The following is a 102170-nucleotide window of genomic DNA, read 5'->3' on the forward strand; positions in this document are numbered from 1 at the left end:
AATCAGGAAATGTTCTGAGACCACAATCGCAATTGAGGTGAAGATCAATACCGATGGGTGCGGAATTTCCTTTTGGGCTGACAAAAGTGTTCTGGAACGAGATGGTGTTGATGGTTGCACACTGTACATGTGCTAAATACCACTGAATTTACCTTGAGGAAAAACGGTAAGTTTTACATTACATGTATTTCACCACAAGTGTATAAAAAAATCAGTAACAAAAAATACCGAGGAAAATCCCGTGTTAATAAAATAATACTCTTCTCAATAACTGGTAAGTCAAAGGACAACGCATGCGCAGTGGGACTCAGAACAATGAAATAATGAAAACACGGTATCAAGATTTACAAAGGGAAGCTAGGGGGCGCCTGGGTGGCTCGGTCGGCTGAGCGTCAGACTTCAGCTCAGGGCATGATCTCACAGTTCATGAGTTCGAGCCCCGCGTCGGGCTCTGTGCTGGCAGCTCAGAGCCTGGAGCCTGCTTCGGATTCTGTGTCTCCCTCTCTCTCTGCCCCTCCCCCACTCACACGCACGCTCGCGCTCGCTCTCTCTCTCAAAAAGAAACATTAAAAAAAAGAAAGACTGAAATCACTGATAAACCTCAGATTAATTCAGAAGAAGGCAACCTACCAACAACAGAAGTCAGCAATAAAATAGCTTCGCCACATTCTCACTGCCAAAAATCCACAGCATGAAGCCAGTCCTGAAATGATTAGACTAATCTAGACCCAGGGGCAGTCTACAAAATGACCAGCCTGGACACTTCAAACATGCCAATGTCATGAGAAACAAACACCATCTGAGAAACTGTCCTGGAGTGAAGGAGACAAGAGACCTCTCAATGCGGCAAGTGACCCTGGACCTTGAAAACAAATGAGAAAGACAACGGGACAACGGATAGATTGTGACCGGGGTCTCTGTATGACAGTTGACCACTGTTACGCTGCCCCTTCGGTAACCATCCTGTAGGTGCATCAGCAAATGTCCTCGTTCTCAGGAAATACATGCTGAGCACAAAGGGACGTGATGTCCGAGACCTCCTCCAACAGTTCAGGTCCAAACAGACGCAGGGGTGGAGTTCAGCACTTACTCGTGAGCTGGCTTCATCTACCAGAGGCCCGCTCCTTGTCAAAGCCAAGGGTTGGTGAGCTGACTGCCCCACCCCCCGCCACCCCCACCAGCCCCTTTAAGGACTAGAGGGCAGACTGGACCCTGGCTCAGCTCCCGGCCCTTCCTGACGCTGTGAGGCTCTTCCCACCGTCTTCCCAGAAAGGCCCAGACGGTTCTGAGAAGCAGATACCCACCTGGGACTTGGAAACAGGCCCATCCCCTGGCGTGCAGCCCTTTGACTCAGTAGCAGTGTCTGCGGCTCCAGCCCGAGGCCCGCCGGCCCTTCAAGACCCACACGCTTTGGAGCAGGTGGGGCAGGTGGGCCTAAAGCCAAACCAGGAGGGGCCGGAGTCCTGAGGAGAGCTGGGTTCCAGCTGGACTACCCCTGCCCGGGGCTAAGGCTCAGTTTGGGCTCCCTCTGTTCCCCTCTGGGCCTCAACATCATTAAACTCCCTCACCCCCCACCCCCCACCCTACCTAGAATAATGGCCCAGACAACATGAACCACCTGCCCGTTCCCTCATCCTTCAGCTGGGCCAGGAGCCAGTGCCATCTGGCTGAAGGGGTCAGGGAGCCATAGGAACACCCCTTCCCAGCTGTTCGTGGGGTCGGTGTCTCGGGAGTGACAGACCTTCATCTGCTTCGGTTGGGGTAGGTCTAACTTGGCCGCTGCTGGGGAGAAGCCCCGAATCCCACCCGCACCCCCCACCTCAGGCTCGCACCTGAGCCCAGGGCGGCGACAGGGGCAGATCTGGGAGCCCCAGAGAGGGTGCGAGCTAGCACCCAAGCCCCTGGGCGCTCACCTGGAGCAGGAGGGGGCGCAGATCACCCAGATGTCCACCGTCCGCCTGCCGCCTGCCCGCCCGGGGCCGCAGCCTGACCTAGAGAGCGCGCGGGGAAGACGCATGCGGCCACAGGTGCGGCTCGGTAGCAGGACGCCCGCACACCTGCGGCCCGGCCCCACAGCGCGTGCGCGCCGCTCCGCCACGCAGAGCTGACCTGACCTCCAGGACCCGCAGTGGGCGGCGGACCCAGCCAGGCCCTCGCGTGGGAGCAAAGGAAGGGCCCGGGGATAGGGCCACAGGCTCCCGGCAGCTTCCGCCACCAAGAGGGTCCGGGCCGGTCGGCGCCCGCGCGATGGGGGCTCCAGATGGGTCACGGCTCCGCCTCCAGTTCCCTCCAGAGGCCTCACGGGGAGGGCCGACCCCGGCTCCTCTGAAATCTGTCTCTGTTCCCTTTTTCTTGCCGCTGCCTCATCACGTTGGGCGGCAGTCGTTCAAAGCTGGGACACCAGGCCCGTCACCAGCAGCTCCAGCACGGCCACCCTGAGCAAAGGATGCTGCCGAGGCCCCCCCCTTCCACAGCCGGGCTTGCAGGCCTGTTGAGCTTTGCCCAGTCCCTGGTCCCCTCCCCACCCATCAGGCACCCTCCTTCCTCCTGCTCGGGGGCTGGGCCCAAGTATGGGCCCAGAGGCCCCGACCTGCCCTCCCTACCTGGCGGCCACTGTCCTAGCCCCTCACCCCAGCCCTGCATCTTCCTTAACTGAGTCAACCCTGCCTGGTCCCGGTGCTCTCCCGTGCAGACGGCCGCCCCTGCAGTCAGCCTCACACACGCAAACACACACTCATACTCACACGGGGCAACAGAAGCCACCAGCGGGCCATCTCCCCAGCAGCACCCAGACAAGGACGTGAGGACCAGAGCACAGGTATTCTTTATTAGTTTCCACGCTCGATTGTCCCGAAGAGTGATTCGGAGCCCTTCCCACACAAAGTACAGGGTTATGGGGCGCCAGGTCCTCCACAGTCACCCAGCCACACAGCCTTCCCGAGACGTCCCTGGGAACCCCGAGGAGAACACAACTTGTGCTACAATGAGGCCCGGTCATTCTGGCCCCCAGCCCACTCCTCCCCCTGACTCCTGACCTCAGGGAGAGGAGCAGACACTGCCAAGAGCCGGGCCCACCTGAGAAAGGAAATGGGGGCCCCATGGTGGTAACTCAGCCGCCAGGAGGCCAGGTCCACTCAGATGAAGAAAACAAGGCACGGTTGTGAAAAGGAAGCAGAGCCAAAAAACCGAGCTGAAGATGGGTGTCCTCCGATGCTGGCCACCGCCCCTCGCCTTGCCTTTCTCCCAGACTTAACCCCCAGGCAGTCTGGTCTGGGGCGGGCAGAGTGAGGGCAACAGGTGAGTCCACAGCAGAGGGCAGGCACGCCCTCCGCCTGTCCACGCCCCCCCCAGCATCCCTGATGGGAGCCAGGGCTAAGGCCTCATGGCTCCCGCCCCCTTCCCCTCGGTCCTCAGGTCAGCCTGGCACCTGAGTGGGGCTCAGCTCCGGTAGCTCTTGAGCAGGTGCCCAGCGATCACCAGCCTCTGGATCTCGCTGGTGCCTTCATAAATCTCAGTGATGCGCGCGTCACGGTAGTGCCGTTCGGCCGGCATCTCTGTCACGTAGCCCATGCCACCCAGGATCTGGATGGCCTGCAGGGGAAAGCAGGGGATCGGGAGGGAAAAGGCCGGGTCAGGGGCGGGATCGGCCACAGTAAGGGACCAGCGAGGGAGGGGTAACCGGCCCACTTTCAGCTACTCAGTCCTGGGGACCTCACACCCAGGCACCTCTTCATGCACCCAGGACACTCACCTGGTGGCTGATGGCAGTTGCAGCCTCCGACGCAGCCAGCTTGGCCATTGCTGCTTCCTAAGCACAGGGGACGGTGGGGTCAGACACTACTTTGGGGAGGAGCCCCCAGCTCATGGCCCTTCAGCAAGGCCGGGCCTGGGGAGCCTCCCCTCGAAGCAGTAAGCCTACGAGGCCCAAGGAAGCGGGACCCCACCCGGACTTCTCCCTCGGCACACCAAAGCTCTGGGCCATGCCCAGGGACCCCCTTGCCACAGGCACCTTGGTAAAAGGCTTCTTGTTATCCTTCAACATGGCAGCACGCCAGGTCAGCAGCCGGGCACTCTCCAGGGCCAGGGCCATGTCCGCCAGCTTGAACTGCAAGAACCCAGCCCCGCCTCAGTCAGTGGCCGCCCCACCCCCCCACCCCTCCCTCCCAGGACAGGAGGGAGGAGGAGGGAGAGCCTGCAAGCAGGTAAAAGCTCACCTCGGAGCCGGAGAGGAAAGGCCGGGCTGCCCTCCCTCCGGCATCCAGGCTAGGCTCCACTCGTTACCTGGATGCTCTGGAGCTTGGTGAGGGGGGCCCCGAAGGCCTTGCGATTCTCGGCATAGTTCACAGCACAATCGAGGGCGGCCTGGGCAATGCCCAGGGCCTGGGCGGCAATGCCAATGCGCCCCATGTCCAGGGTTTGCTGTGGGGAAGGCCCCGGTCAGTGGCTGGCCAGCGGGGCCCCAGAGCCCCTGCCCCCCACTGCCGGGCTCACCATGGCTATCTTGAAGCCCATCCCCAGCTCCCCCAGCAGGTTGTCCTTGGGGACGTGGCAGTCCTCAAAGATGAGGTTGGCCGTGGATGAGGCCCGGATGCCCAGCTTGTCTTCCTTCTTCCCCAGCGTGAGCCCAGGCGTCGGCATGGGAACCAAGAAGGCACTGATGCCCTGCGAGGCATACCCAGCGAGGTTCTCAGGGGCTGGCCCAGGCCACACCCCTTGATCCCCCACCAGACACCGAGCAGCCCCTTCCCTCCCTCAGACCTCAGGCCGGGACGCCCTCTGCTGGCCTCCCTGGGGACGGTGCAGACTCCAGCCTCAGGCCAACAACCGGCCAGAGAGGGGAAGGGGCAGCCCCAAGGTGGCCAAGAGCAGAACAGCTCCACGGAGCCGAGGGGATTCGGGTGAAGAAACTGCGAAAGGTCTGCATCCCGGAGGTCTCATCGACCCTCCCCCTGGGGTCCCCACCTTGTTGTGCAAGGATCTGTCTGTGCTGGCAAAGACCACGGTGGCGGAGGCCTCCCACGCGTTGGTGATCCAGGCCTTGGTGCCGTTCAGGACCCACGAGTCGCCCTCCGCTCGGGCGGTGGTGGAGGCGGCTCCTGCGTCGCTGCCATTCCCTGCCCCACGCACAGACTCAGAGTCCACCGCCTCCACCCCGCAAAGGGCGCTGCCACCAGCAAGCAGGGGACCCGGGCTCCACCCACCCCCCCACTTGTGAGCACGAGGCCCCTGCCACCTGGCCTCCAAAGAATCAGGGTTCTGGCTCCTAACAGAAAGCTCCCAGGTCGCACCAGCTCCCACAGTCCTCGGAGACTAGTCCAGGAGGGGAGGGGGGTGGCACAGCAGGGCGTCTTCACCCCGAAGGGACCCCAGAGCCAGGCATCCCTCACCGGCTCAGCTGAGGTGACTGCGTGCTCCTTGGTCACTCCCAGGCGGCCCGCACGGAAGACCTGTGCCCTCGCCTCTCGCGGGCCCCCCTCCTGCCTCTGCCCTGGGGGACAACCCAGCTCCAACCCAAGTCCGTCACTCTGACCCTGAGGTGAGGGGATGGGGGCCGACCGCTGTCCCACCGTGGTACCTGGTTCACTGAGTGCAAAGCAGCCAATTTTGTCACCACCGGTAAAAGGGGTAATCCACAGCTGCTTCTGCTCCTTGGAGCCGAACTTCAGGAGAGGCCCCAAGTAGAGGGACTGGAGGGGGTGGGCGCGGGGAGGCGGTCAGAGGCCACCTGCCTGCCTGTGGACCCCACCCCAAGACCTGTTCTCTACAGGGCCCTACCTGAAAGGACCAAGCCCAGAGGAGGTTGGGGGCTGGGCACCAAGGCCTGGCTGTGCCCAGGGTGCCTGGACACATAGCCAGGGTGCCCACCTGCCCACGGGACCCTCCCCTCCACCTGTGTGTCCCAGGGACCCAGGAGAGGGAACTCACGTTGTTGACACTCATGATGACTCCTGTAGAGGCACAGCCCCGACTGATCTCCTCCATGGCAATGGCATAGGCCAGGTAATCAAGGCCGGCACCATTTAGCTCCTCGGGCACATCCATGGCCAGAAGCCCGAGCTCGCCCATCTTCTTCACCTGGCCCCAAGGAAGGATGTCATGGCCAGGGCCGTCGGGCGAGCACCCCTTAGCTCCTGAGCCGGTGTCTGCACAAACAGTCCATGTGGCCCCATCCACCCACCCCATGATGCCCGAATCCAGACACTGAAGACCCAGCCTCAGCTGAGGTCTGCGTGACAGCACCGTGGACTGAAGCTGTTGTGCCCCCACACTCCACACTGGCTCACCTCTGTGTCTGCAGCCACAGCCAGCGAGCAGGCAGAAGGTACAGGAAGCCTTCAGGGGCCTCCAAGGTAAGGAGCAGGGCAGCATAGTGTCATACTGACCTTCTCAGCCCCACGCACATACTCTGCCGCCCCACCACAGGGTCTTTGCACTTGCTGTTTCCGATCATTTGCAAATGAGTTGTTGCGGCCTCCTTCCTTTCAGACCTCAGCTCGAGCCTCGCTTCTTCCAGCTGCCGTCTCTGTCCTCTAACTGCGTGCCCTCCCAGAATCTCCGCCTTTCCAATGCGGTGCTTAGGCGGGTGCAGGTTCACACCTATTACCCTGCTGGTTTCGGTTACGATCCTTCTCCCTGACCATGATGGCAGAGACTGCTGTCTGCCCACTGTGCTATCCCCAGTGCCCGTGAAAGAGCGAATAAGTGGTAAGAGTTTGGAATTTCTGATGCAGGACAATACTAGTAATGGTCAACCATCAAGTGACTACTGCGTGCCCAGCTCTGCATCTGAGTCTTTCCAGAGCTCAGACACATGAAGCAACCTGCTCGGGGCCAGAGCCCGGAGGCAGTGCAGCTGGACTGCACCCCAGGCCGTGACCCCAGGGCCATAACCAGCTCAGCACACCACCCAGCTCCGCCCCTCTGACCTGGGACGAACTGCCTACCCTCCTTCAGCCTGCTTTCCTTCTGCCCAACGGGGACCACACACAACCTACCGAGCTTCAAAAAGAAGCAAATAAAACCAAGTGACTGTGGGGAGCAGCAGGGGCGGGGGGAGGAGAAGGGCACCGTTGCTTTCCACGAGCCCCTCTATGTCACTAGATTCTTGTAACCGTGTTCTTACGTTATTTTAACTTAAAAGAAGCAAACATAAGAATGTTCACAATATCTTCTCACTTTTCTATAATATTATTTCCATGATTATAAAATTGTTACACTTCCTCTGCAAATAGGATCTTCATCACAGAACTGTTTGAGGACTGAGACAATATATATAAAATGCTGAGCCCAGGGGCACCTGGGTGGCGCAGTCGGTTAAGCGTCCGGCTTCAGCCAGGTCACGATCTCGCGGTCCGTGAGTTCGAGCCCCGCGTCAGGCTCTGGGCTGATGGCTCAGAGCCTGGAGCCTGTTTCCGATTCTGTGTCTCCCTCTCTCTCTGCCCCTCCCCCGTTCATGCTCTGTCTCTCCCTGTCCCAAAAATAAATAAACGTTGAAAAAATAAAAAAATAAAAAAAAATAAAATAAAATGCTGAGCCCAGTGCCGGGCACAAGCTGATCAGTGAATGGCACTTACTATCATTAAGTAGCTGACAAGTTGGCGTCTGGACAAGAATGGATGGGAGGAGGGGCACTTCCATAACGATCTGTGCATCCCTCTATGAATCTCTTACCAGATTCTGCCTTGAACCGCTCCCGGGGAGACTCTCCTGTAAGACTCCACACCTGGGGTGACCTTACTCCCCTCCGCCACTCCGGAAAGACCACAAGTGTCTGCCGAAAGGCAGTGAGCTGCAGAGCCGCAACTGCAATGAAGCTCTGCAGCCACGGGGGGGCGACATGGGTGGGAGGCTCTGCAGGTGAGATTAAGGCTGGTGAGATGAGGGTTACCCTGGATTACCCAGGGGGACCCAATGTCATCTCCAGGGTCCTTACAAGGGAAAGAGGGAGACAGGAGGGTCGGAGAACGGAGATGGCCCCTTCTCTGGAGCCGCCAGAAGGAAGCGGCCCGGCCAGCATGCGGCTCTCAGCCCAGCGGGTCCCACATCAGATTTTTGATCTCCAGGAGCTGTCAGATAATAACGTGGTGTCGTTTCAAGCCGCTAGTCTGTGGACACCAGCAAGAGGAAACTAACAGACGGTGATAAAGTACCCAGAGGCGCCAGGGATGTGTCATTTCGAGAACCGCTGAAAAGACAAACGTTCTGTGCTGACCGCACACCTGCCGTCAGAGGGGGGGCAGCGGCCTGCTCGGAGATGCTGTATCGCTTCAGCAGGTGGGAAGCACCCGGCGAGGGGGGGGGGGGGGGGGGGGGGGGGGGGGGGGGGTTCAAGGTAGAGTGACCTACTCGGCGCTGATCTGAACCCATGTGGGGCCTCACAGGACGCTGTGCCAGCACAAGCGTGGCCTCCAAACAGAAACCATCAGACCCACACTTGAAGGTAGCCAACTCACCCATGCCAGGGGGAGAAACGTGGTGCCGGGTTAGGAGTCCGGGCCACACTCCACCAGGTGCCGGAAACACGCAAGCCTCCAGGACGCATGCGCGAGCCTAGAAGGGCACCCCGCTGGAAGGCTCTCTCTGGCCTACCGGCAAAACTGCCCCACGCTACCTACCAGTGCCACCCAACCTCCTCCTCATGCCACAGCCCTTCCGGGTTCGGCCCGGAAGAAAGGTCGGATTAGTCCAACGTCCCACAACTCCACCTCATCCCCGGAAACAAAAAGGAAACCCAAATCCCAGGTGGGGTTCCAGGACACAAGGAATCAAGCCAAGTCTCCGCTACAAGGAAGCCAGAGTTCCGGGCACTCTCCCCTCCGCAGCGCCTCCCACTGGCTATCCAGGCAGCTGTCACTGTAGGAGATCACTGAACCCCTGACCGGTCATTCCTCTTGAGAGTCTCACCCATGTCCCCTCCTCCCCCACCTCCTGCCATCAGTGTCTGCTTGAAAAACCTCCAGCCCCAACACGCTTGAGGGCAGGCACTCACCCACGCCAGGCCCAGAGCCTGCACACAACCAGGTTCCCCCAGTTTCATCAGGGATGCCTGGGGCCTGGGGCTGCCCTTTCCAACCTTTCTATTCTGAAGCAGATCGTGAGAACTCTGGCAAAGGTTACGGCCAGAGGCAGGAATGTTCTAGGAACAATACGGAGGCAGAAGCAGTAATGGCCACGAGGTGCGCTCACCCAAGTGTGTCCTGGAAAAGAGGCCGGCATCGAGGGAAAGAACCAGCGGGGCCGTGGAAAGAACACGCAGTATCATCAAAAAGAGAAAGAAAGCAGGGCCAAGATGGAAAGCAGCAGAAACATAAAGAACACGTGTCCAGTGGTGGAAATCGTTTCCGATCTAAGTGCACGGATGGCCACCAGCTACCAGCAGAGGGGCCTGGGCTTCAGAGTCGTCCCAAGGGGAACCTCCCGGAGCTACTCATATGGCCACCCTCGGTCTCTTGTGTCTGTGAGCCAGACCTGCAACCCAAAGAGAGTCACCAGCCCCGACAAGGCCAAGCCTACTGGTCTCCAAACTCCCAAGACGCCAGAAAGAGTAACACCCCTTTCCTGGTTGCAACAGAATGAGCCTTCGGCACCACCTGCCTTGGGTTTGGGAGACGCTGAGCAGGTACTTCATATAAAGTCAATGCCTCAAGTCGCCTCTAGAGCTCACATTTTTACAAATCAAATGGATCCTAAGTATGTGTGTGCTCACTAGAGCCCAAACTAACCCCCTTAGAAGAATCAAATCTCCCAGCCTGTTGGAGATTGGCTGCATATTCGAGGGAAAGAGGCCCCGTTGGCCTCCGCCTCTAGTGTCCGCTGTCGGCTCGTGGGTGCTCCGAGCTGATGCAGCAAGGACATTTGGGGCTACCTGACAGCTGGGCGACCATCTGCTGAAGGTCGAGCACTCATTGAGAGCAAGGTGTTGTGTGCACAGGGACGTGCAAACACAGATAGGAGCTCACTGCCTCCAACATCCGTGCTGGAAGACATACGCCCGGCGATGTGCTGAGCACAACCAGGATCATGGGTTATGAACGGGATGCTCCCGGAACACAGACCGATGAAATCCGCTTGAGACACATGGGAGGCGGCAATCAGGACACATTTCCAGGGTGGAATTAACAAGAGTCGGTGGCTATGAGGAAGAAGAAAATGGGGTAGGGCCCTAGAGGTTTCTATGTGGCTAACCAGGTCAGCGTAGCACCATCACCTGCCAGGGCATGAAAAAGACGAGGTGTTGCACCTGGTCTATTAAAGTTATTCAATAAACAGTCACTGAGTGAAGAAGAAATGGGGCTCAGTTTTGTTTTGTTTTGTATGCTCCACACCCATCAGGGGGCTTGAACTCATGACCCTGAGATCAAGAGTCGCCCGCTCTCCTGACTGAGCCAGCCAGGCGCCCGGGCTCAGTTTTCCACACATAAAGTTTGGTGAGTCCAAAATTAGTTGAAACACCATTTTATTTCTTGCTTCCCTTTATGACAAAATAACATTGTAAGTTTATATTTACACCTTTTTTTCTTCTTTTTTCTTTTTTTTGGTTTGGACCCAGGAAGAATGAAGTTGAACTTAGGTTCTCAAACCAGCCAAGTAACCAGAAATTGGCACCAGCCTTCCACCTAATAGTTGGTCTGCTCCCCCAATTCTTCTCCCCTTGACCCTTCCCCCATAAACCCACATTTCTGGGCAGTGGTGAAAAAATATTAGAAATCATTAACTAAGCATCTACTATAGGCCAGGCCGGGCTCGGGAGTCTATAGACTCCTACTGACTCTGTATGTGTGACTGGGAAGCAAGCAGCTTAACCCGTGGCTTCCGTTTTCATCTAAAAACTGAAGATAATTTAAGTAACTACCCCCAGAGTGTTGTGCCGAAGATGTAAGGCATAAGCACCTAGAATACAGTAACCCCTAAATGATAGTTATTCCTGTTCCTATCTCTATTTTATCTGGAAACACTAGTGGGATTATTATCTTGAATTCCACAACCTGCCATATCCTCTGTGTGGCTCGAGCTCTGTTCCCTCTGCCCACTTAAGCCCTGGCCTTCCTGCTGCAACTGGGAGATGAGCACCACCCCCCCACTCCCCGAAACACAGAGAGGGAGGAAGCAAAAACCCAGCAGGCCTCCTCAATCTGTGGCCAAGGGAGTCCAGTACTGATTAACCTCCATAATCCCATCAGCCACCAAGACAAGCGGGGTGGTGGCAAAATCCGAAGATTTAGCACAACTCCTTGCTAGCTCTGCAACCCCAGGCAATTCAAACAACGGCTCCTTTGTCATCTACGAAAAGGGGATAATAACAGCAGGACTCGGGACAATTTGATGACATCACAGACATGAAAACACCCTGACCAACACAGACCCAAATACAGATGCCATCGCGACTCTGAGCCATGGCCGTGCATTCGGCAGATTCTGATGAGCTGCCCCCACCTGCCAGAGGGAAGGAGGCTGCCGGCGCCCATGGTCTCCTCCCCCCATGCCTGTGTCTGCCCCTATTCCGGAGGGTTAGCTTGAAAAATACCCAGCACCAGGAAGCAGGGAGGAGATTAAAAGCCAGAGGATTAGTTCAGAGGAGCTCGTCAAAAAGTCTGTTTCTATTGCCAGCTTTCTTGCCCAGAGCAAATCTGTCTGTAGTATTAGTAAGAATTTGAGGGAATGTAGGAATAGGATAGGAAAAGTAAATCAAGCCGACTGTCTTTTGGTAGGAAAAGCCCCAGCACACAGCCACGCTCACATAACCGCTGTGGGGAGAGCGCCTCTGAGCTCTTCCTGCTTGTCAATGGTCATCCGCTCACTCCCATCCTCTGTCTGCAGAGAGATGGCGTTTGTTCACATCTCCATTAACGGCACCGAAAGGTGAAGGGAAACTGCCAGATAAGGTTACTGAGAGCAGGGCATGTGGGTACAGAGGGCAGAAGGGCAGCTTAGACCTTTGACGGGAATATTCCCAACTAGAAGGAGGCTTCCCTGCCTGCCAGCGGGGCTTCTGGAACAACCACGTGGATAGTGTGGATGGAGAAGGGTTTTGGAGCCAGCCAGACTTGAGATATGAAGTCTAGCACCACAGATCAGTAACCCTGGAAAATCACTTTACCTCTGCCTCAAATTTCTCAACGTAATGGTATTAATAATAGCTACCATTTCCCAAGGGCCAGGAGGCACCAGAATTTGACAGGCATTACCCCACTTAATCCTTGTGAGCATTCTAGAAGCAAAATGGAGATTAGACTTGCAGGTGAGGATGTCCTCAGGACTAGACTAAGAAGGTGCACATGAAGTACTCAACAACTCAAAAGTTATCCCCCTGATGCCAGTGCCCAGAATGCCAGGTTCTACCATACCTGGAGCTCCCCAGGGACTGCCATGGTTCTAAGCACAGTGCCCAATATGCTGTGATCAGCACAGTATTTTCTAAGCTGGAAAAGTGGCCCCAGAGCCCAGAAGACATGGATGGCAACTCTTGAACTCCTTAAGAGTGAAAAAAAACAGGCCAAGAGAAGAGGCCAGAAAGGTTTCCTCTTTTACAAGTTATTGACTGAACAAATAGCTATTGGATATTTGTACCATGTGCCACATGGCTTGCCAGGCCCGGGAATACAGCAGGAACAGCTTTTTTTTTTAAAGTTTATTTACTGGAGACGGGGGGGGGGGGGGGGGAGGGCAGAGAGAGGGAGACAGAGAATCCCAAGCAGGGCCCTTGCTGTCAGCGCAGAGCCCGACGTGGGGCTTGATCTCACAAACCGTGAGATCACGACCTGAGCTGAAATCAAGAGTTGGACGCTTAACCTCCTGAGTCACCCAGGCGCCCCTACGGCAGGAACATCTTAAACGTGAAATTACAGATGCGCCGACGTCAAGGGAAAGAGCACTCGCACTGAGAGCTCCGGGTCTGGCGAAGAGCTGGGTCCCAGCCCTAGCTGTGCAACTCCCGAGCTCCGTGACCTGGGGCCCATTATTGAACCCTTGAGTCCCTCTGGGTTCACCAAACGCACAACCGGATGTATGATACCAGTACCCTCACCTCACAGGGCTACGGTGAGACGCAGATGGGCTGGCACACCTCAGAACCGTGCCGAGCACCCTGCAAGCGTTAACTCTTACTATAGGCACAAGGCCTGGCACACAGTGAGCATGCCGACCACGCACCATTATTACTGTTATTCCAGGAGTTAAATCCAGGCCTCGTGCTGAACGAAGGAAACCTCCAGAACATTTTCTGGGTCCCAGGGTTCCTGGCTTGGGAGTCTCGGTGCCTCTGGCTGTCACTGTCCCCACACATCCAGGAGCAGCTGGCAGACCACCATCAGGGGCTGCTGAGGTTGGAACTCTCACCTGGGCTGTCGGGAAGCGATGCTCCTTGTCCACCTGGGCGGCAATGGGAACCAGCTCCTTCTCGGCAAATTCCCGGCACGTCTGACGCAGCATCTGGTGCGTCTCGGGAAGTTCCACAGACTGGTAGATAGTGTACAACTGACGCCAGTCCCAAGGACGCAGAGCTGCCGGCAAGAACAGGTGTTGGTGGAAAGGGATTGCATCATCATCACCATCATAAACCAATGACTTGGTGGGCCTCCACCAGGAATGTCCCAAAGGACATCTGGCAACGTCTGGAAACAATTCTGGTCGTTACACCTGAAGAGCGAAATGCTATCGCTATGAACTGGGTAGGGGCCAGGGGTACTAACACCCTACCTACAATGTACAGGACAGATCCCACAACAAAGGATTATCTGCCCAGGGATGTCTGGGTGGCTCAGTCGGTTGAGCATCTGACTCTTGATTTTGGCTCAGGTCATGATCCTAGGGTTGTGGGATCGAGTTCTGCGGCCAGCTCCACGATGAGTGTAGAGCCTGCTTAAGATCGTCTCTCAAAAAAAAAAAAAAAAAGATTCTGTCTCTCAGGGCACCTGAGTGGCTCAGTCAGTTAAGCATTGGACTCTTGATTTCAGCTCAGGTCATGATCTCACAGTTCCTGAGATAGAGCCCCACATCGGCCTCTGTGTCTGCCCCTCCCCCACTCTCTCAAAATAAACATTAAAAAAAAATTTTTAATAGGAAAATAAAAAGTTTGTCTCTCCCTCCGTCCCCCTCCTCAGCTCACATTCACTCCCTATCTCTAAATTTTTTTTAAAAAGTACAAAATAAAAGAATCATCGGCCCAACATGTCAATAGTGCTGCTGTTCAGAAATGCACACCAACGGAATGCTTTCTCCACTTACTAAACACTTTGCACACAACTATCCCATTAGGACACCAATGGTAATAATAAGACAGCTTTGTGTCCTTAGGCAAGGATCTTAACTTCACTGGGTCTCAGTTCCCAGAAAATGTGGAGGCCCACAGTACTTAGCTCCTGGGGGTGGAAGGGGTAAAGAGATCCTGACTGCAGCACTCAGCACAGGGCCTGACAGAGACAGACCTCAATGGGGGGGGGGGGGGGTCCCCTTATTGCAGTCCTGCAGGGTGAGTTGGGTCTCTGGCCAGGCAAAGGACGCCCTGGCCACGTGTGTCACTGCGGCTACAGGGAGAGAAAGAAGCTGGGAAAGGTGCAGCGTGAAGCGCAGTGTGAACACCTAACATTCACTGGGCACCATATGCCAGGCGCTGAACTGAGTGTGTTACACAGGCTGTGTCTGATTCGACCGTTGTAACAACTCCCTGAGAACAGTAACACATTGGCGGGACCATTTTACCCACGCGCCCGCCATATGAGGAGGACGGGCCGAGCGTCTCGTCCAAGGTCAAAGTCCCAGGGTCAGGGTTCAATCCCAAGCCTGGCTCGGGAGGAGGGACGCGCCCCGGACCTGAGGGGGCGGGGAAATGACGCTCGGGGCGCTGATACCACTGCGAGAGCCGGGCCGCAGGCGGGGGTCGGAACCGGAGCCGGGGCCGCGCAGGCGCCAGCAGCGGCCCAACTAGGGCAAAGGCCGCGCGCGCTCCCGGAGCGGGCGCCGCCCGCCCTCCCGCCGTTGCCGGGGAGAGCCCGGCCGGCCCGGGCCGCCGCCCTGCTGAGCGGAGCGGGAGCGCACTCACCTCGGAGGCTGGGGCCGCAGGCCCGGGCGAGCAGCGTAGCTGCCATGGACGCGAACACCCCCAAACTGCCACCGCAGGCGCGCGGGCTCCGGGCCGCGTGGGCGGGGCCGGAGGCGGGACGTCACGGGCCCCAGCCCCGGGGGCGGGGTCCGCCGCGGCTCTTCCCGGCCCCGCCTCCCTCCAGCTAGCGCAAACCGCACTCTCCCGGGGTCCCGCGGTCTCCGCTGTCCACGGACGTCCGTTCTCAAAACCCTTGGACGGTGGCCCGCCTCTCCTAAAATCCAAGCCCGCAGCCTAAAATGCCCCATATGGCCACCCCCCCGCCCACTTCTCCCGCCCACTTCTCCCGCCCCAAGCCCACCATGCCCACCGGGCCCTGGCTGTCTTTGCTCTGGCCGCACAAGGCAGCTTTTCTGCAGCAGCTTTTCTGCAACAGCAGCAGGGCTTGTTCCTGCCTCCGGGACTTTGCAAGCCCTGTTCCTCTGCCCGGAATACTCCGTCCCTCCATCCAGGCCTGACTCACTGAGGCCTGCCCTGACCACACATTCTCCATCCCAGCGTTTATTTTCCTTATTCATGGCACCCACCATCTGACATCTTCTCCAGTCCTCACACTGGTCTGTGAACTCCAAGAAGCACAAGGGTCTCGTCTTGCTCTGGTGCTCAATATTCAGGCCCGGGGAATCGGGTTGCCTGGGAGGGAGTTCTTCCCCCAGCAGCTGTGGGGGGCGGGGGGGGGGGCGGTGGAGAGAGTAGGGATGTTACCCCCTTGTTCCGCTGTAGTTCCCATCTCACTCGCAGTTGTGGGGCACTGCTCCCGATGCCATGCATTTGGTCCTTAGCATCCGCCCCAGGACGCCTTCACCCTCCCCAGGAAACTGGCAATTCCAGTTGCTGACAAGGGTCTTCCCTTAGCACAAGTGTGTCAGACCTCCACACCCTCCCAAGCACCTACACATCCCTCCATCCCCGTCTTTCTCCCGCTGTAACTCAGCCAGGCACCTGTCCGCAGCACTGACCCGCAGGTCAAAATGTGCCTTCCACCAAGGCCTTGCCCTGCATCCCCGGAGATCAATGAAAAGATGTGGCAAAGTCCTTAATATGTTACCTTTCATTTAAAAGAAAGCCTCTAAATCCACAATACTTTAAAGCCAGATGAATGACTGTGGTTGGCAAATGCTCTGAGGCCTTCCTCACCTTTCTATTGGCCCACCTGAGCGCCAGCCCTGGGTGAAAGCAGACAGGAAAAAGCAGGAGAGGGGGAAATGAGTGAGTGAACAGAAGCCGATAATTGCTTTGGGTGCCACAGACCATCCAAACCAGACATACTTTACAATTGTACTGTCACCTCAGGGTTCCTGGGTGGCTCAGCTGGTTGAGCACCTGACTTCAGCTCAGGTCATGATCTCACAGCTCCTGAGTTCGATCCCCATGTCAGGCTCTGTGCTGGCAGCTCAGAGTCTGGAGCCTGCTTCAGATTGTGTCTCCCTCTCTCTGCCCCTCCCCTGTTCGTGCTCTAAGAATAAGTAAACATTGAAAAATTTTTTTAATTAAAAAAAATAAATAAAATTGTATTTTCACCTTAAACAAGAATGTTGTTTTGTATTAAAAGTAGGCAAATTTCCCAGTAGAGACAGAAACCAGACAATGGTTCCAGGAGGTTTGGGTGAAGGGAGGGAACTGCCCTTTGCCAACACCAGGAACCTGAGGGAACTTTCTAGGGTGACGCAAAATCCCTATATCAGATTGTGATGGGGTAATAAGATTGCGTACTCATCCAACTGTACCCTTAAACCAGGTCAATTTTACTGCAGTTAAAGTACACCTTAATAAGCCTAACTTTAAAATACACAAATGTTTGGGGCGCCTGGGTGGCGCAGTCGGTTAAGCGTCCGACTTCAGCCAGGTCACGATCTCGCGGTCCGTGAGTTCGAGCCCCGCGTCAGGCTCTGGGCTGATGGCTCAGAGCCTGGAGCCTGTTTCCGATTCTGTGTCTCCCTCTCTCTCTGCCCCTCCCCCGTTCATGCTCTGTCTCTCTCTGTCCCAAAAACAAATAAACGTTGAAAAAAAAAAAAATTTAAAATACACAAATGTTTAATTCCCAAAGTCCCCCAGTGAAACAAAGCAAAAATATAAAATCTAAAGCCAAACACTGTTCCCTGTTCACCCTAGAAGCCACCTCTACTCATTACTTACAGAAAGCTCACATAAAGAAACTCAGAGCCCATTCCCACCCCACACCTGCTCCCCCCAGCAATGCAAAGGGCCCACTCAGGACACAAGAGAGGATGCGTGTACTGTGAAAATCTTTTATTACTGTCTCTTGTGACAAAATAACATTTTATACAAATAAGTCACCTAGTTTACTTTGGACACAAAGACAATACAAACTGGAATGAGGATCTTGGGTGAAGGGGAAAGAGGAGGAAGGACAGATCAGGTCATTGATGTTTCTTATATTCTGTGAAAAATAGATTTACAGGGGAAAAAAAATAGACTTTCACAACCTCAATGACTTTACATGATCCTTTGTAAAACAAGGGTAAATCCGCCTCCACCAGACCCCTCTTGTGGCGAAGATGTTCTGTAACATGGAATGTAAGTGATGATTTGACGACCAGGCTCTCACACTGGGAACGGCAGCACCTCTGCACAGGAACCCCTTGCCCCATGCCCTGGCAAGGAAATCTATGCTGGGATTCTGGGGGCAGGCTGTCTCCAGTCCCCAAACCTCACTGACATCGTGGTGACAATAGCCACCAAAAGAAAGTGACTTGACAGAGAAAAAAGAGTGCCCTGGGAGTCTACAGGGGTGGCAGGACACTAAGGCAAGACTCACCTAATTCATCCAGTCCACATAGCCTATGAAATCCATTCCAGAAATGAATGTCCCTTGAAGGCATTCCCCTTGAAGATTCCCCGTCACTGCCATTTCAAGAATCGCTGGTCTACAGTTAGCCCCAGCTTCCCTGAATCACTGGCCCTCTCTGAGAATCAGATGGCCCAAGGGCCGTAGGTGTCTTCAGGGAGTCTGCATGCCCCTGAAAACTGCTTTCTCTGCAAGAGATCTCCGAGCCAACATACCAGGACGGGGAAGCCTACGTTAGCCCACAGCTACTTTAAGTTGTTATTTCTTCCGCGTACTCTTTAGGACAGAATGAAATCAACAGGGATCTTCTTTGGAGAAGCAAGAAGGGCATCTTAGCCCAAAGGCTCCACAGGAAAAGAGAGATAGTCTTCCTGGAGATTCCAAGGCAGAGGAACAGGAGCAAGACAGGAGAGGAAGAGGTGCAGGCGTCAGGCCCCGTGGCAACAGACGGGCCCGGCGGTCTGCTGGAATGTATTCCTCCGGGAGCTGCCGCTCAGATACCAGCTCTGAACAGAAGGCAGGGTCTCCCCGTGCAGGTCGTTTTCCCCCTCCAATGGTATGATTACCCCCAAGACAAGTGCTATCAACAGTCCAGATAACTTAATAACATGGCCTCCTGATTCAACTCCTGATTGCTTCAGCTACTTTCAGAGAAAATATGACTTCCAATTCTCTCCCCAGTTCAGGAAAAAAACTTGAATTTGAAACTCACCCTGGTTAACACCCCAGGGTGGTTAACTCTGATTTCCTGAGTAATGAGACATACGAATCCAGACTCCCAGGTACAGAATACCAGACAGACCTTCTGGAGCAGAAGACGGCATATCCCTGTCCTGGTGGGCACAGACTGAGCACATGGCCTCAAAACCGTCCCCAGTGAGACTAAGGCAAGCCAGTGGGGAGGAGAATACAGCACTATTCAGGCCAGAATGCCTGCCTCCTCTGCCCTCCAGGCAAAGGCTAACACTGCATATAAGAGACAGCCCACGAGTCCACAAGACATGATCTATCCTGGGACACGTTTCCAAGACATACTCAACTGAGCAGAGCTCTGGAAGCTCCAAAAACCACATCCTAGATACTAAGTGAATATCAAATAGTAGAAAATCTCCTGATTAGGCCGCTGTCACATAGAGAAGGGGCGATTCTCAAGCTCAATATGCACACACAAATATGCTAGAGGAGAAACCGAAGGTAAGGAAGCAGTGCTGATGTCTGTCCACAGAGGAGGAGGGAAGGAGGCCAATGCAGCTTTCCCCAGCAGCATGTGGGACAGAGCCACACATAAGGCACCTAGATTTGTAGTGGACTCCGGTTCTAAGATTCACCCGGCCTGGCGATGAGTAAGCCGTCTGCAGGGTGCCTGGTCTCTTCCCTCCTCAGCGGTTGGACCCAGTGCCAACACACACAAGTAAGGGTTTTCTCAGTGAGAAAGCTGCCAGCACCTGGCACAGCCCAGATTCTGGCCTGGCACAGAGCACTACTAGGCCAAGGTTCAAGGCCACTCACGCTCTAGAATCCAAACAGGGAGAGACACTGGTCAGTGAATGCACAGGGGCTTTCTGTGGCAAAGCGCTGGCCCTTCCATCCTGGGCCCCGCATGGCTTTTGTCCCAAGCATCTTGGGAGACTGCTCTCCATCAGTTACTATGATGCTTCACAATGACTATCACCACATACTTGGGCCCTTCCTACTGCTACCTTTCTATCGATGCAAAATCCTGGCCACAACAACAATCTTATCAGAGGGTCAGCTAAAGCCACCCACAGTCAGACAACCATACGGAACTGAGGTGGCAAGAGTCTATCCAGTAAGGGCCTGAGGACAAACATAACCCACAAGGATGTGCAAGGAAGGTTTTTTGAGAGCACCCTTTGAGAGCCACCTCAGGCTAGTTCATCCTTTCCAAACAACCAAAAGAACTCCAACTAGCAGTATGAAGGATCAGAATATGCATTAGAGGTCTGACCTGCCAGGATGGTTCCAGAAACTACTTCAGTAGAAAGGCAGACAGGAAAATCCTCCTAAATAAGAAATCTACAGAGTTTCAGACGCAAATCCCCATCAAAGCCAATCCTGCAGGCTCTCCTGTGTTGAAAAATCAAATCCTTCCTTTAAGTAGCTGTTGGTCCGTAACTATATCCAGTCCCAACACGAGCCAGATTAGCCCCAGGAACCTGATTAATACTATCAGAAGTCTAACCACACATCACATATGCTGGGAACACCACTGACATCTTATAAAACCTCTCCGAAAGAAGCCTAGAAATAAAAAAATGAAACAAAAAACACAAAATACGAGGCCTGATGTGGCCTCAAGAGATCCTACTGCTCCGAGAGCAAACACTGCCACATTCTATTTCAGGAGATACTCAAAAGTCAGGAGGCAGGACACGCAGAGCAAGCTCGTCTTTCCTCCAAAGCGGGAACAGAAGGCACTGCCAGGCTGAAACCTTGTCGTATCCCCGGGAGGGCTGGCGGAGGATCCTGGAAGTCAGACAGAGAAGCAGGCCTCTCCACAACATGGACTTTTTGGCAGCCCTGCCGGCCGCTGGTGCCTCCACTCCTGGCACCCACACACACCCCCTTTTTTTCCAGTTGCTTTCGAACTACGCTCAAACTGAGGTCAGACCGTGCCACCGGCAATATTGCAAGTGAGAGGGCGAGCTGCCTGGAAGAGACCCACCGTTCAGCTTCTCACAGCACCCAGGAACCTATGGAAAAGCCGCTGACTGGCAAGCCGGCTGGCCAGAGCCTCCTTACCCTGACACAGCTGTGCCCGTAGCGGCCCGGGCTCATCAGCACAACCAGCAGGCAGCTATGACTACGTGAAAATAAATTTTCTTTTTTCTCTGGATTCCAGTAGCCTTACCCTAATCCTTCACATTACTATAATACGTCTGCAACCTAAGGGGTAGGGGAAAAGGGAAGAAAAAGTACTGGGGAAGAAAACACAGCACTGCTTGGCACCTCTCTTGGAGCACAGGAAACCACCACCCCAGCCTTGGCCTCCTGGGACCAGGTTCCAGATGTGTGTTGACGAACAGCAGGTTCAACCACCTCCATGTGCCAGGACCTCGGGCCACAGCAAAGCACCTCCCCGTCCACTCCCACAGCGGTCACTGGCCTCCATTATAGGCATAATCGGCCTTGTTGTGCATTATCAGCTTGTTGTCAACAAAGTAGAAGCTGTCAGAACGGGTCTCATAGGGATTTTCAATCATCAGACGAACTGCAGGTCAGAGAAAGGGAAAAAGCAAAGACTTACGTGTGAGTCTGCCCCACAGAATTGGTGGGGGAAAACTTAGTATCCCCTCTAGGGGCACCTGGGTGGCTCAGCTGATAAGCATCAGACTTCAGCTCAGGTCATGACCTCACAGTTTGTGAGTTCGAGCCCTGTTCAAGCCCTGCATCAGGTTCTCTGCCGTCAGCACAAAGCCCATTTTGAATCCTCTGTTCCCCCCATCTTTGCCCCTTCCGCACTCTCTCCCCCTTCCCCACTCTCTCTCAAAAAAAAAAAAAAAAAAAAAATTAAAAAAAAAAACCTCTTTAAAAATTAAAATTAGTGCCCCCTCTAAAATTCATAGACCAGCCCTCCAGAACATGTGCGTATACTGTTAGAATAACGAGGTCAGAACAGAGGGGGCCAGGCTTAGAGAGCTGGAGAGAACCAAAGAGGCCCCCAACTTAAACATGATACCCACTTCAACACAAGGATGCAATCCTCTCTCTGACATGGCACTCCTTGAGCATCTCGAGCCTGGACTCGTACTCGGAACCCCAGGAAAACAGGATTACCCTTTGCCGAACATGGACTACTGCACATTGTTTATTCAGTACTTCTGGTCTGTTCCCCACCTCTAGACATTCTGGTCCAAATTCCAAAAGCTGTGCCTCACTGTGCCCACTTCCCATGGGCACTCCTGACAACCAAAGGAATCCTAGGTATACATGAGTGAGGGGTGACAAAGGGCAAGGAGCCTTTTCCGGGGATGGCTCAGGGTATTAACTCGCAAAAGATTCAGCAAAAGGTCTGCTTGTCTTGGGATCCAGATTTAAATCTCATTTGTCCAGGCAGCTGCCCAGGCCTCTTTAACCATTCTGGAAAGTCAAGATAATTAACAGTCACTGCCTCTGATCAGTTCTGAGTTAACGATCACAAGCTATTTTGGTTCCTCTGGAGGAAACACTCTCGTTTACCACAGGTCTCAAAAGATGAAACTGACTGTTGAAAGTCCTTTGGACCCACCGAGGCCAAAGTTACTTGGTTCATATCCAGAATATTGACCTCCACACTCTTTTAGCTTATGTGTTTTCAAGAAGAAAAGTTCTACCACCTTGGGTAAAAACTTGTACTACTATGCATAATCTTTCCTTGCAAGTATCTACATATCCTGGCACAGCTTGGGGAGCGGGTTTAAAACCAGGACCAGATGCTGTCATAAACAGCCCACCCCAGGCAGCAATCCTCATTTTACCTAAAAGCAGCACTGCCATGTGAGTGAAGAACATTCTGGCTTTCAGAATACAACAATTTTTTTTTTTTTTTTTTTTTGGACAGAGAGAGACAGAGCATGAACGGGGGAGGGGCAGAGAGAGAGGGAGACACAGAATCGGAAACAGGCTCCAGGCTCTGAGCCATCAGCCCAGAGCCCGACGCGGGGCTCGAACTCACGGACCGCGAGATCGTGACCTGGCTGAAGTCGGACGCTTAACCGACTGCGCCACCCAGGCGCCCCTCAGAATACAACAATTTTAAGGACATGGGATTCTGAGAAAACCAGTCAGTATATGCAGATCCTTCCCTACAACTCAGCCAAACCCCCACACTATTCACAGGCTCCCGCTCATATTCTCAATGTTCTGGAGCCATTTTCCCTGGTTACTAACAGATAATGCCAGCCTGAGAGAGCTCCACCAGAGTCATGGGAACTGATAAAGGCTGCTCTTCCCCTGTCCACCTCTTCCCCTGCCTCGGCTCCTCCCTCTGGTGCCTCCCCAGCTTTTCTTCCACAGGACTACAGGATTACTCTTCCTAAGACGTGACTTCCATCCGGCCATTCCTTCTGTCCCAAACCCTATAAGAGCTCCCTATTTCCTGTGGCTCTATTCTGACAGTTTATCTACGCAACCTCTACTTGCAGGGAATGGGAAAGACGAGGCCCCCAGACCTCTGATTCTATTGAGTCCCCAGCTTAGCTTCTCCCTCTAAGGAGAAAGGGGAGGGCAAAGAAGGAGCGCCGAGCAGAAGCCAATGACTAGCACACAGTGGAAAAGCAAGCCTAACGGAGGCTCGGAGAGGCGCTCTGGCTAACCCTAGTCCCAGAAATCATCATGGCCCTCTCTTCCTCTTCCTCAGTCACCCCCTTTCCCTGCAGCAGGCACCCAAAGCAGATGGCCTGCATTATTAAAACCTCTGATGCTCCCATACAGGCAGAATTTGAAACCCTAGACAGGAGCACTAGGAAATGAGAAGCCTGAGGTCAAATGCCCGGAGAGGCATCATGTCACTACCTCCCTCCTCTGCCAGATGAGGGTGTTGGACCAGATAGACTCCAAAGTTTGTTCCTTCTAGTCCTAAGAATTTAGGACGGGGAAGAAGTCAGGGGATACATACTGACATCCTCAGAAAGCTGGGGAAACTCATAGATATGTTCACAAGTGTTTCTACTGCTGGGGATGCAGAAGCCGAAATCAAAGTCAAAGTTTTTCAGCAAGCGTTCCCGGAAATAGTGCCGCTCGATCATCCGGAAGTTTGACACAGGTTTGTCTCCCACTGTGAACTCCACTCTGCAAAATAAATCTCTGTGAGCCCTACTTTGCCTCCTCCCTTCTTTAAAGCCAACCCAGAACCCAACCGAGAACACTCTTTGTGGACAAACGAGTGTTCTCCCTCCAGAAATACTGGTACTCACGTAGCCCCGACTGTGCGGAGGCGGAGAAATGCCGGTGTGAACTGATAGCGGACAAAACGTCCAGCGCTGATATCCACATCTCCACCTTCCTCCTCCTCCTCCTCCTCCTCTTGGTCTGAAAGAGCACAAGGAATCCTGAGCGTACTGTCTCAGCGCCACCAAACAACACAATCAATTAACAGCACTAACACCAACGGCAGGATGGCTGATATTTACTGGGCACTTGCTACATAGCAGGCCCTGCGCTGATCATTTCACAGAATCCTCCCAACCCTGTGGAGAGTCATCATTATCTCCATCTTATAGATAAGGATGCAGAAGCCCAGAGTGGTTAAGCAGCAAGTTCAAATTTCCCCAAACAGTACACGGAGGGAACAGGGATTTGAACTCAGGTCCATCTGACTTGAAGCTTGTTCTTATAAACATTAAGCTATTTACCTTTTATGTAGTTGAGCGGCTTGGGCCGTATCCTAAGAGTGAAGCTTGAAACACAGGCTGGGTACTAGGTCCCTGGCATGGTCTATATTATACATAGTTATCAGGTCGCAGTGCTAGCTGCTAACCAAAAGAACGTGCCTACGAAGGTTGAAAATAGGCAAAAGGCGAGTTCAGAGAACACAAAACTTTCTGACAGGCAGCAAAGACAAGCTCCAAGACATAATCTTGTCATTTAAATGGAAGACATGGGCCTACAGCCTTGTAACGCCTATCCCAGGCCATGCCAAATCAGACACTGACAACCTGGGAAACAGTGAGGTAGGTAAGCAATGAGCCAACATGCTGGACCTGACTGAGGGTGAGTCTAGTCCATTCCTGAGCCCAGGAAATGGAAGTTTTGTAAAATGAATCAGAGAACCATTTTAACATTTATTTATTTTTGGGACAGAGAGAGACAGAGCATGAACGGGGGAGGGGCAGAGAGAGAGGGAGACACAGAATCGGAAACAGGCTCCAGGCTCTGAGCCATCAGCCCAGAGCCCGACGCGGGGCTCGAACTCACGGACCGCGAGATCGTGACCTGGCTGAAGTCGGACGCTTAACCGACTGCGCCACCCAGGCGCCCCCAGAGAACCATTTTAATGTGAACAAGGAGATAGTTCCCACTAGTAGCCATCCAGTATCCCACAAAAAAATTTTCTCCAGGTATTGGCTGAATGTGGGTGCAACTTCTGTCTTTTTTAACCCCAAACATCCCTCTGCCTATCACAAGCCCAAGAGCAAATGGGGAACCAGACGGAGCAGGCGTTCAGAGCCAGAGACTCTAGAGCCCTCACTCCAACAATGTGATTCAGAGAGAATCAGACCAAATCTCAGGGATTCAAACTCATCAGAACAAGTGTAGTAGGAGGGTACTGATTCAGTGTGAGCATATTCTAAGTGAATCAAGATCCTTACAGGTAAAGACTGGAGAAGTTGAAAATCAAGGTGTCTTTTTTTTTTTATAAATTTTTTTTTTCTTAACATTTATTTATTTTTGAGACAGTGAGAGACAGAGCATGAACAGGGGAGGATCAGAGAGAGAGAGGGAGACAGTGAGTGACACTCTCACAGAGAGTGAGAGCCTGTGAAACAGGCTCCAGGCTCTGAGCTGTCAGCACAGAGCCCGACGCGGGGCTCGAACTCACGGACCGTGAGATCATGACCTGAGCCGAAGTTGGACACTCAACCAACTGAGCCACCCAGGTGCCCCAAAAATCAAGGTGTCTTTACAAGTTCTATAGCCTCCCTGTTTGAGACAGTTCAGTTTTGTACTGAAATGACTACTCTGGGCCCACCCTAGTCCAAGTCCACACATCTGAAATGGCCATGGAGTCCTCAAAACATCCAAAGTACTGGGACATTTCGCATAGGGACGTGAATACCACAGACCCAGGAGGCTGCCTGGCCCTGATCCTCCCAATGCCAGCTAAGTATCCACAAGCTGGAGCCTTCAGGTGCCTTGGTCAGCACTAGATTATGAGACCATGAAGGATGCCAGGTGGGGTGAGAAGACCAGGGCTCTAGCCTTGCCTGTGCAATGAACCTGAGCCGAGACCTTCTCAGGAAAGCCCTTCGACCTGTCTGGGCTACTAACACCTGCCTTACCAAATTTACAGGCTCTTCCTGAGTAGCAAATCATATGAGAAGAGTTTTGCAAAAAGAATTCTTGATTCAGACCTCAGTGGATACTGCAGTCATCTGTGCTGGTGTTCCAGTAACTAACTCCAGGGGGTGCTCCATCTCCAGTGACGAGCTCCAAAGACTTTGATGTGGCCTGGCTAGCCAGAGAGGAACCACCCTGGAGCTGCGTGCACTACAATACAGGAAGCATCTATTCAAGGCTAATTTAAGGGATCCCAAGTAGATGAGTTCATAGGTCTGGGCTTTCTGTTCCTCCAGAAAATGGTGGAGATTAACATCCAAACTAGGCCTTACAAGAAAATAGAAGGCACTGTTGAAAGGAAAGCGAGCAAGAAGACAGGTGAGCCTGGAATGGGACCCCCCAGCATGACCCTTCCAGTGTCCCCAGGACACACGGCTCAGGTGAGCTTTCTTCATTGTACTTTTAATTCCAAGGCTTCCTTTCCTAAACAGAGGCAACATGGTAAGAAGAATGAGCACAGGACCGTGGGAAAGTCACTTGGAAATTCTGAGACTCAGTTTCCTTATCTGGAAAATGGGAGTAATAGCTCCTCACAGAGACGTGAGGATCACATGACCTGACGTAAACAGAAACATGTGGGACACAGCGCCCAGCACAGAGCAGATACTCGGCAAACATCAGCCTCTTAGCGCAGTTGCAAACCAGGGCACCTGGCAGCCCAAGCTTCAGGATGAGGCAAGGAAGTGGACACGCTGGAGTCCACGCCACAGGATGCAATGGTACACACAAATTCGAGCCTCAAGGACCTTTTGAAGTGACTGCTACAGTACTGAGGCCTACCTGAAACACAAGGTTTGGCAATCTCAAAAAGCACCGTCCCTGTCTCCAAATCTCGAATTTTGAAGCGGGTGAAATCAATACTGTAGATGTTATCTTCAGGCTTACATAAATAATCTGAAATGAGAGACAGAGAGAGAGAGAGACACCAATGCTGTTAAATAATCATCCAAAACTACCATTCATTTCTTCCTCAAGTTTTGAAGCAAACTCAGGTTTTTTTCTTACACAACTCACTTAAAATACACTCAAAAACTTCCCCTTACGTTAAAAGCAAATGTTGCAGGAAGAGAATAAGGGGATCAAAGAAAGAAAAAAAGAGCATGGATTTGGTTTGCATGAAAGATTATCGTAACACTTTAAGAAACAGGGATAGTATAAGGGGATTCCTTTGGAAACCCCTTGAATATCACAACAGGACAGAATTTTTTTTAGAAATCCATTTAAAAACATTCATGCTAATCTAATGGCTAATATACTTGTTTGCCAGCCATTAGTATCACAAAGCAGAGAGCAGCAAACTTTTTCTGCAAAGGGACAGATCATAAATAATTTAGACTCTGGGGCCACACTGTCTCTATCACAACCACTCAACTCTTGTCACTGTAGCGCAAAAGCAGCCACAGACAACACACAAATGAATGAGCATAGCTGTAGTCCAATAAAAGTATTTACAGATACTGAAATACGAATTGCATGGAACCATGTGGGGCAAGATTTATCCCCCTCCCCCGCCGAACTATTTAAAACTGTAAAAACCATTCTCAGCTTGTGGGCTGTACCAAATCAGGCAGTGGGCCACATCTACACAGGTGACAGGACAGACTGGCTGGTAAGGGTACTGGGCCAAAGTAACGTGGAACCTCTGACAACCTGAGCAGCTGGTCAATACAGTACTGATCAGAGAAAACTTTGCTGATTTCTTTCTACGATGACTCCTGACCGCATGATGGCAAACTGAAGAGCTCCTGAGTACTTCCTAAATCTGAAAAAGACTGAAGAAGGTTCTGCACCTTTAGAGGGTACTCCATACACAACTGAACGGAACAGGCTAACAAAATCCAGAGGTCACCAAGCTCTGACCTGTGGCTTTCTCCAGTAGGCTGCTGACATGAATTTGAGCCACAGCACCAATCCCAAGCCCCTACACAGGACCTCTGCCCACCAAGAACACTGCTTAGGGCTAGGCATTACAACGGCCTGATTCCCCCTTGGTATGAGGAGAGAGTAGGAGGTTAGAAGGCTCAGGTGATGAGCACTTCTATACATTCAGGGCCCCGAATGAAAACTGGGTCAGAACTGAAGAGCAAGACCTACTAAAGATATACTCAGGCATGCAATGGACAGGCCCGACCCAAACAGTGATGGCAAATGGGGACATGGAAATATCCAGAATCAGGTTAAACCTCTTAAGAGATGGGAATTCCTTTTCATACTGGCTGGACCAAGGCCCACCGCCTGAACTCCCATCCCCACATCACTGGAGCTGCCACCAGCTCCCTGAGTACACCCGAGCGGCCCCAGGCTGACAGCTAAAGCCGTTCAGCAGAGGACACTGTGGCAGCCTTAGGTCCGTGGCAGGAGTGTGGGTGCTGCAGGGTTAGAAGTGTGGAGGGCAGCAGGGTCTAACAAGGTGACTGCAAACTCTGGGGAAGAAATAGCAAGACAAAGGGCATCAGGTCAGGGCTCGGCTTGGAAGAGAACAGAGAAAGGAAGGAGAACCAGGACAGGGGGGTGGGCAATATGTTTCTTCCCACCCGTACCTACATCCATGAAAAGGTGTAGTAGAATGGTTGCAGGACACATTCTCAATTCACTAGAACACGTGTCAAGAGCAGGAGTCACATTTTGGATCGTGTACATAAACTGAAACTTTATCAACACACTTTTTAATGTGACTGTTTAAAATCTGCATGAAATGCCACTGTTTGAGGAAGGAAGAACGCCCCTGCACACAAAGGGACAAGGCTTGGGACCAAAAGAGGTAGGGCGGTCAAGCCAGGCTGGAGAGGGGGGCTGTCAGGAGCGGGGTGCAGAAAAGCGGAGGAAGAAAGTAGGGGTCTGGGCAGGCAGACGCTGCAGAAGCTGGAATGGGGCAGGCTGAGGGAGCCTGGCTCGGCAGGAACTTCACTGATACCTGTGGGTCTTCCAGGATGAGGGGGCAGCAGTCCCACTTACCAGGGTCAAGAGGATCCAGTTAAGCTTAAGGGGGGGCTCCCTACCCACACAGATCCAGCTGAGGAGAACGGCCGGCCTGGAGGCCCAGCTGCGGCCGGCCCAGGAGAAGCCTGGTGTGGCTGGACGCAGGGGAACGCAGTCAAGCTCAAAGAGAACCCCTTCCCAACCTAGGCTAGTTGAGGGTGGGAGGCGCAGAGCTCGCCCGGCGGAGTGGCCGGCGGCGCGGCCTGGACGACCGAGGGGGCCACAGGGTGGACCCCCGGGCCGGTCAGGCGGCGAGCGGCCGGCTCCGCTGAAGGCGACAAGGGGCCCGGGGCCCAGCGCGAGGGCAGGGCGCGGCCGAGCGGGCACTCACTCTCGGTGACCCGGCTGAGGCGCAGGACGTGCTCGGGCCGGATGGTGTCCAGAGCCAGCAGCTCCTGCTCCGTGACCGCCGCCCCGATGCCGTCCTCTGTCGCGTGGGGGGGCGCCTGCCGCCGCGCCTTGAGTCGGTTCAGGACACCGCCGCCTGCCTTCTTCTTCTCCTCTTTGCCGGCCACCAGCGCCCCCGGCCCAGCCGCTGACCCCGCGGCCGCAGCCTTCGGGTTCGACCCGCTCATCGCTCCGCCGCCAAGATGGCCGCCGCCTCCGCAGCGCCGTAACTATGGAGAGCGGGGGCGGGGCCCGGGGTGGCACCTGGGGAGGGGTGGGGCGGGGGCGGGGGCGGGGGCGGGGGCGGGGGGCGGGGCCTGCGGGTCAGCGGCCGGCTGCAGTCTCGCCTGCTTGGGCCCAGCCAGGTGGTAAGCCACAAGGGTGGCTGGGGTGCCAACCCCCCAGACTCTCCATCAGGTCCCCAAAGTCACCTCACCTCAAATGTCTTTAAAATATTTCATACAGGCAAATGACTTTCTGTCATATAAACTGTAGACAAGGCATCTTGAGAGAGTTTTTTAATCTGTAGCACAGAAGTTAAAAGTGCTTGCCTTGCAAAAGCACCTTTCCAGATTACAGTTTCTAAATCCTACTGTGCCAGGCTTTGGGCTCGACCTTGTGCTAGACTACAGGGAATGTAAGAATATGAATGAGGACTGGGATTGGGTCCACCTTATTCACTATTGTATTCTGGCAGTCCAGCTAATGCCTGACACAGTAGGTGCTCAATAATGAGTGAGTGAGTGAAGGAATGCTCCACTATGAAGGAGCTTCCCCTTTGCTGGGACAGACTGTGAAATACATAATTCATTATGTGGCCCTTCCTCTTGACCAACCCAGTAAGTATGAATGAACTCAAAGAGGAGCCAGATGGCCGACTGCTCTAAAAAGAGGTAGAGAGCAAAGATGCTACCGGAACACACAGGAGTGGTCTGGCCAATCGGGAAGAGGCTTCACAGAGGCAACATCTGCACTGAGCCCTGGAAGTTAACCATGACTTCGCCAATTGGAAGAGGTGGGTCAGGGGGTTGAGTGGGTGAAGGGTGGGTTGAGGCCATTCTCTCACACCCCAGGTTGGCTCCTTTCTCTAGGGATTCTGGATCAACACGCTTCTGTGTCGGAGGCCTGGGCCTACAACTGATGTAGTGTGTCTGCTAAGTGTGGTATCACATCTCACCCAGACTTAGGCCAGAGTGAAACTCCACCTTTCTCCCCATAGTCAGCCTCAATACTTAATTTATGCCAGGCTTTGCTGTGTCCTTCTCACCTTATGTAAGGGGCTTGGGAGGGGCTGACAGACCTAGCCTCGTTCCTGGACAAAATCCAAACCTTACTACACCCCAGCTGCCCAGCCTGATGGAACAGTATGTGGCCAAGTTCCTATCTAAAAACTGTCCTGTCTTTGAGAGATTACCACGGTGGCATTTACCAAACCGTTCAGGAAAATTTTAATAGATGTGTACAAAGAATTAAAGTCCTTCCCTTTGCAAACAACTCTTTTAAAACCACTCAGCAGTGAGTGGTTACTGAAGAATTTCCAGAACTTTTAATATGCTACTTAATTGTGAATCACCAGGAGGGAGGCTCAGAATGCAGCCATTTCCCACTCACTTGCTCACTGAACCTTTGTTCTCAGAGTTCTCAAGAATAGTTACCTGGATCCCCCACTTTTCTCTTTCTAGGGATGGTAACAAATGTATTACCCCTTTTATGCACAGAGTTGTTTAGTGCAAAGATGTTTACCACAGGACCATTTGCAACGTTGAAAAATTACAATAAATTACAGTTGCATCCATTCAAGTTATGCAGCTGTTAAAAAGAATGAGATCCCAGGCCCCTGGGTGGCTGATCTGTTAAGCATCTGACTCTTGATTTCAGCTCAGGTCATGATCTCACGGTTTGTGAGTTCCAGCCCCCACATCAGGCTCTCTGTTGTCAGCACATAGACTTGCTCAAGTGTGCTCGGGCATGTGTGCTCTCTCTCAAAAATAAACGTTAAATAAAAAAAAAACCTTAAAAAAAAAAAAAAAGAATGAGATCCATCTATATGTACCAGTATAGAGAGAGCTTAAAGACATATTGGGGGGTAGGAGGAGACAGGGGGGACAAGGCACAGAATCCCATTTGTTTAAAATAAAAAGGACATGAAAAACAAAAGGGGGGGGGGGCACACCTGGCTGGCTCAATTGGTTAAGCATGGACTCTTGATTTTGGCTCAGGTCATGATCTCACAGTTCATGGGTTCCAGCCCCTTCACAGGCTCTGTGCTGATATCACAGAGCCTGCTTGGGCTTCTCTGTCCTTCACCCCCTGGCGCTTGCGTGCTCATGCTCTCTCTCCCAAAATAATAAACTTAAAAAAAAGAAAGTAAAAATAAATAAAATAAAAAGGACATGAATATATGGATCTGCATTTGTAACTGCAAAGGAAGAGATCTTGAGATACACTAAAGTGTTAAGCGTAGTTCCCTCGGGGGAGGAGACAGTATTAGGAGGAACGAACTAAAAAGAGAATATAGTCACTTTTGACATGAGAGCTACTTATGCACTATTTTGTCACCAGCATACGATCATGGGTTGCTTATATATTTAAAAAATATACATCTTAGGATCTTTGTCCGGAAGGAAAACGTTAAACCAAAGTAGCCTTATCTTCTCTTAAAATTTAAAAGCAACTTCACATGTGATCACTTTTTCCTGTTCAAAAGAAAATTAAATAAAAACTCCTACACAGGGAGCTGGAGCTGGGGCCTATACTCTCTCCTATACTCTCTCGGGTCACTACCTATGAACCTTTGTTCATACACACACACACACACATACATATACATACATGGAAGGAGTAGGAAGAATAAGGGCTATAAACTCCAATCTGTCGCTACTTCTCTTCACCAATCTTTCTAAGGCGTATCAAAAGGCTTTTTTAAAAAGTGTTTTTTGAAAAGTACATAAACTAACACCATGTTTGGAGAAAAGAGGACAACACAGAGCTACTGGATTAGCAAGTTTTATTCCAAGGTTTCCCTGGGCTAGATGCGGGAAGGCCAGCATGGACAGGCCAGACTCTTTCACCCCAGCTCTGAGCTCTGCAAGTCCCTCTCCTGGTTGTTTTCCTTGCTGTGAGAGGTGTGACAGTGGCTATTTTCCAGGGCAGTCCCAGGGTAGCCAGGCAGTCTGACTCAAACCAGGCCAGGCAGGTGGGGCCTGGTGCTGGTGCAACCAAGGTAAGCAAGACATCAGAGGGCTTTTTCTGCAAAGACTGGGAACTTCAGTCCTCCTTCCTACTCCCTCCTAAAGGTGGCATGCATCGAATTGGCGGGTCAAAGCTGGGACTGCAGGCACGCCTTGTGGTCTGGGACTGAGAACTGGTAACTTCCCTAGTAGCCAAGTCACCATCTCCCTGGCTGAGGGCTGTTTTTACAAAGCAAGAATTTATATTTATATCCCACCTGTTTCCAAAAGGGATTTCTCGCATATTCCCAAGTCATACAGCACAAGCTTGGTGAGTGAAAACTCATGGAGCCTTGTGGAGGGCAGTACTTCCAAATTTTTAAATGCATATAATGTTTGACCCAATAATTCCCTAATGGATTCTGAAGAAACATGTGCACATGTGCAGAGTAAATCTGTGTAGGGGCACCTGGGTGGCTCAATCAGTTAACCGTCTGACTTCCACTCAAGTCAGAATCTCACCGCTTGTGAGTTCGAGCCCCACATCGGGCTCTGTGCACAGACAGTTTGAGCCTGGAGCCTGCTTCGGATCCTGTGTCTCCCTCTCTCTCTGCCCCTCCCCGCTCATACTCTGTCTCTGTCTCAAAAATAAACATTAAAAAAAAATTCTGTATCAATATGTGTATATGTATATATGTGTATATATATAAATATATGTACATATAAAATACGTATAAAAGGAAAGATATCCACCAGACCATCACCTATATTCTCCTCTAGGGATTAGATGAGTAGGTATGAGAATGAGAAGTTTTCAGATTTTGCATCCATATAACTTTAAATTAAAAAAATGCTCATGTATTTCCTGTATCACTACATCTTAAAGAGTTACTTTCTTTTTCAGAAAAGGAATGATATAATAAACCTCCATTTAACCATCACCCAGCATCATCAGTTACCTTCATTTAATTGTTTTTTGTTTTGTTTTGTTTTTTAAAGAACAGCACATCATGGCATTAAGAGCATGAGTGTGTGGTTAGTCCCACTCCTCACTCTGTCACTTACCAGCTATGTGACTTCGGGCAGGTCATCTATCCCCTCTGAGCCTTTGTTTCCTCCTTTATAAGTCAAGCTAGTCACACATCTTCCCTGGATGTAGTGAAGAGACCAAAACCAGCAACGAAAGCACGATGCTGGTACCAGGGGGCGTGAATCGTGAGTGGTCACGATGCCAATATATTTCAGCGGCCTTTCTCCAGGACCCCTCAGCAGAGGGCAGGCACACCAGATGGGGAGAAGAGGTGGAGCTGGATGGGAGAGCATGGTGACTGAAGAGAGCTGAGGGGAAATGAGCTGGGGACCAGGCTTGAGGAAGCCACACATGGATTCCAGTGGCAGCGGCAAGGAGACCCAGGACAGCAAGTCTTAGCACAAGGCCAAGCCAAAAGAGCAAGTGGGGTTATTTTTTACTAACATATAAGTGGGTGGCAACAAACAAAACTAAGACTCTAGGGCCAGAGTCCTGCAGTGAGGTGCCTACCACCTCAGGCTGTCAGAGAACAGAGGCAATCCCACTGCAGAACCTTCCTGCTCCACGTCCTCTCTGCCTTGACCCCTCACCACTGCTAATAGCAACGAGCTTTCCAGTAAATGTGGAGAAAACTCCTCTCTCTTCCTCTATTCGGGATGGAGGGGGGGTGGGGTACTAAGTATGGAGAAAGGTCCGACACACCGGCTCCAGCCAACCGGGAGCCTGATTTCCTTCGCGAGATTAAGATCTGGACCCAAGGAGCGGTTTCACCCAACCCCCAGCACTTGGCCCAAGATCTTCTGTCAGTTTTCCTCCCTGCAACTCCCTAGAGCAAGGCTTCTTCAGGTCTCTTCCCCCATTTGGCAGCTCGCGGAAAGCTACTTGAAATAGTAACAGCTAGGTCTGAATTAGTAAAGAACTCCAGTTATGGGTGGGCTCGAGCTAAGAAAGAGGCTCTGTGGGCCTCCTGGTTTATTTGGGCCCTGAGAACAGACGCCATCAACACTGGCCTCATTCTTGGAGCTGAGCAATGAATTCTGCCCTTTAAGGGATAACTGAGGGAAGTAGGCCAAACTCTCCTGGTACCAGCAGCCTCCATTCTTGCTGGAGAAATACAGCAGGTAGGTTCTGGAGTCTGGAGCCAGTCACATAGCATGGTGGGGAAAGGAAAGGTAATCGGAGTAATAGAGAGTAATGATGAGCCAGAATCCTGGTGTAAAGTCCTAGCTCCGTCTAGGCTGGCTCTATGGCCTTGGGCAAGTCACTTCACCTATGTAAGGCTAATACCAACTGTTTTGTTGAAGATCAAACAGAAATAACTTCTGTAAAAGTGCTTGGCATTGTGCCTCATCCATTTCAAGGGCTCCATTAAGGGATATCCACAATTATCCTCATAGCTTAGAGAGAACAGGGGCTTTGCAGGCAGATAGACTGAATTTGAAACCTGGCTTCACTGTTTACTGACTAGCCTGGGGTAAATTAAGTTTTTTGAGTTTCATGCTCCTCAGCTGTGAACAAGGTAGATTCATTACAGGGGAAAAAAATCCTTCCTGCTCTTTCTGCATATACATCCTTCCCAATGTATACTCGACACTGACAACACACCTGAAAAGGAGAAAGCAGAGAAAATCGTCCCAGGGCTCGGTCTGTCCACAGGCTGTCATGGAAGCTGAGGGAAAGATGTGCATTGGGAGGGAGAGTCGAGTCATGGCCTGGCATTCCAGTGAAAGTGGAAACAAAACAAAACAACTGTTTATTTTTCCTTGAATGCACTGCTGGCTGAAATGGCCAGGCAGTTTTACAGAACTTCATTCTCTTAACCAAACATCCCGGCGAAAACAAAAGCAAGAGACACGAGGCTAAAATGGACAAAAGCCGCTGGTCTTGTCCCAGGAGAGCCCTTTGCAGCTAAGTGAGCCCCCATGTCTCCCTTTTCCCACCCAATCACTTCACCTCTTCGCAATCAAGTTCAAACTCAATCTCAACAGTGTCACTGCAAATTGTTTATTAAAACACAAAGCAATGGACAGTGAAAAACATCCTGATTTTTTTACTTTTTGGTGGGAGTAGGATGGGGCATGTAAGGGGTAGGGACAGATGGAGACAGCCCAGAAGGAAAGACAGCTCTATCCACCCCCCACTGCTTTCCCGGGCCAGCCAGGTTCAAAGCCCCTCGATCACATCTCACTGTGCTGCTGTAAATGCATGTTGTGGCTACAGTTTGTTTTGCCGCGGCAGGGAGAGGATGGGAATCTAGGAGCTACCAGGCCTACTAAGAACTTGCCACTCTTCTCCAGTACTTGGTATAGAACAGAGCAGCCAGGCCCAATGGGGGGGGGGGGGGGAGGGAGGCAGGGGTGGTTTCCTGACAAGCCAGGTTAGGCCAATAATTGTTGAAGAGGCTGCTCTGAGCTCAGAATGGGCAGCTGGTCCTAGTGTGTGAGAACATGGTGGAAGGAGGATCCAAAGAGGGAACTAATCCAGGGTCAAATTTCTTTTCATTCCCTGGATCGTAACACGCCAGGGAAGAGGAGTCAAGAACGCCTCATTCCTGGTTTTGCCGTAAAGACTCTCCCTGCCAATTCTCCCCTCCCACCTGGCAACTCGGCTCTCCTTTCCTGACAGTTGTCCTTTCAAAGGACGGAAAGCACACTTCAGTTTGTTGTTGTTTTCCCTCATACTGAAATAAAGCACTGAAGCTCAAAATAGAGGTGAGAACGAAGTTCTGCTTCTCCTGGTGCTGTGTGCCCCCACCTCACAAGACTGCCTGGATGTGAGAGGTGCCAGGGCCCTCCCTGCCAACTTAACAGGACTACTGTTTCCCTGGCTGCCGGCACAATCCTGGCGCCTTGTCTTTATGATCCTGGAGGGGGTGGGGGGTGGGAGGGGACTGTCCCAAGAGATCCATCCTGCTCTTTTTCTGCCAGTCCAGCCAGTCCCCAAATTATCTGCTCTTATCAAAACGATTTGGCAGCCGAAGGCAGGCCACCCAAAAGGCAGCTGGGGAAGGACAAACTAGATCGGCAGCAAGCCACCCACGTACGAAGAAGAAATCCGCCCTAGCTGGGCAGCTGACCCACTGATGCCAATCTGGTCTCGTAATAAAATGAGGAAATCTAGCCCTCTTGCCCCAGAAGAGGTCTAAATACAGAAAGAGTCCTAGCTCGGACAGAACGGGAGAAATTACTCTGATCTCTCTGAAGCTTGAACATTAAGGCTTCTTTGCAATATTTTTAGAGCTCTTTGATCCCTAATTATATCTTTCCATAGAAGAGAAGCAGACTTCTAAGATTTCTGAACAGATCCCGGGTGTTTCTGGTTCTGCTTCCGCACTATCACTGAGCCTTACCCCAGGCTCCTTTCCCCCAGGGCCACAGCAGAAGGAGGCCCGAGCATCTCCTCCTCCTCCCCTTGTTTTGAACAGGAGCATCTGTTACTCTCTCACTTTGGAAAGTTCACCTGCTCTCCTAGGTCCTTTGGAGAGGCATAGAGGACAATATTACATGTTGCCACTTGATGCCATTAAGGCTCCTCGAGGCAAGAAGACACTTGAATTAGGTTAGAGCCGGCCAGCAAAGGGGAGGGGGAGAAAGGGATGGGGAAGCAGCCCCACGGCAGGGACTGTAAGACCCCTGCCCAGACCTGAATCTAAAGGGAATGCCCACCCTGGCTCAGAGCAGGAGAGGAAAAGGCACTGTGCTGACCGGGGTGGGTCCTGCCCCAATCTCCAGGGAGGATAGAGAACCCGTGGACTCTTTCCCTGGTCTTCCCAAGGTGAGCCAATTTCTAGAGAAAGGAGTATATGTGCTAGGAAAGGGAAAATACTACTGCTGTTTTCCGAAGTTCAACTGAGATTCTAGAAGCCATGGCCAGGTCTTCCCAGGAGAAAGTAGAAGCAGGATAAGAAGGAAGAGAAATTCCTTAAAACAGAAGCTTCTCTAAAAAGATAAAGAAGTCAAAACACAATTCCAAAACCAGATTAGTTTCCAGACACAGAAAGGGGCAGGTAAACTTAACTTGAACTTCACCCCATCTCTTCAAAGCCTAAATGACCTCTAATGTGCTCTCCCAATTTCAGGCCAGTATCTCTTAGGCAAACAGTGGAAAAAAGAGAAAAGGTTACATTCTCAAACCAGCCGGTAATGACCCTACAGGCCCTGTGCCGCCCCCACCCCCACCACCCGGGAGTCTAACACCACTGACACTCGAAGATAACCATTTTTCAAGTCACCAGAATTCAAGATATCCACTGAGCAGCTTCTCCTCCATAGTGGAGATGTTACAGAAATATGGATCTGGTTTAGGGGACATGAGTCCCACAGATTATTTCCTGGCAGGATGTTTCAGTCAGCAAGAGTGAAACCCAAAAAGGCCAGCTGGCCCCTGACCCAAATCAGAGCTACACTGAAGACTCTCAGTCTATCCCCAGCAGAACATCTTAATGTGGTCCACCCAGAAACTGAACCGAAGCCACATTCCTGGCAAAAGGAGTTTCATCTTGGCCGTCTGCTCTTGGCTTTGGCCAGCTGGGCTCAGGGAGATCTAAAAACCTAGGACAGTGCATGGATCCAGTAGACGAGTCCAGGCCTCCCCTTCCCCAGAGCTAAGCGGCATCCCTCATCACCTCCCCAACCCCAGATAGACTCCCTACAGCGTAGCTGCCTGGTCCTAGCACTAGCTCAAAATACAGGCAGGAGAACAAACAGTGCAAAAAGCAAACGACGAACAGAGTAATTTGTGACGTACACAATACAAAAATAAAAATAAAGAGTGCCCCACCCCACCCCTTTAACCTAAACTTCATGTACCTATATCATCTTGAAGGAGCACCCCCCCTGCCTCCCCGAACAAAAAAAAAAAAAGCTTTCAAGTTCAGCATCATGGGCCAGCTATGACCAGCCCCGGGCAGCTGTTAGCTGGGTGGACTTGGCTCCAGGGGACTCTACCCCAGCCCCCCACCATACTTCTTCCTGTTTCCTCACTTCTCCTTTAGTTTTTGTGAGCCATAGAAAGATGTTCCTTCCTTTCGGACACAAGCAGAGGAAAATGCCCATCCCTATCCCTGGGCTCAGGGGAAAGGAGTGAGCTTGGAAACAGGGGTGGGCTTGGAAGCAAAGCTGCTTGGCTTACAGTACCGTTAGGAAATGGCCCCAGGAGCCAGGGTTTCCTTCTGAGACTCTGAGTCACTGAAGGGATGGGTTGAGGTGAGTAGGCGGGACCCCTCCTTCCTCAAAGACCCAGGCAAACTAACAAACAAGGCAAAATGGAGGCAGCGAGTCCTCCTTCCTCCTCTTGTCTACTCCATTGACAGTGGCCTACAGCTTTGAGGAGATCTGATGGAAGGGGAACCAAAGCCACTGTCAGAAGCCCAATTAGTCAGGACGTCCATTGCCCTGGGCAAAGGGTGCCCCGGATCAAGGCTACAGGATGCCATCCTTCAAAGCAGGGAGCTTTGTGAAGCACTCCAGGAAGTGTTCCTCTTATTGCGGCCTCAGGCCACAGTCATCCAGATGCCTGACTCAATCCCCTACTACTGAGGCCTAAGTCACAGCTAAAATAAAGGGCTCCCACTCTCAAAGGACTAAATGCTGGCCCAGAGTAACTCATTAAGAGCCAAAACCCAGGCCATGAGCCCAAGAGCTACTTACTTTGTCACACAAGCAATTCAAATGCGTGGAGCTCTTCAAACACATTAAAAAAAAAAAAAAAAAAAAAGACAAAATTAAACACATTCTAAAAAGATCAGCCTGGTCTGAGATTCTATGCTGCTCTAGCCCAAGCGGAAGCTAACCCTGCTGCTTTCCATCCACAAAACTCTGTGTAGCTTGGTTGGGTCCTCCCTCATTGTTGCTCTAACTGGGAAAAGAATAACAGTGACCAGAAAGAAAGGCAACAGGGAACCTTCATTTCCTGTACAAGTTTTTCCAGGGAATTGAAGACAGCCACTTGATGCTAAGGCTGGCTTCAGAGCTGCCAGGACTATGGCTGACTAGAAATCTTTCAGCTCCGTCACACCAAGAACCCAACTGCAGCTCAGACAGGGAAATGAAAGGAAAGGCGTAGACTGCTAGGATCGGGAAGAGGCGCCAGTGGGCCAGATATAGACAATGAGTCTAATTTCTTGGGGCAGCTCTAGGCATAAACCAAAACTGGTTGACTTGTGACACAGAAGGACACGGGAATAAATGAACATCAGATACTAGATAGACACTCTAAACAGTGGTCAGTCACTTAGTAGGGCTCAAGTCTCTGAGGTGGCTCTTAAGTTATGCTAACATAAGCCTTTTCTAATCCAAAGACCAGAAAAGACTTTTAAGGTCAAGTGTTCTGTTGCTGCAGGCTGGAAAGCATCCCTGTCCCCTGGCAGCAAGACCCTACAAAGGGGCCAGTAAAAGAACTGCTGGGTCAGGTCCTCCTGGCTGCTGGCTCAGAGATCCAGGGAGGGAGGTACCAACAAGGTGAGGTGGTAGAGGATAAGACATTCAAGCAGAGGGAACCCCAAATCCCCAGGTCGCCTTCCCTTCTTGGCAATAACTTAGCGGGATGATTGAGAGAGAGAGAAGAGATTTCAAATGGGCCAGATTAAAGGGGGAAAAAATGAGAAGAAATCAAAGTCCCCAACAGGCACTGAAATCAAAATGATTTGTTGTGGTAACAAGTCAGAGGCAACTTGAGGACCTGACATAAACTAATCGTCTTGGATACCAGACAGTCCTCTAACTGGCATATGTCAGGGAGACAAGCAATGACAAAGCGCAAACACTTAAGGTGGAACCATCACTGGGCTGAAACCAGAAAGGCTTCCAAGCAAGGAAGTATCTAATTTTCTTTTCTTTTTTTTTTTTTAATCCCCCTTCTGTTTTCGTCTTTATCATACAAATTATACACCTTCACACATACACAAAGCACACACACTTTCAATCCCAGGACATCTGAAAACTTATCTGGACATAACTTCAGAACATACCCAACTCCCAGCGCTGGTCTTCTCAGGTAATAAGATGACATTTCCCTGCTGTTAATTTCTAACCTAAAAAAAGGAACCACGTCTGCTCTGGGTTCAGAGTCCTTTCCACTAGGTGTGCAGATGGGGCTCCTTGAACATGGAGGATCTGCTTCACCTTAAGTACCCTGGAGAGGAAAGAGACGGCTGGGGCCAGCCACAAAGAGAGCACGAGGACTGAAGCAGGGCTGGGACCAGTGGTGGATAAGGGCTGCTCTCTACCCACTCTGCCTCTTTTTTTCTCCTTTAATTTTTGTGTGTGGTTTTGTTTGTTTGTTTGTCTGTTAATCACTGTGAAAAATACAGAAACCAAAACCAACATGTTCGGTTTCTTTCCCACACCCCTTCACCCTGTTCAGGATGGTATTTGTTCTCACAACCGGCAGAGGCAGAAGAGGGTTGGAATGAAGACTCCAAAGGCCACCAGGATGGGAAACATGAGGCTGCTGTTGTCCGAGGCATAGGGGTTGGGCGTGCGGGGTCCTGACTGCACCCGATTCTTATTGGTCTGTCTTTTGAGATTAGACCCTTCATCGTATTCTTCTTCTTCTTCTTCCTCTTCTTTCTTCTCCAGTCCTGGATGAGGCTGCAGCTTTGGTACATCTGACACAAGAAAGTAGACATCTTTTAAGTAAGACCCACACCATTTAAAAAAAAATTTTTTTTTAATGTTTATTTATTTTTGAGAGACAGAGAGAGACAGAGTGCGAGCAGGGGAGGGGCAGAGAGGGAGACACAGAATCCAAGGCAGGTTCCAGGCCCCGAGCTGTCAGCACAGAGCTTGACGCAAGGCACGAACCCACAAACCATGAGATCACAACCTGAGCCAAAGTCGGATGCTCAACCGACTGAGCCACCCAGGTGCCCCAAGACCCACACCATTTAAGTGAGACCCTTAAGAGCCATAAATGAGCCACAACAAAGAGATGCTATGACCTATGCAAGGTCTACAGCAAAAAAACAGATGGAGCAGAAACAACTCCTGGCCTAGAGAATAGCAGATGGCCGCAAACACCAGTCTTTTTTAGATTTAACTAAAATGTCGTAGAAGCCCTACCCCAGGGAGGCTTCCTATCACCTTCCTTTTCTCCTTCTTCAGAACCGTGAGGACTGGACTGAACAGTGGCAATGACTCGACACCCAAAACTTAACCTTTTCAAATCCCTTCTGCAGCCTCCACAATCCCATGTGCCCTTCTGATTCACACAGCAACTGAGGAAAAGCTGAGCTACAGGGCCCTGGGTTGTCAGCACACACCACCCCTCTGTTCTGCCTGCTCCTTAGGGACTCAAGCTACAAATCTGGTTTTGTGGCAAGACATCTGCCTAGATGTCATAACACCAGCATCTTGGGACACATCAAGACAACAGGATGAGCTCCTTGTTGCATTAAGGATGAGTTTCGGGAAAGGGTACGGAGGCCGAATGGAAGAGAAAAGTCACTAAGACACCAGCTTTCTGTGCAAAAATCAGCCTGGGAAGCTGGCAGCCAGGATCATCTCAATGCTGAGAAAGTGATATATCCTAAGGCTGGATCCCAAGGACAAGGAGACATTCGGAAGTGGACTTTTGTCCAGTGCGGTTGAGCAATGCCCGAGAGCACACCGAAACGCTGCAAGACTCCTCCCTCTTTTGCCTTTTCCCTTTCTGCCCCCAGGAAATTGATGTCAAAGAAAGAGAATAAGGACAGGTTTTAGGCGATTCCAAGACTAGAAGGGTCGAGGCACACCAGTAGGTACCATTATTAAGCCCCATTTACAGTGAACTTAAAGGAATTTGTCCAAAACCAAACAGCTGATTAAGTGGCAGCAGCAAAATCTGAACACAGACCTTACTCCAAAGCTATGGTCAGCACCATGCTGCACTCCGTCCCCATCCATCTGACTTTGGATTCCCCACAATTTGGCTTTAAGTGTTTATACAAAAGTGAATGGCTAAATTATTCCCCCAAGGCTTTCCTCAATCATATCCTTCAGACCAAGGCAAAAAAGCAAGTTAAAAACACCACTTACCATCCACTGTCCCAGCCATGATGTAGAGTGCACAAACTTTGGGATTGTCATAGTACCCCTGGGAAATGGGAGAACCAGGGTCAGCACCACACAGCAGTAAACATTCCCCCACCCCCACTCTTTTAAACATCTCCTCAGCTGGGAAGGCAGAGGGAGAGCATTACCTTTACAAACTCGATGTAGAGTTTCCCTGTGAAGGTGGACACCTCCCCTTGGACACTCAGCTTTCCCTTTCTGATGCTCATAGGGATGATTTCATCATGAGCTGTGCTGTGCCCAACACGATCAAAGATGTCCAAGTCCTTCACCACGACATGGCCATTCAGTCGCACATCAAATACCTTCCACGATTAAAAAAAAAAAAGACAGAGAGACAATGTCAAAACCATCAGCTTCACACTCCTTTAGCAGCTGGACATCATGTACCTGCTTGGGCTTCAAGTTCAGAAATAATTTTTAAAATGAAAGAGCTGGATATAGTCAAGGGTAAAGAGTTCTTTACATGAGCCAAATCAAAGCCATGTTCCTTCATGGTCAAGGTCTCATACTGGCCTTAGGAAACAAAGAATATAAACAAAAAGCTCAACATGGGGAAAAAAAAAAAAAAGCTCAACATGGAAAGAAGGAAATTCATAAGAAGAGACAGGAAAAGAATAAGGCTAAAAAACAAGAAGGTGCTGACAAGTAAGGAAGACGACCAGGATCAGTTAGTTGCCAAGAACTAAGATTCTGGCATTGCCTTCTGTCACCGACCCCAAGCAATGGGACATCGCTTCTCGAGGGGCAGAAGGAATCCAGCTTCTCCTCAAAGCTCACCTGTTCCTCCCTTCTGGGGAGGCTCTTACATTCTCTGGCCCATAGCAGGGGACTATCCAAGAGTGGCAATGTCCCACTGACCAGGCCTCACCTTCTGCTGGGACTGTGCAAAGTAGACCTCAGCAAATTTCAACACCAGCACGTAGTCCCCCTCCTCCTTGATGGGCACTTCGTAGCCAAAAGTCTCCTCATTGTACCGCTCTGTTTGATACAGGATCTGGTCCTCGGGGTTGGAACGCAGGATTGGCAGTTTCATACCATAGTCGGAGGCTGGGGACAAAAGACAAAGAGACACCACATCAGAGGCAAGACACACAAAAATTGCAGAGACCCCACAACTGCCAGAGCCATTTCTGGGGCAATGCTAGTAACCCTCCCAGGGGAAGGAGCCACCCCCTCTGCATCTGGCTTTAAAGTGACCAGACACAAAGGCAAGCATCAGAGAGCCTAATGGCTCTAAGGAGGAAAAAGTGAAAGAAACCAAACACTAATCACCCCAACAGCTCCCTAACCCTCAGAGAAGAACTTCTTAGAAGCTTGTTAAAATGACTTTCCTCAACCGCAGAGAGTGACAGGAATAAAACAGGCAAAAGCTACAGCTCCTGGCTCCCTGAGAGGGGAGCTTCAGAGAAACCTCATAAAACAGGGGGGGATGGCCAAGAACTCTGCAAGACCATTAAGTTCAAAGAGTTTTTTTCACTCAGAAAAGCTCAAGGGTCTAAAACAAACAGGAAATGTTAGGCAAGTCATTCTGCATTGTCTTTACTACAAATAAGATACCAGCTTAGTTGCTTTTTATAATTTTCATTCACAAAGTTCCAAGGGTGGTAAATACCAGAGAAACATGCTCACAAAAAGAAGGGAGTGATACTCTCTAATTTCTTTTACATGCAAGCACCTTACTTCCCACAAACTCACAAAACTGAACCTCACCTACTCTCTCTCTCTCCTGAACGTATCCCCAGTTAATCCAAAAGAGTTTAGAACCAAAAAGTTCCTAATGTAGCCCCAGCACCTAACAAAGTCGCTGGCACATAAACAGGCACTCAAGATGATTCGCTGAACCAACAAACAGCAACTATGGAGGTGCCTGAGCAGCAGTGAAGCCATGCTATTCTTTCCATAGGGCTAAGCCATCCTTGCAGGAAGAAAATCTGCCAAGGTCCTATTGGCACCTCTGGCCTAAGATGCCCAAGTCCTGGGGGAGCCACCTTTCCCATCTCACACACTGATAAGGAATAAGGCAGGGTAAAAGTAAAAAGTTAGAGGGGCCTGGCTGGCTCAGTTGATACAGCATGTGACTCTTAACCTCAGAGTCATGAGTGTTCACGCCCCACACTGAGGGTAAAGCTTACATTTAAAAAAAAAAAAAAAAAAAAAAGGTAAAAAGTTACATACCTTGAGTCAGTATCAAAAAGCCAAAAACCTCTACTGCCCCCAGCCCTCTTCCCCCAACCTTAGTAGGAGACAAGATTACACGTGTTTTTCTCCCCTGACCACATAACAAATTAAACTGGGGTCTTGCCTCAAATATTAGACACTGACTGCACTCCAGCCTCAGAGATGAATAGCTACGCTTCCTCCTTCAGAGAGTAGCCTCTCTGACTCCTTTATCCTGTAAACACAATGAGGTTTCCCAGTGCTCCATAATCTACTTTCCAAACTGCAGACTTAGCAATGATTTCAGTACACCCGCCTAGTCTCTCCTCCAGCCTGGGATTAAGATTTCAAGACCACCTTCCAATCTCGCATGATGACTCTGAAGACATTTGGCACCTAGATCCTTTGGGAGATGTCCAGGAGCAGTCATCCCTGGAGCTTTATCATCTGAATCACCACAACTCCAACAGGATCTTTTATCTCTAAGGAAGGTGAAAGAGTAACTAAAAGAGCCAGTGGCTAAGGTCAAGCCCTCAAAAAAATAAACATAACTGTTAACAGTTCCTGTAAGTGAACAGTTAGCCGTGACATCAGATGGACCTGATGAGACAATGCAACAGGAAACTCATTGCGCTTTTGTCTTCAGGCTTTTTTCTTTTTATTTCTTCTCAAGAAATCAAAGGGTGGCCAAGTAGCACTACAAAGGATGGACTGCCAACATGCCTCAGCTCTTTCCCAGGCTCAAACCCTTATACCAGGAAGATTAAAAGACTGCTATTTCTCTTCCACTTGAGCTCTAAGAATTCCCTTCTTCCAGGAGGACCATGATCCTTACAAATTTGGAACATTAACTACATTTGCTTTTTACACACACAGGAAATTTTGTACATGTGTGGGGAATCTTTTTTCTTTCTTTCTCGTGAGCGGAAAAAGTGAGAAACTGACAGTAATGTAATCTGTAAGAGCCGCAGTCTCATAACTAACAAAACTCAGCCATGTGAATAAAAACTACTTAGCAACCTTGGAATTACCTTTAAATATTTTTCCTGTAAAGCCCAAGTGGCTTTCCCAGGAGATCTGCCACATGCAAAGTTGCATTTGTCCAAGTCCCAAGTGATGCAGAAGTAAAAAGGGTTTCTTTCTTTCCCCTTTAGACTTTAGGTATTCACAGCTAAACAGATCTCTCTAAAATACAGTGACGTGTACACAGTCAGCACACTGCTGAAGTTGGCACAATATAGCTCAGACAGTTAACCAGAAAGGAAGGCGGCCAAAGGGCCTACATTATGTCTGCTGCTTCTTAGTTCGGGACAATGGAGGAACCAGGCTGTTTGAAAAATTCAGCCCCAGTGTGAGAGTAAGACAGGCCTGGATTTGAATCCTGGCTCCGCCGCCTACCATGTGGTGTGGAACGATTTGTCTTCTCACCTATAAAATGGGGATAACACCTATCCCACAGGTTGCATGTAGGGAGATCTGTAAACAGCTTAATACAGTGCCTCATAGAGACACAGACAGACATAAAGGTATGCCACCCAGGCAAGCATATGCACACAATAAGCACCAAAAAAAAAAAAAAAAAAAAAGATGCCTCCACTCCCAGGAGTTTAGGGAATGGACCAAGTGGAAATGGAAGTAATAAAAAATTGGAAAACTGCGGTGAGGAACCACAGCAGTGAAAAAGCCAGAATGAGCTGGAAGCTGTCCTACACGAGACCACCACTGCAGAGCTGCTGTGGCACTCCACCCTTGCCACCCCACCCTTGCCACCCCGAGGTTAGGCCTCCCACCTGACCGCTAGCTTATTCTTCCCAGTCACTTCCTTCTCACGCAAGGCGAGTCCATGAAGAATTATTCTGAATGCACTGAGGCGGGGAACCTTGAGGATTCGGTTAATCAAAAAGGAAGGGCCACAGGGCCTACATTATGTCTGCTGTTTCTTACTTAGTTCAGGACAATGGAGGAGCCAGGCGACTTAAAAAATTCAGCTCCAGTTTGAGAGTAAGACAGGCCTGGATTTGAGCCCTGGCTCTGCAAACTACTATATGATTTGGAACAGATTATTATCTCTAGGTGTTTTTTCACCTGTAAAATGGGGATACCGCCTACCTAAGTTCTCTACCTGTGAACTTCTGCTACTTAGAGGGCCTGCAGATGAAGCCGGCCTCTTAGGCGAAAGTATGGAGAGAAAATTCTAAACAAATCCCACAGCCTTAAGCAAATCAGACACAGCAGTGACCCTCAGCGTCTTTCATGCTCTAATCTCCCCAGAGCCAAATCCCTCCCCAGCCAAAAGGAAGGCTGCGCAGAAAAGGGTCTTCCTTAGGCCTGCAGAATTAGTAATCTAATAGGTTCAGGCCCTTAGCCACCTTTTTTTCCCCTCTGGAACCATGTTCTGCCCTACTTGTAACTTCATGTGAAAGGTTATCAAGAACAGAGAAAGATAGAGACACTTAAACCCACTCTGGGCAAGAGAGTTTTCAGACTCAGGTCACTGATTTCTAGAGCACGAGAAGTTATAGTACAAAGGAAAACAAGGCCCAGAGAGGTAAAGCCTGTTCTTCAAGGTCATACAAATGATTGGCAGATATCTTTCTATGAAGAGGAAACAGCCTCTCCTAAAACCAGGCCAAGTCCTGGGCCCTCAGGCCAAATAACCAGGCCTTTTCCTCCTGAGTCAGGAGGAACCCAGAATGAGCAAGAACCTGGAATTTGCAGCATGCCAAAGCCCCAAGTTGAGCACTCTATAGTGGTATTTCCACCTGGTGAAGCCCACAAGTTGAAAAAGCCTTTCCCGGGCTATGAGGATCTCCTGTGAGCACTAGCTACCCTCAAGGCAGAAATGAAATTCAATAAACATTATGAAGTGCCTTTGAAAGCAAAAGCCACTAGGTGCCCTAAGCCACTCACGGTTACAAGAATGCTGAACTACAAAGACACTATAGAGAAACATCAAGTTCAAAAGCAGGCCAAACCCTTATCTGGATTAACTTGGCAACAAATGCCTAAATCCATTCAACATAAAACGAACCAATGCTGGAAACAATATCGCCGGCATGTGGCAAAAGAAATTAGACGTACAGCTCCTACTGCAATTAGTGTAATAGCTGCATGGAGCAAGGGTCTCCAAATACCTGGCACATCCCACCCAAACAGTGCCAGGGAAGGGAAGGCAGAGTGAACAGCTACACTTCCCTTGGTGGCACCGACTCCTTAGCACAGAAACTACAGAGATGCCTCCGGAGAATGGAAGCTGAATCGAATCTAAGACCCAGATCTAAGGCCACCAAAATGCTACTCTCAGTCAGGAACCCAGTAAGTGCAATGATGCAACAGGCTGGTCCAAGCCACAGTTGACAACCAGCCTCCACTCTCCATCCACCCCTTCCTACCGCTACAATTCATGGCCCCTGTCTGTTACACTCTGACAGAGTGGAGCAGGGAACCTCTGTTTATAGAGCACCCCAAAGGCTGGGGTCCAAGACTGGATTCCAGTACACACGAGCTTTGGTAGGTCTCATGTAATTTTACCTGCTACAATAAACCCCTCCAAAGAAATTGCAACCATGAGCCAATAACACAAGGACAGAGAGCCTGGCTGACTGCTGACCAGCACCACACCCTCCCCCTGCAAATCACCTGCACCAGCAAATTAAAACCAGGATTTCTGAACTGGGAACTGAACCGGCATGGTCTTAGCTTTTTCCTCTGCACAATAAACCTAATAGGATCATGTAATATGTAAAGCCTGGTATCTGTCAAGTGAAAGAAACCATCTGCACGCGTCCTCACCATTCCTATCTCAAGAGGCAAAGTCCACAAACGGTCTCTAGTTTCCTCAAGAGCTCCTTCCTCCCTGCCCACACCCATGAAGAAAGAGGAAGGGTCCAGGATGGAGACAGCAGTGACCTCGTGCTTATGTGAAGTCTGGCTTTGGCTGCTGTTACAGCTGCTAAAGACCGGGGCCCTGACTCAGCTGAACCCAGCCCACTGAGACCTACATGCCAGGGCCAAGTAAATTCCAAGACAAACACAGAACTTCAGAAAACGGCCCTGTGTCCCAACATCCTCACATGTATGGAAGCAATAAACCCTCGAATACAACAAACTCCGGGACACTGCAATTAACTTGGAAGAACTAAGTTAAACCCTTTCGTAAAGGCAAGAGCCAAATCTGGGCATCGTGGAAAGAATGAGAGAAAGTCTGTCTCTTAGCTTTCTGGAGATGGCACACTGCCAATTTGGCAGCCTCTGAACCCAGCATACAACATAAATCTCCTTCCAACACACGAAATAAGGAACTTCCCTCTTAAACCTGTTGTCCAATCCCACTTAACAGAAGAAAAGAGTCTAGAGCAGATTTTCCCAAAGTCTGGTCTGAGGATGCCCAACATCAGAAGCCCCTGGTGCAGAAACGTGGGTTTAATCTATTAGGTCTGGAATCTGCATTTTTAGCCAGCTCCCCCCCACCCCCACCCCCACCCCGCCATTCTTACACGAACTTTGAGAACTGCGCAGCTCTGTGAAAACTACTGTTGCTGGTCAGTTAAGTCAGAATCATTTTCCCCATACACTGGAATCCTACCCCTCAAGACTTCTTAGGGTAGGCGCTACACGCTCTACACACTCTCGGATAGAATACTCCGATGGTTCCACTGGCTGACCCAGTTGACACTCCACCAGCCTCACGTGCAGGATGGCTTCAGTACAACCACCCTCTGGGGTGGCCTCAGCTTCTACTTTTGAGCACACATAGTCCTCACTCTAAAGGGGGGAGCAGGAGGAGGCTACAATCAAACTTTCCTGGCTCATCGTCTTCGAAGATTCCTTTCTATTCCGGCTAAGAATCAAGCCCCGCTCCTGCAGAAGGGGTAAGGAAGGCGGCCGATTTCTGGGATGGCAAGAATCTAGCAGGAACGGTCGTAATACAGCACAGCAAAACCACCCAGGCCTGGGACACTGATAACCTACGACCCGTGAGGCCTCGAGGTGGCAACAAGCCGCCCTCGTCTTTAGTTTCCCAGATCGGCTGGAAGAGAGGGGTTAAGAAAATGCAGGATGTGAGGTCCAAATATAACTTCTCGCCAACTCTGCCTCAATCTCTCTTCGTAGCTTCGAGACCGCGCCAGGCTCTGAGCTCTGACCGGGTCCCTGAGGAAACCGCAGAGACAGACTTGGCTCCGGAGACGTGGCCCCAGGGTCGAGGAAGGGGCTCAGAGCCCGCAGCCCTCGGTCGACTGCGCCCAGCACGGCAGGCCCCGGATCCCACGGCTCGGCTGAGGGGCTCTCACCTCGGCCCACCCGACCTTCCAATGGGTCCTTGCGGAAGTGGATCCCGTGCACGTCCACATGCGCCTCGCCGCCCGCGTTGACGGCCCAAATGACGCTCTCGGGCAGCCCGGCCCCCGCCGAGCAGACCACGCCGAGCCCCGGCCCCCGGAGCGCCGGCGGCAGCAGCAGCAGCAATAGCAGTTGCAGGAGCGCCACGCCGGCTCCCTCAACCGCCCGGGCCTCCAGCATGGCGGCCACCACAGCGGGGGCAGCCTCCGCCGACCCTCGTCCTCAGTCGGCCGCCAGGCCGCCCCGGGCTCAGAAAAACAGCGCCACGGGCCGCTCTGCTTCAGTCGCCGGGGACATGTCGCTCTCAGGCCTCCTTCTCAGCCACGGGTGCCGCCTCCCACCTCAGGAACAACCTACCCCGCCGCCCAGCCCCCCACGACCCTACAGCCAATCAGCGCCCGGCCCTCATTAATTACCCATCGCCCAGCCGGGAGACGCCCGTCCATTGGCTTCCGGGCGAGGGAAAGGGCGTGGCTACTCCCAGGAGCCAGCCCAACCAACAGGCTCGAGAGGGAGCGCGCGCAGAGGTGGGGAGTTCGGTTGAAGCGGCGGTTCAATGCGGAAGTGGCGGGGTGCAGCGCCCAGGCGGCCCCGGAATCCTGCAGCTGAATAAGAAAGGTGGCCTGGGAGGGAAGGTTTAGAGTAGGGCGCACTGACACGTCGCCAACACTTCCGGTGCTCCAGATCCTGGGACCGAATAGGCTCCGGGTAGGGGTGCGTTGCCCACTTTCCCGCCCCCTCTTTTCTCAGGGAGAGGCATGAACATAAGCTCTAGTAGGAGAAGCAGTGGAAACTCTTTCGACCCGAGCCTCAGTCTTTTTCTCTGTGTGAGGCAAAAAACCCATCCTCTCCTAGACAGGTTGCTAGCACAGGTCTTCAGGGAGAGAGTCCCACGGGGACAAGACCCCGCCCCCACCCCTTAGCGAGCTCTGGGCTGGTGGTAGCGTCCAGACGGCCGTCCAATCAGAAGGCTCCAACACAGCGGAAATGCGTGGCCTTGTGGGGGAGGGGCTCCTGGCTACCCAGGTATCCTTGGCGACAGCCTGGGTCCGTCCCAGCGACTCAGGGGCGGGATCGGGACTTCCCCAACCCCGGTGAGCGGAGTTGCGCGTGGTACCCAGCCTGTAGGTGTACGCGTGACTCGAGCTCCCTTTCTGCTCTTTGGCATTTCACCCAGCGCTTTCCTACATTGGCGATCTCTGCGCTGTGGTCACTGTCCAAACCCCCCCTCTTCAGACAGATAAACTGAGGCCCAGAGAGGGACTCAGTGTTGGCCAAAAGGTCACACTGCAAGTTTAGGGCAGGGCCAGGGCAAATTCCATAAATATTTTTTGAGACCCTACTAGTATGGTTGGCAGAGGTAGCAGATAAAATACAGGAAGCCCAATTAACTTTGAATTTCAGGTAAACAAATGGGACATACTATGAAAAAATAATTCATATTTTGCTTAAAATCCAATTTTAACTGGGCTTTTTGCATTTTACCTAACAACCCTACCTACTACGTGCCAGGCAATGAACTTTGTGCAGCAGTGAACAAAAACACCCAGGGTCCTGAATGAGAATTGCAGACTTTGAACTACCCACAGCTCAATTATTTAGCTAGAACAGAGATAAAGGAATGCAATGAGATACCAAAATCGAGAGGATCCATGGGGGATATGGAAATGCACCATAATTCCTTGCCCAGCCCCCAAGGTCAGACCCCACAGGGTTAACTTTTAGAGTGTCCGCCCTCCTGGTCCCACTTTTTCCCTCCATAATTTGCAAGGATCTTGACTAGCTTGCTCCCACAGACATGTAAACGTCTCAAGGCACCTCTGAAGTCCTGCACTAGGGTTTCTTATCTCATTCTCCACTTCTCTGAAAACTCATCTTTGGAGAAAACTGACAAGTCAGCGCTTGAATAGCCCTCAGAGCAGGAGTATGGTGCAAATGGGAAACACAGGTACAAAGAGGTGATGGAGGTTTCCTCCCTCCCAGGCAGCTGACCTGTAGAGCCACACACTAAACTACCTACAGGAGCTCTTGTTTATTTTACCTTTAAGGTAGTGTAGTCCAGGAGAAACTATCACAAAAATGGATTAAATCTTTGGGGAGAACTCAAAAGACCTAACCTTAAGCCTTCTCTCGGTTCCCCAGATCCTTGGTCACCCCACGAGATGAATAGGATACTTGGCTAGCTCCCATTGGGCTCCTCAGATTCCATTCCTGACTGGGCTACCTTTGTACAGAGGAGTCTGGCCCAGCTTTTTGAGATCCAGTATCTGGTGAATTAGACCACCTCTTAGGTAAAATAAAAGTTCTGAGACCCTGGAGGCAAGATGAGCATGGAATCTGAGCTAGATTGCCTGGGTTCCAAGCCGTGCTCCACCATTTATTCACTGTGTGGCCGGCCTTGGGCAAGTGTTCTACCTCTCTGAGTTTCAGTTTCCTCAACTGAGAAAGACATAGTAGTAGTTCCTACTCTGAAGGCTAGATCTGAGGCTTATAAAAGGTAATGCAACCACTTGACCCAGCAATTTAACTCCATTTGACCCAAGGGAAATGAAAACATGTGTCCCCGCAAAGTGCATGAATGTTCACAGCAGCATTATCCACAACAGCTGAAAAGCGGAAGCAACGCAAGTGTCCATCAACTGATGAATGGATAAACAAAATGTGGTATATTTATACAATAAACTATTGTTCAACCAAAAAAAGGTAATAAAGTACGGTTACACACTACAACACGGATGAACATTGAAAACATTACGCTGAGTGAAAGAAGCTAGACATAAAAGGCCACAAATTGCATTATTGAATTTATATAAAATGTCCAGAACAGGTAAATCTAGACAGGCAGAAAGTAGATTAGTAGTTGTCTGGGGCTGGAGGAAGGGAGGCTGGGGGATGATAGCTAACATCTGTTTTAAAAAATTGCTTGAAGGGGCGCCTGGGTGGCTCAGTCGGTTGAGCGTCCGACTTCAGCTCAGGTCACGATCTCGCGGTCCGTGAGTTCGAGCCCCGCGTCGGGCTCTGGGCTGATGGCTCAGAGCCTGGAGCCTGCTTCCGGTTTTGTGTCTCCCTCTCTCTCTGCCCCTCCCCCGTTCATGCTCTGTCTCTCTCTGTCTCAAAAATAAATAAACGTTAAAAAAAATTTTTTTTAAATAAAAAAAAAATGCTTGAAGCCTACCAGCACCCTCTCGGGATGGAGAACTTGCCTTCCGTATAGTGATAGGAACTGAGATTTGGGGGTCAGACAGAACTGGGTTCAGTTCCTTTCTCAGTGGCTTCCCAGCTATGTCTGTTACTCCTTTTCTCTGTAATCACCTCTCTCCTAAAGTGCAAAAGGTCATCCACCTCACAGTTGTTGTAAGGATTAAACGAGATATTTTAAAACAGACACCTACCAATAAATTATCTGAAAAAGAAATAAATTGATTCCATTTACAACAGCATCAAAAACAGTAAAGTACTTGGGAATACATTTAACTAAGAAGGTGAAAGATCTCTATTCTGAAAACTGTAAGACATCGATGAAAGAAATGAAGAAGACACAAATAAATGAAAGATATTCCATGTTCATGGATTGGAAGAACTAATATTGTTAAAATGTCAATACTACCAAAAGCCATCTATAGACTCAATGCAATCCTTGTCAAGATTCCAATGGCAATTCTTTACAGAAGTAGAAAAGAACACTTCTAAAATTTATATGGAACCACAAAAGATCCCAAATAGCCAAAGAAATCCTGAGAAAGAAGAACAAAACAGGAGGCATCACAATTCCTGATTTCAAGCTATCCTATAAAGCTATAGTCATCCAAAAAAAAAAAAGTGTCCATCAATTATTTCTCACTAAAATTGGAAAAATAAAAAAATTTTTTTATTGAAGAAAAAAAATTTTTTAACATCTATTCATTATTGAGAGACACAAGGCATGAGTAGGGGAGGGGTAGAGAGAGGGGGAAACACAGAATCTGAAGTAGGCTCCAGGCTCTGACCTGTCAGCACAGAGCCCGATGCGGGGCTCGAACTCACAAACTGTGAGATCATGACCCGAGCCGAAGTCAGACGCTTAACCGACTGAGCCACCCAGGTGCCCGCCTCACAAAAAAATTTTTTAACAGACACCATTCGTTTATGGAAGAAAGATATACTTTTTATGGAAAATACAGACAACTCAGAAGAGAACTTTAAAAACATAAAATTCACTATAATTCCATCCCTAACTGGGATAAGGCATATAAACTCAGGCCCTGATGGAGCAGGTTCTTAACAGCCATTGGTTCCCACCCACTTATTCTCATAACCACCTCAAGAAGATGGGAAAAATATGTCCCCCATTTTGCAGATGAGAAGCTCAAGTTCAGTAGGGTTAGGTGATTTGCCCACACAGTGAGAGCCAAAGTCCGGTGTTTTTTGGCTTCTAATCTAGTAATCTGCCTCTGAACCAGGCTACCTCTCAGACACCACTTGGTGCAAATCACAGCTCCACCATTAATTACCATGTATGTGACTTTGGGTAAATAAATTTATCTCTATCAGCCTCAGTTTCCTTATCTGTGAAATGGAGAGAATAATTGTACATATCTTGTAGAATTGCAGAAAATAAAAAGATATATTTTAAACAAGGAAAATAAAAAGGACATGTTTTAAAAGTGAACATGGTGGGACCCTGGAGCCCATAGCTAAATGCTCAATAAATATTAGTCATGGGTGTTTGGGGGCATAGAGCCCTGGACTCAAAGCGTAGCTTTACTGTTTTAGAGCTGTGTGGACTTGGGAAAGTCATTTCTCCTCTCTGGACCTTGGTTGCCTCATCTGTGAAGTGAAACTTATTAGAAGATCCACCATACAAGGGTGATAGGAACCCTTAACAGAGCGCCTGGCCCATCGTAGGCCTTCAATGCACAGTAGCTATTTATCATATAAAAATAAATAATTGTATAATATTGGCAACTGAATAAATAGAAAAGGTCCTGGTGAAGTGCTCAGGCTGAAAAGTTGAGAAAAACCCTCCCACACACAGGAGGAGGGAAAAACCAAAGGGAACCAGAGTTCAAAAGTGGAAAATGGAGCAGCTGTTGGTAAGCCCCCAGAGGCAGTTTCACCTTGACCCACAAAACTGAAAAGGGGTGTGTCTTCCTGGACAGATAAGGATCAGAAGAACAAAGCATGCTATTAATTAAGTCTTGCCTATTTTAAGTTTATGGACTATTCTTCCCTTAAAGATAAGCTCACAATAAAAGTTCAAAAGGTAAACACAGAAAGGGGGTGGGGGCCAGTCCTGCCTTCTGCTCAGCACCCCCTGCCAGGTGGGTGGTCTGGTCCCAAAGCCAAGTTTCCTCACCTAGGGCCTTTAACAGTCAGACAGCCAGGGACCAGATCTTCCCAGAGAGTCCAGGAACAAGCCCATGGTGTCTCCTTGTCCTGGCCCCCAGTGAGCCACTGGAACTGAACTTCAGGGGAGGGAGAATGGACTTGGCTTTTCTTCACTTCCCCCAGAAGGATATGAGTCACAGGGAAGAAGCCAGGCAGGATTAGAGTTGCCTAGGACATGGACAGAAAAAGCGAGCGCCTTCCCATCTGGATGACCTTGGGCAAGTCACTTCCCTTCTGCATCTGGGTTGGAATGAGGATTATAAAAAGTAGACTTTGGGAGAATGCCTTCCATGGCCATCGAAAGCGCTCCACATAAGCTAACTGTTGTCTCCCAGATTCTTTCCATTGTGTCAAGGGCACAATTTATGGAGTCAGGAACCCCAGAGAGTGTTTATTATCTACTCTAGGTGTCCACTTGGCAAGTCACATCCTCTCTCTGAACCTCAGTTTCCTCATCTGCAAAATGGGGTGACTGTAAAGGTGGAGTGAATTGATGAATGAAAAATATTAACATATACCAACAATACCACATAAATTAAAAAAGTCGCTGCTTTATCTTTTCTGTTCTCTCCCCTAGAGCTGGGCAAATTAGGGAAGCAATTAAGAAATATGAAAACCAGAGCTTGCACACTGGATTGTAAATGGCTACTTTACTTGCCAGCTATCCCTTTTGTCCAGAACTTTCTATCATGATGGAAACATACTATGTCTGTACCATCTGGTACAGTAGCCACTAGCCACCCGTGGCTGTGGAACATGTGAAATGTGGCTGGTTTGTTTGGAGAACTATACATTTATCTAGTGTTAATTAATTTACATTTAAATAGCCACATGTAGCTACTGGCTAGTGCCCCTTTGGGCTGTAAGTTCCATGAGACCAGCCATCAGATCCGCCTTTTTTGTCCTTCTATCCTTAACTCCTAGCAAAGGACCTGGCATAAAGTATGTGCTTAGTCTATATTTATTGATTGAAAGGATTAACAGAAGCAGGAACTGAAAAGAGAACATTCCAAGAACTGCGTCTCTCCTCTTTCCCGCGAAGTTTCCAAGACTGTAAAATGGGGATAATAGTGGTTTCTCTCTCCTAGAATTATAATGAGAATTCACAAGTTAATATTTGTAAAGGTATTCATAGAATGTCAGCAACATAGCTGGTGTTATTTATACATGTGTTCATTAATTAAAAGCCATCTAGCCCTGTGAATTCGTCTTTTTTTGGAAAATGTATCAGTTATATTTAAATGTGGTTGCAAATGAAAGCAAATTTCGAAGTAATAATGGCTTAAAGGACACAGACATTTTTTCTCTCTCTTGTAAAGGACTCTGGAGTGAGGAACTTCAGGGCTTTTAGGAGGGCTCCTGAAAGGTGTCAGGGATCCAGGCTCCTTTTATTTGTTGTTCCATTGACACCACTTCAGCACTGACTTCTTCCTCATGGTCCAAGATGGCTGCTCAAGCTCCAAGCTTCAAGGCCACATTCCAGCTAGCAAGAAGGAGAAAGAAAGGCAAAGGAACCCAGGTCTTCCTTTTAAGGACACTTTCCAGAAACCACACGCACTTTTTATTTTTTCATTTATTTTTGAGAGAGAGAGAATGCAAGTGAGTGAGGGGCAGAGACAGAAAACCCCATGAGGTACAGAGAAAGAGGGAGAGAGAGAGGAGAGACAGTGCGGAGCCCAGAGCCAGACTCGAGTTCACCAGATGTGGGGCTGGAACTCATGAACCGCAAGATCATGACCTAAGCCAAAGTCTGACACTTAACTGACTGAGCCACCCAGGCACCTCTACCCTCCTTCTTCTTCTTCTTCTTCTTCTTCTTCTTCTTCTTCTTCTTCTTCTTCTTCTTTTTGTTTTTATTTATTTATTTTGAGAGAGAGAGAGAGAGTACTAGCAGCAAGAGGGACAGAGAGGGAAGGAGAGAGAATCTCAAGCAGTCTCCATGTTCAGTGCAGGGCTCGATGTGGGGCTCAATCCCACAACTGTGAGATCATGACCTCAGCCATGACTGAGCCACCCAGGTGCTCCAAAACTACACACACTTCTATCCCATCAGCCAGAACTTGGGCACAAGGCCACACTGAGCTGCAAGGGAGGCTGGGAAATGTAGTCTTGCTTCTGAATGTCATAAAAATTGAGTTTTATTACTAAAGAAGACGAAGACAAAACAATGTTGATGGACACCCAGCAGTGTCTCCCCAGAATTCGATTTTCACCCTAGGATTTGGTTTTCGATGGCTGTTTCAGGCCTTTGTAGCTACTAATACAGGTGACAATGAGCATGTGTAGGGGGCTCTTCGACCCCACATTGGGCTTTCATGTCTGCTACCTGATCTGAACACTAAAACCCTTCCAGGCATATATGTTGTTGCCGTCATTATGGTTCTTATTTCCCCTTGAACAGATGAGAAAATCAAAGCTTCACCAACTAGCTCAAGGTCCCACAGACTATAAATGATGGACCAACGACAAGAATCTAGGTCTGTGCAACTCCCAGTCCTTGGTCTGTTTTCCCATTCCATGACACTAGACTTTGAGGCCCGCAGCCCAGAGAAATGATCCCAAAAAGACCCAGTGCCGGAGCAGAGCAAGACCTGAGGTCAGGAGAACCACCGGGCATGGGGCCCGGAGTCCTTCCTGCATCTGAGGGCAGCAGTCACAAATGGCTGCCACCCTCAGCGCCCCCAGTCTCACATCCATCTGGCAAGTATTTGCGGGGCATGCACTACCCACCCAGCCAAGTACAAGGGGTTCAGGAGACCCAACAGAGAACAGGTCAAATAAGGTCCTGCACTTAGGTCTCTCACAAACCAGTCAGGGAAGACGGATGGTAAAGGAGTGAACAAATACATATATCTATACGTTCATGGATTTTTTGTTCATTTATTCAATAAATAATTGCTGAGTACCTACCACTAGACACTGGAGGTACCGTAGTGAACAAGGCACAGATGGTCTCTGCCAATGTGGATCTTACATTCTAATGAGGGGTAAGGGCTGTCAATAAGCAGATAAACAGGAACGTATTGTAATAAAATAAATATGTGTCAGGCCATGAATTTCATCTCTCTCTAAATAACGTAAATGGGATGTGGCCATGGCTTCCTACCTTCCTTCAGTAAGGAAGTCAAGGAGACATTTAAGCCCAGTCCCCCCAAAATGAGAGGGATCCAACTTTTGGAAAAGGGCAGGGAAAGCATTTCCGGGGCTCCTGGGTGGTTCAGTCGGTTAAGCGCCCTACTCTTGACTCTGCTCAGATCATGATCTCACGGTTTGTGGAATTGAGCCCCACATCAGGCTCTGCGCTGACAGCACAGAGCCCGCCTGAGATTCTCTCTCTCCCTCTCTCTCCGCTCCTCCCCCGCTCGCTCTCTATCTCAAAAAATAAATAAATAAGCATTTTATTAAGAAGAAAAGAAAAGCATTCTAGACAGAACAGTATGTGTGAGGGCCCTGAGCCAGGCCCTCTACTAAGTATTATGCATGGATCATCTCTTCACAACCCCCCACCAACAGGCAGGTGCAATTATTATCGTTAATAATAGATAAGGAGGCTCAAAGAGTAAGACAGACTCCTTGACCACATACATCCCTTAACTCCCTTAAGTGGCAGAGCTGGGATTCGAATGCAGGTTCACGTTACCGCTAACGCCCGTGCCTCGCTCGTGGTACTCAGCCCCTTTGTCCTCTCTCTAAGACAGGCAGGCATCGGCAGAGAACAGGAGCAGGTGGCAGGCACCTCCAGAGGGATGAAGGGACATTCTGGCCCTGCAGCCTAAGCCACAGGCACAGCCAAGAGCATCAGGGCCACTTTGCGGGACCATGCTGTGCAGAAGTCATTCCCTGGTCACGAAGCCAGATCCCAGGTTTAAGCTGATTATCTTGTCACTGTCAATGAGAGGTCCCACCAAAGCCATTGAAGAATAGCATAGCTGGCCCTCTTTTCCCCTTTCCTTGAGAGAGGATCGTGGAGGCATCAGGACACAGTGGAGGAAGGGGTCGGGAAATGGGGAATAACACCGCAATAATAGTAAGAGCGAAAACTTTGATGGTGCTTCCTGTGTGCCAGGTACTGTTCCAAGGGCTTCAAGTATGCTAACTTGCTTAATCTTCAAAACCATGCTATAACATCATCCCCATTTTACAGGTGAGGAAACCGAGGCCCAGAGGGTCCCATAACTTACCTAAGATGACACAGCTAATAAGTTTATTTATTTCTGAGAGAGAGAGCAGGAACTGGGGAAGGGGCAGAGAGAGGGAGACAGAATCCAAAGCAGGCTCCAGGTTCTGAGCTGTCAGCACAGAGCCCAATGAGGGGCTTGAACCCACAAACCGTGAGATCATGACCTGAGCCAAAGTCAGATGCTCAACCGACTGAGCCACCCCGGCGCCCCACAGCTAAAAAGTGGCAGAGCGGGGATTTGAACCCAGGTGGCTGACTCCTGAGCTTACACTTGTTTAAACCCTTTTATTGGAAAATAAGACAAACAGGGGCGCCTGGGTGGCTCCGTCCATTAAGTGTCAAACTCTTGATTTTGGCTCAGGTCAGGATCTCATGGTTCGTGAGTTGGAGCCCTGCGTCAGGCTCTGTGCTGACAGCGTGGAGCCTGCGTCTCCGTTTCCCTCTCTCTCTGCTCCTCCTCTACTCGTGATCTCTCCCTCTCTCTCTCAAAGATAAATAAACATTAAAAAAAAAAGAAAAGAAGACACACAGAAAAACCTACAGAACAAGTGTATAAATTAGTGAAATGAAGTATTATGAGGCAAACACCCTTGTACGTACCACACAGGTCAAGAAACAGAAATTTGCCAGAAACTCCAGAAGCCCCTGTCTGGGCTCCCCACTCAGGCACAGCCCCCTCCTGGCCTCTCTCTAAAATCAAACACTATTCAGACCTTTATAGGAAGAATTTCCCATGTTTGTCCACGATGTTTTCTCCTGAGTGTGTCCCTGGACACTGTTGGCTAGTCAGGCCCATCTTTAAGTTTTGTGTTTGTTTTGTTTTTGTTTTGTTTTGGGGGGGGGAGAAAGAGAGAGAGAGAGAGAATCTGAAGCAGGCTCTGCACTGTCAGTGCAGCTTGAATTCAAGAACCCTGAGATCATGACCTGAGCTGAGATCAAGAGTCAGGCGCTTTACTGACACCCAGGTGCCCTAAGTCAGGCCCATCTTTAAACTTGGTACCTTTTAGTCTGTAAGTTCTCCCTCCACCCCTTTCTTTTTCTTGTAATGTATCTGTTGAAGAGCTTCAGTCGTTTGAGCAGGGGAGTTTCCCAGCCTGGATATCGCTGGTGGAAGATAGTCACAGTACAGCTCAGCATGTTACCCTGTTCTCTGAGTTTCCTGCCAGCTGCCTGCTGGATCTAGAGGCTCGGACTCAGGTTCTATCTTTCTGGCAAGGCCCGGGGAGGGAGGGGGCGGAGGGAGCTGGTATTCTTCCATCAGGGGCATGGAAGGTCTGTTTTCCTCTGTCTTTTGATCAGAGCCCATGCTATTAACCACATTGCTAATAGGGATGCTTCCCGGGTGTCCTCAGCTGCTCCGTGATTTGCTCCGCCCTCTGGACATATCTGTCTCCAAAAGCAAGCCTTTTATAGGCACCACGGTTTCTGCTGCTCCGAGCCCGGCTGACACACGAAGGCAGCCCCTCAGAGGTCCTACCTGAGCTTCTCCACATCCCAGTGGCAGTGATGGATGGGGCCCTGCCTCCCTGATGAGCCTCATCTCTGTCTCTCCTCCCTCCAGCCCAGTCCACCAGGCAGAAGGAGTTCTGCTTCGTTTCCCAAAAGATCTGTGTTCTCCCTTACCTCTGGGCCCTTGTTTGTGCTGTTCCCTCAACCAGAGACACTCTTCCCCTCACCTCCTCTGACCAAGCATGGCAGATTCTTCAGGTCCTAGCAAATCTGTCCCTTCCACCCTCTCCCCACCCTGCCGGACTGGATTGGGTACCTTTCACATACCCTCCTCACTTCTCCTAGGCTAACCTCGTAAGTAACCCAGTAAGCAGCACTGATGCCACATTATACGTGTCTGTTTTCTCTTTTTTTTTTTTTTGATGTTTATTTGTATTTGAGAGAGAGAGAGAGAGAGAGAGAGAGAGAGAAGCAGGGGAGGGGCAGAGAGAGAGGGAGACAGAATCTGAAGCGGGGCTCCAACCCAGGAACCGTGAGATCATGACCTGAGCCGAAGTCTGACGCTTAACCGACTGAACCACCCAGGCGTCCCAACTTGTCTGTTTTCTTAACTGTGTGCCCTGCCAGAGACAGGGACCCTGACACCGGACGTGGCACATGGTAGGTGCACAGTTAAGTATCTGTGGAGCACATGCATGCATGAATTAATGAATTGGAGTTTACAAGTCATAAGGAGGCAAATCTAAGCTCGGATTTAAGGACCTTTCAGACAATGAGAGCCCTTCCAAGATGACACAGCCCCAGCTCCCACTAGGGGAGGTAATTAAGCATTTGCGTGGTACAGGTCACAGAAAGAACTCCCACCTGGGTTAGGATCCATCTAGAAAAATGAGTCCTCGTTCTTCGAATGGAGCAGAACCTTTTCTTCAAACAGTCTGGGAACCACTAAATATAAGACAAGTTCCAGAAGGGGAGTTTGAGTTTCAGCACTGGAGGAGACAGAAGTCCAGGCCCAGGGCTTCCCCTCGTCCTGAGCACTAGAGTATCTCTGAACACTGGCCTAGCTATATATTCAAGTCGCTTTCATAGCCACTCTGTCTGTGATTAGGAGGCCACCACACCAGGGAAAGAAGTGTTCTAGGTGACACCCTAACTCTACTTTCTTCCCTCTCTGGTGCCACCAAGGGCTCGTCCTATCAGCTGACAGAGATGCCCACAGGAGCCCTCTCTCTATGAACTGCTCCTCTGGCCCTCCAAGGCCATTGCACTTCTGCAACCATGTAGATCTGAGGTCTCTGGGCAGAGCCAAGTCAATACAAAAGCAGGCAGAACCGCAGGCCTGCCTTGCGGGGCGCAGAGCCAAGGGCTTAGTCTCAGAATTGGATTATGAGAGTGAATTTGGAACTCCCAGCCCCCCTGGCCTCAGGGACATGGGGATTACCCAGGCCTCTGGCGGGGGAGGGGGCGCCCCCAGTCCTTCCCACATTCCCTGCCAAGTCTGAGAACAAGGATCTTGCCTCTGCCGCAGCACACAGGCAGGGGCAGGGATTTCCCACCCACCACCCACTTCCAGCTTTTAGCCCACAGCCTCCTCCACCCACGCTGCCTGGGAACACACTTGCCTCCCCCCCACCCCCACCCCCACCCCCCCCCCCATGTCTGGGACTTAACAGCAGTGTTACTCAAATTGCGGTCCTCCAACAAGAACATCCCCTGGGAGCTTATTAGAGATGCAAATTCATGGACCCCACTTCAGACTCTGAATCAGAAGCACTAGGGTGGGGCCCAGATCTGTGGCTTAACAAAATCTCCAGGCGATTCTTACAAGCTAAAGTTTGAGAACCACAAGCTTGAACTATACAGGTCCACCCTACACACCTGTCCAATCATGTCCTCACCCTGTCAGAGCTTCTGGGCAACTTCCACCCACTAACACCCCCTTGGACTCCTTCAGCCCTTCAGTGACAGAAATTAATGACAGTGATTACAAACGGATCCTGTGTAATACCGCCATGCTGGGCACTCCCACGGCAGTTATATGAATAGCAGCCCCTGGAGGGACGCAATGCAATGCCCTAAGAGCACTTGCTGGGGATTTTATTATCCTTTATTATTCCCCTGTCACATAGGAGGAAACTGAGGTTCAGAGAGGGGACATGACTGGCCCAGAGCCACACAGCAAGTAAACAACTATACTCTCCAGCTTCCAATGCTGCAGAGCAGCATGTCGACATCTGTTTTACGCACACACTGGGATTTCCTTCGTGGCAAACGCCTTGTCATCACTTCCGCAGGAAAGCCTCTCCTGACCTCCCCAGACTACACCAGGCCTTCTCATTATACCCTACCACGGATCCCTGCTTTTTGCTTAATAAAAGCATCACAATTTGTAACCACGTGGTGAAGTATTTCATGTCTGTCTCCCCACCAGTACGGATGCTCCAGGAAGACAGGAAGGGGACAGACCCTGCTAGATGCTTACCTAATTTCTAGTCTCCTTTTCTTTGAGAGCCTGACTTTGTTTGGGGCAACTGGGTACCCAGCTGAATCACTATATCCCCCAGGCTCCCCTTCAGCTAGAGGCATAAGGTCCCGGCTTCTGAGATGAGAAGGGGTACCTGGTGGTGCTCAATAAATGCATGTTGAATACAGGACTGTTCGGCCAGCTCTGGGCATGCGGTCAGTACTCAGGAAATGTGTGCCATCTGCACGGGCCCAAGAAGCAAAGACCCCCACAGCTGCCCTTGTCTTGGAAATATTTTTATTGGTTCTGAGAGAACAGGGCTGTGGCGAGCTGGGACGGGCACAGAGCTAAGGAGGGCGGCGAGAGGCTTTGCCCTGGGGCGGACATGCTGTGCGGGGGGGGCTGCTGGCAGGCTCCCTGGCCCACCCCACCGGCAGCGGCTGGGTCCATGGCACTTGGCGCCCGGCGTGACCTCTGCTGGCTTGGCACTGTGGCCTCCTCGTCGGCGGGCGCCCCCCTTTCCAGTTGCAGGAGTTTTGAGTCTTTCACAGTGCGGAGGGGAGGGGGTCCAGGGTGGGCACCTCCCTGGGGTGCAGGCAGGCCCCTTCCGCCAGTCCATCCTGAGCTCTCGGCGGCTACGGCGGGGTGAGGCGCGCTCTGGCTCCTCTTCTCCCGCCCGGGGGGGAGCTTGGCAGTCCTGGAGGGGCCCTCACGGCCTCAGCGGGACATCATCCGGACAAACTCTGGGAGGGCACAGGACGGGACCGGGTGGGGAGAAAGGAGCCTGTCAGGCCCAGCTCAGGACGCAGCCTCCAAGTCTCCCTCGGATCTGAGCGCCCCCCCCCCCTCCGTTGACATAGCTCCTACCTCGGGGCTGGTCCCCTGCAGCCCTCCGGTTTCTCCCAGTCCATCTTGCGCACAGCAGCGGGGCCCCAGGATGGGGGCTTTCTCATCTGCATACCTGACCCCTCTGAAACCTCCCAGGCTCCCCACTGGATAACGTCCAATATCCTGATGTGACCTCCAGGCCCTCCCAGCTGTGGCCCCAGCTGACACGGCTCTCACAAGCTCACCCCCAATCCATTACGCTCCAACCACACACAGATCTCCCTGTCGGTGCAGCTGGCACACTCACTCTCCCTCCACCTCTCAGCTTGCCTGCACTCGTCCCCTCTCTCTTCTTTTTCTTTTAACTAGACTTGATTTTTTTTTTTTTAGAGCAGTTTTAGGTTCACAGCAACATTAAGCAGAAAGTACAGAGTTCCCATATGCACCCTGCCTTCCCAGCATACGGCCTCCCCTACTATCGACATCCGGCACCAGAGTGGGACATTTGTTCTAATCGATGAACCCACGCTGACACAGCATTAGCACCCAGAGGCCACAGTAACATTCAAGTTCAGCCTTCGTGCCGCACATTCTGTGGGTCGGGGCAAATGCATAATGACGTGTATCCACTATTACAGTGTCATACAGAACGGTTTCACTGCCTTGAAAATCCTCTGTGCTCCACCTATTCATACCTCCCCCACCGCACAACCCTTAGCAACCACTGATCTTTTCACCATCTCCATAGTTTTATCTTTTCAAGAATGTCATACAGTTGGAATCACACACTACGTAGCCTTTTCAGATTGACTTCTTTCACTTAGCGATATGCACTTAAGATTTCTCCATGTCTTTTGATGGCTTGATGGCTCATTTATTTTTAGTGTGAATAATATGCCATTGTCACCCTTTATCCACTCACCAATGGAAGGGCATCTTGGTTGCTTCCAGGTTTGGGCAATTATGAATAACGCTGCTATACACATCTGTGTGCAGGTTTCTGTGTGGACGTAAGTTTCAATTCATTTGGGTAAATACCCTTTCCTTCTGCTTCACCTGGTGGCTCCTACTCATCTCTTAGAGCTCTATTTATTTATAGCCTCCTCCAGGAAACCTTCCCTAATCCCCCCTCCAGCTTGGCAAGATGCCTCTCCCCTGTACTCCACAGCTCACTGTATTTCCCCCAAAACAAGAGGGACTACAGCGTTGGCTTCTGTCTTCCTTGCTGGTCTTGGGCTCTCAAGGCAGATCTCAACACACAGTAGGTATACATACTATGTATGCAATACATACGAGCAGAATGGATGGGGGATGCTGGGCTTGCAGGGAAGGGCTGTCATCTGTGAGGGGGCACCACCGGGACACGGGCAACCTGAAATTTTCGGATCTGGTGGCAGCAAAGCCTTCTTTCCATATAGCCACACTCTCCTCAAACTTGAGTCTAAGTGCTCGCCAGAAAAGGCCTTCCAACTTTTGTGTTCTGGACACACGCACATCCTACATCCTGGTACATGTTTATCTTGTCTTTCTGCTCAGAAGGCAAGTTCCCGGAGCACAGAGTGAACGTTTTACTGTATTTTTGCCCTAGATCCCATAGCTGTCTTGAGCAGTATCTTGCAGGGTTACATATGTAGTGGTTGAGATCCCAGGCCTGGTTTATGATCCAGCTCCGCGTCTTAACGGTCTGGCAATTTCAAGCAAGTCATATGACTTCTCTGAGCTTCAATTTCCTCACATGTAACACGAGGCCATAATAGTGGCAATCCAGACAGTTGTTGTGAAAATAAAATGGGATAATATATGTAAGTGTACTTGGTGCGGTGACTGGTACATAATACATGTACAATGAATGGTAAACAGTATAATGATTCCTGATTCCTTTAAAAAAAAAAAAAAGAAACAAAAGCTTTTACTGAGCATTAACTATGTGCCAGGTACTGAATTATGAGGAAACACAGAGATAAAGAAAATGGTGTTCTTCTCAAAAAGTTCAGTCAAGCAGAGGTACACCTAGCACGCGGAGGGGGCAGTGTGAAGGATGAGGGTGAGCCTGAGGTGCTGTGAAAGCCCAGAAAAGAGGGATTCAGCCTGAGGAACCAGATATACACACAGACATAACCATATACATATGTACGAATAAATGATTGTATGGATAATTTTTTAGAGATGGATGAATGGATAGACACCTGGACACATGAAGAGATGGATGGAACAGATGGAGAGAGAGATTTGGCAAGATGCACCAATGGATGGTTGGGTGAAGGGATGAATGGGAAGGTGGATTACAGGGGCGCATAGATGGAGGGGTACAAGAATGGAAGGGTAGGGGCATGGAAAGATGGAGTCATGATGGATACACAGTTGGAAGTCTCCACGTATGGCCACTACTGCCTTGGCTTCTCTCCCACGTTCAAACCCCACCTACCTTCAAAGTCTACTCGTCCATCCCCATTGAGGTCCACATCTCGGATAATTTCCTCTATGTCTCGGTGTCCCACCTGATGGCCCAGGAGTTTCCTCATGGCCTCCCGCAACTCACTGGTGCTTATCTCTCCATCACCATTGGTGTCAAACTAGAGAGGGCAGGGAGGAGAAAGGGGTAGCTACAACGTGGGGGGCCCAAGGTCGGGCCCCTTCTCTAGCATCATTGCCCCCCCCCCTTACCCCGAGACTCTTCTCTGTCCAAGCTCCTTCCCTTGGCCTGTGATACGGGGCTCTAGTTTCTCCTTTCAAGTAACTGTCCTGGGGTTGGAATTCAAACAACACCCTGCCCGTGCCTGTCCAGTGGTCGTCACTTACCTCTCGGAAAGCATCTCGAAGTTCCTTCACTCCAATCATATCTGCTGTTTCCGCCAGGAGTTTAGGTCCCATTAGCTCTACGAAGTCATCGAAATCTACATGGCCACCCACTGGAGACAGAGGAAAGGGCTAGGTCATCCATCCAACCACTCCCCACCTCTAACTAAGCAAAGGAAGGCACTGTGAACCCCTCCTTGACTGGTCCAGTGCTGGGTCCAGGGTACAACCAAAGGCCAAATGAGGACACACAGGTGACCATGGACAGGTGGCTTATCAAAGAATGGCTCAGGGGAGTGGCCAGGGTTAGATGGAGGGAACCAGTCGGGAGGTGGATAGAGAGAAAGATACGGGCGAAAGACACACTGGGTCAGAGACAGGCAAAGAATGTCAGAGACGGAGAGACAGAGAGACAGAGACAGAGCAGAAAGGCAGAGAGAGAAACAGAAGTTATGAGAGCCTGGCCCACCTGCCCCAAGCCTTACTCTTGTTATGCAAATGGAAGCTCAAGTTCAACTAGATCCCCCAGCAGGTAGGAGTGGTGGAGAACCAACACCCACCCCACCCCCTGCTCACAGCAGCTTTCAGCCAGTGACTGCTGAGACTCCCCATTGGAGGGATGAGGGCTCTAACTTCAAGGTGGGCTTGCTACACTGACTCCCTGAGCTGCCTAGCAGAATGAGAATGAGACTCTGGCCACTCATGGTGCTGGCTGGCTCGAGAGTTCAACCTTTGTGGCTCCTTTTCTTTGTGGTCTCGCTTGCCTATTCCCTGCTGATGCTTCCCTTCACCTTCCAAATAAACTGCTTGCACTCAAATCCTTGTTTCGGGGCCTGCTTCTGGGAGAACCCCAAAACTAAGACAGAGAATAACACAGTAATGAGAACTTCCTTCTGTTCAACAATCACCGTGTACCACGTACAGCGTTGTTTTGCAGACAGTCTCTCAATGACTTCCTGTGCTCCTCTCATTGTACAGTTTACAGGTGAGGAAAAGGAGGCTCAGAGAGGGTAAGTAGTTTGCCCCAAGTCACAGAGCTGGAAAGAGCTGGGCCCAGAACTTAAGCCCAGGGCCTGTGTGACTGCAGAGGACTTGGAGGGCGGGGACGGGAAGGGAAGAGGGTGCCCAGAGGAGGGACTCACGGTTCATGTTGATCTGCTGAGAAAGTTCAATAAGTTCCATCTCGGTGGGCATGTAGCCCATGGTACGCATGCAGTTGCCCAGGTCCCGGCAGTTGATGTAGCCATCCTTGTCCTTGTCAAATTCTCTGAAGGCCTCTCGGAGCTCTGAGGAACAGAATAAAAGTGGGCATGGCTGGGGGTGGGGTCCACAGAGCCTCTGATCAGAGGCAGCCCGGGTGCCCACTGGCCCGGAGAGCCAGACCCTGGAGCTGCCAGGACGGCACTCCTCTGACAGCTGACTCCACAGAAGATACCCAGCCCCGTACCAGGCCTTGTCCCCAGGAAGCCAACGTGTCTCTGCCTCTCTTCCCACCAATCTCTCTTCCCTCAACTGCCTGGAGAGCTGAGCAACCCTTTCCCCTAAGGGGCTGCATCTTACCTTCAATCTCCTCTGGCCGCAGCGATCTGTCCTGAAACAAAAGAAAGTGTCCTATTAGCAGCTGCGAGCGACCCAGAAGTTACAAAATGCCCAACCTGGAGGCCATCCAAGGGACAGCAAGCACCGAGTGGGACGCATGCCTGGACCACGTCTTCAAGGGAAAAAGCTGCAGCCCCACATCTCCCATAGACACGGGAGATGCCCAGGGACCCCAGAGCCCCATCCAGCCTGAGCAGAGAACCTCTGTGTCCCCATTCCAGACACAAGGATGTGTCAGGGAACAGAGCTGGTCTGGAGGCAAAAACCTGTAAATAAAGCAGGGTGGGCGGGAGGTCACAACAGTGTGGAAATCTGCAAGGTGATGGGAGGGAGGGAGGGGCTGGAAGGACGGAAAGCAGGGAGTAGACAGGCTGCCCATAAGGGAGGAAGAGGAGGAGGAGGAGCCAAGGGTGTGGAGGTAGACTTCAGGCTGTGCCCTGCTGCTTGGGCACGGCCCACCTTCTCCAGTTTGACCCCCATCCTACACCTGGCCCTGTCACGGGACACAGCATAGGACCCTGGGGGCCGCCAGTGCCAGTGGCTGCCGCCAGGGTCCAAAGCACACATCTCCAGCTTCAAGCAGTGCCCAGATCTCCTTGGGGAGTCAAGGAAACCCTGGGTCTAGGCATCTGAACAGATGGCGGCGAGGTCTCCAAAGAGCAGGCCCAGAGGACGCATGGGGAAAGCTCTGGCTGGTGAGGTGCCAGTCACCCTAGGCCTTCCCAGGAGGCAGACAGACTGGCACGAAATTGATGCCCCGCTGGACCTGTTCAATCAGCTCCAAAACTGGCGCACTGGGCCCATCCTCCCTGTCACAGCTCTCCGTCCTTGGGCAGGAGGAACGTGGGGCAGGGCGTGCCCCCCTGAGGAAGCACATACCAGGTGTGGGCACGCCTATCGTGAACACAGACACGCAGGTGGGCCACAGTGAGCGTGAGGCATCTCGGCTGTGCACGCAGGCTGTTCTAGCCCACACGGTCAGGGCAGGCAAGAGACAGCTTCTGTAAACTGGCCCTGGGTCAAGGGACCCCAGCTCCGGAAAATCTGAGAATCTTCTAGAAAGGGGCTGCTGAGCAACCCCTTATGAGACAACCAGGTGCACAGGACCCTGTGCTCAGGAGTGGCTAAATGTGGCAGGACAGTGTTGAGAGTGTACATGAGCCGGGGCTGAGCAGGCTGCAAGCTATCCAGCCCTCAGGTAGTATTTCTAGCTGAGGGCAGGATTCACTGAAGGTATGCGTGTCTCTGCAAGACGACTGTCGGGACTTCCACCGTAAAAGGCTGTCACGGTGCATTGTCATCACTCTCTTCCTAATCAGACTTGGATCTTGGGTGGCCGAAAAGGATGATTTTTGCCATGCCCTGTGCCCCTGGTAAGTGAAGTGAGCGAGTAGGCGAGTGTATGTGTGTCCATATGCACGCAGAGGACACTGGCTAGGATAAGTCACTTCGACATGAGTCCTCTCCCCGCCCCCCCTTCAAGCCTCACGCAGGCTCCCACTTTTCCAGGACCCAGTTCTGCAGGACTGGAGGGGAATAGGGTACTGCTGACCCCCAGGGCAGCCCCCTCTGCTTCGTGCACAGCCAGAGCCAGGAGCAGGAAGGCCAGGTACCCCTCTCCAGGTGCCTGTGGTGGTGCTGGTCTGGCTGAGTCCTGGGAGCTGGCCCCTGGATCACACACTCTGCCGTGTGAAGCAGGGCCAGGGATGCCCACCGAGGTGACAGGGAAACCATGAGCACCATCCCCAGGGGTGAGATGGGAATACAGCACACGAATACCCCTTTCTCCCCAGCTTATGTGGTCCGGGAGAAGATCTTGGCCTCTAGCGTCGGACAGACTCAAGTGCAAAGCCCAGACCTGCTACTTACTAGCTGTGGGGCCTTGGGTAGGTCACTTCAGCTCTCCGAGCCATAGTCTCATCAATAAAATGGGTTGATACTGGTACCCACCTAATAAGACCTTTGTGAGCATCCCGTGAGACAAGATATATAAAGTGCTTAGGGGGCGTCTGGGTGGCTCAGTCTGTTAAACATCCGACTCTTGATTTTGGCTCAGGTCATGATCTCGCAGTTCACGGGTTCAAGCCCCATGTCAGGCTCTGCACTGACAGCACAGAGCATGCTTGGGATTCTCTGCTTCCCTCTCTTTCTGCCCTTCCCCTGCTCACAGTCTCTGTCTCAAAAATAAATAAACTTAAAAAAAATAAAGTGTTTAGCGTGTGGCACTCAAGAAATGGAACCTTCATACATTCGTATTGGTGACATTATGATTATCACCCTCTCCCGGTGACCGCTCGGATACCTAAAGGAGGTTGCCCCATATAGTAGCCGCGTGTGGCTGTCGGAATTGGAATTGGAATCAGACAAATAGAATTAACAATTCAGTTCCCCAGTTGCACTAGCCACATTTCAAAAGCTCAATGGCCACGTGCGGCTGGTGGCTACTATATTGGACAGCATCAATTATAGAATATTTCCATTATTGTAGGAAGTACTGGACATTGTATTCAGGAGGGCTGTTAAGAGTACAGGAAACCCTTGAGTCAGATTCCCAAAGTTCAAACCCTACCTCTGCCTCCCACTAGCTGTCATCTCGAGTTACCTCCCCGACTCAGTTTCCTCATCTGCCAAATGGGGATGATCATAGTACTTACCTCTCAGGGTTGCTCTGAGACTTAATTGAAGAGATGCACCAAAGCACTTAGCACAGTGCCTTGCACATAGCAAGTGCTCAAAAACAACACAAAAAAACCAAAAAACAAAAAACAAGCAAACAAACAAAAAAACATGAGCTGCTGTTATTACTTCTTGCTGGTGGATGTAGACTCACCAGTGCTTTGCAGCCATGGGTGGGAAACTTTGGGGGTCAGATTCCCAAGTTGAGGGTTTGGGGTACATCCATTAGGGGACACGGGTTGCTGCTGCGTACCGGGCCCCTCTTCTTCCCAGCACCTCGTTATGCCCTTGGAGGCAAGTCGGGTGAGGCTCCACTGGGGCCAACTTACGTACAGGCTGCCTGTTCTCAGCGAAGCCCTTGCGCAGGAAAATGCAGGCAGGGCCCAGCAGGTTGTGCATGACCGCGCAGTTCTGGGCCAGCATCAGGAGCGGTCCTGGGAGCTCGCCGCTGGCCGCCAGCCCCTCCTCGCTCGTCTGCACCACTGTGTAGCTGCTCTTCTCCTCCTGGCGCATCTTCAGCCAGCACCAAGCAAATACAAAAGAGAGGCAAGGGCGTCACCTCCCTGCCCAGCCGGCCCTCCTGGCCTCAGCCTGGCTGCTGGTCCTAGAAGGGGCTCTCCTCAAGAGGAGACCCTGGAGAGTCAGACAGTAGGGTTCGGAGAGCTCTCGGGATGCATGGGAGGCAGGAGTGAAACTGGCTCAAGAAATGGAGTCTCTGATCCTTGCCTGAAACGGATGCTCCGGGGAGAGCTGGGTGTGACACCCGCCGTGTGGAACAGGGGCACACATGTGTTCACAACACACACACATGCACAAAATCACACACTCGCATGCGTGCAGAAGATTAGAAAGAGAAGGAGGCAGAGGGAGGCTTCTGTTCCAGCCAATGGGAAGTGCTCGCTCAGAGACTAATGAATACGGTCCTTGCCCGAGATGTTCCCAAACTGACTTTTGTCCCTGCCTTCAACAGACCCCACTGGAAGGCAGTGACGACAATCAGAGCTGGGAACACACAGAGCAGGCTCGGGTAGGCTGCCGGACTGGCAGGTGCAAACACATGAGCCTAGCCGACATAACCAAGAGGGGGGACTGTCCTCTCCGAAGGACAGTGCTACTTAACTCAGCCCAAGGTTTCCAGACCTTCAGCTGGGCCAAGCAAAGCCCATCCGAGGGTCAGAGTCTACCCAGTTTGCTGCCTCAAGACTAGACGCTCTCTGCCCCCAGCAGCTCTCCTTCTTCCCCCTCCTGTCTCTGGCTCCCTGCCTGGCCCAGCCTGCCCGGCCTCTAGAGGCTGAGGCAGGGGCCCTCTCTCTGCTTACCGAATATAGCTGTGCTTTCAGGCCCTGGCCCTTCTCTCCTCCTCCCTGACAGTTCCCATGCAGCTATAAAAAGTCAGCACTGCCCACAGACGGTCCCCTTAGGACAACAGCAGCATCCAGACACAACATTCTAGTCCACCCCGGCCTCCCCAGGATGCCCAAGGCCCCCCAGGATCCAGGCCAGGGCACTCTGCCTTCAGTCCTGAGCTTGGATGAGCTTAGACTTAGAGGCAAACCTTTCAAGGAGAAACAGAGCCGCTGAAACTTGGAGGGCCGTCTTTGCCCAAGAACCCCAGAGCTGCCCACCCTACCCTCTGTCCTACTGTACCCCACTTGCTGCCAGGTTCTTCCAGCTCACAGAAGGTCATGCCCAGGAGAAGATCCTGTGATGTAGGGGGCGGCCTGTCCTCCCAGGCTGAGAACCTGAACAGTCTCTCCCAGCTTACATCATCTCCCCTCTCCTCCAGTGCATCTTCTCCCCAAAGCCCCGTGCTCTGGGACTCCAGACTAGACTCCCTTCCAACCTCCTAAGGCTCTCCCAGGCCTAGAGAGGGAGGAGCAGTATTCTGGTTCCTCAGAGGGGAGGCAGCAATTCATGCTCAGGGCAAGGCCCAAGTTCAGTGAATGCAATAGGTTTGGGTCTCTGCTTGTCTCAGAACTTCAGAGAGGTCAGGCAGACCGAGGGCCATTCTGGTTTAATGTCTGAAAGAGTTCAGGGCCTCAGCCATACTCTCACAGGATCCCAGGACCCAGGCTAGAGCAAGGGCAAATCCAGAGAGACCTTCCCAACTGGGAGGCTGGCTCAGAGGAATGTTGGCAGTAGACAGCGGCTCGACCCCATGAAACAAGCTCCCGAGATGTGTGCAGAGAATCCGCCTTTTCGTTTCTGGCTGAGTCTCGTACACTTGGCTCAGAGTGAGCACAAGCCAGGAAGGAGGAGGCAGCACAGCGGAGGCACAGAGCTCAGAGAAGAGATTTAGTACCCTGGCTTTGGACTCCAACAGTCTCGGGGACAAATTCTGGCCCCGCCCCTTGCTTGCTATGTGACCTTGGGCAAGTGACTGCACCTCTCTGTGCTCTGGGTTCCTTCTCAGTCCGGCGGGGATACACGCGGCCCCTCGCGGGATTCTCGTGAGAAATAAATGAGCTATTGCACAGTGCCTTGAGCACTGTGAGAGCCAAATGCATGGAGTTGCCATGGGGATGACAATGACGATGATAAGGACAACGGCGATGATGGAGATGCAACATAAGAGGTGCTGGGAGCCAGAAGGCATTTACTTCTGGCTCCAGAGGAAGTGGGAGAATATTTGCCAATCAGGAAAGAACGGAGAAGGATGGAGAAGAATGTGTTCCCACGAAGAAGGGACCCGCGGTGGCTGGGGAATTTCCACTGCGTCTCTTGATCATAATACTGCCTGGCACCAAGTCGCCCCGGGAGGCTGCTGTTCTCCCCCGGCCAGTGATGGCACCTGACAGCCTGGTCCTGCCCCACACGGAGCCCGGAGCAGGCCGCCTCTCCCCATTACGCGCCCCCCTGGCTACCACGCTCAGGAAGCCAAGTGGGCAGCGGCTTGACAATGTCTCCTGGCACCGAGGGGACATCTGCCCGAGAGGAGCATGGCAACAGGAGGGGTCAGCCTGCCTCATGACCTTACAGCTTTCTAACAACACGAGCTGGCTAAGAGGAGGCAGGTCGAAGCTTCCTCTCACTTGGAAGGTATTCAAGCAGCGGGTGAGTAAGTGAGCAAGCGCTTGGCGAGGTGAAGGAAGGAATCGCTGCAGTGAGTGGGAATCCGGACGACCTGGAAGGTCAGGTGCGGGGATCTACGAATAACATTTCTGACAGCAGGAGAGAGACGCAGCCTCTCACAGAGGCAAAAATAAAAATAAAACACCAGCTATGGCTTCACACAGACCAGCGTTTCCAAAATCTCCACTCCGCTTCCACTCGGCTGTGTGACCTTAGGAACGCTCTTAAGCCCAGCTCCTTGCTCCTTGCTCTATAAAAGAGCCAAGAGAACTACCCGGTGGAAAAGAGCAAACGAGATCACAGAGGCTGGGTGTGTTGTAGCTTTTCGGAAGAAAGCAACTGCTGTTATTACCAAAAGAAAAATGAAATTGAATGCAAGAAGTTTTATTGTCTTTTACCTTATTCCGTGGACTCAAAACCTCTCCTATTTTCTTTTTATCCTCCATCCCCATTCTAAGAAAACCCAGAGCGGAAACATTAGGATCATGATGATAATAATACTAATTACCATTTATTGAGGACTCGGTTCTGGGCAGTGTGCACAGCACTTTTATTTGCTTCTGACAATCACCTTGGGAGGCAAATATTAGTATTTCCACTTGATGGACAAGGGAATTGAGGTCCAGAGAGGTCAAGTAACTTGCCCAAAGTCACATGGCTGGAAAGAACAGATTTGAGAAGTCTGGCTCTTAAACACTCTGCTGTGTACAGGGAGAAGAGGGGAGGTAGAACAGAGGGATAAATCTTGTTCTTAAGTTCACCTCTTTAAGCTTTGGACAGAACCCGGGGCGGGGGGAGGCTTTCAGCCTGTGGCCCTCTAGACTAATTCAGGTCAGTTTCTGCTTCTCTGCAACTGCGTGGAGGCCAAATCCTCTCCTAAGATGACAGCTGATGGGGCTGTGTGCACAGAAGAAACAGTCAACCCTCGGAAGGATCCAAGGAACAGTGGAGATGAAAGGGAATTTGGTGTGAGCAGCTTAGCTAAATGAGGAAGACGATGAGCAAAAAGGCTCAAAATTTCCTAAATTAAGAGACTATCAAACTGACCCAGGAGGTAGTATGGGGTTAGGGACAGAGATGCCATTAGTTAACCTAAGACCTTCGGTAAGTCACTTTACCTGAGTGGCAATCAAGTTCCTTATCTGGAAAATGAAAGAACCGGAAGAAAACATCCCTATCATTCCTCCTTCCTTTAAATAATATCCTTGAGTTTCTTCTATGGCTTAGCTACAGAGGGCTAGAAATACAAGCAGAGCCCATTTAAAGTAAAACCCTATAGATGTAAGCCCAGCTTTGCACGAAAAATGTCTTGGAGGTGGTGATTTGCTTTCCAAAAGGAATTCTTGCAAAAGGATATCATCCTGGTAGATAAGCAATAAATCCACTACACAAAGCGACTTACAGACACCTTTGCTCAACATCCCGTTTCTCAGTGGAAACAATCCGGGGCTCTGAACCAGCTGGTCCTAGTTGAGATTCTCTAACCTGATTCAAGAATTATTGAGGGTGGCAGGGGATACCCCAGTAGCAATGGGATTGACTCCAAAACCCACAATTCTGAAGGTTTAGAGACCACCAGAGAGAGGGCCAGATGCTCTCAAAGAGATGAATGCGTCCCTGGTCCTACGGCTGGGAAGGAACCTCAGCAGCAGCAGAGGCAAAGCCCAGCTCAACCCTCTTCTGATCCTGCCAGCCCCAGGAAGGTCCGGTCACTCGCATGCTGTGGATCTGTGCTTTTTCTTTTGTAGCCCAGGAACTCTTTGGTTTCTTTCCTAAATCTTGTGCTAATTCCCAAACACAGCCCCCCATGCAGCTGTTAAGTCCCAACTTCAGCGCAGAGCCTGAGACACAGAAAACTGGGATCGGAGGGAATGTAGAGATTGAGGCAGGGAAACAGCTCTAGATAGAACCCACGGAAAGGGTAGCAAGCTTCAGATGCCCACCCCCTCCGTCCCCAACTCTGGCACAGATGGCAAGATGCCCCCTCCCCTGCCCCAGATCTTGGGAACTCCAGAAACATACCTTCCTTGAGAGATTTCTCAGTGGAGACTTGACACAGTTGCCCATCCTAAGCTGAGGCAGCCCCTCTCAGGATCCCCGGGTCCATGAAGGAGACTCCTGGGGACTAAGAGACCTTAGTCCCTGTCACGGCCAACCCCAGCCTCCATCTGCCTGCGCGGTTCTTCCTCCTGGACCGTTCTGAGCCCTCTCTCCTGCGCGCGTGCTCTCTTACTCGTCTGCCTGCTCCTGCTCTCTGATTTTTTTTTTTTTTTTTTTTTTTTTTTTTTTGTGGATTGTGTATATGTTTGTGTGTGTGGGTTTAACTTTCTGGGCACTTTCTTAAGGACATGAAGGCAGGAGGGGAGAGGGCAGGGCACAGAGAAAATCGCCTGGAGAGCTGATGGCAGAGGGCAGCAAGCTGGGGAAAGCTGCCGGATCATCTACATCAGATTAGAGCTCAGTCCTCTCTCCGGTTCATTTCCCTTCCCTCAGCCCCTCCTCTCCTGCTGCCAAATCTGCAGGGAGATTGCTTCAGGGAGGGGGGCCCAGAATGGCAGCTGCAGCTGGGAATTAGGCCAGCAGACCCAGAAGGGGAAGCAGGCTAGTTTGGGCTACCAAAGCCAGGGTGCCTCCCAGCTCCCAGCCTTGTGCTTGCACACACACACACACACACACACACACACACACACAAGAACTCAGGGACAGACACACATCCTAATTGCCCCCCGGCAATCACAGCTGGATTGAGAGCAGGCAGTTCCAGTTGAAGGCCTGGAAGATCCTGTGACATCCCCATCACGCTCCATTTTTCACACTTGCCTCCGTTACCAAAAGGGGATGAGGCTCCGGGGCTGGAAGCTGAGCCAACAGCAGTGATCAGGTCCTTCGCTCCCTTTGCCATGTCAGGTCTCTCTGACCCAAGGGAAACCAAGAGACCACCGGGAGGGCGGGGGGCATGATGGAGGCAGTGCCGGTAGAGGTGTGATCCAGGGCTGTGACCCCTCCAACCATCCTCCGCCTAATCCTGAGTGAAGATCTGTCACAGGCTTCCTCTGGGTGCAAAGCTGAGAGGCTGCCCTTGTCAGAGTGGTCTTCGAGGTCCCACGACTGGAACTTTTTTAGGTGAGTGGCTCTTCCTCGTCCCTCTGGGTTCCAGGTTTGATGTGAACTCATCTCAAGCCTCAGATGTTACATTCAAGACCTACAGGCGGAGCCCGATGACCCAAGAGAGGAGGCGTCCCTGTTTCCCCCCTGCAGCCAGCTTTTCCCAGCAGGGGGCACCAGAGGTAGGTTGGGAAGGCGAACTCTTTCTCGGCCCCGGTGCAAAAACCCTTTCACGGGTCGCTGAAAGAGTTGTCAGTCCAGGGAGGCTGCTTTCCCAGGGATTTTTTGTCCAGCTTGAGCGGCTGGTCAGAAGCCCCATTAGGGGAGTGGGTGGGGCGCAGCCCAGAAGGTGCCACAGGCTCGCTCCCAGGGAGCCGGGGGAGGAAGTCCCTGGATAGCTCCTGACGTCTGCGCTGCTGCTGACGATGGAACGGTTTAATCAGGGGAGTTACTCAGCAGCCTTGTTTGGGCCAAACCTCCAGAGGGGGGGTACGGAGAAGGAGGGGGCAGCCCCTGAGGACAGAGGGAGGAGACCGGGGAGGCGTTGACTCCCAAAGGGCAGGAAAAACACCGGGGAGATGAAACAGATGAGTGAGCAGCTAACATAAGTGCCTTCTCCAAAGACGTGTTCCTCCAGAAGAGAGCACAAAGCAGCCTCTCTGCGGGGCAGGGGGGTCAGGGTCACGAGACTCAGGTGCATGAGAAGGGTCTGCCAGCTTCTGACTTCTCACATTCCAGAGCTTCTGTTTCCTTGCCTGGAAAAATGGGGTTTCCCCTTATCTTGCTTCTAAAGCAGATGTGGGCAAGTACCCGGCGCACGGTAGATACTCAGAGAGTAATTATTAAAATGGAAGGAGGAAGTGACATTTGTCCAGTGTTTGTGTGCCAGTCACTGTGCCTGGCTCTGGGAATGCTGTGGGGAGAACAAGATAAACATGGTCCCTGCTTTCAGGGAGCTTACGCTCTAGCAGGCAGGCAAGAGCTATTAAAGAGCTAGGAAGGCACTTATTTAATTACATTTCAGGTAAATGCTATGAAGGGGAAACACAAAACCTCCGAGAATGTGAGACAGAGGAATCCGACTTAGTCTGGGGGTTTCGGAAAGACTTGGAGGCCAAACCTAGAACACCAACCATCTGCAGACTCTTGAAAAGCTGGGGCTCACCAGGGACCCCAGAGGGAAGTTGGGTTAGGTTCCAGGTACAGACCCAGTTCATATTAACTACCTGGGCAGATACATGGGAAGGCAGAGATTCTCAATGCTAGCTGAAGCTGAGAATCTCTGGGGAGCCTCCCCAGAGATTCTGGTTTAATAGGTGTAGGTAAGCTCCAGACATTGGTGGTGGTTTAGTGCTCCAGGTAAATGTAATCTGCAGCCAGTGTTGAAGACCACTGACACGGATGCTAAGAGCTTGGAAAGCAGAGGCCGGCAGACCTGGTTCAAATCTTGCCCTTGCTAGAGTTGCCTAGCAAACTCTATGACCTTGAAAACTTGTGAATCTCTTTGAGCCTCAGTTTCTTTATAAAATGGGTACACTAATAACCCTTCCCTCTTGGGCTGTTGTGAGGAGTTAATGAGATAATACACACACAAAGGGCTTGGCACAGTGCCAGGCACCTAGAAGGTGCCCCTTCCCCTGCCCAGGATTGATCTTAAAGGGCCAGCTGTGCGCTCCCTTCCCCCATACTCAGCAAAACACCCACTCAGTCAGACCTGGTGACTTCTGCCCCCTGCAGGCCAGCCCAGAGCACAGCCCCCATTTGTCAACCTTGGAATATGCCTGTCCTTGGAAACAGGAGACGCGAAATGGGAAAAACAGGCCCCTATGGAAAAAGTCATGCACTTTGAAGAAATCCCATCCTTCTTCAGGGGGAAGGATGCTGCTAGCTTGAGGCTTAAGGCAGCAAGGGATTCAGGGATTCTAACTCCGAGCTTGCTTAAGCTATTTTGGGCTGGACAGGTCAGGTTATGGTGGTCCTGACTGACCATAGGACACCATAGGTGTCCTAGAGGGAGCAGGTGTCTTGACCTTTAGGAGAAATTTTTTAAAAGGATCAGGGCACCCGGGTGGCTCAGTCGGTTGAGCGTCCGCCTTCAGCTCAGGTCATGATCTCACAGCTCCTGAGTTGGAGCCCGCATCGCATCGGGCTCTGTGCTGACAGCCCTGAGCCTGGAGCCTGCTTTGAATTCTGTGTCTCCCTCTCTCTCTCTCTCTCTGCTCCCTCCCCGACTCACTCTGTCTCTCTCTGTCTCTCAAAAATAGATAAAAAACATTAAAAAAAAATAAAAGGATCGAACAGTGGGGGCTTCTCTAAGGAGCATATCATGTGGCCCCACCTTCCCATCCCTCTTCACTGGGACAGCAGCCCCTGGGCCTCCAGAAGCCTACACTTTGAGTTCTGGAATGGAATAATAGGATCAGAGGGATGAGAAGGATAAACCCTTTGCTGATTATTCCTGATTAGGAGGGAGGCTGGCCTCTAGCCCTGATCAGTTCTATCACCAGCATTTGAGCTTGGATGACAGCCCGGTGCGAACACACTCAGGGAAAGCTGGGTCATAACCTAAGAGGTGCTTTGTGGATGTTTCTGACAAATAGGAAACACACTTATGTGACTCCCCACCGAGCTGGCACAGGCAGGTTCTTCAGAGAGCACAGCCCTGCCATTTACTTACTGTGTGACCTTTGGACAAGCCACTCCCCTCCCTCGAGCCTGTTTCCTCATCTCTAAAATGGGGGTGGGGGGAGTGGGGGGGGATAATGCCAACCTTCACAGACTGCTGTGAAGATAAGATCATGAGAAGATACTTTGGCAAATGTTTAGTGAGCTCCTGACGGAGGTCTCAGGCCACTCTTGTTGTTTCCCCAAAACAGCTAAAGGCCAAAGCGGATGTCCTGGAGGACTGTATAGGATTGATATTAACCCCAAGCTGACCTCCTCTTTCATTTTCCCCAGGCCCCCGATGAAAGGCAAGAGGGTATCCCAGCCCACCGAGAGAGCAGTAGGGAGAGACTGGGCAGGGCAGGAATGAACAAAATACACAGCCCTCATCCTAGGAACACAGACCTAGTACGATTGAATCTATTAGGACCCAAGCTTCCATATAGTCTCCCTCCCTCATCTGAACTATAGGAACTAAGAAACCTCTGCAGACCAGAGGCTAGGGATACTGGTCATTTGCTCATTAGATATGGTGATCATGTTATGTGCAAAGCAGTTTGGGAATTGGGCTAATCTAGTCAAATCAGAAGAGATGTCTCTATGGGTAGAAAAAGGGAAAAGATGGAACAGAGCTGTGGGTTTTATACACAGTTGCCTCCTCTACAAGGGGTGTTTCTTCCTCAGCTTAGACTAAGGAGCAGAAAAAAAAACCAAACCAAAACAAAACAAAAAAAAAAACGTTCTTAAAATAGTTTTACAAAACCCAATGCCAAGAGTTGCCCCAAATCATGCCTATTCTGAGTTAATGTCTCATGCTGCATCTCTCTAGGCAGCTGGGTAGCATGTCCTCAGCTGGCCACAAAGAGGGTACTTGGGAAGGTCTCTTGTCATTCAGCTCATTTAATGGCCTTTCTTGCCCTGCTCAGAGACAGCTTTCAAAGTATCTTACACAGGCCCACATTCAGATACTCTATTAACAATAACATTAATGAAGGCTGCCCTTTTTTCCCAGCACCTACTCAAGCCAGGCATTTTGACATCCTTAATCTTGTGTGACCCTCATTAATAGCTCTGCAAGGTAGTTTTTGTCAGTCTCATTTCTGGAGGAAGAAACCCAGACCAGAGGGAGAGAATAACAGACCCAAGGTCACAGCAATGGGAAGTGACCGACTTGGGACTGGAATTTGCAACTCTTCTTTCTCCCACACCACCATTCCCTGGCTTCACCTCAAAACCACATCATCTCCTTGCAGGCAGTCAGGCAGCTCTAGGAGGTCACTGAAAGCATCCTGATTCCTGTTCCCCCTAATGTAGGAGTCTAGCTTGGTCCTTTCAGTGTCAGTTTGAGCCCTGGCTCTCCCTGACTCTATTGCAAATGGAAAGAAGAATGTCCGGGACAGCACTTAGCAGTTAATCAACAATAGCAATAATAACTAATATCGATAGTGCCCTTGCTCTGAACCATGCACTCGGCCAAGATCTGTACACATCTATCTCCATGTTCCATTTAACTCCCCCAAAATCCAGTGAAGTACTATGATTTCCCCAGTTTTGCAGGTAAAGAAACAGAGGCTTTAACGAGGTTACACAATTTGCTTAAGGTTAAAAAAAATAACAGAACTTGGGAGACGTGAGAAATAGACCTCCCCAGGACTATGTTTTGCCCTAAACAGATTCTATCAGAATGTTTTTGTATTCAGAATCCCATTTCCCTTCTCTTGGTCCTGGCCCTGTCTCTAAGGACAGAAATCTCAAAGCAAAGAGAAGCAAAGAAGACTGGAGACCCTGACACAAAAGTCCCAGGCTGGGTTCCGTTGTTATTGCTGTTGTTGTTCAAGCAGATGTCTGAGAGCTGTCAGCAGGAAGCCCACACTGAATGTGCTGAGCTTTAGAGAAAAAGTCTGCAGCTCCAGAGGCAAGAGCTCCCACATGGAGGTCGTAAATATTTGATGGGACCTTCCAGCCCTTCCTGACTCAGGTGACCCTGGTGACATTTCAGAACACCGGGCTGGAGACTATTAATGACTAAGAACGTAGAAGGAGGATGGAAAGCAGGCAGCTGAAATGCTCTGAGCTCCCAAAGGGCCCATGAAGGCAAATTCTGGAAGACTGGAAAAAGAAAAGACTCTTTTTCTAGGAACGAAGGCATAGTGCTAGCAAAACAGCCAGAAAATGTGTGCTTCCGGGCCCGTGACCTACCCCTCCACACTGCTAGATGCTGAGCTCCCAAACAGCCAGCACCGCAGCTATCTTGTCCGCTGTTGGCTCCCTGGTCCCAGCAAATGCTGGGGCAAAGTAGATGTCCCCAAATATCGGATAAATGTTTGAATAGATGTCACTGACTCCACAGCCCAGACCCACTCCACCTCAACATGTCGCTGCACTAACTCTCAAAGCCCTGCATCCAAATCTCTACTCTGGAGAACTGCTTCCAGCTAACTCGGCTAACGAGGGCTCCCCACAGGAACAAAGCCACACACTGCTGCCCTATCACACCACACAGCAGCCCCGCGCAACCCGAATCCACGTGCAGCTGCCTTCATGTCAGACCTCCGCCGGCATCAGCCACCACGGAGTAGTGTTTTGAAAAGGAATGTGCAGATCTGAAGCAGAACACACACGGCCTCCGTGGAATTCGGATCCAGCATGGCAAGCCAGGAGCTTGAAACGGCTTCTCTACACTACATCCTAGCACAGAAACACTCAGGGCCCCCTCTTCCTCCAGACACCACGCAAACTCTCCCATCAGACCTCTGCATTACACCCCTCCTCGGCTGCCGCAGAACTGCCTCAACGCTGTGCCAATGAGTTTGAATTAATTATGGACTCAGCACTAGAGGAAACCCTGGCTTTGCGCAGGAGTTCACAGTTCCCTTCTGAGAACCTCTCTCCCCAGCAGCACATCCCAAACTGTAGACCCAGATTAGGGAACGGATGCTCAGCTGCCAATGACCCTTGACAGAAAGGCCTAGAGGAAACCAGAGTAGCCACTGGTGACCCCCTAGTGACCTTCCTGACCCTAGAATGCACATCAACTCAGGCCAGGGTGTTATTCCACGTTCTACAACTTGACAGCTGCCCACCCGCCATCCTAGTGACATCCCTGGAGTGACAACTTCTTAAATCTCCCCAAAGTTCCGATGTGAGCCACAGCTCTGTGTGGCCCCTCTATGCCCACCCAGACCCTTCTCTTTTCTCATATTTTTCAGTCTCCATCTAGCTCTCCAAACTTTTCCCAGGTCTCTGGGGCCACGACAGCTCATGACTAGTGTCTTCCATCCCCAAGCAAGGCTGTGTGCCCCCGCGGTAGCCATTCTTGACTCCCAGACTCCAAACCCTTTGCTCCCTTGGGTGGCTCACTGGCAGTCTTGGCTGGAGACCGGAGTTGGCGCCACCTGCTCGGAGCGCCCCTCCGGACCCCTGCAAAAATCTCCAGACGGTTTGTGGCGGTCGTTCCCTTCCAGGACTGGCCTATTCCGGCAGGTGGAGGGCGGCGAGGCGCTGGTGCCTCGCCCAGAAGAGGCCCGGAGCGTGGACAGCGCACAGGGTGCTGAATCAGGCACGGGGGAGGCGGAGTGCCGGCCAGGGCGCAGGGCTGCGGAAGGACTACGGGGAGCGTGACTGGGGGGCCGCGGGCAGCGGGAGGAGGGCTGTGGGCGCGCGCAGCCGCGGCAGGGTCCCGAGCGCCTTTCCCGGGAGCGCGGACGGGAGGCGCGGCCCTTACCTGGCCGAAGGCGGAGCTGAGCATGGGGCGCAGCTGGTGGAGGAACGGGTCTGCCTCGGACGCGGCGGCTGGAGCTGAGTCCCCGCGACCCGGGGCTCGCAGCGAGCCCCGGAGGCCGAGCGCCGGGGACAGCCCCCGTTCCTCCCCATCCCGCCCGCGGGCCGGCGGCAGCGGCGACGGCGGCGAAGGTCGGGACGCCGCGGTCGGCAGCGCCTCCCGGGGCCTGCAGTGCGCCTGGGGGAGCCCGCGCCTGCTCCCCCGCGCGCCCTCCTCTCGCGGCGCCGGCCGGCACAGGGGCCTCCGCGAACTGGGGTCCCCGGACGGCGGCGGCGTGCCCGGGCCGGTGCCGGGCAGCCGGCGGCCGGGCAGCCCTGGCTCCCGGGCAGGGCCGTGGCGGGGAACCCGGCTGCCCCCGCTGGCCGCCGCCGCCTTCAGCAGCGATGTCTTGGACTCGCTTTTGGCGATGTGCGAGCTCATCGCGGCGGGGCCCGCGCTCGCATGGCCCGGCGGGGGCGGCGCGGTGCGGCGCGGCGCGGGGCCCCCGGCGGGCAGAGAGCGGGGCGCCCGGCGGGAGCCAAGCCCGAGGACGCGCTGGAGGCGGGCGCCGTCCCCCGGCCGCTTAAATGCGGCCCCGTCGCCGCCGCCCATGTGACAGCGCAGCCTCTACGCCCGGAGCCCCGAGCTTCCCGGCGGCTGGCGGTGCGGATCTGGGGGGGCTGCCGGCTGTCCCCGGAGAGCCCACCCCCGGCTCCTCGGCGGCCCAGGTACCGCCGCGCCCCGCCCCTTTCCCCGCCCCGCGCTCGTGGAGCCCCGCTTCCGGGCGGCCTCTGGCGGCGGAGGGGGCACTGCGGCGCGGCGCCGGGAGCGCTAGGGAAGGGGTTCGGCGAATGGCCCCAAAGATGCCCAGACCTTGGTAGGCGGCAGTGCCTCTTAACGCGCCCGGAGGCTCCCACAGTGACCCGGAACCGCTGGAACTTCCAGAAATGCAGGCGGGGTGCACTCCCCAGGGGGTACAACTTTGGAAACGAGGAGAGAGGGGTGCCATGAACTGGAGACCCAAGAAGGGTGAAGGCACTCCAGGACAGCACTGTGTAAACAGACACCGGAGCCAGAATGGCGTGGAAGGACACCGCTGGAAGGAGCGTCTATGGGGCGCTTCATCCACTCCAGTACCACGGAGTGTGACCAGGATGACCCTGGTAAATCAGCCAGAGAGTTTTCAGTTGTCAAAGCAGAAGAGAAGCCAGGTGGCATCAGTGTAACCTGGACTTTGCAGGGCCTGGTGATGATGAGATCTCAGGTAGGAGCCATTTGCTACCCCTCCAGCTGTTGCCCCCCTCCCCCTTGCCTTCGTGTCTTTCCAGATGTTAGAGAAATTCCTGCTCTTGGTGGGCAGCCAGGGAGTCACAAAGGCCTGGTTTGAATCTCAGATCCCAGCTCTGCCACTTACCATCTGGGTAACTTGGACAAGTGTCATCAACCTCTTGGACCTTGTTTTTTGTTTTTTGTTTTTTTTTTTTGTTTGTTTGTTTGTTTTCCCTCTCTTCTCTAAAATGCAGGTAAATGATCATAACCAACTCCTCGGTAACATCCGATGATGCCATGCACATAAAAGGCCTGGCCACGGGCTTAGAATAGGGCCCACGTGCAGTTAACCTAGTTCCCTTCCCTCTACACCTTATGAAGCCCCATCTCCCACTCTTGTTTAGTAATGGGATACTTGAGATTTGCAGGGAAGGGGTGGGATGGGAACCTCCCAGGATCTCCCTGTTCTGGTCTCTGGCCCTGATGCCATCCATGCATGAGAATTGGGCACATCTGATCACTGCTCAGCCTCAAGAGAAGGATAGATGGACAGACTACCAATATGTTACACTTCACTCATGCCAAGGGTTCACCCTACTCTGCACTGCCTGCTTCTTTGACATACCCATATGCAAGGAATTAAGAAAAAAACCAAACAGAATGGGCAGGAAAAAGCAACAGCCAGAGGCCAAAGTGAACAAGGAAAGTGTGGCAAATTGTTCCCCAGCTCACCTATGAGGGACTGAATTGGCATATCAAAGCCACTCGGGCTCCTAAAGCACAAATACTGAGGCGAGCTGGGGTCCAGCAGCCCAGGAGCCTCACGGCATCATCCACTCAGATATGAAGGGCATAAAGGGCCCACCCTCTCACAGTTTGGGACCAATCAGTGTCTCACCTGTTCCAGCCCTCAGAATAATCGGTGTTCAGCAGGATTAACAGCAAGTGCACACTCTGCATAAATCACAGGAGATAAAATACCTTATCAGGGTCCCTTAGTTGCTGATGAGAGGCAACGAAGGGTATTTGGAATCCCTGCTGTGCCGCGCTTGGTCATCTTTCCGAAATTCCCGAATTTGCTGGCCAACACCTCTGTCCACAACCGATTTCTGGAAAAGTGAGGGACCTGGTTGCATCACCTATGATATTAGAGTAAATAAAAGCAATCAAGATTATGTTCATGGAGCCAGTGGATAAAACACTTGCACTCAGATCCTGGGGAATCCTGGATATATGCCAAGGTTCCATTTCATTTGTAAAATTTGCTGATTTGTTCGTTCACTTAAAGATTTCTAGAACCGGGCACTGTGCTAGGCACCTGATATACCAAGATTCATCCACGTATTCAACAAACACTTGAGTGCCTGTTATTTGCCGGGCACTGTTCTCGGTATCAGAGACACGGTGCTAAACAAAACAGTCTCTATCCTCAGTGACAAGTGAACCATAGAAATGCATGGAAAGTTGATGGTGACACACTGGTGGCATTTAGTGCTGTGAAAAGAAATAAAGCAGGTAGGAGAGGAGGGCTTAATGGAGGAGGTTCTCTCGGACAGTGATTACGGGGGACCTCTCTGAGGTGGGGACATTTGAGCAGGGACCACAAGGAAGTAAGGGAGCAAGCCACGTATATACCCAGGGGAAGAGCTTTCCTGGCAGAGGGGAGATGATTCAAAAGTCCCAGGGAGAGAACAGCTTGGCATGTTCGAGAAGACGCAAAGAGGCAAATGGAGCTGGAGTGAACAAGGGGGAGGGTGGTACAGGTGAAATTAGAGAGAAAGGGCCAGCCAGCCAAGGACTTTGGGTTTTTTCTAAGTGTGAAGGGAAGCCAGCAGGCCTGCAGGCTTGTGGTAGAGGAGTGGCATGTGGTTGTTTACATTGTTATAAAGGATCATTGGCTGCTTCGTGGCAGGTCCCCTGTTGGACGGCAGTCTGGCAACATGGATCCAGTCAGGTGCTGTCACGCGGAACAGGTGGGAGAAGGTGGCGGTTTAGCTAGAGTGATTGGGGGCAAGGGGTGAGCAGCGGTCAGATTTGGGAGATATTTAAAGAATGACGGTAAGATTCAGTCCCTGCTCTCAAGGAATTCACAGGAAAATCAAGAGAGAATGAAAGCCACTATAATGTAATGGGAAACAGGCAATAAGGGAAAGACAGGCTGGGTTGAGCAGCACCTTCAGGGGGGTTGGGGAAGGTGTTGGAGAAGGTGACATTTGAGCCGTGTTTGGAGAAGTGAAATTCCACCAGATGTAAAAGGAAGGTCATTGCAGGCAGGGGGAACAGCTTACGTGAAGCCTTGGGAGCATGAGGCTGCACGGTGTGTTTTGGAATCATTCGGCGGGTGGGGGGGGAGGGTGGTGGATGAGGAAGATAGCCCAGAAAAGTGGTTGGAACAAGACTGGGAAGGAATTTGAATGTGACATCATTCAGGAGCAAGTCCTTTATTCTATCAACAGTAGAGAGGCCTGGAAGGTTTTACAAGTAGGTACCAGACACAGGCAGAACTGTGTTCTGATGCATTATGGTGTAGACTGGAAGGACCTTAGGAAATGCGGTTCATTCATTTCACAAAAATGAGCAAGTGCCCACCGTGTACACTATGCATCAGGAAGAGAGCAGTAAACAAATGACCATCCTGCCTTTCTTTATGGATTTTAGGTCTGGTGGGGAGGTAATAAGAACTAAATGTAGCGGGGCGCCTGGGTGGCTCAGTCGGTTGAGCATCCAACTTCAGCTCAGGTCATGATCTCATAGTTTGTGGGTTTGAGACCCACATCGGGCTCTGTACTGACAGCTCAGAGCCTGGAGCCTGCTTTGGGTTCTGTCTCTCTCTCTCTCTCTCTCTCTCTCTCTCTCTCTGCCATTCCCTGCTCACACTCTGTCTCTCTCTCAAATAAACATAAAAATAAAAGAGGACTAAATGTAGAGGCTGGGTCAGATTCAGGAAATATTTCAGAAGTACCATCATAAAGACAGGGAAAGTTCTGCATGTGGAAAATGAGAATGGCTTGCCTTTCTGATTGTGAGCTATAATGGGAATATAGTTACTGCAAAGGATCCTGCCATGTAGAAATAATTTTTAAATAATCCATATGGATTATATATATACATATATACCCTTTATGGCTTTAAGAGCATTCCCACATAAAATTTCTCACTTGCCCTTAAGTGTTTTACAGATTGTAATTATTAAATAATTATATGTTGTAATATCATTTGACTCTATAACCCTTGGCCAAAGTTCTGCAAAAGGATAGCTGCTTTGGAGCACTGGAAAAACATCCTAGCATACGAGGGCAGTTAAATAGAGATAATACGTCCGAGACCACGGCACCAGTCTGGAGAGAAAAGTGTGTGTAGCTGTCTGTATGTCTTAATTTCTAAGAGAATCCATTCAGAAGGAGTCAGGCAGGGTGAAAGACAAAATTCTTTTCTTTTTTTAGTTTTTTAACGTTTATTTATTTCTGAGAGAGCACGAGGAGGGAGGGGCAGAGAGAGAGAGACACACAGAATCTGAAGCAGTCTCTAGGCTCTGAGCTGTCAGCACAGAGCCCAATGTGGGGCTCGAACTCACGAACTGTGAGATCATGACCTGAGCTCAAGTCGGTCGCTTAACCGACTGAGCCACCCAGGCGCCCCAGGGCAAAATTCTTAAAAATGTACCTGGGTCTCTCATTTAACACCTGTCACTCTGATAACGTCATGTCCCTGTAGCAAACTCCTCTAAAAAAACTGTACTTTCCTGACCAGGACGGTGTGTCATATTTAGAGTCTAGAAAAAGGCTGTGGAGCCTTTGCACAGTGGTGCTTAAATTAATTCTCCATGACGTTTCCCATCTAGCTCACTCCTTTCTGCTGTTTTCAGAATCAGATTCCGCACTTAATCTCTCCCTTGTTTTCAGATGACAAAATCTCTCTGTTAGGTTTCAGAAAGCTGGGATTACAAAATGTTCTTATGGGTTTAAGTCCTCTGTGGTGATTGGAGAACTCAGGAAAGGATTGGATGAGATTTTGGTTTTTGGGTTTTTGGTTTTTTTTTTTTTTGGTGGGGAAGGGGCAGTCAGTGGACTGAATAGGGGATTCCTTTGTGGAAATCTGCCTTTGGACCCAAATGTTCATCACTTAAGAGGATTCCAAGATTTTTAAAATAAAATGAAAAGAGATGTGGGTTACAGGCATATATGCATGTGCCAAAACCGCACTGTGCATGGAAGACTGCTCCGTGTACACATTATAACTCAATAAAAAGACAAATCAGACAAGCAAGACAGGCAGAGCAAAAATAATACCGACAAATAGAGCCAACTACTGGACTGTCTTAGGGATGTGAGTTATGATTTTTCAAAATAATAGCAGCTAAACTCAGTCAGTAAGAGCCTCTGACGTGAGGCCAAGGTTGTCACGAGCTGATTCCTATGTAGGCCATTTGCTCGCCACGGTTTTGTGGGGGCAGTTGGTACCACTCATCCTACCAGCAAGTTCTGTATTTGTTTCCTGGTTTCAAGGGCAAAGGAGAGAGAAAGTATAGAGCAGGGAAATTCGGTCCCCTATGGATGACTGGTGAGGAGTTACCATCTTTTTTGTTAGTATTATTGAAGTACAGTTACACCCTATGTTACAGTAGTTTCAGGTGTACAACGTAGGGATTTGACAACTCTATATGTTATGCGGAGCTCATCACCCGTGTAGCTGCCATCTGTCACCAGACAATGTCATTACAGTACCATTGTACTGTATTCCCTGTGCTGTGACTTAATTCATTCCACAACTGGTTACCATCTTCTTCTAAGAACAGCATATCGGATCTCCAAATGTTAGAACATAACATCACCATCAGTCTCATTCAGAATGCTCCTCGCTTTCCTTCTTTTTTTTTTTTTTTTAATGTTTGAGAGAGAGAGAGAGAGAGAGAGAGAGAGTGAGCGAGCGCGAGTTGGGGAGGGAGACACAGAATGTGAAACAGGCTCCAGCCTCTGAGCTGTCAGCACAGAGCCTGACGCGGGGCTCGAACCCACAGACCGTTGGATCATGACCTGAGCTGAAGTCGGACGCTCAACCGACTGAGCCACCCAGGCGCCCCTCACTTTCCTTCCTTAATCCAGAGCAGTTCTTAGCCTCTCTGAGATCTTGATTGGAAGCAGGAGTGATCACTCCGCACTCCCACCCTCAATGCCTTACTCCTTTAATACAATACCACACACCCCTATACTCAATTGGTGGAGATATATACCATCAGTATACAACACACTGGAAGTTACCATTACATCCATGCAGTTTCCATTAGCTGAAATGCAACCCGTGTTCGGGTGACCTAACAACACTCCAGCCACATGGCCTCCTTTATTATCTGTCTCTCCCACTAGACTGTATGTTCCATGAAAGCAGAGACAGGCCTGATTTCGTCACTCCGGGATATCCAGCACTTAGCACAGGAACTGCCACATTACAGGTGTTCACCTAATACTTAGTGAAGGAGTAACAAATCAAAAGAAGCAAAGCATTGCTGTTTTTATAGAGATGAGTCTCCTGTGCTTGGACTCAGCGGAGGGGGTGGAAATGGAATTGAAAGATGATTCTGTATGGTTTGGTTTTCCCTTTCAGACAGATCATTTCTGTTGTTCGTATATAGAACCTGGGTCCTGAGTGACCAGCCAGCACAAAAGTACATGTGACCTTTAAGGACCCGGCATGTTTTTGCCACAGGCAGGAGGGTTCTATGTTTTAATTGCCTGGAGGTTTCATCCAAAATCAGAGTCGGCCAACAGTGCAGTCTGTGAGCAGGGCGGTTACATCTGTGGCACTTGGAATTGTGCCCGGTCCCACACCGAGCAGACCTCCCCGGACCGCAAGGTTGGAAACAATGTGGGTTCAGCAAAGAAAGCTCACCTTGCTGCGGGGAATGGCCGGGCTACTCATAAAATTACCTGAAGTAAGACCCTCTCAACAGACTTAAGTATGAGCAGAGGGATGGGAGGCACTGGGAGCTCACAGATGGAACTATTTACCAACTCATGTGGAAGTATTTCGGTATTTTAACAATTGAAAGGCACCACCAGCACCCATCAGCTGATTTCTGGTCCTGAGCATCAGCAGAACCATCCCCACCGCAGGATGTCTGAGAAGCCGCCTGCCTTCTCGGAAGCTGCCGTTTCCCAGTTTGCAGATGAGATGTACAGGCAACATCTTTGCCCGGACATCTAAACATCGCGGTTCTGGCCGGCAGGACCTTGACGGGAGGCCCCTCGCCTTACAGAGTTCTGAGATAATTTTCCTTTAGCGAGGCTGACATCACTGACCTAAAGGTGGGTTCTAGGCAACTGCCCTATCTGGAGAACAATCATTCCTGCTGGTAAATGAGTCACTGGGAGAGAGAGAAATTGAGACACCTTATGAAGCAGAGCTCTGCTCCCCCAGAACTGACACAGCCCCGTCCTGTCCCCGGGCTATGTGTAACCCAGCAACAAAGATGTATACTGGGACCAGGCTGGATGAGGAAGGTCTGGAGCTAAAACCCCAAAGACGCTCAGCCTTTAATGGAGAAGGGCTTTTAGAAAAGATCTGGCAAATTCTCTGCCCTTTCAACTTCACTTTCTGTTCTCTTTTTATCTGCTTTCAGCATTTCCAATTAATCTTGGAATGAGAGCCCAAGGCAAGAAGCCAGTGGTGCCTGAGGAATGCTAAAGAGCAAACCGATCCAGGGAAACAAATGCCAGCAAGGGACCCCACAGCAAAGAGACAGACACTGTGAGCATCTCTCCCGTTACCATGAGGCTTGCGAGGCGTGTGCGCGGGTCTCCGCATTGGCACCATCTGCCAATTCCTCAGGAGGACAGAACAAACCAGCGAGGCATGAAGATTAGATTATGTAACGCTTGAGGATTGCTGTTTTCAAAGAGGAAACAAATGGAACGAATTGATTTGCTTGTCAGAGTCATGTCACTAAAGGAGACCCGTTCCCTCCTCCTCTGAGAGGACCTCATTAAAGAGGGACACGATTTCACAGATTCAGACCATGTGAGACCACAATTGACTCCATTCATAACAGCAAGTCTAATTTCCAGAGTTGCGCTGATAAATCCCACTCTGCTTGCCTGAAAAATGACTATTCAGCTACCTCCTAGGTACCAACATGGCAAGGAATTTAACTGTTGCCAGTGGCCAACCACAAGATTCAGAACCTTTGAGCTTTGCCTGAACTGAACTCACTTGCTTCTGGGGGAGCAGTACCTAATTTTGAGACCGGCGGGGTCGTGTTTACTATTCAGAGCTCTAGACAGGTGCTTTGATAGAGTGGGGATGTGTTCTTAAAAATACACGCATCAGTAACATTGTATGGTGACAGATGGTAAAACTCCACTCATCTTGGAGAGCACTGAGTAATGTATAGAATTGTTGAATCACTATGCGGTTGCACCTAAAACTAATATAACATTGCATATCAACTATACTTTGATAATAATTTCTTTTAAATACATGCATCGAGAAGGAAAATTCATTGCATGTCTAGGATTCTTTTGCCATGGCTGGGCTTCTCTCAAAATGCCCAGCACAATACTTTTTTATAGTATGGTCAGTAGAAGAATGAATGAATGAATGAATGACCCTGAACTTACTGCCATAGGTGCCATTCCCAAAGGTTTCATTTTCTTACTAAAATACCAAGATTTAAACGTCAAGTCTTCACTCAACAAGGAAATGAAGTCTTCTATAACAGGTATTTTCCAATTGCCCCTTCAGGTCCACTTTTCTACCCATCCTACGTCAACTCACTCCTTAGTCCTCTTAGCTTCCAGCCAATGGGAGGCAGCAGCAGAGGCGTGGAGGGCAGAAGGAGGGTGAGGTCAAAGTATTTATTCCCCCAGTTCCCTCCCTGCCAGATCACCACGGGTTGGTTGTGCTATTGATAATAGCTCACCACCACTCCTTGTCAAGGTGGCCCTCTCTTCCTGGGTTCTGTCATTTCTCCCTTCTTTGAACTTCCAGATCTAGAGATGATAAAGACTGGGGCGCCTGGGTGGCTCAGTGGGTTAAGCGTCCGACTCTTGGTGTTGGCTTCAGGTCATGATCTCTTGGTTTGGTCTCGTGGGTTTGAGCCCTGTGTCGGTGCAGAGCCCGCTTGGGATTCTCTGTCTCCCTCTCTCTCTGCCCTCCCCCACGCGTGCCATCTCTGTCTCTGTCAAAATAAGTAAACAAATTTTAAAAAAAAATGACAAAGACCCCAGCTATTACGAGCCTCTTGGATACTGCACTATCCTTATGGTTTCCCTACACCTTACCAACCCTTGCATATAGTGTCTCTATTAAATCCTCCCCTAATTATCTATTTTGAGTGTGCCATCTGTTTCTTATGCAGACCCTGACTGATACACGTACCACATGTGTCAGCCTGTTCTAGGCCCTGCACCGCAGTGTTTTTAAAAAGTAGCAAAATTAATAATACGATATGCTACTACTTTGTACTTATTCTCAATGTTCACCTTCTCACAAGGCTATAATAACAACTTAAAGATAAAACCTAATTCCTCTTTACAACATAATTGTGCAGTAGAGTTTGTATGAGCTAAATATAATTCGGAGAACAAGCTTTTTCGTGTCATCAAAATTCATGTTAACAACTATAAAGGGAGAACTGCAGAACTGATGCCCTTGAGATTTAACAGAAAACATATTCCAGTATTAAAATCAATCACACAGATATTCAAAAGCCTACTAGGTGGCCAGAAAGGTGCTGATCTTAGTGAAAAACAACACAGACGTGGGCTCTCACTTCGTGCAATTTGTTCTTGTTTTACACGCTAAACATACTCCTAAAAAGTTGAATACCAATTGTATTTCCATAAATCAAAAAATAGTTGTATGATCATGGTGAGCGTATTCTTCAAATAATAATTTGGTAAAATAATCACCCTTTGATCTTTTGAACAGATTTTTTGTCCATCCAGAGTACTTCAAAAGAAATTTATCTTTGGTCTGTAGGGAAGATTGGTCTCCTTCCGTGCTCCTGGAATAGGAAAAATTGTGGAATAGAATTTAGAGGAAAGATAAGGGAAGTACCATTTATAGACCACATATAGAATGCCAGGCAGTTTGCATCTGTTAGCATATTTAATCCTGGAGGTATATACGTATTCCATTGTTCCCTTATTTTCTACTTCTAAAAAAAAAAAAAAATTAGAATGGCAGGTATGAATTCAAAATCCATTTTTTTTTTTTTAACAAGAAAGCAAAGCAAAAACATTCAATGCAGGACTCTAAAGATCATATTACTCCTCAGCTTCGCTGGCTTCCCACTGCTTAGGATCAAGTCCAAAATTCTTTACACTGTCACTGCTCCCGCCTCAGTTCTCTCCACCAGCCAGGCTTCTTCCCACTTGAAGGCCTTTGACCTCTGTTCCCACATCTGTCTGCAACCTCTTCTTCTCCCTTCTTTTCCAGGCTAACTCATACTCATCCCTCTGGTTTCTGCTCAGTTTACACTTCCCAGGGAATGTCTGTCCCCCCAGCTGGGCCTATGTCACTGCATCCCTAGTGCCGAACACCAGAGAAGGGCTGAACGCTCGTTTGTGCCCCGTCGCAACGAATGGGGAAGGGTTGCCCAGCGGGGCTGCCCAGCCTCATGGGGGCCAGATCTACCATTTCCCTAGGAGGGGGTTGCCTTCACCCCAGGGGCCTGCCAAAGCCTCCCTCAAAAACGGAAAGGCCAAAAGAACCTCCTTTGAGGTTCAAGAAGGTCTTAGCTTTCTCTCTCCCCATCAAGCGGACCTACAGTCGCTCCAGGACCCTCTAGCTGAGGTGAGAACAAAACGGCCCCATGTATCCTAACAGGGTCATGACCTTCCTCCCGCCTCACAACTGCCCTCTTGTATCAGCCACGTGATGCAGAAGCTACTCATGCGCCGGAGAAGTGTTCCTCACGGGATCTCTCTGCCCTAGCCCAGATGTTGGGGCATTTCAACCTGGCCCGCTTGAGGGCTGGCAGAATTAGGAGAGGGGTTTGCGAGGTCACTTGGGAGGCCAAGGTGGGGTTGGGTTGCATTGCGCATAGCCCAGTAGCAGGCACTGGGCTAAAATATCTCATTGAATACTCCCAATGCCTTTGTGTAGTGTTGGGATTGATATGTCCGTTTTACAGATGGAGACACTGAAGCTCGTGTGGCAAAAACCAGGGACTTGTCTAATGACAATCCTCGGATTTGAACTCCATTTTCTGTCTCCCAGACACCAAGTCTTCTTATGTCCTTGATCATCCTTCAACAGTAAAGGGAGGGATGCCCTCTCTCCTTCCCTGTTGAACCTCAGGGATTCATGTCCTGGCTGTGTGACTTTGGGCAAGTCATGTCACCGCTGAGCCTCAGTTTCATCATCTGTAAGATGACAGTATTGCCCTCTGGCCATTACTTACGAAAATTAACTTTTTTTAAGGTTATTTATTTATGTTGAGAGAGTGCACACAACAGCAAGGGAGGGGCAGAGGGAGAGAGAGAGAGAGAGGGAGAGAGAGAGAGAGAGAGAGAGAGAGAGAGAGAGAGAGAGAGAGAGAGAGAGAGAGAGAGAGAGACTCCCAAGCAGACGCCGAGCTGTCAGCACAGAGCCCGACATGGGCTTTAACTCACAAACCTGGGGATCGTGACCTGAGCCGAAGTCAAGAGTCCAGAGCTTAACTGACTGAGCCACCTGGGTGCCCTGAAAATTAACTTTTCTAGAAAAAAATTTGGTCATGCCTACCAGATGCCAGGTACTGCACTAGGTAGGCCTGGGGTGTACCAAAGCAGAAGAGATCATGTCATTAAAAGATAGTGTACAATAGGAGATGCTAATAAATTCCAAAGCCCATCAAGAATATATACAGGAGGTTACATAATGGCAAGTGTCATGAAAAAAAATTGAGCAGGGAAAGGGAATAAGGAATGTATTGCATGGGCACAGGTTTAAGTAGAATGGTCAGGGAAGGCCTCATGAGCAGTTGGCATTTGAGCTGAGACCTGAGGAGCTGAGGGAGGAAGACCTGCCAGAGATTATTCTAGAAACCTGGGAGAGTTTGGACCCATCTCCCATTAAGAACAGATGAGATCTAAAAATGGGCCTGGCATCCCCATTGAAGCTTGCAGTTCTGTGGGCTTCCCTCATTGGAAGGTGGGAAGCTCTACTGTGGGTTTCTCACAGCTGGTCCTGGGGAAGTGGAAACAGCCTGTTACAGGTATAGGGATTCACAGTCAACAAGCCTCTTCCTTGCATCTCCAGAGAAGCAGGTGTTTCTATCAGTTGACTCAAGAAGGGTCTGCCATGCCCTTGGAAATTTCTACTTTCTGCTCCATTGAAACCAAAAAGAAGCAGGAAGACAGGATTAGGACCTGTGCTGACATTTTTCTGGAATGTCCTATCTCAGCCAGGTTCCCAAATACATGTTGAGGCTCATTCACACAAAGGCATCTGCTCAGAACCCCTAACAGATACGAGAGTGCTGGCACACGCCCGCTCCCAGGCTTGAACACTTTGCACGGAAAAGTCGAGTCTGGGAGAAAAATATCAAGCCAGGCCTTGGGCAGCTCTCCTTTTAGCAAGTATTCTGAAAAGAATCCTCATGAGCCAGGCTGAAGGGATAGAGCCCTAGGACTGTCCAAACTGGGAGGCCACTGAGTCCAATAGACCGAGGCCCAGAGAGGTGAAGTTAGCTGCCCAAGCTCACCCAGCAAGTCCAAGAAAATCTCAGTGAACCCATGCAGTCAACAAAAATGTTTTGAGCACTATATATGCACCAGGCACTGTTCCTGACACTAGGTGTGAGGCAGCGATCAAAACAGACAACAATTCCTACCCTCTGCAATGGACATTCTGATAGAAGGAGAGAGACAATGAAAGGATAAACTAGTCATACATGTAGTATGTTAGATAATGGAACTGTCATGGAGAAAAACATGAGCAGAGAAACAATAAGGAATGTATTGCACGGGCTGTTTTTTTTTTAATTTTTTTCTTAATGTTTATTCATTTTTGAGAGATGGAGAGAGACAGAGCATGAGTCGGGGAGGGGCAGAGAGAAAGGGAGACACAGAATCCGAAGCAGGTTCCAGGCTCCAAGGCGTCAGCACAGAGCCCGACGCGGGGCTCGAACCCATAGGCTGTGAGACCATGACCTGAGCTGAAGTCAGATGCTCAACCGACTGAGATACCCAAGCGCCCCTGGGCTCAGTTTTAAGTAGAATGGTCAGGGAAGTCCTCACAAGAAGTTGGCATTTAAGCAAAGACCTGAAGGGGCGCCTGGGTGGCTCAGTCGGTTAAGCGTCCGACTTCAGCCAGGTCACGATCTCGCGGTCCGTGAGTTCGAGCCCCGCGTCGGACTCTGGGCTGACAGCTCAGAGCCGGGAGCCTGTTTCAGATTCTATGTCTCCCTCTCTCTCTGACCCTCCCCCGTTCATGCTCTGTCTCTCTCTGTCTCAAAAATAAATAAACATTGGGGCGCCTGGGTGGCGCAGTCGGTTAAGCGTCCGACTTCAGCCAGGTCACGATCTCGCGGTCCGGGAGTTCGAGCCCCGCGTCAGGCTCTGGGCTGATAGCTCAGAGCCTGGAGCCTGTTTCCGATTCTGTGTCTCCCTCTCTCTCTGCCCCTCCCCCGTTCATGCTCTGTCTCTCTGTCCCAAAAATAAATAAACGTTGAAAAAAAAAAAAAAAAAAAAAAAAATAAAAAAAAAAATAAACATTAAAAAAAAATTAAAAAAAAAAAAGAAGGCCTGAAGGAGGTGAGGGAGGGAGACACGCTGGTCTCTGGGGGAAGAGCGTCCCAAAAGGAGGAAAGAGAGTGGTGGCCCCAAGGCAGGAACATACCTAGTGTGTTCCTAGGAGCAGCAAAGAGGCTTCTAGAGTGAAGTAAGCGTGAGAGAGGGTAGGAAGTCAGAGGAAGCAGGATCCAGATGGTGTCTGAGCTTTGTAGGCCACCAGGAGGACTTTAGCTTTTACTCCGGATGAAAAACCACTGGAGAGTTCGGGGCAGAGAAATGACACGATCTGACCCAATAAAAAAGCCTAGAGCTGCTGCCCCTCATTCACTCACTCAGCCATGTCCTAGGTGCCAGGCACTCTGCTGGTGACAAGCCGGACAGCCCCAGAGTGAGCCACGGGGCACTTGCGTGTGCATTTTGTGCTGACTAGAGAGTCCAGAGCAAAGAGAAAGGAGGCTCAGCTGGTGGCCTTCCCCCCACCACTTGCCTTCCCCGCCTGGCCCTGCAGCCTGGGCAGAGGGGCCCCAGGTAGCTGCAAGGCTCCATGCTCCAGAGGCTGCTAGAACCTGCGGGTTATAAATAGCATCTCCTGCGCTGCGAATCGAGCTGCTCTGAGTGAGTCAGAAGCTTGGAGCCACAGCCCCTCAAACTGCAACATCACTCCCTAACCCCACCACCCCACCCCCGGCTCCCTCACCGGCCTCTTTGTCAAGGCCAGGCCTCTGCTTCTCTGACCCTGTCACTCCCCACTTACCCCAGGTTGTACCTCCTGGAGCACTAGGAAGCCCACTGGTTCCTTAGTTCCGAGGGGCAGGATCGCATGATGTTGAAACACCCAAGATCTGGAGCCCACCTGGATTTCAGGCCCAGCGCTCTCTTTTCTGACTGTGTGACCTTAGCCAAGTCACGTCCCCCTTGGGCGCCCCGTTTTCCTCATTCATAGTAATAATAGTATTATGATAATAATAGGATATTATGGTAGTATGATGACGCTAATCATGACAGTACTTACTTTGTGGAAGTAGTATGGGGATTCACCAAGATACCCCACCTAGAGCGCTTCGCCCAGAAGCTGGCATATAGTAGCTGTTCAGTTAATGGAATGATAGTCCCTGTGCTCAACTAGATTGGAATCCAGAGAAAGGTAACGATAAGTAAGAAAATGGCAGATTCAGTCATTCTGCGGTGTATCTACCATGTGTTTGAAGTTCGGTTCCTGACTTATGTTGCAAGATCCCTCATACTCGTAACCGAGCACATTGCACCATCTCCATCTTACGGAGGAAGGAACTGAGACTCAGAGAGAGAGCTGTGTGACTGTCCAAGCCGCACGGTGCCGATGCCAGGTGAGGCGGAATCTGGTGTCAGCAGAAAGGCATAGCCTGGTGAGGGCCGGGGCGGGGGGTGTGGTGGGTGCAGGTGGCCACGTGTTCCTAGCCCACCCCATATCTGCATACCGCTGTTGGGGGGGGAGGGGAGCAGGCAGGTGGGGGTGCAAAATATCTCTGCTTCCTCTGACATCCCTTCCGCTTTCCTGAGCTGAGAAGCTCTCTGCCACCCCACCCCCCAAAGCTTAGACTAGCTCTCCTCTGGGTGATATTGAGTGAAACTCTCTCTACTAACAGCTTCGCCAAAGATCTGTCTGTTTAATAATTTTTATATGTCATCCACATTGTTTAAAGAGGAAGGTGATAGTGGGGCACCTGGATGGCTCAGTCAGTTAAGTGTGTGGCTCTTGATTTCAGCTCAGGTCACGATCCCATGATTCGTGAGATCGAGCCCCTCTGTCGGCAGGGCTGTTAGTGCAGAGCCTCCTTGGGATTCTCTCTCTCCCTCTCTCTCTCTGCCCCTCCTTTGCTCTCTCTCTCTTTCAAAATAAGTAAACAAACTTAAAAAAAAAAAGATGAAGGGAATAGTGATAATTTGGCTTCATTGACACCCCCACTTTGATCCTACAGGATTGTGTCTGGTCACCCTCCCCCACCCCCACCCCCGGCAAATCCCAGGTTCCAGAGACATCCCTGTAAGTCCCTTCTTCCTCCATGCTGAAAGCCTTGTAAAGTAGTAGAAAGGGCATGCATTTGGGAGTCAGACAAATCTGGGCTCCCTTCTGGCTCTGTCATTCCCTGCTGTGTGAGCTCAAGCAAGTCACTTTACCTCTCTGAGCCTCATTCACTTATCCATTCATTCAGCAAATGCATACCCAGCAACGTCAACCATGGACCAGGCTCTGCTGTGGCTCCTGGTGCTGGAGCCGTGGATGAGAGAGACAGAACCTCTGTCTTCACGGGGGCTTTCGTTCTGGCCGAGTAGAGGAGAGACATAAGCAAACGATTTCAGAAGTGATGTGTGAATGAAGACAATGAAACCAGGCAATGCACTCATAACTGAGGTGGGGGCGAGGGTGAGCTCTCTCTCTATCATCAGATAAGGTGGTCTGGGAAGAGGTGATGGTGATTCTTCTGAATAATGAGAAGGAGCTGGCTGGGAGACCTCAAGGCAGAGGGGAGAGGAGGCATATGGGCCTCAGGAAGGGAGTGCGTTTTGTGTCGGAGCCGGCACGGTGGGAGTGAAGTGAGCCAGGGGGACAGGGCGAGGAGATGAGGTCAGAGAGGTAGGCAGGGGCTAGATCACAGGGCGCCTAATGACGAGCATCCCAAGTTTGTGCACTTGTGCGCATTTGGTGAGATGATGCATCATCTACACAGGGCCTGGCATACAGTGGGTGCTCGATACGCAGTAACTGTTATGATTCTGAGCCTTCCTTGTCTTCCTCCACCGCCCAGGGACCCTCGTGTCCCTCCCCTGCCTCTCAACCCCCTTGACCCCACCGGCTCTCCCTGGTCCCAGGAACAGGACAAGGACACTGGCAAGCATCATAGCAGGAAGGAGAAAGTAGTCCCCACCCTCCCTCACCCCTTCCCCCTCCAAACCCTCCCACTGCAGCCCAGTGATTTTCCTGCCTCTCACAGGCGATTTTATTAAACATCTCGAAAAAATATTCTCTCACTCCCTCTCTCTTTATTTATAAAAATCAACTTAACACCCTGCTCCTTTGTTCTATTTGGAAACTGGAACAGCCTGGTTTATATTTAGCCGAAATCCTGCTCCTTTCCCCACAGACTCCAGCACAGCCCAAAGAGCTAGAGGGGCTAAGGAAGGAGAAGAGGGGAGGCTGGGGGAGGAAAGGGTGCCGCAAAGGACAGAAGGGTCCCCCAGAGGCCCGGGGCTCGGCTAAGTCCAAAGGACCCGGAAGGCTAAGATCTGAAGAGTCCTTTCCAGGATTTGGGGTGCCCCAAGTCCAGGCTTGCCCACTCTCTAGTCCCATCCAGATGTCCCCAGAAGAAGAAAGACAGGGGAGATAGAATAGAGAGAAGAGAAACCCCCAACCCCAATCTGGAACCAGGCTTGGAAAGGCAGTCAGTACAAGGCAGTCATTAGGGGTGTGAGTCCTGGTTCAAAGCCAAACTCTCCTCTGCCCCTCACTAGCTGCCTGCTCCTGGGGAAATTAACGTGTTCATTAGAGTGTGTGTGACACATACTATGTGCTTGATAAATGACAGTTATTGTTATTAATCACTGTCGGCTCAAGGAAACTGTTCACCTCCTCAAACTTCAAGGCTCCGCTCAAAAGCCGCTTCCTCCATGAAGCCTTCCCAGATTAAAACCTATCTGGTCTGCTAAGAGCAGTGGGCTAGACACTGGGGCTATGGAGAGGAATGAGCAGGAACATATGGGGCCTCCAACGTGATCAGAAATGGACAGAGAACATACCAGGTTCCAGAAGAGACTTTAGCTCCACTTGGGCAAGGCCAATTCTCCTTTGTTCTCTGCTGTATCTGTAGAGCTAAAGACAGCACCTGGCACATGGAAAGACAGCATCAAATAGTGGTTAAGAATATATCTGGGTAGGGGCGCCTGGGTGGCTCAGTCAATTAAGCATCCGGCTCTTGATTTTGACTCAGGTCATGATCTCACAGTTCATGGGTTCAAACCTCACCTAGGGCTCTGAGCTGACAGTGCAGAGCCTGCTTGGGATTCTCTCTCTCTCTCTCTCTCTCTCTCTCTCTCCCTCTCTCTCTCTGCTCCTCCCATGCTCGCCCTATCAAAATAAATAAATGAACTTAAAAAAAAAGAATATATCT

General features: G+C 50.8%; 4 protein-coding genes and 1 long non-coding RNA gene across 7 annotated transcripts; all 5 read right to left on the bottom strand.

Moving 5' to 3' along the window:
- Nucleotides 1-2801: 2801 nt before the first annotated feature.
- On the bottom strand, nt 2802-15116 carry ACADS (acyl-CoA dehydrogenase short chain). 2 transcript variants are annotated; one of them, XM_030336770.1, is made up of 11 exons: nt 15038-15116; nt 13336-13499; nt 5926-6075; nt 5576-5687; nt 4963-5114; nt 4492-4662; nt 4282-4419; nt 4010-4105; nt 3752-3808; nt 3428-3591; nt 2802-3270 (listed from the first exon to the last, which is right to left on the bottom strand). In XM_030336770.1, the coding sequence occupies exons 1-10, from the start codon at nt 15081-15083 to the stop codon at nt 3439-3441; spliced, it is 1239 nt and encodes a 412-aa protein (XP_030192630.1). In that variant the 5' UTR covers nt 15084-15116; the 3' UTR covers nt 2802-3270; nt 3428-3438. The 2 variants fall into 2 exon arrangements, with proteins under 2 accessions (XP_030192630.1, XP_030192629.1); XM_030336769.1 differs by having other exon boundaries at nt 2802-3591.
- A 2216-nt stretch (nt 15117-17332) lies between these two features.
- On the bottom strand, nt 17333-29537 carry UNC119B (unc-119 lipid binding chaperone B). Its single transcript, XM_030335677.1, has 5 exons — nt 29275-29537; nt 26745-26858; nt 23822-23936; nt 23524-23696; nt 17333-21138 (listed from the first exon to the last, which is right to left on the bottom strand). The coding sequence occupies exons 1-5, from the start codon at nt 29516-29518 to the stop codon at nt 21026-21028; spliced, it is 759 nt and encodes a 252-aa protein (XP_030191537.1). The 5' UTR covers nt 29519-29537; the 3' UTR covers nt 17333-21025.
- An 11284-nt stretch (nt 29538-40821) lies between these two features.
- Nucleotides 40822-50405, bottom strand: MLEC (malectin). Its single transcript, XM_030335676.1, has 5 exons — nt 50032-50405; nt 43452-43630; nt 42709-42885; nt 42545-42602; nt 40822-41136 (listed from the first exon to the last, which is right to left on the bottom strand). Exons 1-5 carry the CDS (start codon nt 50258-50260, stop codon nt 40907-40909), a joined length of 873 nt encoding a protein of 290 aa, XP_030191536.1. The 5' UTR covers nt 50261-50405; the 3' UTR covers nt 40822-40906.
- Nucleotides 50406-63820: 13415 nt separating this feature from the next.
- Nucleotides 63821-84711, bottom strand: CABP1 (calcium binding protein 1). 2 transcript variants are annotated; one of them, XM_030336880.1, is made up of 7 exons: nt 84005-84711; nt 71773-71952; nt 68725-68755; nt 68307-68450; nt 67168-67277; nt 66794-66941; nt 63821-64283 (listed from the first exon to the last, which is right to left on the bottom strand). In XM_030336880.1, the coding sequence occupies exons 1-7, from the start codon at nt 84650-84652 to the stop codon at nt 64258-64260; spliced, it is 1287 nt and encodes a 428-aa protein (XP_030192740.1). In that variant the 5' UTR covers nt 84653-84711; the 3' UTR covers nt 63821-64257. The 2 variants fall into 2 exon arrangements, with proteins under 2 accessions (XP_030192740.1, XP_030192742.1); XM_030336882.1 differs by lacking the exon at nt 71773-71952 and having other exon boundaries at nt 84005-84704.
- Nucleotides 84712-94119: 9408 nt separating this feature from the next.
- Nucleotides 94120-101880, bottom strand: LOC115528632. The gene is made up of 2 exons (XR_003973324.1): nt 101800-101880; nt 94120-94310 (listed from the first exon to the last, which is right to left on the bottom strand). It is a non-coding gene; the product is annotated as an uncharacterized LOC115528632 (long non-coding RNA).
- Between the last annotated feature and the right edge of the window lie 290 nt (nt 101881-102170).

Source organism: Lynx canadensis, chromosome D3 (assembly GCF_007474595.2).
Source record: "Lynx canadensis isolate LIC74 chromosome D3, mLynCan4.pri.v2, whole genome shotgun sequence".
NCBI lineage: Eukaryota > Metazoa > Chordata > Mammalia > Carnivora > Felidae > Lynx > Lynx canadensis.

Excerpts from the sequence above, each read along its gene's own strand:
- ACADS (XM_030336770.1), bottom strand. The coding sequence starts at position 15,083 with ATGGCAGCTACGCTGCTCGCCCGGGCCTGCGGCCCCAGCCTCCGAG. Across the intron at positions 5,688-5,925 it reads TCATCATGAGTGTCAACAAC|TCCCTCTACTTGGGGCCTCT; the intron begins GTGAGTTCCCTC and ends CACCCCCTCCAG. Across the intron at positions 3,592-3,751 it reads CAACTGCCATCAGCCACCAG|GCCATCCAGATCCTGGGTGG; the intron begins GTGAGTGTCCTG and ends TTTCCCCTGCAG.
- UNC119B (XM_030335677.1), bottom strand. The coding sequence starts at position 29,518 with ATGAGCGGGTCGAACCCGAAGGCTGCGGCCGCGGGGTCAGCGGCTGGG. Across the intron at positions 23,937-26,744 it reads TGCCAAACCTTGTGTTTCAG|ACCAAGAGGAGGAGGAGGAG; the intron begins GTAGGCCTCAGT and ends GTGCTCTTTCAG. Across the intron at positions 21,139-23,523 it reads CCAGCTTTCTGAGGATGTCA|TTCGTCTGATGATTGAAAAT; the intron begins GTATGTATCCCC and ends TCTGACCTGCAG.
- MLEC (XM_030335676.1), bottom strand. The coding sequence starts at position 50,260 with ATGCTGGAGGCCCGGGCGGTTGAGGGAGCCGGCGTGGCGCTCCTGCAA. Across the intron at positions 42,603-42,708 it reads TCTACATCGAGTTTGTAAAG|GGGTACTATGACAATCCCAA; the intron begins GTAATGCTCTCC and ends CCCATTTCCCAG. Across the intron at positions 41,137-42,544 it reads CATGGCTGGGACAGTGGATG|ATGTACCAAAGCTGCAGCCT; the intron begins GTAAGTGGTGTT and ends TTCTTGTGTCAG.
- CABP1 (XM_030336880.1), bottom strand. The coding sequence starts at position 84,652 with ATGGGCGGCGGCGACGGGGCCGCATTTAAGCGGCCGGGGGACGGCGCC. Across the intron at positions 68,756-71,772 it reads TCGCTGAGAACAGGCAGCCT|GACAGATCGCTGCGGCCAGA; the intron begins GTACGTAAGTTG and ends CTTTTGTTTCAG. Across the intron at positions 66,942-67,167 it reads TTCGAGATGCTTTCCGAGAG|TTTGACACCAATGGTGATGG; the intron begins GTAAGTGACGAC and ends TGCCCTCTCTAG.